Here is a 141,789-nt window from a genome sequence, read left to right on the forward strand (position 1 = left end):
AAGCTGCCAGGGCAGGGCAGTCTGTCCTTAGGCAATTATCACAATATGCTCAGGTATGTTGACTGAGAACTTACTTAAAAGAAGATGCTCCAAGTGAGAATCCATTCAGCAGCCTGTTCCACTCTGTCCTGCTCAGAATCAGATTATTTCCTTCCCATGTGAATGATAGGTTATTATTATGTACCCAGGAGAATATTTGAGGCTATGGAACGTGGATGTTGGACAATATTTCACTCAATGCAATTTAATGAAGAGCAACCAGAATGGTTATGCTCAATCTCCTTTGCATAAATAACAGCATGTCCAAGCACTACTTTCTTAAGGATTATTCTAGGTACAATTTTCATGGGTTTTGGAGCGGGGGGAGATGCCTGGTTCATACATTAGTTTTTCTCCTTACACTGTATCTTAGTTTTTCTTTCTTTTTCTTTCTTTTTCTTTCTTTCTTTCTTTCTTTCTTTCTTTCTTTCTTTCTTTCTTTCTTTCTTTCGTTCTTTTCTTTCTTTCTTTCTTTCTTTCTTTCTTTCTTTCTTTCTTTCTTTCTTTCTTTCTCTTTTTTTTCTTTTTGAGACAGAGAGAGTGTGAGCAGGGGAGGGACAGAGAGAGAGGCAGACACAGAATCTGACACAGGCTCCAGGTTCTGAGCTGTCAGCACAAAACCCGATGTGGGCTCGAACTCACGGACCATGAGATCATAACCTGGGCTGAAGTCGGACACTAACTGACTGAGACACCCAGGCGTCCTGTATCTTAGTTTTTCTATCAGTAAAATAGGATAATCACGGCTGCCCAAAAAGAGCTAAATTGAAGTCATGTAAGTAACTTCTTGGCACACAGAAGGTGCTCAATAAATACTTTTCCTTTCTAGTTGCCAAGGCAGAATTCCCCTCCCAAACTGATCTTTCAAGTAATTGTTGGGTATTTTCCAATTGGCACTGCAGATGATGGAATTTATTGACCCTATATAAGTCATGACCAACTTTAAGTTATAGCAGCCCTCGAAATGCTTTCCCCAGGCTGGTGTCCAATAACCAGACTAGGGGAGTTTCTGTTCTCGGCCCCAGGTTGGTATGATACCATCAGTGGTAAGATACTATCCGTTCCCGTGACTGTAATGTCAGTGTGTTCTTAGAGGCTGAACAATCAACCAGAAAATAATGAGGAATCAATGGGACCTGTATGTGAAGATGCAGGCGTATTACTAATTAACTCCTTGGAATTAAAATTCTAGAAGTAGAATGGTTGGTTATGAGGGGCTGCACATTTAAAAGACTTTTAGAACGTGTGACAATGAGCGTAAGAATATTCCATCAGCAGTGGATGAAAGTGCTCCCTTCCTCATAACCTAATTACAACCAAGTATTGCCACTTTTTTGTGCTTCCTAATATGAAACATAAAATGGCATAGTGTTTAACTTGTAAGGCTTTGTTGGACGTTTTTTCCGTGTGTTTATTGGCCATTTGTGTTTATTCTTTTCTATTTGTGTTTTTAGCCTAAGGTCCTCTGAGGTTAAGTTTTTCCTCATTGGTTTATAAAGGATCTTTGTAATATAGAGAGATTAGCTCTTTATCATATCTATAACAACTGTTTGTTTTTTTCCCCAGTGTGTTATTTGCCTTCTAAGGTTTACTATTCTGTTTTTCAAAATTGCCTAAAAAGTAATGAGCAAACATTTATCCATCCAATAAACATTTGCTGAATGCCAGCTATATGCCAGGCTCTGTGCCAGGCATTGGCATTATAAGAGAAAAAGCTCAAATCTCTGCCCTCGAAGAGATAAGAGTCTAGTGGAAAATGGACTTTTTTTTAAGTGCCATGAGCACCGTGTGATAGTTGCTATGGCCAAAGGAAATACTGGGGTCCCTGGGTGCAGAGTGAGGGCATCCTAACCAGTTGGGAGGGGAGGAAAGGATTAAGGGAATGCTTCATGGAGGTGGTGGCATTAGAGCTGAGTCTCGGGGCGCCTGGGTGGCTCAGTTGGTTAAGTGTCCTACTTCTGTTCAGGTCATGATCTCGCGGTTTGTGGGTTCGAGCCCTACATTGGACTCTGCTGACAGCTCACAGCCTGGAGCCTGCTTTGGATTCTGTGTCTCCCTCTCTCTCTCTCTGCCCCCTCCCCTGCTCATGGTCTGTCTCTCTCTCTCTCTCTCTCTCAAAAATAAATAAACATTAAACAAAATTAAAAAAAATAAAAATCTGGGTTATTTCAATAGTAAGAAGGGTGGAAGAGAGAATTAGAAATTTCAGGCAAAGGATGTGGCTTTTCAGCTTGAAAGAAGTATTCAGAAGTAAGGCTGGGAAAGAAAATGGAGCCCAATGTGGCAGGAGGGAGTCCCTAGCGATTTGACAGGCAAGCACTGAATGCTTTAGGAGGATGACGCTGGCAGCAGACATGGGTAGCCTGGGAACCAGGAGACCAGTTTAGAGCTCACTGCAACATTCAGGCTGCTCTGGGTGGTGGCGGTGGGGACGGAGAAGAGGGATTGCAGGGACATTATAAAGGTCAAGGGACCTGAGGGATTCAGGTATGGGGTATGGTGATGCTCTTAGACAATCAGTTTAGGGAACTGGACAGATGTTCCTGGAATCCAAGGTCAGACTGAGCCTTCAAACCATGGGACATCTTAACTAGCAGAGCCCTTAGCATTCAGCGTGGTAGACTGTGTGTGGCTACAAATTCTTTGACATTCTTCCCATTGACAGGTGGCAACTGTGTGTTCTCCACTTGAATCTGGCCGGGCTCTGTGGCTACTGGGCCAATAGTCCACCACACCACCGTGCCAGCTTCTGAACTCAGGCCTTACAACTCTGACAGCTTCTTCTTCTCATCTGTTGGATGAGAACAACTTTTGGGGCCCCAGCAGCCCCATGGAGAAGCACACATGGAGCAGTATGAAGTCCCTGGTCAACAGCCCCACACGAGTTCCCAGCCGACAGCCAGCGCCAACTTGCCAACCATGGGAGTGAACCATCTTGGAAGTGGGTCCTTCAGCCTCCATGGAGCTTCTTCAGCTGAAAATGCCTGGAGCAGAGATGAGGTGTACCTTACGAGTCTCCCAGATTGCGGATGCGCGGGCAAAATAAATGATTGCTGTTTGTTTAAGCTGCTGAACTTTTGAGCGGACTATCACACAGCAATAGACAAAGGAAAGAAAAAAGCATCTACCAGACAGGTGGCAAGCTAGGGCCAGAGAGCCAAATTTGGGCCATTGCCTTTTTGTTAATAAAATGTTATTGGAACACAGCAATGCCCGCTTATTTACATATTGCCTTTTTCTGCGGTTGCGCGTCATCGGAAGAGCTGAGTCGTTGGGAACCCCATGGCGCACGAAGCACAAAATATTGACCATCTGGCCCTCTGCAAAGAAAGTTTGCCAAACCCTCAACTAGTATCTCCGAAAGAGGCCCAAGGAAGAGAAGTCGCTGCTCAAAGTCTACATTCAAGTTAGGGGCAGAATCAAGACAAAGACCCAGGATTTTTAAATCTCAGTTCTGTGCTATTTACATCATTCCACTAGGATTTATTAAGCATCTACTCCATAGTAGGTGTCGAGCTACTAGGGTGAGGATGAGAGGCATCACAGCTGCTCCCCCAAAGCACGTAACTGGTGCAGAAGAGTAAAGAAATGGCCATCTAGAAAAATCTATAGTAGAGATGAGCACGGCATGTGAGAGAAGGCAGAGCAAGCACTTTTCATTCCTGCTATGGTGTCTGGGAAGAGTTCCTGCATGCCTTCCCAGCATCTGCTCCCCCGACTTTTTATGACAGCACCTTAAGTTTCCCTTAAGAAGCCATTGCCATCCTGCCAATTCATGTGGTTTGAGTGGAGCTGAACTTTCCTTTCAGCTCCAGGCCCGGCCACTGTGCTTTGCTCCGAAATGTCTAGAAGACACAGCTGCCAATGAGATCCCACCCTCAGTCTTATGCTGGATGTTCTAGGACAAAGAGAAGTGCTTTCCTGGAGAGGCTATGCTGGCAGCCCATCCACCTGGAGCCACAGGGACTGTCTCTGCCGCCATATTGGGCGGGCCTGGCCAAGATCGAAGCCCCCCGAAGAGGAAAGCAGAACCGGGAGCTGGAGAAAGATTCCTTAGCTATAACTCTGAGCGCTTTCATCAATGCTCAGAAATATCCTTTTTTTTCTGAAACCACACAGACTCTGCCATTGTAACTGAACAATTCCAGTGGATAGCGTGTTTTTCCCCTAGGCAACCACCACCCAGCCCACTTCTGAACCCTTCCCTTCCCCACGTCATCTCGGGTGCCTGCCCTCTGCAGCCCCAGCCTCCATCTAGGAGTGCAAGTTTCAGAACCAAGAGTGCCAAAGGCACGTCTGAGAGGAGCGGAGCCAACTTTGATAATGAATTCCTGAGCACTGTGTGAGCCATTCCGTGGTTATTCGAAATCCCATTCAATTTTTTTTTTTTCTCCAGTGATAATAAGTGCACAGTTTCTGGTATTGTGTCTGTCAGCCGCTAGATGACAGAGGTATTTCCAGTCAGGATCTCCATAGACTTGTGGCTCTGGGAATGATGCCTCTTGGGGGGGAGAGGAGTGCTGGCAGTGCAGGGTGACACATGCGTGTGAGCTTGGAGGAGCTAGAAACAGGAGATCCGCTGCCCTCAGAGGACCTGGCTGAGGTCTGGACCCCATTGTTTTGAGAGGTTCTGGCTTCAGAAGGCCTTTTCTTTCCTTTTGAAGTGGGGACTACCCTCGAATGGGCATCTCCTATACAGGCAGTGGAGCAGATCTGGGTTGGCTCAGATCTTGGACCTCCAGCACCAGCTGCTTCAGAGTTTCATGGAGAGCTTTCGAAAAGTCCAGGTGCCCGTCCCCATCCTCTGCAAGATTCTGAGTCAGTAGGTAAGGGGTAAGCAATCCTGATGTTGACAAATCTTTCTGATTCTAGGGGCAGCCATGTTGAGAACCATAGGTATGAGATGTTCAGAGGCCAGAGTCTGACTCTTCCCTCTTCTTGGAGGCCTTTCATTAGTCCCCCAAGGTGTCTCTCCTCCTGGCCTCTCTAGATCCTTCCCAGAGTTACTTTCATGTGATCAGAGGCTGTTGGGAATAATAGTAAAAACCAGCCTTGTAACTTTCCCTTTAAGGAAACCACCTGAGAACCAGACATGTTTCCCAAGATAGTGTTACAAGATCAGGGCTTAACCAGGGTGCAAACCAGAGAGGCTGAACAGGGGAAACGCTTCTGTGCCTCGTCTCACTCTGAATTATGGGGGTGGGTGCTATCCTCCAATTAGCTCACTCAGCCTCCCAAAGCCGACTCAGCAGCAGCCTGTTCTCCATCCTGATAGGTGGGAAGGAGCTGCCCACTGACGGAGGAGAGAAGAGGGGCTTCTTTCCGATCCCCCCCCCCCCTCCTGTGTATATGCCTCCATCAGAGGCCACTTGGAACTTAACGGGTAGGTCACCGGCCTCCAGCGTCTATAAATAAATTTCCGTTCCCTTCCCCGGGGTTGCGGTAAATCTGGATGGTGAGTACTGGCTCTACCTCCAGCCCACCTTCCTCCCTCTGCCCCTGCCCTCAGTATTCCATATACCCACACAACCGCTCACTTAGAATCAGCTCTTTCCAGTCCGGTGTGTCAGCAAGAGTGAGTGATGGAGCCCACAGGCCATTGTTCAGGGGAGGATGGTGGTGAGTCATGGTGAGAGACTCTTCTCAGACGGTGCTGGAAGACAGAATAATAACACCCTTTGGACCGGCCTCTTAAAATAGAACAGCTGGAGTCTGTGACCATGGGAAGAGAAGTGGTAAGATTCCAGTGTACTGGATGCTTGGGTGCTCTGCCCAATCGGGTTACCTTCCTTATAAGACCCTGGCTCCTGGTGTGCCCCTGGGTAATTGGAGAGTGTTGCCGCAGGCCATTTGAGGCGGGGCTTCCAAGACTTGGTGGTTGCAGAAATTTTCGGGATTCCATAGAAACCAAGGACACACCCTACCCAACCTTCACATACACATTTATGTGAAATGGTTCCTATAGTTTCCAGGGTTCATGGAACACTCATTCGTGGTCTTCTGGCAAAGAGCTATTGGTCTATGGGTTCTATTTGTTCACTAAGTCTATGAAATACTCTTCTTCCAAATTCTTCTCTCCATACCTTCCATAACACCAAACTTTGTTTTGGTTTGATTTGGTTGTCTTTTACTCACAAACATTTATGGGGTGGCTCCGGCAGCTTATGGGAAGGGCTGTATTCCTGGGAGGGGGAAGAGAGGAGGGGCTTGCACTTGGGATGTCGGCAAGAAGGGTGCAGACATTGCAGACTCAGGGGCACTGAGGGGCTGACTGGTCAAGGTTGGCCATTCCAAGCCCAGTGGCTTTCCCCACTTTCCACCCTTCTCCCTGGGATGTAGTAAGTCCCAGGGGTGAGTCACCATATGTCTAAGGCAGCCCGGGCAATGTCATCCCTCATCATGTGTTTCTGGCCCCAGTTCTGGCCAAAGAGATCAGAGGGGAGGTGTGCTTGGGGCCCTCCCTTCCAAGAAAAAAGGCAGAGCCTCTGAAGGAAAAACCTTGTTGTTTGTGCCAGTTCTTTCTTCAGTGAGATGTTGGTTTGAGGACTTATATATGACTGCTATGGCCATAGTGTGACCTTGAGATGATGCGTGAAAATGGAAAAAGCCAAAAAACAGAAAACAAAACAAAACAAAAACCCTAGCAACTTAGGAAGGAGGAGCTAGAAGTTAGGAAGAGACTGGGCTCTTGAAGGATTTCATTGATCTTTGACCTACCCTGGATTCTCAGACTCCTAGTCTTATGAAGTACAGTAGTAAGTGTCTGCTTTATTTAAGCCACAGCTGGATGGGTTTCCCATTATTTGTAGCCAAAAAGCATTCTGAAGGGCTGCAAGTGAACAGTCGCAGGTCTTTAACAGGTCCTGGTCCACCACCAGGGCTCAGAGAAAGAGGGGATCTACTCTAGCTGGAGGTGAAGGATGGACTGAGGAAAGCTGGAAGGAGGTAACAACCTTGGGCCAGGCCAAAAAGATTACCTCTCCTTTCTCTTTCATTAGATTAGATTGCGATTACTGGTGCCTAACACAGGCACGTGCTCAATAAATATTTGTTGAATGAACACATAAATATGTATATGAACGAATGGGTAATTCAATTTTTAAATGTTTATTTATTTTTGAGAGAGAGCAAGCGGGGAAGGGGCAGAGAGAGGGGGACAGAGGATCTGAAGCAGGCTCTGTGCTGACAGCAGCATGCCCAACATGGGGCTCAAACTCACAGACCGTGAGATCATGACCTGAGCCGAAGTTGGATGCTCAACCAACTGAGCCACCCAGCTGCCCTGGGTAATTCAATTTTTAATGCAGGACCCCAGAGCTCAGGGATGTCCCACCTAATGTTTCTTGGAGGCCTCTGTAGAGTCTCACATATGCTTCCTAAGAGACCTGATTAGCTTCAGCCCTCTTCGCTGTGAGCAGGACTCTGTGGCAGATGTGTTAACAACGTCACTTGCCATGATAGTAGATATGTGTCCTCCTTGGAGTATGCAAGTCCTCACAAATCTTACTGAGAAAAGATGGAATGGGATAGATCCACACCCTCTCCAAGAGATAGAAGAAGGGGACTGAGGGAGGTGGATGTGGTTGGCTTTGTGGTCGGTGTAGCATTTGGTCAGGGAGACCCTCTTGTTCCCTCCCTAAGACTAAGACAAGCACAAGGCTTTAGGTGGGATGTTTGCCACAAAGGGCATTGGCGTTTTTTTTAATGTTTATTTATTTTTGAGATAGAGAGAGCACGAGTGGGGGAGATGCAGAGAGAGAGGGCGACAGAGGATCTGAAGCAGGCTCTGTCCTGACAGCAGGGAACCCCATGAGATCATGACTTGAGCCAGAGTCGGTGCTCCACCGACTAAGCCACCCAGGTGCCCAGGGCACTGGCATTTTGTTGCACAATTAGACATCTATTTAGCCAGCTGGCTTGCAAAACTTCTCATCTACTACCTGAGCAGGGAAAAGAAAATCATGAAGAGATGGCAGAGTCAGGAGTGATCAGATAGAGAGGGTGCCAGAAATGTGACCTTGATTTCCTCCTTCCTAGGAGCTAAAGAAGATGGAGTCCACACCTTCACATGAAACACGGTGAGTGGTGCCTGAGGACGTGTGCAACATGGAGCCTTGATGCATCTCAGGGAGACACGTGACCCCAGGATCACTGTTGCTGTTGCTGAGGGGGAAGGCGATTTTCGATTTGACATCTGCCACTCAGATGTCAAACCCTTTGTCTGAGACTTTGGGTCTTCTAGAAGGGGTTAGAATGAAAACTTGAAATGGCTGTCTCTAATTCTCTGTCAGCAACTGGGTGTCCAATATTTCAGTCTTATTCTGACATTAACTACCCAGAGCTAGACTCCATAAGTTTCAGGGTTCAGTCTCATGAGATTGACTTCCCTTCAGACACCAGTCACAAGTCTGGTGGGTGCGGATTGCCACCCTCCTGGCATGTAGATATGTTCACTAACCCAGAAGCTCCCAAATCCCACCACATTGGGGTTTTAATGGAAGTTCCACTTTGTAAGTATGATTGATTAATCATCCATTGGTGATCGAACTCAATCGGCAGCCCCTCTCTCCTTCCCTCTCTTTTTCCAACCCGAGGGGGTCCCAGGCTGAAAGTTCCAACCCTATAATCATATGGCTGGTGTCTCTGGGGACCAGTCTCCATCCGGAAGCTCTCTAGGGGCCCACCAAGCCTCACCTTATTAGCATAAACTCAGCTGTGTTTGAAAAGGGGGCATTATGGATAATAAAAGATGCTCCTATCACTCAGGAAACTGCAAGGGTTTTAGGCTCTCTATGCTGGATCCCAGGGACAAAGACCAGACATATTTCTTATTATACCACAGTTTGACCAAGTATTTATTAAGGAGTGTCAACTTTGTTGGAATATGAATAGGATGAGTGGAACCCTTTGAGAATAAGAGGGGTCACATTAACCAGGACTACCCTGGGTACATTGGGGTGTGTGGTAACCTTAATATATTTTTTTTAACATTTATTCATTTTTTGAGAGACAGGGAAAGACAGAGTGCGAGTGGGGGAGGAGCAGAGAGAGAGGGAGACACAGAATCCGAAGCAGGCTCTGGGCTCTGAACTGATAGCACAAAGCCCGACGTGGGGCTCGAGCCCACAAACTGTGAGATCATGACCTGAGCTGAAGTCGGATGTTCAACTGACCAAGCCATCCAGGTGCCCCAGGGACGTGTGGTAACCTTAATACAGAAACAGCTTTATTTCTTCCAGTAGGAGCTTAAAAACTGCCGTATACCTCTCCTTCCCTTCCTCTCTTCCCCTTTCCCATTGAGTGGTGGTCCCACGATTTCACTTTTTGTGAGATTCTTCAGTTTTACCCTCTCCTTGGGTCAAAGCCGTCCATGGCACACCGGCCTCTGAAGGTACAGGGACACTGGACCCCCTGAACCCTCAGAGCAGCCTGGGTGAGGTCTGGGGTAGTCAGATCTCCTCGCCAGTTGCCTTGGGCCATGAGTGATTAATAAATATCATCTTTTTCTGTAAGGTTTGGAAGCACTTCTTTAGGTCATTAGTAGGGTCTCATTTTGGTGTTTAAGATACACTCTTGTTCATGTAATTAACTCCCTCCAATTCCAAATGCAATGAAAAACTCTCCTGTTTTTTCACAGGCGGGTTCAGGAACTCCCTCCGAGCAGACAGAGCCGTGGGCTTGTCAGGCAGGGGTAGCCCTGGATCTCAGCTTGCCAACCCCCCACCCCATCCCCGTCTGGAGACAAACCCTTCACCGCCGAGCGGAGCACGGCAAGACTGCATCTGTGCCACAGAGAATGTGGGAGACCCGCGTTCCCTGGAATGTGCTTCACTCAAGAGCATTGTTCGTGGGGTGCTTTCTCTCCTAGGAAGCTCCTTGGGGACCCACTGCCAGTACAGTCAGTTCTGCCGTCACATGACGTGTGCTCCTGAAAATCCCGGTGCTATAAAAGGCAGTGCAAGTGCAAACCCCAGGGCCAATGGCGAAAATGTGCTTAGGGCCCAACGCTCAAAAGCTTTTGCAGGGACACATTAATAAAAAGAAAGGAACCTGATAGAAATGATGTCACAGTCTTGCATATATTACGTTGTTAAGAAATACATGAATGCCACACGACGCATGGCCCCTTACCTTGAGGAAGACCTGAAGTTGGCTTATACAAGTGAGGGAAAGCTTGCGAGTAATGGTCAAGTGGTGGGAGGGGGTTATCTGAAGCCAGAGGGGCAGCTGTAACCCTGATCTGGGGGAGAGCTGAGGCAGCTGGCGATGTTTGAAGCGTAAGCTTACGTGCATTTTGTGTAATCCTGCTGACAGTGTTGAATTTAACTGGAGTCCTATGATCCTGGAAAACAGGGATGACGAGAGAACCCCCTTCTCCTTTCGGTGTTCCAGAAACAGCTCACTGCAAAGAACCACCCTCCTCATGTGACTTAGAGAAGACTCCCGGATGACCCTTTGTTAACCTGCGGCAAGGCCAGACACAGACCCTCCAAATTCCCTTTTTTTTTTTTTGGTTTAGAAATGATTAGCTGAGTTGTTTTGTCCCACTGATCCATTGGAACAAAATGCTTGTTACCCAAACTTGGGTTGAGCTTTCTCTCCTTCCCCTAGGTCCCTGAGCTTTGTTGGTCCACCCTCAAAAAGTGGAATCTTCTGAGCTACTCTATCTGATCATGCCCTTTTCTCTCTCCATGCTTGGTTCTTTCAGGCCTTGATTAATTCTCTCCATAAAAGAAAAATCCTTTTGCTTAATCTTTTTTTTTAATTTTTAAAAAATATTTATTTATTTTTGAAGAGAGAGAGGGACAGAGTGTGATCAGGGGAGGGGCAGACAGAGAGGGAGACACAGAATCGGAAGCAGGCTTTAGGCTCTGAGCTATTAGCAGAGAGCCCGACTTGGGACTCGAACTCACGAACCGTGATCATAACCTGAGCCAGAGTCAGATGCCTAACCAGCTGAGCCACCCAGGTGCCCCTCACTTAATTTTTGAAAGCATCGCAGATCTCCCAGTGGGAGAGTTTTTCCTAGTGTAGTTGTCCGTCTGCCACCGTTGCAAAAACCTATCAAATAAAGAGTCTCCTTGTCTCGGTCCAGATTTGTGTTTTATTTGACACTACGAAGTTGGTTCAGGATGGTTCTGCTTGCACCTAGCGTTTCTTGTGGATGAAATAAACATCTGTATTATGCTTAGATTATTCTCCAGTGCATCCATGGCATAGGAACAAATACACATTTCAAAACAAGTGTTAAAGCTGAACTCACTACAGATGTCTGGCCCAGAGATTCTGAATCTCAACAGTGGAGGCAGCTTATTCACACACTGGGGTCCCAGTTACGTGATAGTCTTTTAAACTTATGGAAAGATTGTGGTAATACTTTACAATTGTTTAACATTTATTCATTTTTGAGAGATGGAGAGAGACAGAGCATGAGAGGGGAAGGAGCAGAGAGAGGGGGAGACACAGAATCTGAAACAGGCTCCAGGCTCTGAGCTGTCAGCACAGAACCTGACTCGAGGTTTTAACCCACAAACCATGAGATCATGACCTGAGCTGAAGTTGGCTGCTTAACCGACTGAGCCCCCCAGGTGCCCCAGATTTTGGTAATACTTTAGATTCTTTGCAAAAATCCATGATATTTCCATTCTCTCCCACTCTCATCTTTATCTTCAAGTAAAGCCTTTCTGTACAGGGCTTCCTCCTAGAATTGACCTCATAGTCATGAAAATCACAGAATTTCAAGCTGAGAAGGGATTTAAAAATCTCTTGGTCCAAGACCTTTATCTTATGAAGAAGGAAAATGGTATTGCTGATGGTGAGCTCCTTGGGTCAGGTCCAAGGCTAGTTTCATATCTGAGACCCTCATGCTTAGCTCAGGTCCTGGTATGATCAGGTACTCAAGAGGAATCAAAATTAATGACAAACCCAAAGGGAAGTTTGAAGGAAAGGCATCAAGGCAGGCACCTTACTTGATGGTCTGTTGAATGACACCAATTGACCAAAGGCTCTTCTTTCTTCTAAAACCAACCCAAAATTGTTCTCATTCCCACTCTCTAGGTGTTCCCTAAACCATCAGAAATATAGAGGCAATTTTGTGCTCAGGGAATACTGAATTGAACTTTTTCTATTTTTCCTAGTTGATGGTTTTTGCCCATATCACAGTAGATGATGTGGATTATAAATGGCCAGACTGCATACTCTAAAATGTGACTCCTCTGGGAGTTTTTAATCTATCCGAGACACAGACAAACACAGCAGGGAAAAGTGAAAATATCTCTGCTTCATTAGTGGATATTTATGAGCTTGTCTAGGGTCGCCATGGTGACCAGAAGACAGGAACTACTTGTAGATGCCAGTACCTGTAGAAGATCTCAGGTAAGGGATGAAGCTATTACTGACAATGAACTATGGACCAGGTTGCTTAGCATCTATTTATTTAATCCTCACACACACCTACAAGGATGTTAGTATTACCCCATTTAACACTGAGAAAACTGAGGCTCAGAGGCACTAGGCCATTTGCTGAAGACCACACAGATCTGAACTTGGCACCACCTAGCCCTGACGTCTGTGTGAATTGCACCTCCTGGAACGGTGAGCATCACCATGCTTTGACTCAGGTGGTGGAAGGTGGCATAAAACTGCACAGAGACATGCATGTACCCAGGAAAGTGCATCACTGGGGCTGGTGGAGCCACCACCAGCCTCGCTCAGGATGCCACAGGCCACCACTCACGGGATCCAGCTCCTCTGTAACTGTTTCCTTTTTCCCCCTTTCGTTTCTTTCTTCTCTCCTCCCTAAGAAAAAGAATCCAGTTGCTTTGTTTAGTCATAATCATGCACACAGTGGAGTTCTGGCCCACGGTTGGTGGCTATTTTGGATCAAGGCTCAATCCTTGTCTCATCAGTTGAACCTGATGGTTAGTGTGGGTTCTCTGGGAAGCAGACCTTGAAGCAATGATTTAAGCCCAAGATTTCATTGGGAAGGTGCAGAGGGGCAGATTGGTAGGGGAATACAGAAGTGACACAAGGAAGGGGAGGAACATTATTGAGCCAGCGATTGTGGTGGGAGACTATCGTTAATTCCCTAGGGAAAATCCAACACAAAACATTTGCCCCAGAATTATTCCACTCAAAGGTCGAGAGAAAACAGATATCCATACACCAACTCCCTAGTGCCACTGGGTGAGGGTTGCTCCCTGGGGATGTCAATTCCTGGTCACTTTCAGCTGGCTCTGCACATCGGAAGAAGGGGGTTAGAAAAAGTCTTCAGGCTGAGACATGCAGATACTGACTGCTGGAAATGGGCTAGTGCCCGCTAAAAGGTCACAGGAAACTGGATGGGGCAATGACAGCTGCTGCTACATCAGGGTTGCAGGGTTATGTGAGCAAAAGCATGACGACCTGTGTGCAAGGGTCTGCCTTCTGGCCACTTGGCTCATAAGTGAGCTGAGAAAGTGGCAGACACAGTGTGATCGGGCATCTTCTTGTAGACAATGACCTCTCCTTTCAGAAGACCAGACTGCCTTCTCAACGTAGCCCATAATAACAGGCCGTTTTAGGGCACCTGGGTGGCTCAGTTGGTTGTGTCCAACTTCAGCTCAGGTCATGATCTCGTGCTCTGTGAGTTCAAGCCCTGCATCAGGCTCTGTGCTGACAGCTCAGAGCCTGGAGCCTGCTACAGATTCTGTGTCTCCCTCTCTCTCTGCCCCTCCCCTGTTCACGCTCTCTCTCTCTCTCTCTCTCTCAAAAATAAAGATTAAAAAAAATAAAAGGCCAACACTTCCTGCATTATCTCATTGACCACCTAACCCCACCCCTGCAATATTCCTGTAGGGTAGGACTATTATTTTCATTTTACAGAAGACAAAAGCGAGGCTAAGAAAACAGAGATAACGCCTTTCTGAAGATATCACTTTCAAAAGGTTGTTGTATAGAAAATGGTGGGGATAACAATTTAGTTAAGAGGTAATTGTGTATTGCTCCTGGCAGATTTATCCATCCCACGATCTAGAGCCCCACAAAGTGCTTTGCACGGAGAAGATGCTCAATGAATGGTATGTTCGACTGAAGTTCTGGTTTATGAATGTATTTCCTGGAAAGATCTTGTCAGAGACAAAAATGCACAGGGGAATTATGGAGATATTTTTGTTCAGGTTATCACAGCAGGGAGAGGCATCCAGGTGTGAAGGTCAAGGTATGTTGGCAGGGTGGCTGTACCTTCGACTTACAGGGAGGAGCACACAAGTTCCAGGTAGGGTGATGTAGAGCTAGAATTGTTTTGTCATCAGAGGAAGTCTCAGCTAGCTGAACAGGAAGTGTTTATCTCTGTGTCTGGCTGGTTTTGGAGGGACAAACAATTCTAATCTTTTTTTTTTTAATTTTTTAATGTTTATTTATTTTTGAGAGACAGAGACAGAGCATGAGCAGGGGAGGGGCAGAGAGAGAGAGAGAGAGGGAGACACAGAATCGGATGCAGGCTCCAGGCTCTGAGCCGTCAGCACAGAGCCCGATGTGGGGCTCGAACTCACCAGTGGTGAGATCGTGACCTGAGCTGAAGTCGGACACTCAACCGACTGAGCCACCCAGGTGCCCCAAAACAATTCTAATCTTAATCGCTCGTGAGGCAAAGAATGGGAAGTCCAGGGTCGTGGGTGGTTGGTTTTGTTAAGTAAACAAGGGAGTCATCTGTGAATTTGTGGTAGTCATGACAACGAGTGTCCAGGGAGCCTTATCTAAATTGTATGGGAAAGGGGCGCCTGGGTGGCTCAGTCAATTAAGTGTCTGATTTTGGCTCAAGTCATGATCTTGCAGTTCATGAGTTCAAGCTCCCCGTTGGGCTCTGTGCTCACAGCTCAGAGCCTGGAGCCTGCTTTGGTGTCTGTGTCTCCCTCTCTCTCTGCCCCTCCCCTGCTTACACTCTGTCTCTCTCTCTCTCTCTCTCTCAAAAATAAATAAACATGAAAATAAATAAATAGATAAATAAATTGTATGGGGAAGAGTGGTCCTTTTGGGTAAGTCATTTCTAGGAACACACAAAGATGGGGGGATTTTGGAAAACAAAGGTTAGGGAGACTTTTGAACTGTTGCTGTTTTCCAGGATCACAGGACTCAGAGAAAGTTCAACATTGTCAATTTCATTAAAAATATATATAAAACTTAAGCTATATTTAATTATATATTATGCCTCACTTGTTTAAAAGATAAAAAGAGGGGCACCTGGCTGGCTCAGTCAGTGGAATATGTGACTCTTGATCTTGGGGTCGTGAGTTTGAGCCCCATATTGGTTGTAGAGATTACTTAAAAATAAAATCTTAGGGGCACCTGGCTGACTCAGTTGATTAAGCATCCGACTCTTGATTTCAGTTCAGGTCATGATCTCACAGTCTGTGAGATTGAGCCCCACACCAGGCTCTCTGTCGACAGTGTGGAGTCTGCTTGGGATTCTCTCTCTCCCTGTCTCCCTTTGCCCCTCCCTGGCTCGTGCTCTCTCTCTTCTCTCGCTCTTAAAAAAATAAAATAAACATTAAATTAAAAAAACATTAAAAATGATAAAAAAAATAAAAACAGAAACTAGTCACACACACACACATAGATGCAACAAGAATAATTTTTTCTCCAAAGACAAATGCATCCTTGTCACCTCTCTGCTGGCTTCCCACTGTTTTCCAGATAAAGATGAAAGTTCTTAGCAAGACCTCCAGGCCCTACATGATCTGGTCCGTCTGCCCCTCTGGACTCATCTCTGGGCCTTCTTACCTCTCTATCTGGGCATTTCAGTCTCCATTGCTCTTCCTGGAATTTTCCATGCTCTCTTTTGTCTAAAAACTGTTGCCCAAGTTGTTTTCTCTGCCTCAAAAACTCTCCACCCCTCCTGACTTCAACCCCACCCGGGTTTAGACACTTCAAGCTTTTCTGGTTACCTTTACCTTTTCGGTACAGACTAGGTTCCTTAGTTAAAAATTGCCAGAGATCCGTCAACCACCAGAAGTTTATCAACCACTTTGAAGCAACTATCTTCATTTGAATGTCATCTAGAATATGTAAAAAGTGGTAAATAAATGTACCTTCCATGATACATGTGCAATAAGAACTCCTATAACTGTATATATATGCCTTTGATGTATTTTCACCTCAAGGTTATCAACTGTGTGTCTGACAAGTACTATTAAATAAATCTGTAATCTATCGAAATTTTTGGTTTTAAACATTGTAACAGAAATGGTTTCACAAACGCAACATGTAAAACGCTATTACATTTTGAGCATAACTACTTTAGTGAATAGTTATTCTTTTAAAAAAAACAAAAAACAAAACAAAAATCCCTGGAGGTCAAAATTCTTTTCCTTTAGAGCAGCACCAATGGAAATACAATGTGAGCCACACGTGTGATATTATATGTTCCTCTTGGCAAATTTGAAAAAGTAAAAAGAAGAGGTGAAATTCAATGTTTTTGTTTTTTTTAATTTAAAAAGTTTTAATTGCCGTGAAATACACATAAAACATACCATCCTAGCCATTTTCAAGTGCACAGCTCAGTGGTGTCGAGTACATTCACATTGTTGTGCGGTCAATCCCCAGACCTGTTTCATTCTGCAAAGCCCAAACTGTCGACCCGTTAAACCACACCCCATTCTCCTCTCCCCCAGTCTCCGGCAACTACCATTCTACTTTCTGTCTCTAGGAGTTTGACGACTCTACGTACCTCCCATAAATGGAATCATACAGTATCTGTCTTTTTTTACTGACTTATTTCACTTTAATAATGTCCTCAAGCCTCGCCCACGTTGTGGCAGGTGTCAGCATTTCTTTCCTTTGTATGGTTTGTTCTTCCCTTCAGGGACACCTGGGTTTCTTCCACATTGCGGCTATTATGAGTAGTGCTATGAACATGGATGTGCAAATATTTCTTCAAGACCCTGCTTTGGGGTTATCTGCCCAGAAACAGAATTGCTGGATCACATGATAATTTCACTTTTCATTTTTGGACAAACTACCATACTATTTTCCATAGCAGCTGCACCATTTTATATCCCCACCAACATCACACATGGGTTCTCATTTCTTTTCATCCTTGCTAACACTCATTATTTTTTATAGTAGCCTCCCTAATGGGCATAAGGTGGTGAAATTAATTTTAATAAGACATTTTATTTATCCCAGTGTATTTGAAATATTATCGAGTCTACCATCAATAAAAAAATTATTAATGAGGCATTTTACATTTTTTGGTGCAAAGCCTGAGATGTGTTATATATTTTATTCTGAGAGCATATTTCAATTCAGACTAGCCACATTTCACTGTCGGTTAAGCAACTCTTGATTTTGGCTCAGGTCACAAGCTCACGTTCGTGGATTCGAGCCCCCATTGAGCTCTGCACTCACAGCATGGAGCCTGCTTCAGATCCTCTGTCTCCCTTTCTCTGCCTCTCCCCCTCTCAAAAAGAAATAAATGTTAAAAAAATTTTTAATTAAAAAAAAAGACTAGACACATTTCAATTTCCCTATAGCCACATGTGGCTAGTGTCTCCCATATTGGATAGCCCGACTGCAGAGCATCTAACTCAGTTAAATATTATGTATTCATTGGTGGGCATTTTTGTCTGGCTGTCTCCCTCATTAACTCCAAGCTCCAGGAGGACAAAGAATGTGTCTGTTTTGCTCATATACAGTAGCTTGCTGAAGGCTGGCACAAACCAGGTGCTCAATAAACACTTTTTAATAAATGAATGAATGAATGAAGAGTGTCTCTATTATTATCTCTTGGTCCTGACTTTGTTCAGACTCATTTGTAGTTAATTTCTAGGAATAATTTGCAATGCTTTGTTCCTTGACCTGCTTTCCAGGCCTGCTTCTTAGCTCCTGGGAAAGCAGAGAAATAAATGTTACCCAGGCAGATCCTAGATCTGTGTCTGTGAAGAGATGGAAATAGCAAGTAAATGCTATTGTAAGGGAGGAGAAATATCTTTCTTCTACCCAACTTAGGTTTTTGGCTGGGTCTTTATAACAAAAGACAGATTTACAAGAGAAAAGCATCCAAATTTATTTAAGGTAAGTTCTATGTGACATGGGAGCCTTCATAAGGAAATGAAGACCAGACGAAGTGCTTCAAACTGAGTATTTTTACACTTGTTTGATGAAGTGTGGGAAGTCATGGAAAACGTGTTAGGACAAAAGGGGTATGAGCTAAGAGGAGGAAACTTGAGGAAACTTAGCAAGGCCTGTTCGTCCTGATTTCTCTTGAAGCCTCTTGGGGTCCTTGCAGATAAGGATGTTCCTTTCCTCTGGAAATGGGGAAGACATTTTTTACATGAGAGTCTCATGACCTGCTTTAAGGGAAGGCCAAAGAATCCTTCCTGCACATGCTGATTCTCAAATTCTTTCAGTTTGAAATAGTCAATATGTCCAGGTGCCACATTTTTGGTTGATGTATCCTGAACCCTGTAACTATCACAGCAATACACAGCACCTGGGCTCACTGGAGGGTAAATATTCTCTCTATAACACCAGTAAAATTTGAGAATAGAATCTTAGTTTCTTTAGGATTATTTTCTTTAATTTTTTTTAAATGTTTTTATTTATTTTTGAGACAGAGAGACAGAGCATGAGCAGGGGAGGGGCAGAGAGAGAGGGAGACACAGAATCTGAAGCAGTCTCCAGGCTCTGAGCTGTCAGCACAGATCCTGATGTGGGGCTCGAACTCACGGACTGTGAGATCATGACCTGAGGGGAAGTCGGATGCTTAACTGACTGAGCCACCCAGGCGCCCCACTTTAAATTTTTTTTTTAATGTTTATTTATTCTGAGAGAAAGACAGCATGAGTGGGGTAGGTCCAGAGACAGAAGGAAAGAGAGAATCCCAAGCACCTGTCAGTGCAGGGCCGATGTGGGGTTCCCATAAGATCATGGCGTGAGCTGAAATCAAGAGTCAGACACTTAACCAACTGAGGCACCCAGGCACCCCTAGAATTATTTTCAGTGTAAATCAAGGAAGAGTAAGGGTTAACTATTAGTCATCAGCATTCCAAGGTGGAAAATGTATATGCAGAGACCAAGAACCTGTCTCATAGGAGGCCCTATGTGGGAGTGGAGGTAGGGTGGGGCATTTAGTTCCTTTATGAGTTTCCCATGAGGCAAGTCAGGCCCCCCACCCTGGATTTTGTGACAGGACTACTAGTTGGCCACATGGAGCCTTTGAATGAACTAGAGAAAGGTGCTCTCTCTGGGGAGAGTGGGTGGAGCATGAGCTGGTTTTTAGCATAGTCTCACTTCCTTGTGTGGTGAACAACCTGTTCAGCCATAAGCACTGGTCCTGCAAAGTCTCTCTAGAGCAGTCACTTTGTCTGAGGTGAACTTCCATTAACTAAGTATACCAGGTTGATAGATAAAAACAAAAGGCTCACTGATTACCTTTCTTTGAGAAGTCACGGTCACAGGGATTGAGATACCTATGTTATTATGAGTAGTGAGTACATTCAAAGCTAGTTCCATGAATTAACGAGTTCAACTCTCACAATAACCCTATTATACTATCATTAACTCCATTTTTAACATATGAGGGGTCTGAGGCTCACAGATAAATGTCAGAGCTGGGATTTGAACGCAACTGTCTAGTTTCCTTAGGCGAGGCAATGAGAGGTCACACTTCCCTTGTTGCTGACTTGGGACCCGTATAGGTCATTATTGCTCCTTCACCTTGTTTCTGACTTGTGTTTGAACAGCCACATATCAGAATGGGCACAGTCTTTTCTTGGATGTGCTGATACATTTCAGGTGCCTGGGTGGCTCAGTCGGTTGAACGCAGACTCTTGGTTTCAGCTCAGGTCATGATCCCAGGATCGTGGGATCGAATCTAGTGTCAGGCTATGCACTGAGTGTGGAGCCTGCTTAAGATTCTCTCTGTCTCTCTGTCTCTCTCTTTCCCTCTGCCCTTCTCCCCCACTTGCTTTCTCTCTCTCAAATAAATAAAATGGAAAAAAAAAAAGATGTGATAATACAGCCGCACATCAGGGGTTCAAAGCCTGAGATCCACTCTGTGTCCCTCAGATGACTTTGTGAATCTTTGCTCTGGACTGCTGGCTCAAGACTTCAGGGTTTCCTCTGGAGGGCAATTCCTTCACCCTCATTTCCTAGTTATTTCAGGACATCTCCCCAGAGTACCCAAGTTCTGACAACAAACACCCACTCAGATAACCAGAAAACATACACTAGTCTGAAAATTTCAGTGGATGGCTTGTCTAGTACTGTTCTCTTTATACAATAAACTTTTGAAATGTTGCAAGCAAAAAAAAAATTCTGGAATGTGTAGAAATTTCGATGCTTTCAGGAAGCTGGCTGTTAGAGGAACCCTCATGTGAAGGCTTTTGTTAAGTGGAGGACCAGATTTGTAAATCAAACAATCACCCCCTAGCCAGATAAAAACAACAGCTTCCATCTCCTGGCATTGATGACAGACTAGAAACCGTGCAAAAGCTTCACCTCCATCATTATAATCATTTCTCTCTCTCTTCGTAACAGCTTTATTGTGACATAATTCACACACTGTACCATTTACCGTTTTAAAGTAGACAATTTGGTATTTTGAGTATATTCACAAGGGTGTGCAGCTGTCCACTACCTCATTCCATAACATTTCCATGATCCCAAAAAAGAACCCCCTTGCCAGTGAGCCCTCACTCCTTGTTCCCTCTCCCCCCTCCCCCCGCCCCCCCCCCCCCCCCAGCTCCTGGGTGGCCACTAACCTACTTTCTGTCTCTATAAGATTTGTCTATTCTGAACACTTCAGATAAGCAGACCTGCACAATATGTGGTCTTTTGTGCCCAGATCCTTTCACTTAGCATGTTACTAAGGTCGACCCATATTACAGCATGTATCAGTACTTTACTCCTTTTTATGATCAAATAATATTCCATCGATGGGTAAGCCACATTTTGTTTACCTACTCGTCACTTGATAGGCATTTGGGTTATTTCCACTTTTTGGCTACCACCATCTCTTAATCCTCTTGCCACCCTTAGAAGCATGTATTGTCCTCTGTTGATTCAATGAATTACATTTTCCTAGAACACTGAAAATGACAAATCTTTCCAGGAAATCAATGACTGGACTTAAAGTCCCAGAGACCAGTCAAATGCTGGTTCTTAGATGTTCTGGATTTTAGCTTTCTTTCCAACCCTATCTCTAACGTTAATCCAGTGAACAATGTCCTGAACCATAAATCCAGCTCCTCCTAGAGTGCAGAGATGCTTCTATCAAAAAGTTCTGGCGTTATTTTATGTTCCCAGTGCTTGGTGGCTCCAGGAGACCATCTGGTCCTTCCCACAGCCCACGAGATTCCTGCAGAGCACAGTGGATCAGATGTTCCACTTTGCAGGCCTGGTTGGATTCAAATATCCCATCTGATCCCATCTGACAGTTAATAGGGGAGTGACTTTGGGCAAGTTACTTAACCTCCCTGAGCTTCAGTCTGGTTATAGAAAGGGGTTAATAACATTACTTTAGAGTTGCTGTCAGAACCAGTCAAGTGTTAGGGCAATACCCTTCATGTTGTAAACTCAACTACTGGCTTCCTAACTACCAATTTGTGGTGGGAGGTATCTCTGTGCCAAGTTGCTCCCACCAAATCCAGACACGCTGGTTCTTTTCCACTAATCAACCCTAACTCCTCTTCCCACCCCCACCCCACCCCCCAATTCTTTCCTGGTTAACTTCTCACTCTTCTGATATCATTCTAATTTTTTTTTTTAACGTTTATTTATTATTGAGAAACAGAGACAGAGCATGAGCATGGGAGGGGCGGGGGAAGACACAGAATCTGAAGCAGGCTCCAGGCTCTGAGCTGTTAGCACAAAGCCGGAGGTGGGGCTTGAACTCACAAACCGTGAGACCATGACCTGAGCCAAAGTTGGACGCTTAGCCAACTGAGCCAGCAAGGCGCCCCTCTGATCTCATTTTATTTTTTTTTAAATTTTTTTTTCAACGTTTATTTATTTTTGGGACAGAGAGAGACAGAGCATGAACGGGGGAGGGGCAGAGAGAGAGGGAGACACAGAATCGGAAACAGGCTCCAGGCTCTGAGCCATCAGCCCAGAGCCTGACGCGGGGCTCGAACTCCCAGACCCGAGATCGTGACCTGGCTGAAGTCGGACGCTCAACCGACTGAGCCAGCAAGGCGCCCCTCTGATCTCATTTTAAATGCCACTTCCTTGGAAAGCCCTCATGCCCGTCTTCTTAGAGCACTCTGCATTTTCTTTTCATTACTGTATCAGTTTCCCATTTCCTATTTATTTTAATGTGTTTTTTTTTGTTCATCAACTGTGCACTCCACCAGGGACTCTGTCTGGCTCTCTAGTTCCTCAGTACGTACAGTGGTCTAGGATCATGGCAGGCATTCATCAAATATTTATGGCAAATAGTCCACCTCGTTCTTTGAACTGAGGTTCAGACAGGAGGAAAGCATCCTCCTCCAAATCACAGAGCGTAAGTGGCATATCTGTCCCCATGTGTCCCTATTCCCAATCCACACTCTATCCCCTGAGCCTGGTAAGAATTTTTCTAACGTGCCCCCTAATATATTTGAGTGCCAAAGAAAATTCCAGAAAGGGGAGAGTAAAGAAGAGTGCAAAATAAGGGAACCTCTTATTTGGCTTGGCTCTTCCTCTCCCGACCTTAAGGCGCGTAGATTGTAAAGCGAGGGATTATAGCAAAAACGACATACCGGGGCAGCTACCACAACCGAACTGGCGAAGGAACAGCCACGCAAGGAGCGGGGGCGCTGAGAGGAGGAAGGGGGTAAAGACAGAAGACAGATCCTGCGCAGGCGCAGCCGAGACATTCCGCTCTTCCTCCCCCCCGCCCCTCCCTTCCCGGTCCAGTCACCAGACGCCTTGTGCAGTCAGCTGACGCGGCGCTGCGATAGTCACGTGGCGGCGGGCGGGGCGCCGCCTCACAGCGCAGGCGCAGATCCTAGGCTCCTGGGTCAGCTGACCCGAGGGGGCGAGCTCGCCGATCTAGGCCGCTTACCTCGGCCTCAGAGTCGCCACCGCCATGGCCAGCCAGTCGCAGGGCATCCAGCAGCTGCTGCAGGCCGAGAAGCGGGCCGCCGAGAAGGTGTCGGAGGCCCGCAAGCGTGAGTTTCGGGGTGGGGCGGCCAGGCGTGGTGCCAGTGCACGAAACGCCGCCAGGCCGCAGGAGGTCGTAGGTAGATGAGGCCCGAAAAACTGCGGCGTAGAGGGGTGGTGACAATCGCGGGATCTTGTGTGGCTCGAAACTGTCTGGATCTGAGGCTCTGGAAGGCTTGAGGGTCGACTGGAAGCCGCGATGTGGGGTAGTAGACAGGGCGTGGAGACAATAGTAGGTGGATGACCTTGGGGTCTTGGGAGGCTTGTGAAATGGGCTTTTCAAACGGAACTCGTCTTTCTCCCTGTCACTTGCTCCTTTGGGTTGTTTTGTGTCCGTGTACAGAGCTACCGTAATCCATGCTGTTGAACACAGAGTCCTCTTTGCCACGTCTGCTTCTCTTGTTCGCCACGTTTAGACAGTAGCCAAGGTGTATACGCCTGTTTAACTTTTCCCCCATCCCCACAGCTAGCATCTTAGTCCGGGACACCAGGTTTTCTGAGGCTCTGGTACCAGCGTGCTTCGTTAATTCCTTTAAAAAAAATTTTTTTTTAATGTGATTAATATGTGCCAGACGCATTACCCAGTGTACCGGTGACCGGTGTCTCCATCATCATGGTATTCAAAAGCCCCAGTGGAGGAAGCCAATGCTGGGTGGGTTAGTTGCAGATGAGATGGGGGCTAGAGTTAGAAGTGTAAGGTTGCTAAGGAACTTAACGGGTGGATCCAACCTCCTCCAAGTGCATTCTCCTTCCATCAGAGTCCTCCCTGGGGTGCGGATAGGACTTCCCCACTTCCTTTACAGTCAGTTTAGCGCCTGCAGAATAAAGACCAGGTTCCTTTTTCTTTTTTTCTTTTTCTGAGCAAAACAGTAGGGTTTATTGAGCAAAAGTACAAAGGTCTCAAGAGTGAGAGGGCTGGGTTGCCCAGACCAGATTCCTTAATAGGGTGTAGGCAGTGTTTTTGGATCGGGCTCTAGCTTTCTTCCCTCATCTCATTTTTGGGTTCTCTCCTCCAGCCATCCTGGGCCACTGTGATGCCTTATTTCACCTGCAAACCTCGGTACAGCTGTTTTCTCCAGTTGAAAGTGCCTTTTCCTAGTTTCCTCTCTCTTTAACACTTAGTCTTCAGATCTCAAAATTTAGGCAGCATTTCTTCCAGGAAGCCTTCCCTGCTTTGTCCTTCTCTCAAACCAGGCTGAGTCCTTCCTAAGACCTTATTTCTGTCATCGCGATGCGATAACAGGTTTCTTAATAGGGCTTAGTCACTAGACTAAGCTCCTGGAGTACATGGACTGTGTGTAACTTAATCGTATGTGTTCATTTTCCCATCTGGTGAGAAAGGTATCCTTATCCCTGTTATACAGATGGGTGATAGGAGGCTTATTGAAATGATTTGACCATACCGTGAGAAAAAGCATAGCGGGAGCCTAGAGGCCTCTTTTCCCATGCAAGGAGTATGACCCTTAGTAATTCTTTGGTGTTTCTCTTGTTATTAGACACTTTTATCCCATACCCAAGTAGATTTCAAGCACGGCTCTTATATTTTCTGGCTTAGAGTATTTCCTATGAAATACTCTATTTCATAGGAAAAGCTTTCTTTGAGGGAGCTGAGGATGATGGGAACAAGCCTTTTATTCTTGCGCTGGTGACTGGAAAGTTTTGTGTTCTTCATAGAATATTTCTCATCATGGCCTTGATGATAAAGTATTTCCAGAATGACTTCTCAGAGTTTGTCCTGTGGTGGCTCATTAGTAACAGAAGTTACTGTTGGGAAGTATGTGAGATTATTTGGGGGAGGTGCAGGAACAAATACTTGTAAGATGGTCAGAATAATTCTGAGTGTCTTGGATGTAGGGGTCATGTTATACATTTTTCTTTATCTCATCAAGCTTAGTGCAGGGTCTTGTATAGGTCATATAGCTATTACATATTTACTGAATGAATTTGTTTTAAAGGAGTGAGTTTATGGCGAATATACATCTCAGAATTTGCAGTAATTAGAAACAGAAGTATTGAGGGGTGCCTGGGTGGCTCAGTCGGTTAAGCGTCCGACTTCAGCTCAGGTCACCATCTCGCGGTCTGTGAGTTCGAGCCCCATGTCGGGCTCTGGGCTGATGGCTCAGAGCCTGGAGCCTGCTTCTGATTCTGTGTCTCCCTCTCTCTCTGCCCCCTCCCCTGTTCATGCTCTGTCTGTCTCTCTCTCAAAAATAAACGTTAAAAAAAAATTTTTTTTTTTAAAGAAACAGAAGTATTGACAAGAGCTACAATTTGAAAAAAATCACTGCCTTTTTTGATTTGTAATTATGGTTATCTTGCCCATTTAGGAATTGGGAAGAGGCAGTACATATGTGGCAAAGGGATCCTACTTAAATTTTTCTTGAAATTGTTTCTTTGGACCATAAAACTTAAAAAAAAAATTGTGTTATGGTTTATTTCATTGACGTAGCTGTTTCAGTGATGTTTATTTCATTATGGGAGCCAATAAAATACTGGCTCCCACAAAAATAAGGTGTAAAAGAAATATGATTTCCTGTTCAAGTATTTATTTTTGGTTTTCAGACAAGCCTATCAGCATTGAACTTTGAAGATATCTGATGGGCAGGGAATGGTTTATCTTAATTCAGAGAACTTTGGGAGTTAGCAGTGACCAGGAGAGTGGTATTGTGAAATTATGTGGAGCTAGCATAATGTTTGAGTCATAAGTGTTATTTGTAGATTGTTGGTTTAGGAAAGACCTTCAGCTCTGAAGTATGGGATAAGGAGGATGGCATGTGGAGGACAGGGGTAGAAGTTAGCTCACAGGGACAGCAGTAGGCCCTAAATAATACTGGAGAAAACATACACTTACAGAAATAGGTTTGGGGTTTTTAGAGAGGTCTGTTGATTGTTTCACCAGAAACATGATGGAGTGTTGATGTGGGGTCATTATACATCGAAAATCCTGTTCTTCATCAGGAGATGGGAGGTTAAATTCACTTTCATTTGTCTACATGGCTTGAGTGGGATTTGGGAAATTGATGTACAAGAATGTCTAATAAAGCTTACTTTTAGGTGCAGGATGTCTTTTGCTCTGGATTAAATAAATGCTCAGGTTGATCATATAGCCTCAATTTGGGTTTCTGAGAAGTTTGATCAGTGAGCAGAGGATCAAAGCAGAGAATATATGCTGGCTGGTCTTGGGGTCTGTTTTCAGACAGGGTCTGATGGAATTTAAAGAATCTTTTCAGCTGTATGTTTATTCTCTAGAAACCAGAGCCCCTGTGTCTCCTCACTTCTTAGATGCTTGTGCAGTCTTACCGTCCAGTGCTTCCCATTTCAGGATACCTTCCCAGAACCACTTTGTTACTTATTTCCTTGTGCACAGGCATGGTTTTAGTTTCCAATATTACATCATCTGTCTCATTAGTTACATTTTAGGTTACTGTCTCTTGGGAGCATATTCCTCTCCTCACTCAGCTTCTAAGCAGACCTCTAGTTACAATCAACAGCATACTTAGGTGTTTACTTCTTAGGAAGAGCAAGAATTCCCCAGATGGGTAATGTCACCCATTTTATGTTGGTTCTTAACAGTGGAGATTGAGAGAATATTCTGACACATTGCAGAACTGTTTCCATCATTTTTCTGTTTGCAGTTATGGAAGACGGTCCTTTTTATCTGGTCACTTCCTAGCTAAGTACAGCTTGCAGGAGGCAGGAACCTATACTGCTACTTAGCTTTGAATTCCCCCGTGCATGTCTCTTGGGACTGTAGCATAAAACTTTTTTCCTTGTTACCTGTTAGAGTTTACTATCTCAGTCTCTGCTTCCTCTTCTACTTGTCTTTTAACCACTTCTTGATGCAGCTTTTTCCTTTGAAAACAGGAAAGAACCGGAGGCTGAAGCAGGCCAAAGAAGAAGCTCAGGCTGAAATTGAACAGTACCGCCTGCAAAGGGAGAAGGAGTTCAAGGCCAAGGAAGCTGCGGTGGGCCTGGTTTATTTTCATTACTGCTTTAGTTTCCTGAGGCTTTCCTCTTCTTCCCTTTTCCCCAGGCTCTCAAAATATCTAGCATAGCTTGGAGATTGTGATTTCTGGCAGAAATTTGAAGGTTTGTCTTTTGGATGCTCAGGCTGAGTCTCCTCGGTGATCAGTTTTTAACTAACATCGAACCCTGGTCTTCACTTAGTCATTTCACAAATATCTGTTAAACATGTTAGCTTGTGCCAGATGCTAGGGGGTCAGCTGTGAGCAGAAGTCGACATGGTCCCTGCCTCGTGGAGCTTACCTCCTATAGTCTGATGGTCAGGGAGACTCGGCAATGAAATGCAAGTCTGGCGGAGTTCCAGCTGTGAGAGAGCCACCGTGGTCGTAAGCATACATCAGGCGGAGCCCCACCTCAGTGTCGTAGAGACACTTAGCAACAGTACAGGCCGGGCCAGGGAGCGTGAGATGCATGAAGTACTAGTACAGCAACAGATCCCAGAGGGGGGAAGGGATGAAGGAGGGCTTTAAGGAGAAAAGAAACTGTCAGGTAACAGAAAGCAATTCAGGCTGATTTTAAGGAAAATGGAATTTATTGGCTTGTATAATGAAAAACCCAGGCAAAAGGCTAACTTTATTTTGATCAGGAGCTTAAATGATGCTCTCAGGACTTCATTTCCGTCTGTCAACTCTGCCTTGTCTTTGTGGGCTCCATTCTCAAGTTCTGCTCTGTGGCCTGCATTGGGTGTTCCAGGCGCACACCCTCCCAGGCCTGAGGCACGTGCCTCCCTCTGAGCAGTAAGTGGCAAAAGTTCCTTTTATCTTTGCACTGGGCGGCTACAGTGCTGTTAAAACTTAAAGTGTCTCTGGCTCTCGCAGCGGGGTAGATGGGTGCTGTAAACTGTCAGACCGCCCACAGAACAGTGTGGAAATACTCTTGTCGGGGCGACCACTTCATCTTATTTTTACATCTACGCTGCAGTTACTCACAGAGCCTGGATCAGCGCTGTGGTGTAGGCATGAGCCCCGAGGTTTTCCAGCAATGTTTGTGGTAACCCCTTGGGCTTTGTGACCGCGAACCCAGACTTGGCATACAGTGTCTATTCGTAGAACAGAGGTTGTGAAGGGTCATAAGTTTGAACTCAGGAAGCTTGGGTTTGAATCCTTGCATGTTCACTTTGACCTCTTTGAGCCTGGGTCTCCTCATCTGTGAAAAGTGGAGGGATGGCTTCTGAACAGGTTTTGGAGGAATAGGTAACATGCGAGAGAATGCTTTCTCGTTAAGCACTGTAGTGTGCATACAGATAGGAAGGCCTGTAGCTGTTAACATACACGTAAAGAGGCAGAAACAGGTTACAAGATAGAAAGGATCAAATGCAAAAAAGCTTTGTCTTCAAGAACCTGACAGGTCTCATTCTAATCAAGTAGGCATACACTTGACAAAAGCCAGCCATACTGTGAAGACTGAGGATAAAGGAGATTTATCCGTCCATGTGTGTTATATTGTGACTGGAATTTGAAGGGGTAAGACACGAATATGGTAAAAAAATTCAAGCAGTAAAATAGGGCAATGGTGAAGTTAGTTTCCCTCCCACCCAGACCTGGACTCCTCCTCAGAGGCAGTCACTGTTAGTAGTTTCTTGCAAATCCTTCTAGAATATTCTGTTTGAAAGAAAAGATGTCATGTATTCATAATGCTGGTGAATCCACTGCCGAATGTAAGAACTAGAGCATTAACCAGTGTTGGTTAATGTAAATTGCGGGTTCCTCCCGAATTGCATCCTGTTGTGCCCTCAGGTTTATTTATTTTTTTGACTTTTTTTTTTTAACATCACTTATTTCTGCCTTTTAAAACCACACAAGGATATGCATTTACCAACCACGCTGACACCATTTTACGTCTTGCTTTTTTCTTCTTAAACTGCATATTTGACAGTTTGTACCGTCTTGCTGTACAACGGGTCTTAAGGTTCTTTCCAGTCTTTGGTTAAGGCGGTCCATTAGACACTAGAGAGATGTGAAGGGACTGCTCTCCGGGGTAATTTCTGAGCGGTGGAAACGCTGTGCAGTTTACCTTTTGATAGATGTGTGAAGGTTGGCCACCAAGGGATTGCGTCCTTTCTTTGCTCCCACTAACTGGGAACACCACCTTCCCGCATGCCCTTCAGTCACGAGGTCACACTGCCTGTAGCTGATTCTTTGTATTCACCGATGAGACTGGGTTTCTCCAGAACTAAGGAGGTTGTGCCAACCAGAGCGTCAGCCTGACCTTCCCTGTGTGTCCTTGCCCCCCGACTCCAGGCCCTGGGATCCCACGGCAGCTGCAGCACTGAGGTGGAGAAGGAGACCCAGGAGAAGATGACCATCCTCCAGACCTACTTCCAGCAGAACAGGGATGAAGTCCTGGATAACCTCTTGGCCTTTGTCTGTGACATCCGGCCAGAAATCCACGAAAACTACCGCATAAACGGATAGGGGAGGAAGGAGCAGCTCTGCGCGCGGATTGGCATTTTTCGATGCCTTCGTGGTTATGAGGCTTCAGCAAAGCTTGAGTTACTTTCTTGTGAAAAGGCATTAAATTATTTCTGTATGTCATATAGTAGATCCCTTCACTTTTTAGAGAATAGCAGATCTAGCTTCTTTGTACAAACTTAGAGCTTATCCAAAGATTTTCTTTTACCTCATATTTCTTAAAATTTAAAGTGTATATGTTGTCTGTTTCCTATGCCTTTTAGCTCAAGCAACATATATATCAATACTTTTTCTTTCTTAGATGTAGTAAAAAAAAAAAATGAATTTTTTTTTTTTTTTTTTAAAGAAAGAAAGGGATTAAATATTTTTTTTCCCTATAGCTTTCTTAAAGGTCAGGGGCTTTATCTATGAAAAAGTAGTACATAGTTATTTGTAACTTGTGTGAAGCAGCAGCCAGCCTTAAAATAGTCCTTTCTGGCTAAGGGTTAGAACAGTAAATACTAGTATAATTGTTTGGGCTGCTTTTAGTTTCTCTTAATCAAAATTACTAGCTGATAGAATTCAAAAACTTGTTACATCGTGTACTGATAATCATTTAAAAGTAAAGACTTTGTCATGCATTTTCCCTTCTTCTGGTTCATCCTTTTTGATAATGCAAAGTACACTCTGACCCAGATGTTGTGCAGAATTTCACTTAGGAAATTAAATTAGCACATGTATCACATACCCATTTGCACGCATACTTAGAAAATATTTGCGGTATGTATCTTAGCAGGAAGGAAATCACTTCTGATTTTACCCAACCCACTAGTTTGAAAACAGCATGTAACTAGTAAGTCTGTAGTTTGCCTTTTATCTACTGGGGGGGCCCTATTTCCTCCCTGGTGGGCTACCTGATAAGCCTAATACCTATAGGAACTTCACTCTTAGGAATTAAATGCTCTGTGGCTCTCTATTAGCAGCAAGTCTGGCTGCAAAATAATTTCTAGTAGATGAAAACAGTTGAAAGAGAGCATGATGGGATTTCCTTCCTTGTTCTGAAATAGTAGGAGGGAATTAGATGCCCTTTAAAGAAATCACATTTTCTATGACTCAGGATGGGTTGGTCTCAGGCCACGTCCGTCTCCAGTTTCTGTTCTTTTTTATAGTAGAATTCCTCGGGTGAGTTTTCTATACGAGCTTTCCCAGTTTTTACTGTTCAAGCACTCCCATCAGGCTTGCCACCCCACTGAAGCTGCATGTCAAGGTCAGCAGTGCTGACCACATTGAGAGGTCCAGTCTTCTACTTAACCTTCAGTCCTGTTTGACAGGTCTGACTATTCCTTCCAGAACCGCTTCCTTAGCCTTGTTGTGCAGTGATGTGCTACCCTGCTCCTCCTCTGTCTCTTGCCAGTTCCAGCTCCTCTTTTCCCAGGGATTTGTTCTTGGACTTGTCTACACTCATTCCCTTATTGAAACCCACCTACTTTTCATGGCTTTGGATACCATCTATGTTGAAGACCCTAATTTATATCCAACTTCTCTCCTGAACTCTAGAGTTGTCAGATTGCTTGTTTGATATTTTGATTTGGATCTGTAATAAATCTCTCCATCTTAATGTGTTCCGTAGTGTACCCGGTTTTGTTAGGACTTTACTCCTGCTGTTGCTAAGTGCAGCAAACCCCACACCCGTGTCTACCACAAATCCAGATTTCCCAAACTGGAGGACCATGAAGAAGCAGCACCTGCATTCACTGGTTTACACCCAGTATTTAACCTGGTTGCCACCAATATTTTCATCCTGGATTAATAGGGTTGTACTCACATATATTTTTGCTGGACTCTGCTTCCAGCCCACCAGCTGAATATTGGTAAAGTTGTAGAAGCAACATAAGTACTTCAAAAGGGGTGTGCTGTAGGGTCAGTTGAGAGGAAAGGTAAGATGTGAAAAGTTCGAGCTTGGTGGTCTGGGAGAGAGGAACCTAAACGGTCTGAAGAGTGAATTGAATGTAACGTGAGTGAGTGACGAGACTTGGCTGTTCTAGAAGGGGGAAGGGTGGCAGTAGTGGCTGATGGACGAGGTGGTGTGAGGGAGGTGAGAACACGTTTAAATGCCTGTGGGGAAGGGGGAATAGAGTGAGTGAGACTGGAGACTCGGGTGGAATGAGATCCCGCGAGAGCCAGGCGCAGAGGGAGGGACTAGCTGTGGCCTTCAAGCTTGATGGTACTCAGGGAAAATGGTGGGTATGCAGGCCTTCCCGGGCCAGTTGAATCTATCGATTTCTGGGAGTGGGGCTGGGACGAAGATAAAGCACCCCTGGGGAAGGCCTTCCATTGTGCCCTGATGTGAGAAATCAGCATGTTTGGTTCTTTGAGCACTAAGGCAGATAGGGTTGGTTCTGACACGGAAAGAACGTGAAGATACACGTGCAGAACAGTGTGCAATTTGTTCCCACTGAGCGTAAAGGATACGGGTGTGCCTGTGTGTACGCACAGGAGATTTCTGGAAGATTGAGGACGCTGGTGCTCATTGCAGGAGACAGTGCCTGGGCTGCCACAGGAGGGTTTCTTTGTGCACTTTTCATCCACGTACAGGGTCATTCAGCGTCCCCGGCCTCTACCCACTGGATGCCAGTAGCAGCCCTTCGGTTGTGACAGTCAATATCTCCATTGTCAGATGTCCCCTGGGGGCCCAAACCTCCCCCAGTTAAGAACCACTGTCCTGTAGCAACAACAGAATTATTAAAAACAAAGTACTACATGTAATTTCTGGAAAGCTCCAGGTGCTCAGCAAATGTTTCCTAATTTTCTAAAAGTCGCTGCAGGGCAGCTGTTCATGTGGTGATCCAGTGACTCAGTTTACTTCCACTTTGCCGCTCTACCATCTTAGCACACGGTTTCCCTGACGGCGGGGGGTGAGGAAAAGTTGGCAAACACGCCCCGACTCTTCCGTGCTTCAGTCCTGAAATGACACGGGCACTTGTTCTCAGCCCACTGATGGGCGTGGGTCACATGAGCCAACCTAACTGCAAGGGAGTCAGAAGGGATCGCCCTGCGGTATTTTGGATCTTGGGTGAGTAAAAACCATCTACAATTGTTAATAGCTTTCTCTATGCCGGCTGATGTTCTAAGTACTTTTGCGTGTACATTAACTTATCCTCAAAGCACTTTATTTTGCAGGCGATGAGGCCGAGTTGCAAGGATGCACCATAATAGAGCCAAGATCAAGACTGGCAGTCTAGCCAAGAATCTGTGCTTAACCACTGCATGCACGGAGCATATGTGTCTCCCCTTTTATGTTTCTCACCTGTGTGATTCTTTTCTTTACCGCTCTTGAATCCTAGATTAATTGCTCCACTGGGCAATTTCTTTTCTTTTCTTTTTTTTAAATTTTTTTAAGAGGCTCCATGCCCAACGTGGGGCTTGAACTCACAACCCTGAGATTAAGAGTTGGTATGCTCTACCAACTGAGCCAGCCAGGCGCCCCTCCTCTGGCCAATTTCATGACACGTGACCCCTTTGTCTAGAGAGAAGGATGCCCTCAGTATTGTCCATTACTGAAGCCCAGAAACTCTTTCGCCATTCTATTTGATGCCATGGCTCAGACCTACTGACGTTCTCCTTGATAGAAGACGTGAAATAGCTTACAGAAAGTCAGACCTTGTGTGTAATACCTACAAATTCCCCAAAGATGTGCTATTCCCGCTTTATGGGTGGAAAACAAGCCCTGAATTGCTGAAAGGTGAGGCAGTTTGTTAGAGGCCAGTCACAGAGTCTCTGCATCCTTCAAGTGACGGAGCCTGTGTTCCAGGCACTTGTGTAACCATACAACAGCCCTGCAGTTTAGGCACAGGATCTCACTCCCATGGATGGGAAAGCTGAGGCCCGGAGAGGTTTATCGAATGCTCAAGGTCACAGGGCAAGGGAGCCGCAAGAGTGGGCATCAAGTCCAACCGGATCAGACTGAAGGCTGCGAGGGAAAACCTGCCGTGCCAGGCCTCCAGGCTTTTCCTGAGGTGTGTGGTGGGTGGAGTACTCAGCCTCGTAAAGCTTCAAAGCCTGTAGCTAACATTCTTGGCACGCTTGGGCTTCCCCGCTGGAAGACTGATGGCACCAGAAGTCCATGGAAGCTGCTCGGTGGAAAGGACCTGCGCCCATGAGCCTCCCGTGCTCCTCCTCTTTCACCTCTTCTGTTTTTCTTTCCTTGAGGGGCAGTCTGGGAGACGGCAGAGGGTTTTGTCCTGTCAGCTGCTCCCGTCACTTCAGTGGCTCCGAAATTCCCGAAAAAGCTTGCACACAGGCAGCAGTTCCGGTTTTCCTCCCTCCCACTCCCCTTCCCCTGCGTAGGCTGGTCTTACGAGGCAGGAGAGGCACATTCTTAATGGCGAGATTCGGCCAGTGCTTCTGGGAGAGGAAGCCGCCAGATCAGGTCAACGTCTATCTTCTCTGGCTTTTGAAAAACTTCAGATGACACCGGCTCGTGGGTCAAATGTCAGCTCAAGGCCATAGCTCACTGTGTTTGGAGAGGATGAGCGATGGGGATGGGTGGGCTTGGAGGGTCAGGAGGTACACAGCCTGCCCTTTTCTCCTACTTGAAAGTAAGGAAGGGAACAGTAGCAACATTCTGGAACACATGGCAGCAGCTGAAGATAAGATAAAGGGAGAAGCTAGGCTGCTTGTTCCAAGAACATGATTGGTGCGGTTGAGAGTTTTTAAAAATAGAAAGACCAGAGGGCGGAGCTTTCTAGTTAAAAGCCTGAGTATTTTTTTTTTTTTTTAATGTTTATTTATTTTGAGAGAGAAGGCATGTGCAGGTGCATGAGCAGGGAAGGGGCAGAGAGAGAGGGAGAGAGAGAATCCCAAGCAGGTTCCCTGCTGTTAGCCTGGAGCTTGACTTGGGGCTTGAACCCACGAACTGTGAGATCATGACCTGAGCTGAAGTCAAGAGTCAGACGCCTAACCGACTGAGCCCCTCCAGGCACCCCGAAAGCGTGAGTACTTTCAGTTGCCCTTCCCTCCTCTCCCAGACACGTTTGTTCTCGTTCTTGAGGCCTTGCCCTGTTTTATTCTCTTCGTACCTGTCCCTGGCTCTTGTCTTCCTGCACCCTAGAAACAGCTCCCCGACACTCCAGGCCTTCCTGACAGGAATTCAGAGTGTTTCTTTTGGTTTTGACCCAGTTTCCTGACAAACAGCATGTGACTTGTCTTATTGCCCACACACCTCCTGACAAGGACAGCTGTGTGTTCAGTCCAAGCTCTCATGTGCTGTTAACCTATATTGTGCGTATCTCACACTGTGCAGTGTGGCGTCCACGATTTCAAATCAACGTAATGGAAAGGAAAATTCTGTGGGACATGCTTAGGAAGCGGTTTCTAAAATAGATCACGTTTACTAGGGTGACTGGGTGGCTCAGTTGGTTAAGCGTCCGACTTCTGCTCAGGTCATGATCTCACGGCCAGTGAGTTCGAGCCCCACAGCGGGCTGACAGCTCAGAGCCTGGAGCCTGCTTCGGATTCTGTGTCTCCCTCTCTCTCTGCCCCTCCTCCACTCATGCTTTGTCTCGCTCTCAGAAATAAATAAGTGCGTAAAAAAAAATTAAAATAATAAAATAAAAATAGCTCACACTTACTAACACCAGCTTATACCAGGAGCAATTCCAGGTGCTTTACATAGTTGAATTCTCCCTCTGTCTCTCTGAGATATTATTCCCATTTACACATTAGGAAACTGAGGCACATGGCAATAAAGTCACTTGCCCAAGGTCACAGAGCCAATTGGTGGCTAAGTCTGGATTTGAACCTGGGTCTGTCTAGCTTCCCAACCCGAATCTCTGCACGATTCAGTTCAAATTGTTCAGACCGTGGCAACGTTGCAAGTGGTCCATTTCTAAAGGAGTTAGAAAGTGAATCTGTAACTGGCAGACCCGTTTCAAAGAACAAGATGGAATCACCTATTCGGCAGTTCTGAGCCCCCCCACCCCCCACCACGTCCCATCTGCTGCCACGCTTGGAGATTCTGCCAGGCTGGGAAGAACTTCGTTCCCTCTCACTCCATCCAGGTTGCCAGAGTAGGCGGCCAGCCCTCAGACACGAGTCTGCAACCCTTGCAAACACGACGGTGCAGAGCGTAGAGCTGCTGAGCAATGGTGGCTCTGGCCGGAGCCTGTGGTTTTCTGGATTTATCTGTAGCTGAAGCCCTGCTGATTGCATTCACAGCTTTTCATTCACTACTTCAGAGGCAGGTAGCAAATACCGAGGGCGGGGTGGGTGCTGGGGGACAGCTAAGAGCACGGGCAGAAGCCGCTCTATGCGCTAAAGGTTTTTTTTCTCCTTTGGGGGAAGGGGACATTGAGCAATGACCACATCATGTGCTGGGGTCGGCCTTAGTTAAACAAGGATACCTATGAGAATGGGGCACAGGAAAGGGTTCCCACCCAGAAGAAGGGCCCTTTCAGCTGAGACCTGACAATGTGACAGCTGATGATGTGGAATGGGGTTGAGGGTTACCCTCCAGATGGAGAGGAATGGAGACCACTGAGAATGGGAAGTGAGCAAGGGCACGGGGGTGTAGGAGGAACTGAGAAATGTTCCGTGTTCTTGGACTTTGGGGTTGGGGGAGAGCTAGTAAACATTAGGTCAGGGTAGGCTGGGGGTGGAGAGGGGCTTGGGCTTGCCACCTACTGCCTTGTGAATCCATCAAGATATTGCTAGCTAAGTCTGCGAACGTGACTAGATTTTACTCACCTTTTACCGGATTTGAGTCACCATTCTCTCTTCTAGGTGGGGCCCCTGCACCCTCATGCCATAGAGCCAGCACTTAACCACGTGCTGAAGTTTCAGAGAAGCACGAGGCGCTTTGCCTTGCTGTCCAAGAATGCAGCTCACTCCCACTGGAGACTTCCCATGAAGCACTTCATCCATCGTCTCCCTTAAGTCTGACCATCTCTCAGTTTAGCAGATACTGTTACCTTTCTTTCATGAAGGAGGGAACTGAAGCTCAGAGAGGTGAGCCCACCTGTGCAAGTTCGTCTGCCAGGAAGGGGTGGAGCTTGGTCAGCCAGTTCCAAAGGCCCAGGTCTTCTGTGCCTCCCTAGCAAAGGGGACTAATGCATCAACACGTTTAAGTTCATGCTGGAGTGACAAGCAGTGGGGGTGGGAGTGAAGGGAGCCTGGCAGGAAGGGCAGGAGTTCAGTCCCCGGCTTCATGCAGGGGGTGGGCCTTGCCAGACAGGCAGGATTTGGACAGGTGCTGACCTGGCCACACACCCGCCAAAGGATCCCTTTCGACATCCCATCAGCAGTTAGTAAAGTTCTAACATCCCACGGGGCTCACTCTCATGTCCCCAGATTGTGTTTTCAGAAATTAGGCAAACTAAATAGGGATCTTGTGTATCTTGTTCAGTGCTGCCCAGTACAATGGCCTGGCACTTAGCAGGCAACCAGTGTCCTTCGTTGCTGAATAAGTGAATGAACTTCATCTCTAGTTACCTACTGCCTGGATCTCTACTTGCCTGGAGAGTGAAGGCACCTGGCCAGTATCTACTGCTCTGTTCCTCAATCACTGCTCACTGCCCCCAAGCACTCCACCTCCAGGCCGAGCACTCAGCCAACTAAGTCCTGTGGCCTCAGAGGCCCCCGGCAATTTGGCAACATCTGTTGAAATTAAGAATGCATCCATTCTGACTCAGCAAGTCCACTTGGAGAAATGCAGGCTAGGGCATGTACACAGCAACGTGGCTAGGACCATCCCAGCAAGGCCTGGAAGCCAGTGGGGACATCCCCCTCACCCCCCATGTGTCCTCCAGGGGAGAGGGACAAAGGAAAGAGTCTTCCTACAATATTTGGAGATTTATGTCTCCCTTCGAAAGGAGGCAGAGCGGAGTGTTCTAGCATGAGGTGAACGCCAGGGAACTCTGTTGAATGAAAATGCAGGGTGCCCAACAGAGTAGAACAGGCTCCCTTTGGTAGAAATACACAGGCGTGTTCGTGTGTCCATATGGGCCCTATGGAGCAATACGCAAGGTTCGTGAGCTCCCGGGGCGGGGGGGGGGGGGGGGGGGCACTTTTCCCTGTAGACCCCTCTGAGCCCGGAGTGGGAGGGGTGCGGCCAGCAGCCAATGTCTGGTGAGCAGTTCTGTGTCCGGCAATTGTGAACACTTCATACAGACTACCTCATTAAAGCTTTACAGTCCCATGAAATGATCTGTTCTGTCCAGAAAACGAAGACACCGAGACATGAACCACTTGACCGGAGATGATCTAAAAAAGCCCAGAGAATTGGCTCGAATCTCAGGTAGCCTGATCCTCCAACAGATGCTCTTAGGGTTTTAGATGCACCAGATGGAAGCTTCTGGTCCCCAAGACGGCCTCATCCGCCCCCATCCGCCCCGGGGCCGCGCCTGTGTTAGATGGGCGGGCGGGAGACTCAGGTGCGGAGGCTCGGGTCGGGCGGCCGGGTCCCCGCGGGCCCCAGAGGCGTGCACGTGGTCGGCGGGCGCGGAGGCGCTTCCCGGCGTCCCGGAGGGCGCCTGGCTGATGCAAGGGAGGTCACCCTCTGGGCCCCAGGAGCCGGGCGGGCGGCCCCTCCCGGTGGGGTGACGGCGCGGGGCGGCCCGGCCGGGGGCGGGACCGCGGAGCGCGGCGGGCGGGCGGGGCGGGGCGCGGATGCCGGAGGCTGCGGCGCGAAGGGGCTGCGGCGGCCCGGACCTTCCGCGTCCCCGGGCGGCGGCGGCGGCGCGGGCGGTGAGTGTGCGCGGCTCGGGGCGCGCGCCCGGGTGGTTGCGCGGGCGCGGGAGGCCGCTAGCCCAGATTGGAGCGGCGCGGCCGCCTGGGCGTCCTCTCTCGGCCTGGGGTCGGCGGCGCGGGCGCGGCCGGGCTCTCGGTGCGCCCTGGGCCCCGTTCCCGCGCGTGTCGTGCGTGGGAGGCGTTCTCGGGCGGCTCCTGGGGGCTGGGGGCCGGGGCCGGGGCGGGTGTGGGGGGGGTGCTTTCGAGGTGAGGAAGACTCGGTGGACAGGACTTGAAGGCAGAGACTGGAGCAGGACAGCTGCCCAAGGCCAAGGCCAGGTGTGGCGGGACATCCACGGTCCGAATGAGCCCTGTCCTGCTCGGACTCCGTCCTGCACTGGCTCTTTGACCTTCATTTCTGGGTCTTAATTTCCTCATCTGCAAAATGGAGAGCTTGGACCCATTGTCTTTCAAGTCTTTTCCACCCTAAAACTTCTGTGACAGGCCCTCTTATGGCCTTTTGTTGGGGCTTTCCAGTGTAATGAAAACAAAACCTGACTCGAGAAAACTGTTAAGCTCGCTCTCTCGCTCTCTCTCTCTCTCTCTCTCTCTCTCTCTCTCGTCCAGCTCAGTGAGGCACAAGGTTCCTGGGGAGCCTGGGCATTTTGTCTGCACAAATGGAGACCTTTGCTCAGCGGGACTTAAGGATTCTCTTCGTCTGTAGGGGCTCACCACCTAATTAGAAAAAGACGTATGACTGGAAGTTCTGGTTAAAATGCAGCATCAGCAAAGGAAACTAAGGAAACTGGGGAGTGGATGACCAGTTAGTTGCTGGAGCCCCAGGGCTGTGCTTACTCGCTGGCTCTGCCTCCACCCTGGTGTCTGGGTCTCTCTCCCAGGTCCCTCTAGGGCTGGTGCGGGGCTGAGCAGAATGGTGAGCCCAGGACATGCTGGAAGGTGATGGGTCCATGTCAGCCCTTGGCCAGTGTCGCTAAAACCCCTTCCACCCTCTGCAGCCTCCAGGTTGGACCAGGGGCTGCAGGGTGAGGGCAGAGGGCCCTGGTGGGGCCCATCCTGGCCTCTGGTCTATACCTCTCTCTGCTTGGCAGCCCTTTCTCTCACGGCCACCTCTGCAAAGCCTTTCCCCCACCCCAGGGTTCTGAGGCCCCCCATGTCCTGCCTCCTCCCTTTGCCTGCCTAGTTTGGTCATTATTTATTTCCCTTTCTGAGATCAACTTTCCCACCATATGGGATTCCCCAGCAGGGAGGGGTGACCAAGGACTTAAGATTTTACTTTTGGTGTTAGAGTCAAGAAAGCACAGGGCCTGACATTTCAAGGTTCTTAGGGAATGTTGGTGGAGTAAAAATAGTCATAGGCGTATTCCTTCGGTGATGCCTATATGCCCCGTGCTGCTCTGAGTGATTTACATGCACAAACAGTTTTAGTCTCAGTTACCATTATTATCACCCTTTACATGTGAAGAAAGTGAGGCAGAGAGAAGTTAAGTGACTTGCTCCAGGTCACACAGGAGGGAAATGGTACAACTATACAGGTACCTTTTAACCATTACACATTATCAGGCAAATGAATGACTTCTGATTGAGACTTTGTGGGAAGCTAACTGGGCCAACTGGGATGCTGGGATTGCTTCTCAAAGACAATGCCAAGTTGTGGGATTTTGCAACTAATGGAAACTTTCCATAGGGGAAGAGTGTCTGGGCAGCTCCAGCTTGTGGGTGGTCCCTCCTGCCTGGAGGAGGGAGGGCAGGCTCCTGGGTCCCACAGGCCTTTCTGAGACTCCCGAACAGCTTCTCTGGGCTGCAGGCTGCTAGCTATGACGGCCCCGGGTTTCTGGTCTGGGAAATGGGTCTAAGGTTTATGTTCGCCTCATGGGCCCAGGAGATGATCAGAGGAGATGGGGAAGGGCTTCAGAAATTGCCAGGTGCAGGGCAGGCTTCCTTGGGCTGTTGTTGTTGGTTTTGTGCTTCTGGGGCATGTAAGATAAGAGGAAGGAAGTAAGGGGTGGTGCCATAGTCTGGTTAATGCAGAGCAGTATTTGGGAATGCCTGCTGTGGGCAGGCATTGGTGGTGGTGGTGGTGGTGGTGGTGGTGGGGGAATCAGCATCTCAGAAGCCAGCAGGAATTTGTTGTACACGATGCCTGGGAGACATAGCCTCCCTGGACCCACTCTCTCTGTCTTTTTTTCTTTTCTTTCCTTTAAGGTGCATTAAAGAACAGGCTGAGAGATGGCCAGACCTGGGTCCTGCGGCTCAGGGCCTAGGAATTATGCGCTTGGACTTCGGTTCCCCTCTTGGCCCTACCTACATCTTCCAACCACCCTGTCATGGGCAGGTCTCTTTATATCTTTGACTCTGAGTTTTCTCTCTTTCTGAGGAAAGAGGCCTGCTTGGTGAGCAGGGTCCTGGATGTCATGGCTGTATCTCTTTCTGTCATCCCTGCAGCAGCCATGCCAGGGAGGATTCTCTGTTCCCATTTTACAGATGAGACAGCAAGGCTCAGGGAATTAAGAACCTTGCCACAGAGCATGTGAGTGGCTGAGCAGGGATTCAAATCCAGGCTCTTGGGTATTCAAGTCATTGCCTTTTCATAACATTTTGTTACTTTGTGGCCTCAGAGCTGGGTACAGGGCAGGTTAGTGACCCCAAGTGATCTTCTAGAGCTTAAAGTCCCTGCTGACTTGAGGTGCCTGCAGCCTGCTCAGACACATGGCCTCCCACTTAGAAAGCCCCCCGCCCCCAACCTGGGTTAATGCTCTGCTGTGACCATCTTGAAATTCTTTGTCATTTTTGAAAAGGGGACCCCACATTTTCATTATGCAGGAGGCCCCACAAATTATGTAGCCGGTCCTTTTTAAAAGACCGAGAGAAACGGAGGGTGGTGAGGGTGTGGGAGTCAGCCTCCCCTCTTTTGGAGATCTGAGCAGTGGCGATCCGCCCTCGGGCCAGCTTGGAATTAAGCAGATGTGTGCCCCCGACAGGGGACACTTGTTTTCACCAGCATCAGGAACCATGGCAGCAAAAACCGACTCTACTGGACTTTCACCAAGATGGTTAGCAAGGCTGGGGTGTCATCCCAGGGACGTAGGCAAGGTTTTCTTTGGTGATGGGTAATTTTCAGGGTCCCCGGCAGACACAGAGAGAATAAGTGCGGGCTCCAGCCAGTGTGTGGCACTGAGGACTCTGCTTTGGCTTCAAGAGAATCCCCATGAAGGACATTGCTGCTTTGTTGACGACAGTGGCTTCGGGTCATGGCCGTGCCCACTGTGCTGTCACTGACCCAACTCCTGAGACTTTGGAAGTGTTTCCAAGGTCTTTTAGCGCGAAATGCCAGGAGGATGCATTGCCTTCTTCACCCTCCTGTTTCTCATCTCCTAATAGAGAACAGGAACTATTTAACTGACAGTATTTCTGTTTTAGCTTTGGCCACCTGGAAGCTCAAAACCAAATTCTTGGCTCAGGCGTGACAACTGTGCCAAACCTCAAAGCAGCAACAGTGAGAGCTAGTATTTGTGGGATGTGTCCTTTGTTCCAGGGGCCCTTGTCTGCCCTTTATATGTATTACCGCACCGATTCTTCGTGACAGCCTTGTGGGGAAGGTACCATTGTTTGAGGATAGGGAGCTAAATCTCTTTGAGGTTAAACCACTTGCCCAAGTTTACTTAACTCGTAGGTAGTAGAACCGTTGTTTAAACTGGTTAGTCTGAACCTGGAGCCCATGCTCTTCAGCAGAAACTTCCACTGCCTCTGCTGGGGACCTTGATTGCCTGAATATCTGGTAATTTTCGTTCTTCATGGTTCTCATTTTCTTTTCTTTTCTTTTCTTTTCTTTTCTTTTCTTTTCTTTTCTTTTCTTTTCTTTCTTTCTTTCTTTCTTTCTTTCTTTCTTTCTTTCTTTTTCTTTTCCTTCCTTCTTTTCTTTGTTCCTTCTTTTCTTTCTTTCTCCCTTTCTTCTTTCTTTTTTCCTTCCTTTGTTCCTTTTTTCTTTTCTTCTTTCCTTCCTTCTTTTCTCCCTTTCTTTCTTTCTTTCTTTCTTTCTTTCTTTCTTTCTTTCTTTCTTTCTTTCTTTCTTTCTTCTGTATTTCCCACCATCCTGATTTTTTTTTTTTCTCATTTGTATTTTGCAATGTCTTCTGGAAAGCTGTTTGAGATCCTTTGTATAAATAAGGCTCCCCATGATGAACATACTGGTTCTGTGCCTGGTTGCCTGGGTGCTCTGAATAAGGGAACAGAACTCCCAGATGCCTGGGAGTGGGGCCTGGTCATTTCATGAGTTCCAAGTGAGTGTCTAGATGTGTCTGAGCTAGAGAAGACCCAAGACCGCAGGGACGTTCTCAGTTCTCCCTTGGAGGGTTTTATTTCCTCCTCTTCACTCCTGAGAATGTTCCTCAGCAAGGCGGAAAGAGCAAAGTCAGTGGAAAGACTCCTGGTGGCTCTCTCTGGTTTTGGGATGACTTTGGCCTTGGCAAGGCCAAGAAGCCCTGCCTGCCCAGGCCTGAAGTTCTTTCCTGTGCTGTTTTCTGAAGGCAAGTGAAGCTGAGTTGGCCGCTCCAGAATGAACCACAGCTCCAAGATGGGGAAGTAGAAACCCAGCTGGCTCTCTGCCATGGCCTGCGAACCTCAGATGGGCCCCAGCGGGGCAGCCGGCCCATTGCCCACCTCCTCTCCTGGCTGGAATGCCTTGCCTGGAGGGCGTCCCCCAGGCTGGGGGCAAGGTAAGGTCATGACCCTTTATTTCCCTCCCCTCTCCCCAGGATGCTGGGCTGGACTCATATAGCACAATGGAGGGGAGGGGAGCGAAGGACACAGGAGAGCCTTTAGCTAGGGGTGGGCATTTTAGGATACATTTCTAGGCCTGTCTGTCATTTCTCCCCATTCTCTCTATCACCATCTTGTTAGACCAAATCGCTGTCACCTTCTGCTTGGATCCCTGCCGTGTCTTCCTAGCTGATCTCTCCTTCTTGCCTCTTCCATTTACATGACATTTAGAGTGACCTTTTAAAAATGCAGAACAGACCATGTCACTTTCTGCTTCAGTGTTTCCTATGGGGCTTAGTGTGAAGATCTGTCAATCGCTGGCTTGCAAGGCCTGCCTTAGTGGCTCCTGCTACCCGTTCTTTGTTCCTGCCATGCTGTCCTGCCTCAGGGCCTTTGCATCTGCTCTTTCTTCAGCTTGTTATGCTCTTTCCCTACCTCCTTTCTTCTGATTAATTTCCACTTATGCTTCAGAGCTCAGTTCAAATATCCCTTCTATAGGGAATTCTCTCCTGATGCCCCAGCCTAAGCCAGGACTCCCTGATATATTCCTGCTTCTCCCCATAGCACTTAGCATAGTTTGTAATTAAATGCTGACCTGTGTGATAAAGTGTTGAATCTCCAGCTTCTCTACTAGAATGTAAGTTCCACGAGGGCAGGGGCTCTGTGTTGTCTTGTTCATTCCTGCATTTGCAGTACCTAGCACAGGCTTGGCCTGTCGTAGATGCTCAGTATGTATTTTGTTGAATGAACAGGATGAATGGGTGGCTGGGCATTGGCATTTTGAATTGCGGCTGGTTACTTAGATGATTTGAAACTTGACTACTTAAAAACAAGGGTTTCTTCTACTACTGTTATTGGTAAAACAGTTTGCACACACACACACACACCTACACACCAGTAGGATGGAGTGGAATGAAATAATTTTCCTTTAGAACTTTGAAGACATCGCTCCACTGGTTTTTGGCAAGCCAGTTCTTGCTCCTTGTAGGAAATTCCTCCTTGCTACACACACACACACACACACACACACACACACACACACACACACGTGCACACACACACCTGTGAATGCCCATTCCTTTGGTCACTTTTCAAGTTCTTTTTCTTATCTAGGTGCAATAAAAGTATTTCTAAGTAGAGACTTACTGTTCCCACTCTAAGGAACAGATGAGAGAGATTATTGCCAGGAATCCAGGAACTTGGTTTGAAAGACAGCGTCATCTTCCAGAGTCTTTGCCTTGCTGGGACCAGCGCTTTCGTTGTGCAAAGAGCCAGTGTAGGGAAGCAGCTGGCATTCTCCATGCCTAGCACCCCGGTCCACATGGGTTTTCTGTGCTGTGCCGTGAAATGGGGTGCTGGTCTGTGGCCCCACCCGGCGTGACCGCCCGGGTTTTGGGCACTGCCTTTGCCCCTGTTTCTTACTTTCATTTCCTCTGGTGACTTCGGGCAGGTCTATTCGCCTTTCAGAAGCTCTGTTCCCTTTTCTCTGACAGTGGTACCCACCTTTTAGGGCTCTTGGAGGATGAAATGAGATTAGGACCGTGAAGCCCCAGCCCTGTGCCTGGTGCCTGGTAAGGGCTCAATACTTAGAAGCTATTCTTATTGTACCTTATGCAAACTCATTTCTGCCTTTATTTTCTTTTTGTCTAGTTTCTCTCGCTTGCTTATTTTTATTTTTTTAATTTTTATTATTATTATTTTTTAAATCTTTATTTATTTTTGAGAGAGAGAGAGAGCAGGGGAAGAGCAGAGAGAGAGGGAGACACAGAATCCGAAGCAGGCTCTAGGCCCTCAGCTATCAGCACAGAGCCCGACATGGGGCTCGAATCCACAAACCACGAGATCATGACCTGAGCTGAAGTTGGATGCTTAACCAACTGAGCCACCCAAGCATCCCACACTTGCTTATTTTTAAATCTAATTTTATAATTTTATCTTTTCATATTTTATTATTTATTTATTTATTTATTTATTTATTTATTTTTTTTGAGAGAGAGAAACAGAGTGCAGGTGGGGGTGGGGCAGAGAGAGAGGGAGACACAGAATCCGAAGCAGGCTCCAGGCCCTGAGCTATCAGCACAGAGCCTGACGTGGGGCTCGAATCTGCAAACCACGAGATCATGACCTGAGCTGAAGTTGGATGCTTAGCCAACTGAGCCATCCAAGTGCCCCACACTTACTTATTTTTAAATCTAATTTTATATTTATTTATTTATTTATTTATTTATTATTTTTGAGAGAGGGAAATAGAATGCAGGTGGGGGTGGGGCAGAGAGAGAGGGAGACACAGAATCCAAAGCAGGCTCCAGGCTCTGAGCTGTCAGCACAGAGCCCAATGCAGGACTTGAACTCACAAACCGCGAGATCCTGACCTGAGCCAAAGTTGGACGCTTAACCAACTGAGCCAACCAGGTGCCCGTTTTCATATTTTATTTTTATAAAGCCACCTTAAATCCAGGAGTGGGAGGGTAAGAACGAATACAACTAAATCCATGCATGGGTTGCTTTACTGTAACTTTTGAGTCCCAACAAGCTTGCTTTTAAATTGGCAACGACAGTGGCCAGTTATTCAACCCCTGTGTTTCTCCGAGCATTTATTTTCATCATCTCTGCAAAGCTGCGTGTGGTGATATGATCCCCCTCCAAGAGAGGAAGCAGGCCAGGGATTTAGATCACTTTTTCTTTTTTTAAATGTTTTTTTAATGTTTAATGTTTATTTTTGTTTTTAATGTTTTAATGTCTCTGACAGAGAGAGACGGAGCATGAGCAGGGAAGGGCAGAGAGAGAGGGAGACACAGAATATGAAGCAGGCTCCGGCTGTGAGCTGTCAGCACAGAGCCCGACACGGGGCTCGAACTCACAGACCGCGAGATTGTGACCTGAGCCGAAGTCGGACGCTCACCGACTGAGCCACCCAGGCATCCCTAGATCACTTTTTCGTGGCTACTCTGTGAGTGAGAGGCTGGGCTACACTTTGACTCCTGTAGCTAGCTGTCTAGCTTGTACTTTCCTTGGCTCCCCACCTTGCCTCCACACCTCTTCCTTCTTGCAAAAACTTAAAAAAGAGAGAAAAAAAAAGAAAAGAAAGCAAATAAAGTTCTTTTTGGCAGGGCATACCAATGCTCTTTTACCCTTGAGATGACAGATGATAAAAAAAAAGACATAAAAAAAGACATAAAAAAAGAACTCTAATTGGGGGTTAGGGGCCAGGGTTCTGTCGTGTCAATTCATTTATACATCAAACATTTATTTAGTGCCTACTGTATGGCAGGTATGAACCCAGCTCCGGGGATTCGGTGTTGAGCAGAACCAGTGTGGGAGTACATAGTCTCCCACACTGGGGGATAGACTTTAATCAATTAGTTGAAAACCTATGTAAGCAAATAATTGCCAGCGTATGTACTTATCTTTGAATATGTACTCCTTTGAAGAGCAGTTCTGAGTAGGTTTAGCAGAAGGATTTGATCTGTTAGGGGTGTAGTGTCAGGGAAGACTCCCTTGAGAGGTGGTTAATCAGCTGGAATATCAATGATGAATAGGATTTCACTGGGTGAAGCCCAGTGGAAGTGTTCTAGGGAAAGGGAACAGCATTTGCAAAGGCCCTGGGGTGGGAGTGAACACTGCCTGTTCCAAGAACGAAGGACGCTGGCGTGGCAAGAAGGAAGCTGAATGGCTCGAGGTGAGTTTGGCAGGAGGCTGGTTCTTCAGAGGGCTGGGCGAGTGTGGTAAGGAGGTTGGTTTTTGTCAGTAGAACACCAAAAAGCTATTGAAAATTTTACTCAGAGGACGGATAGCATCCAGTTCACGCACTGGCTGATGCGTGGAGAATGCATTGTAAGCGGGTAGGTTTGGAGAAACCAGTGAAGAGGCTGCCAAAGGGCATGAGGGAGAGGTGAAGGTAGCCTGGCCTGGGTTGTGGTGGAGATGCCAGGAGGTGCGTGGAGTTGAGAGACATTTTGTTGGCCCAGCTGGCAGGGCCCAGAGAGGGGCTGAGTGAGGAGGTGGAGACAATGGCGGGGGTGGGGCAGGAATTGGCAGGAAGGTAGGGCTAGTCATTTGGTTTTAAAGACTCAGGGGCGCCTGGGTGTCTCAGTCAGTTAAGCGTCCGACTTCGGCTCAGGTCATGATCTCACAGTTCGTGAGTTCAAGCCCCGCGCCGGGCTCTGTGCTGACCGCTCAGAGCCTGGAACCTGCTTCGGATTCTGTGTCTCCCTCCCTCTCTGCCCCTCACCCTCTCATGCTCTGTCTCTCTCTCCTTCAAAAAAAAAAAAAATAAACATTAAAAAAAATTAAAAGAAAAAAAAGACATATTGCCCAGAGCTAGGCTCAGGTGACAGGAAGTTTGGGCCAGCAGATAATGTATTTATGGTTTAATCTCTTCACGCTGCCCCATTTTCTAAGCCTCGCCCACAGAAAATGTGCCAGCATATCCAGGCCCAGCCTCGCATGGCTGAACACTGGGGATCCCCCCTCTCCTGCCCACCCCAGCTGCGTGGCTGCTGACAGGGTGGCTCACGGGACCTCCTGCTGTGGTGGAAGGACATCTGGATCCTTCTGTCCAGATTCTCTCTACTAGTAGCAGAAGGTAGATTTAGCTTCATTCCTTGGCTGTTCCTCCCTGGGCCTGAGGGGTTTCAGTCCCCAGGGGCTTTCACCCCAGCAGACCTCACTGGGCTGGCCTAGTCGACGTCCTGCCTGGCTTGTGGGCAGACTGAGTTGATGTGTGGTGTTTTGTGAGGTTACGCTTAATTCAGTTGGTGCTTTTGAATTGTCAAGTGAGTTGCAGATGCCCTGGGGAGGGGTTACCAGTAAGTCAGCGTCTTCGTTTTCTGTGGCTGCCCTAACCAATTACCGCCCACACAGTGGCTGGCGAAAGATCTGTCCTCTGACAGTTCTGGAAGCTGGAAGTCTGACGCTGGCTTCCCGGAGCTAAAGCCCCCGTGTCAGCAGGGCCGCCTTCCTTCAGGAGCGCAGGGAGAATCTGTTTCCAGCTTCCAGAAGCCACACATACTGCTTGGCCTGTGAACCTTCCTCCACCTCAAAGGCAACAGTGTTCCATCTCTGTCCCTTTCTTCCCTGGTCACATCCCTCCTGACCCTTCAGCCGCCTCTCTCTTCCAGTTTTAAGGATGCTTGTGATTACATTGGGCCCACCCCAACAGCCCAGGAGAACCCCCCTATTTCGGGCCAGTGGATTAGCCACTTTAACTCCGCCTGTAACCTTAATTCTCCTTCGCCGTGTAACATAACATATTCATGGGTTCTGGGGAGTACGGCGGGGACATGTCTGGGGGTTCATTGTTCTGCCTACCACAGTCAGACGGAGCCCGCTGGGAATGTAATATTTGGGTGAGCTTCCTGTGTGGTGGTGTTCATACAAATGTCTGAAACATCACCTTCTCCATGTACTTAGTTGTGCAGTCTGCTTAAATATCTTTTCTGGGGCTCCTGGGTGGCTCATCTGGCTAAGCATCTGACTCTTGATTTTGGCTCAGGTCACGATCTCACAGTTCGCGAGATGGAGCCCTGCGTCGGGCCCCACGCTGACGGCTTAGGGGTCTCTCTCTCCCTCTCTCTCAGCTCCTCCCTTGCTCATTCTTTGCTGTTTTTCTGTCTCTCTCTCAAAATAAATAAACATTAAAAAAAAATCTTTTGTGATGGGGAGCTCACTACTCCCAATTCTTTGTCTGGACAGCTCTCATTCTTGGGAGGTTCTTCCTTTATAGGGTCTTGCGTTGTGTCTGGGTAGCCTCCAGGCTCTGGTCTCAGTTCTGCGTCCTCAGGGGTTCTGGTCAAGTTCGGTCCTTCTCGCGTGGGGATTCGAGGACCACCACCACGTCCCTCCTTGCCATGAGGAGGTTCTCGTGGCCAGAGGAGGTGATGCCATCGGGCTCCGGGCTCGTCCACAGTGGTGCTCGCTCAGCCAGGTGAAGCTTCTGGTGTGCTTTCAGAGCTCAGCAATGGCCAGGTCCTCACGGTTCTGCGGATCGACAACACCTGTGCGCCCATCGCCTTCGATCTGGGCGCCGCAGAAGAGCAACTGCAGACCTGGGGCATTCAGGTGAGTGCGGGTTTTATTGACACCCTGCCATTTTCCCCTCCTTCCAGCCACCTACCTGCTGGCCCGTTCACCTATCCTTTCATCCAGTTGTCCACAAAACATTTGTTAAACACGTACTCTGGGCTCCGTATGGTGGGAGGTATAAGGAAGATGTATTAGGAGTGTCTCCTCCTCCCAGTTACTTCACTTAACAGGTGCGTGTTTTGGGGCGCTCGTTGTTTGCCAGGCACTGCGCAGGGCACTGGGGTCCATAGAGGTGGCCAGACCCAGCGCCTGCGCTCACACAGCTCATGGGGCCCAGCACAGGAGGTGGACTCGCGCCCGATCGGGTCAGGTCAGCAGGGTACGAATGCCGCGGCGGAGGCATGTACAAGGCACCGAAGACCTTCACAGGAGAAAACGATGAACTCGCCTGGGGGAGCGGTGGTTTCGAAAGCGTCACACAGGAGCAGATGCTTGATCTGGGATCTTGAGGGAAAAATAGGGGTTTGCTCGATAGACAAGAGGAAGGGCATTTTAGGAGAGGGAACTGTATATTCAACGGAAGAGTACGTGAATTTGTTAGATAATCATGCAGTGCTTTGAAGCACAGCGATTTGAAGCCTAGGCTTCTCAGATCAGAGGTCTGGATGCAGATCTGTCTGGGTGGCTTTCAGCAGGTGAATTAACCTCTCTGGGTGGCCGTTTCATCCTCTATTAAATGAGGGCCACATTAATACCTATCAGACAGGGTGTTTGTGACGAGTAAGGAAAATAAGGTGGACTAACCGTGGACAGGAAAGATACACTGCTCAATTTGCCCTGCAGATTTTAGAGTTCACTTCTTTCGGACTGAATTGCGTTATTGTTTAAATCAGCATGTTATCACTTGAAGGGAAACTTTCCACATTGACGGTCCTCACCCCACGTCAGCACAATGGCTGGCTTATCACGCCATGTTTCCTGTCAGCCTTTGTACAAAAGAACATTTTTCTTCAACAGTTGTCTTCAGATGGGGTTTTCTTAACCAGGGAAAACAGTCCACATATTATTCTGCCATGTTCCCAGACATCATCTTTAATGGTTCGATTCTGTTTTCTTGAGCAGTCCACTCTCGCAGGGCCTTTACGTGCTCTGCCATTTTTGTTTGGGCAGAGAGATGCGAGTTTTCAGAGCCTTGGGCGGTATTTATCGTTATTGGTGTTGCAGTGTTGGTACCTGCTCACATGTATCGAGTGTCCATACGGACCGGACCATACTGGGCCAGTGTGCATGTGCACTTAGATATGACACACATCTGTCAAAGTAACACATAACCGCTGGAGGCAGAACAGAGCCCCCCCCACCCCCAGAGATGTCTGTATGTATCTACATGGTACATATATACTTATTTTGCAACACACACGTTAGTATTGCATATGCATCATGTTATTTCATATGCACACCACCCCTACAAGTGCGTGTTCTTGTCCACGCTTTATAAATGAGGAAACTGAGGCTCAGAGAAGTGGGGTTACTTGGCACGCGAATGGAAGAGCCAAGTTTGGACCCAGCCTACTGACTCTAGGGCCTGTGCCTTAACTGTTAGGCTCTCTTGGGTCTGCTGTGAGGTCCTGTGCCTCGGGCTGCAAGATCCGCCCGCCCCCCACCCCCACCAAGGGCGTCCTCTTGGGTCTCGAGTTACCCCACCTCCCCAGGGCACCCATCCTTTCCTGAGCTGCATTCTGTGATTACCTCTCCTAGTGCTCCGAGCTCCTCAGTCTGCCTTCTGGGGCAGCCTGGAAGGTGCCTGGTCCCCCTCCCATGTGACAGTCCCATGAACTGGAAATGACATGCTTGCGTGCAGGAAGGAGGTGGGAGTGGTTCCCCATGGCTGATTGGTCTCTTTCCCTTGCATGGCCAAGCAGGTCCCCGCCGACCAGTACAGGAGCTTGGCCGAAAGCGCCCTCTTGGAGCCCCAAGTGAGGCGATACATCATCTACAACTCCAGGCCCATGCGGTTGGCCTTTGCTGTGGTAAGGAGGCAGGGGGGCCGCACACTGACCTGCCGCGCCCACCCCCCGTCACACTGCTGAATTGGGCATTGTGTTCTGGAGCCTCTTGGTGCGGGTAACGGGTCTGGGGCTGGTGACCCGGCCGCCTGGGATAGAGCAGTACACGTGTACCTGGATTTGGTATAAGAGGAAATGTATGGGAGAGAGTTGTAACCAGATTCCCAGGGAAAGGATTGGAGGCAGGGTTTACTAAGGGCAGGGCTTGGGACTGAGAATCTACAGACCCACCACTGAGACTTTGGACTCAATGTCTGGCTTTGGTTAAGACTTGTCTTCTCTCTGGGGGGCACCTGAGTGGCTCAGTCGATTAAGTGTCTGACTTCGGCTCATGTTATGATCTCACTGTTTGTGGGTTTGAGCCCCACGTTGGGCTCTGTGCTGACAGCTCAGAGCCTGGAACCTGCTTTGGGTTCTGTGTCTGCCTCTCTCTCTGCCCCTCCCCTACTCGTACTCTGTCTCTGTCTCTCAAAAATGAATAAAATGTTAAAAAAAAATTAAAAAAAAAAAAGACTTGTCTTCTCTCTGGGACTTGGTTTCCCCATCTGTTCAACAACAGGTAGGTCCATTCCAGCTCTCACCATAAATACATGGGTGTGTATAAACATATATGTGTATGTGTATATGTACACTCATCGAAGACACATACGTATAAATATCTGTGTACACCTATACACACACACACACACACACACACACACACACACACACACACACACATGGCAGAACCAGTACTTGAACCCAGGCAGTCTGGTTTCAGCATCTGTGCCCTTAACCACTCTGATTTGCTGCTTCTCTGTATATATAAATGGTCAAATAGCACTCTTAAAATTTTTTTTTAATGTTTATTCTTTTTTGGGAGAGAGAGAGAGAGAGAGACAGACAGAGAAAGAGTGGAGGAGGGGCAGAGAGAGAGGAGGAACAGAAACTGAAGCAGGCTCCAGGCTCTGAGCTGTCATCACAGAGCTTGATGCGGGTCTCAAACCCGTGAACTGTGAGATTATGACCTGAGCTGAAGTCGGATGCTCAACTGACTGAGCCACCCAGGCACCCCGCCAAATGGCACTCTTGACTCCCACGTCTGCTTCTAGAAAAGGAAAAGGAATGGCCACTGGCATTTGTTAATTCTTCAACAAGTGTTGAGCTTATATATGCTATCTGATTAACCCTTATAACAACCTGTGAAGTAGGTATTATCCCCATTTTAAAGTTGAGGAAACTGAGGCTTAGTGTTGTTAATAACTTGTCCAAGGCCACCTGTAGCTGTTGAAGGATCGTTGTGGACTTCTAACTCAAATTTATTTCACTCCCAGGCCTTCTGCCCTTTTCTGCTTTATTTAAAATCCGGGTGACCCAATGTTTATGGTGGCGCTATCGACAATAGATAAAGTATGGAATGAGCCCAAATGTCCGTCAACTGATGAATGGATAAAGAAGATGTGGTGTATATATATATATATATATATATATATATATATATATATATATCGTGGATGGAACTAGAATGTATTATGCTATGTGAAAGAAGTCCATTAAAAAAAGACAAATATCATGACTTCACTCATATGTGGAGTTTAAGAAACAAAACAGATGAACATAGGAGAAGGGAAGGAAAAATAAGATAAAAGGAGAGACAAACCATAAGAGACTCTTAAATGCAGAGAACAAACTGAGGGTTGCTAGAGGGGTGTTGGGTGGGGGGATGGGCTAAATGGGTGATGGGCATTAAGGAGGGCACTTGTTGGGATGAGCACTGAGTGTTATATGTAAGTGATGAATCACTAAATTCTACTCCTGAAATCATTATTATACTATGTGTTAAATAATTTGGATATAAATTAGAAAAATAAAAAATAAAATCCAGGTGAGCAAGAATTCAGAGTATCCTTTTTTCTTTTTAAATTTCTTTTTATTTATTTTGAGGAGAGATAGAGAGAAAGCATGGGAGGGACAGAGAGAGAGGGAGACAGAATCCCAAGCAGGCTCCACACTGTGGAGCTTAAACTCATGAACCATGAGATCATGAACTGAGGCGAAATCAAGACTCTGATGCTTAGCTGACTGAGCTACTCAGGTGCCCCCAGAGTAGCCATTTCTAACCGCTTTTCTCTACTGTCGCTTATGGACAGGGAACAAGGGCTCCTTCCTACAGACCCTGATCAGTCCCTTCCTGGCCCTGTGAGCTCTTTGACTCCAAGGAGGGCGTCAGACATGTCCAAAAGAGTGTGTCCCTTGGAATGGAGCTGCTTTATTCCAGGACTGGTATTCCTGACCACGCTCTTTCTCTGGCTTCTCGCAGGTGTTCTATGTGGTGGTGTGGGCTAACATCTACTCCACCAGCCAGATGTTTGCCCTGGGGAACCACTGGGTAGGTGTGCTGCTCGTGACCCTGGCTGCCATGAGCCTGACTCTGACCCTCGTGCTCATCTTCGAGAGACACCAGAGGCAGGTGAGATGTTCGGAGACCCCAGCCACGCTCCCTCCAGAAAGGGTGTTTCTGGCAGGACAAGCCCAGGTCTGATCTTTCTCTTTTCCCTGCCTCAAAGGATTTCTGCAACCATGCGGGCCCATGAGTCCAGTGACTGAAAGAAATGAAATCACATGTGTGATTAATTCCTTTCTGTCTTTCCTGTCTAATCCCTGTGGGTTGTTTTTCTGGAAGCAAGCTGTGTTTTGAGAGTCTGGAACAGGGGAGGAGGGTGTTTTGGGTTTACGGAGCCCTTTCACACTAGTAAATGGCCGAGTTGGGATTCAAGGCCAGAGTGCTCCGATCCCAAGCCATGTTCTCAGTCAGTACCCTACTGCGCTAGTTAGTGTTCTACGGCTCCCTATCACACTACCATAAACACAGTGGCTAAAAAAACATAATGTATTTATCTTATGGTTCTGGACTTCAGGGCTGCATCCTTTCTGGAGCCTTTAGGGGATAATGAAGTTTGCTGCCTTTTCGAGGTCCTGGGGGCCACCTGCATTCTTTGGCCAATAACCCCCCTGCCCATCTTCCAAGCCAGAAATGGCAGGTCTAGACCTTCCCATACCTTTGATTCTTTTGGCTCCTTCTTCCACTTGCATTTATTTTTATTTTTTTAGTTTTTTAAATGTTTCTTTATTTTTGAGAGAGCCAGAGCATGAGTGCAGGAGGGGCACAGAGAGAGGGAGACACAGAATCTGAAGCAGGCTCCAGGCTCTGAGCTGTCAGCACAGAGCCCGATGCGGGGCTCGAACTCATGACCCCCGAGATCATGACCTGAGCCGAAGTTGGATGCTTACCTGACTGAGCCACCCAGGCATCCCTCCTTCTTCCACTTTTAAGGCCTCTTGTGATTACATTGAGCTGCCCGGATGATCTGGGACAATCTCCCTTTTTTAAGGTCAGCTACTTAGCAATGTTAATTTTATCTACTACCTTAATTCCCCCTTGCTTTTATATATTCACAGGTTCTGGGGAGTAGGACTTTGGCACCGTTGGGGGCCATCACTCTGCTTACCACACCTCCACTGTCTTTCCAGCTGCTTTAAGAAGCTCCTCCCAGTACCTGGCACAGAGTTGGATTTGGAGATCCATTCTGGCTTGACTCAGGAGGAGAGGGATGCTGGGAAATGTGGTCAGAGTTTGGGGTGTGAATTCCATTTAGTTCTTGTGCTCAGAGGGACAAATAGGAACTTTATGGCTTAATCATTCTGAAAAGATCTTTGTTGGGCTTTGCGACAAGGCTGACGAAATAATGCTGCCCTTGGGCTCTGTTGAAGCTTTCATGGCTCTGGTGCTTGGCATATAAAAAATAAATTGAACTGGCTGCTCCTGCCGCAAGAAACTTCTCTTGGGGCAGGGAGAAAGTAGACTATTTTGCTTTAGCAAGAGCCAGCGAAACACCTGGCAGCTGGCAGGTGCTTCAAGGGTGCAGATGCAATTCATGCAGTTTAGAGAATGCCCACAGTGGCTATCCACCTTCTTCTCTCCCTTCCTGCCTTGCTCAGTGTTTATGAAGCCCCTGCAAGTACCAAGCAGTGTGCTAGGCACAGGGCACAGGTTATATAAGATCCTCTGTCTTTACTCAGAGGTAAAGCATGGGGGCCCCAGGTATGCAGTGGCCCCCCTGCCGTCAGTGTTTGTTCAGTCAGGGAACCTTGGGGTTCCTTCACTCCTAATAATGACCACCATTTAATGAGCGCCTCCTGTGTGCTCTGTGTTTGGCACCGGCTGTCTACACCCGCCAAGCATATGAGGCGGCAGGATATCTCTGCCGTTGGCTAGCTCTGCAACCGGGGCTAAGTTATTACTCTGCCTCTCATGGCCTTAGTTTCTCATCTGTAAAATGGGATAATAATTGTAGCTCCCCTGGGGCACCTGGCTGGCTCGGCTGGTAGAACATACAACTCTTGATCTCAGGGTCGTGACTTCAAGCCCCACTTTGGGCGTAGAGCTTACATTAAAAAAATAATAACCGTAGCTCCCTCAGAAGATTTTGGGGAGAATTAAATGAGTTAATGTATGCAAAGTGTTTATAATAGTACCTAATATAATGTAGATGTTCAATAAGTATGAACTGTTACATTGCCTCTGTTTGCCCGTGGGGAAGCCAAAGCTCAGAGAGGTAGAGTAACCAGTCTGCGGTCACACAGGCTCCTCTGGTCTTGCCTCAGCTCAAGGATTCCTTCCTCCTCGGATCCCTCAGCACTCAGGACCACGCAACTCCCCCTTCCCGACCATCATCTGTCCCTCTTCCTGTTAGTGTCCTTGTACCATAGCAGTCTTGAGAGCCTTAGCATTTTGCACACACTGCCTTGTTTTCGCCTTGTTTGGGGCATTATTAGCCTTTCTCAAGACTGGGAGGTTTGTGAAGGCACACAAGACTCTGCCTGGTATCCCGGGTGGAGTAAAGCAGGTTTCTAAAGCATGTGGAAGTTCTGAAAAATATCTGTGGCCAACAAAGAACAGGGGAAGACAAAGTTTGCAACTCAGTATCGTCACTGAACTGATATCATTAGTTGACAGGCATGCAGTGTTCGTTCTTGCAAGTGTTCTATGTGGGTTGACTCATTCCATCCTTGCTATAACCGTTGTTATAGGGAGGTGTGATTTTCTCCACTTAAACAATTTTTTTTAATGTTTATTTATTTTTGAGAGCGAGCAAGAGAGAGACAGAGCATGAGCAGGGGAGAGGCAGAGAGAGAGAGGGAGACACATGTCCGAAGCAGGCTCCAGGCTCTGAGCTGTCAGCACAGAGCCCGATGCAGGGCTTGAACTCACAGACTGTGAGATCATGACCTGAGCTGAAGTCAGGCGCTTAACCGACTGAGCCACCAGGCGCCCCATCTCCGCTTTTGGAGATGAGGAAGTGGGGGCAGAGAAGTGGGGTGTAGTTTGCCCAAGGTTGTACAGGGGGTAAGAGACAGAGCCAGGATTTGAACTCTTGGTGATACAGGTTAGGGTGAATAACCCTTACTAACACTCTAGCAAAACAAAATATAATCACCCCATGTTTTCATAGTCATAGCATTCCTAGAAAATTCAGTATATTTTAGACCCATTTAAAAACAACAACAACAACAACAATGTAAGGGGCATGGGTGGCTCAGTTGGTTAAGCATCTGATGCTTGATTTTGGCTCAGGTCATGATCTAATGGTTTGTGAGTTCGAGCCCCACATTGAGCTCTGTGCTGACAGCCTGGAGCCTGCTTGGGATTCTCTCTCTTCCTCTCTCTCTGCCCCTCCCCCACTTGCTCTCTTTCTCTCAAAATAAATAAACGTAAACTTTCAAAAAAGAAAACAACACCGTAGGTTTACATGTCAAATAGAACCTGGTTGGCCGGTCAGAATTACAAGTAGCTTATTCACCTGTGTTCACATCTGGTGGGGAATGTGGAGTTTGGTTAGGCCGGGAGACCCCTCTTCCGATTGTGGGATTGCCTCTCATGGGACTTTGTCATCAGTGGAAGGCATCCCCAGTCCTTGTCCCTAAGTGCCAGCATTGCCTGTACCGTCCCTGTGACAACCAAAGGGCTTTCTCACATTTCCAAAAGCTCCCTAAGGGAGTCCTTACACTCCTGGGGACCTTGACTGTCCTCCACTGGGCTGTCATCTGGTTGCCTCTCTGAATCCTTAGGGAGTCTCTTCTCCAAACCAGCACTTCAGTCTTGACACGCTTCTTCCTCCTCCTCCCTCCTCCCCCTGGGCTGCTTAACATCTGCTTAGTCAACTTGATCCATGGCGCCAGAGTCCCCTTCCGAGGGCCAGGCACTCTTCACAATAAGCGCTCAAACCCGTCCACCCCACCGCCAGCAGATATCTCTGTCAGCACAGCGGACGGTGTCCCAGGCACTGGATTAAGTGTTCCACACACACAGTCCCAGTTCAGCCTCACCATGTTCCTAGGAGGCAGGGACATTGTCCGTATTCTACAACTGAAGAAAGCAGGACTCAGGGAAGGAGCGTCACTTGTCCAGGGCCACCCAGCTGGGAAGTGGCAGGGCTGGGCTTCCACCCAGAGCTGTCTGACACTATTGAACTTATTGGCTGCAAACCCCACAACCCCATTTTATAGGGGGAGCAATGGATGTGTCTCGATGCCAGGATTGCCCCCATGGTATCTAGAGGCGGGACAGCTGCTAGAGGTGGGTGTGGCTCAGGGCCTGAGAGCTCCCTGGCAGGGCGGAGATCTGACCTCACGGTTTGTCTTCTAGGCCAACACCAACACGGACCTTAGGCTGGCGGCTGCCAACGGAGCCCTCCTGAGGCACCGGGTGCTGCTGGGGGTGACGGACACGGTGGAAGGCTGCCAGAGTGTGATTCAGGTACTGTGTCTGGCAGCGACCTCTGCTTGGGGGCCCACGTGAGGGCTGGGTTGGTGGGGGACAGGGCCCCATGTTCCCCTGGGCGGCGTGGTGTCTCAGAGTCTGCTAATGGGATGAGCGTGGCCAGCCCTGCCCTTTGTCCCTGCGTCAGCACTTTGTCCTGGAGACTCATCTCTAGGTGGTGGCCTGCAGCCTAGGACCTGCATGGGGCAGGACTGTCTCAGCCACACTCCTCATTCAGCATTTATTCAGCAAACAGAGGGGGCCTCTTCTGTGCCAGGCCCCTGCCTGGGCGCTAAGGAGCCCATGCACGGTTCCTGGAGAGGCAGGCCAGACCCTGAGGCCTTGTCCACTTGGCTCGGTCATTTTTCTTTGGCCCAGGCTCCCTGGGTAGACCTTAGGTGACTAGTAAGAGGTCACACAGTGGGTCTGGGACATAGCTGGGGCCCAGGTCTCCTGGTCCTGGCTGGCCTCTGCCCAGTGGGATTGATAGATCTCCTCAGTGCTACCTCTGCATTCTCACTGGTCCCCCTCACCTAGTTGGAGTTCAGGAGGGGGCGTGAGGGCGGGACCTGGGAAGAAGCTCTTGTGCACATGACCTGTTCATCCTACCAATATTTATCGAGAACCTAGTATGTGTCAGGCCCTGTTCCAGGTCCTGAGGCTGCAACAGAGAACAGACAAGCGTGGATCCCTGTGTCATGGGCCCCGCACACCTGAGATGGTGTAGGATACAAGGGATCTTGCCTGACACCAGGTGTGGGGGGGGGAGGGTGGTGAACTCAGTGACATCACAGGACTTCTGGCAGTTCAAGTGTGACATCATAGACTGGGAGCTCCTGGAATCTGGGGGTCTTCAATTTGTCTGTGAATCCTCTTAGATTGACACATAGGAGTGACTTGGAAAGTATTAGCTGAATGTATGGATGGATGAGTAGTGAATAGACACACCTTTCAAAATAATTTGGGACATCTTTTAAAATAAATAATTTAAAAAATAATTTCAGTCTCAAAGTACTGTGGTATCTTAGGATGAGCTGATACAATACCTTGGATTTTCTCTAACATCCGGGATGTTAGACACCCAGGTGTCCTGGGTGAGTAATGGATGGGGGTAAAGATAAAACAAGTGTAGCCATGAACTGGGGTGTCTGGGTGGCTTGGTCGGCTAAGTGTCTGTCTATTGATTTTGGCTCAGGTCTGTGAGATCAAGCCCCACATCACTCTGTGCTGACAGCTTGGAGCCTGCTTGGGATTCTCTCTCTCTCTCCCTCTCTATGCACCCCCGAACTCTTGTGCTTTCTCTCTCTCAAATAAATAAATAAATAAAACATTAAAAAAAATAAAAAGAGTAGGCATAAACTGAGAACCACTGATCCACCCAAGATGATGGGCAGCTGGAAGTTAATTATTTCATTAAAAAATTAAAAAAAATTTTTTTTAACATTTATTTATTATTGAGAGACACAGAGAGTATAAGCAGGGAAGGGGCTGAGAGACGGGGAGACACAGAATCCAAAGCAGGCTCCAGGCTCCAGGCTCTGAGCTGTTAGCACAGAGCCCGAGGTGGGGCGCAAACTCACAAACCGCGAGATCATGACCTGAGCCAAAGTCGGACACTCAACTGACGGAGCCACCCAGGCGCCCCAATTAAAAAAAAAAATTTAATGATTATTTTATCTTGAGAGAGAGACAGAGCATGAGCGGGGGAGCGGTAGAGAGAGGGAGACACAGAATCCGAAGCAGGCTCTAGACTCTGAGACGTCAGCACAGACCCTGATGGGGGGCTGGAACTCATGAACCGTGCAATCATGACCTGAGCCGAAGTCAGAGGCTTAACCGACTGAGCTACTCAGGTGCCCCATCATTTGCTCCACCTTTGTATCTGTTTGGAAGTTTTCATAATAAAAGGCAAAAAAGAAATTCATTTTGAAAAGCGTCCCCTGATGTTAAGAAAGTGGAGAGATTCGTTGGCAAGGTGATGTGACCTTGGGTCTCACAGGTCAGTCACTGGGAGGAAGGAGGTCTGGGATTCAGAGGAAGTGGTCAGTGGCTGGAGGCATTGAGGCAGGGACTACAAGCTTCTTGCAGAACTTCAGTTGTGATGTTGGCAGGTATGGAGTCGACAAGATATCGTAAGTGAACTTGGAGGGTTTTGGCCTGGCTGTGTTACACTTGACCTTCTGAGGACTGTTGAGGTTGAGGAGGAAGGGGAGATAATGGTGAAGTAATTTTTACCCTGCCCCCCTCCTCCCAGAGCACCCCAGTTGGATTTCCTCCCCCTTGGCCTTGAGCAGTGGGGTTTCACTCCTTTGTATGTGGGGTTCCAGACAGCAAGGCACCCTGGCCCCTGAGGATAAAGGTGGTAGCTCCAGGTGGATACGCGATGTCTGGGATGCTTTGGCATCTCTGTGGGATGCTCAGTGACTTGTAGGAAGTGGAGCTGCAGCCATTTTGAACAGGGTTTGACATTTTCCAAATGTGCACACAAAGCCATCTTTCTCCCAGCTGTACAAAGGAGACTTCGCTAGTCTGAGGAGAGAGCAGAATGGCATGTTCCCGCCAGAGAACATGCTTGTCCTCAGAAGGGCCGAACTCCAGCAAGGAGGCAGGAGGTGGAAGATAGTGTCAGGGATGGAGAGTTCAGGGTCGGGCTGGCTTTGAGCCTCAGCGGTCATGGCTTCTCTTCCCAGCTCTGGTTTGTCTACTTCGACCTGGAGAACTGTGTGCAGTTTTTGTCTGACCACATTCAAGAGATGAAGACTAGCCAAGAGGTAAGAGGCCTCAAGTGAAAAAACAAACACACAAAAATAAACCAGGAGGCCACCTTGCGTAGATTGCATTTCCTCAGTGTTGGAAAAATGCCTAAGGAAAAGTTACTTGGAAGGAAGAACACCCATGTGGAATCACTGGTTGTTTTTGCTTAGGGAATTATTACTTTTTAACTAGATTTCAATTAGTCTCCTTTTCAGCTAATTGCACTTTCTACATTTCCTAGAGTGAGCATATATATTTATTAATAATATAGCAATTAGATTAACAATAAATGGTAATAACAATAATACTAATAAAAGTTCTGGCAGTGGGAACCTTGGGGAAAGTACCAGGTATTTAGACGACTTTCCCATGTTCAAAATGCCTTCCTATCATTTGTGATCAGGGCGTTCTTGCTCTGATCTGACACATGAGGAAACCGAGGCTCTGAGAAGTCCTGTCGCTGCCTGAATGCAGTCATGGGGCCAGTTGGTGATGCCCAATTTGGAGCTCAGCCTTTCCGTCTCAGAGCCCTGTGCTCCTTCCCTGGGATCAGCCTTGCCTGGAGCCCTGGCAGTGCTGGCGTGGGGTCTTGAAGTCAGAATTGTGGTGTAGCCCGATCCCAGCCTACTTGTTCCTGTGTGGCTTTGGGCAAGGCCTTTGGGCTGCACTTGACTCATCTGTAACATGTGGATAAAGATACCCATGACTCAGGGTGCTTTGAAAAGCAAATGAGAGCATGGAAAGAAAAATGCTTTCGAAGCTATTAAAGACTGTAGGGAACTTTGTAGGTAATTATCTGATATATCGAATGTGGCTCAGTTCCAGATACTCCTGAGGTCAACATCTGAGTCTGTAGATGAATCCATCCGTCCTCTGTGGGGTCTGTACAGCTCAGGGAGTGACCCAACCTCCTACATACCACCCAACTCTGGATATCATCCAAGCCCTGTCTCTCTTTCTTCTGTAGTCCTTGCTGAGAAGCAGATTGAGCCAGCTGTGTGTTGTCATGGAAACCGGAGTGAGCCCCGAGACAGCAGAGGGGCCTGAGGACCTGTTGGAGGAAGCCCCTCTCCTGCCCGGCAGTCCTCATTCGGAGGAGAGGCCACTCCTGCAGACTGAGCTTCGCCAGCTCGTGCCTGAGGCTGAGCCAGAGGTAAGGGGCACTTGGACCCGTCAGGGCCACCGTCCCTCACAGGGTATTTGTGTGGAGTCCGTGTGGGGCCTCAAGTTGTAAATCCCCGGGAAGATGGCTTCACTGAGTAGGTAGAGGCCATACGTATCTTTTAGCTTACTAGTTTTCAATATATGTTTTCCTTACTGTAGCATTTTTTTAAGTTTATTTTTTAACAGAGAGAGAGAGCATGCGCACACAAGCGGGGGAGGGGCAGAGAGAGAGGGGAACCAAGGATCCAAAGGAGGCTCTGCGCTGACAGCAGAGAGCCTGATGCGGGGCTTGAACCTATGAACCGTGAGATCATTACCTGAGCTGGAGTTGGATGCTTAACCAACTGAGCCACCCAGGTGTCCCTCCTTACTCTAGCACTTGAAAAAATAATTTATAGGAATCATTTTCTGCTTACTGGGTTCCGCCCCCATCTTTTAATATCTTGGGTATTCTTTTTGGTAGCTCCACGGAATGTCTGGTTGTTGCATGTTGATCGGTTGGTCATAGCCTACCTAGCCATAAACATGTTAATGAGTATTCAGGTCATTTTTTAAATCTATTTTTCAATCAGTCTGGCATCTATCCATCCATTTACTTAAATTGCAGTTGGATGTGTAACTCTTATAGGCATCTCTCTTGAATTCCAGTGCCCCTAGCCCGAGTTCTATCGGGCCCTGCCACCCAAGCTGTCGGTTCGATATGGCCAGAAATCTGATAGTGTGGTTTTCAGCTTGTGTCCTCCATGAGGTTGGACCCACTGGCTGGGAGACATGCAGAGAGGGGTGACCTCAGGCATGCTGTGATGCAGGGAAGCACCTGAATTTTCTTTTCAGGGAAAGATTAAAGGTGCAAACCAGCCCAGACTTTCCCTTTTGCATCGGTGGGGAGTAGGGGGACTGGCAAATGGGACTCAAGAGAGAGAATGATAAATATATTAATGTCTTCACTTGAATCCTGTTGACTTTTTTTAGAGCAGAAAAGATTGATAAGGTCATGTACTTTACTGTGGCATGCCTCGGTTTATATGACATAGCCTGTTAAATCTGATGGGTCTTTTAAATTATTTTTCCAAATTCATTCGAACCAGTAGTAATACAATTTCCTGTCATGAATATCAAGCGCGTATGCACATGTTTTTAAAGTAGCTACCTTTTGTAACTTGGCTAGGGAAAATATAATCAGTGCCCAAGTCTCAGCATAGCCAGATAGACCATCATATTTCAATAGGAAACCAACGCCTGTGAAAGATAGGGAAATAGTTATAGTCACCTCTTACATTTTAACAGATTTCTTATTATGCATAAAACCCTTTAGCATACCCTGTGAGGCGTGGATTATGTTTCCTCTTCCTGGTCGGGTGAAATGGGCTTCCAAGAGGTCATCTGACCTGCCGCAGGTCACCGAGCAAGGGAGCATGTGGCAAAGCCAAGGGCAGAAGCCAGCCCTCCTAATTCTAAGTACAATTTTCTTGCCACGGTTCTTTGCTCCTTATGCTGTTGATTTTAGAGTAGATTGGCAAGGAGACCAATCTGAATTAGGGAGTGGCAGACTATTTGAGGTTTTCAGTATTTTCTAGCACCAAGGATGACTCAAAGGAAACACCAGGAACACTAGGTGGGGGGCTTTCTATCAATTAGTCCATTTCATCCTCACTCCAGCTCCCCCAAACAGGTGCTGTGATTTTCCCTCTTTTCGTGTTGAAGAAAAAGGCTCGGCAAGGCAAAGGACTTGTTCAGGGTCCATCGTCGGGGGCTAGGCTCAAATTCCCACTCGGTCCTTTTGATTTGAGAGCCTGTTCTTTTTTTTTTTTTTTTTTTCAACGTTTTTATTTATTTTTGGGACAGAGAGAGACAGAGCATGAACGGGGGAGGGGCAGAGAGAGAGGGAGACACAGAATCGGAAACAGGCTCCAGGCTCTGAGCCATCAGCCCAGAGTCCGACACGGGGCTTGAACTCCCGGACCGCGAGATCGTGACCTGGCTGAAGTCGGCCGCTTAACCGACTGCGCCACCCAGGTGCCCCTGAGAGCCTGTTCTTAATCACTAGCTCTACTGACACGAATAGCCTTGATGTGACTCATACCTTACTTTATTACATGCTGACCGCTCATGGAGATTGTGTAAGCCTTCAGTGTCGCACCTACAGGACCGAAGCATTTCCCCTGGAATCCCAGCTGCCAGTCCAATTAATGGAACTTTGGAGACAAATGTGTTAATAAGAGCATGCATTAAATCCAATTTTTTAAATTCTTTTTTTTCTTTTTTACTGTTTAAGTTTTTTTCATTACAGAAAATATAAATAGATATAGATATAGATAAAGATATAGATATGGATATAGATATAATAGAAAGTTTGCCCCCTTAACCATTTTTAAGCATACGATTCAAGGGCCTTAAGTACATTCGTATTGTCGTGTAACCAACACCGCCAAACATCTCCAGAACGTTTTCATTTTCCCCAACTGAAACTCCGTATCCACAAAATGCGAACTCCCCTCTCCCCGCTTCCCCAGCCCCTGGAAATCACCGTGCTACTTTCTGTCTCTATGAATGCACTACTCTATATGCCTCATGTAAGTATTTGCCTTTATGTGATAAATCTGCTTTTTAAAAGCAAACTCTTCATATAGTAGGAGTACTTGTCTAAAGAAAGCCAGCAGGTGCCTTGTAGGAATTGAAGAATCCTGCCGTCATGGGGATGATCCCCTAACCCCATCCTCATTTACTAGTGATTTTCAAGTGCATTACTTTGACCTCATGTGTTTTATAGTCTCACCGACATTTGAAACTGGAACCAGTGTGTGTGTGTGTGTGTGTGTGTGTGTGTGTGTGTGTGTGTGTGATCGGTTGCTGTGAATCAGTGGTAATGTCTCTAGTGCTTTGGCACTCCAGAGCTTTTTTGTTCAGGTAGGTCACCTACTTTGGAGCTAAGGAAGCTGAGGCTGCAGGAACCCCATGGGGTGAGCTGCAAAGCTGGGGTTCCAGACCAGGCCACGCATCTCCCAAGAGCCCCAGGTGAGGACCTGGCGAGGTTCTTCCTAGTGAGCATCACTGCTGGTCCAGGGGTGTGAGGACCACTTGGCTTTCCCCTCGTACATTAGATGTTTCTCTGTGGCCTTCACTCTGCTTCCCTGCCTCTTCCAGGAAATGGCCCAGCAGCTGTTGGCGGTATTTGGCGGCTACTATATCCGGCTCCTGGTGACCTCGCAGCTTCCCCAGGCAGTGGGGACACGACACACAGACTCGCCAAGGATTCCGTGCCCCTGCCAGCTCATAGAAGCCCACATCCTGGGTACTGGGTGCTGCCCATTCCTGGCCAGGTGACCTAGGGAGGAAGGTACTCCACTTCCTGCGAGACTGAAGGTCCTCAGGAAGGCTCAGGAGCACCAGGCGGCTGACGATGAGCCCCAGGGGAGGAGAGAAGCATCTGGGAGCACTCGGAAGACTGTCAGTCATGTCAGAGCATGGGTATCGTGCTTGCTTCAGGACTCTGCACAGGAATACCTATCCACATCCCATGCTGACCCCTGGCCCTTTCAGAAGCTGATGGTTGCCAAGCTGGTCCCACTCCAAACCAGTCTCTATGCTGCTTAGAACCATGGGCATGGATGGAAGGCCTCTCCCATGCCCTTCATTGTCTGGAGAGCCCAGAAAATGTGAAGATGCTCCTACTGGGCCAACCGTGTGTCCAGAGCTCAGTCTCAGGTGATGGTCCTGTCCTCAGCTCCTTCATGTCAGACGGGAAAACTGAACCTCAGAGAGGACTCTGCTCTTTGTAGCATTGTCTCGGGCCTCCAGAATTCCTAATCGGAAGGAAAGAAGTCAATTTTCAGAACGTTCTCCATTTGTAAGTTTCTCATGCCCTTTGTTTTATGACAAACAATGGCCTTGTGTTGTCTGCTAGCACACAGACTTCTAGGAGGCAGAAGAGAGAAACCAGCGGCACGTAACTGATAATGGGACTGTTTGGGAAAGATTGATTCTGTCTGATTTGAGGATGTATTTTGTTTAAAGGCATGCATGCCTATGGTTGTGGTTTTATACTCCAGACCGAGAGCAGCAGTCCTGTTTTCTGACGCTAATCTGTCACTCATGACGTTCCATGAAGAGGTCAGGGGTTTTCAGGTTCTCTGCTCCTGAGCAAGTTTGAAGACCAATTATTCCATAGGTGCAAATCCAAAAGACCTGGCCTGGCATTTAAGGGCTCCCCAGCCTGCAGGACCCAGCCCTCATCTGTGATTTTGGCTTCATCTCCCACAAAACTTCTTCATAAGTTGAAACTTTCCTGGACTAATGTACCTACTCGATCTCATCCTTTGAACTCCTATGCATGCTTCAAAGCCCAGCTTTACTTACCTCTCCTTCAGGAAGCCTTTCAACATAGAACATGCCCTGCTTCTCTGCCTCCTTTAAATTCTTAATGTAGCTGCTACCTTTATTGATGTTTTACGTTATCAATTCTGTTTTCCTGTGCACATGCACATTTTTCTAGCTAGACTCAATTTCTGAAGGACAAAATTCTCACCTTATAATTTCTGTGCATGGCCTAGACCTGCTAAGGGGAAAACAGACCAACCCAGTGGATTGAGGGCTTTGTCATCTCTAGAGTAGCCTTTGCAGATTGCTCTCTATGCTCAGTTGAATGAGGTTGGCACAGACCTGGGTTCCGGTCCTGCTGCTGACATTTCTAGCTGTGTGACTTTTGGCCAGTCCTCAGTTTACTCATCTTTATATAAATGAATACATATGGGTAGTTGGATGATTCTTAGCTTCCCTTCCAAAGCTGAAGTTCTGGCTTTTTCTGTTCCAGTCTAGCCCTTGGCCTATCTGTTAATGCCTTTATCCACATGTAGAAGGGTCCTCCAGCCTTACGTGACTGAGGTGTCCCAGACCTGTCGGACCTGCGGACGGAACACTGGCCTAGTTAGCAGGAGACCTGGATTCTCGTCCCAGATATGCTGCTTCCTTAGAAGCATGACCTTGGCCAGGTCACGTAACCTCTCTTGAGTGTCCGTTTACTTCTTTCTAAATGGATCTGGTGAACACGAAATGTAATCCTGTGGGTGACTTACTGTGTAAGAGGCCAGTCTGACTGTTTGCTTTCTCTGGGCCCAGAGAAGACAAATCGTGTACATAGACCCACCCCGGGAAATGGCTACCTTAGGCATTTCTCTTTAGCCAGCTCTCAGGGCCGCTGTGCTCCATCAGAGTAATTCATGAGGGCAGTCGCTGTCTCGCTCCCCTGCCACAGAAGGAATGTGGGCTGTGAATGGGCTCCTTAGAAGCCCGTATTTATCATCCAACCGGAAACCCTGGTAAGTATAGTAACAGAATAAACATGTCTGTGTTAAATGACGAAAGGCTAACGTCCAGATTGCTGGTTTTCCCGAGTTGCTGGTAGTCTCACCTAGTGGGCGGAGCATTCACGTGTGCCCCCCCAGGCGCTTTCTTTGCCTTCGCCACTGGCTCTCCTCCTTTAGAAAATTCTGTGATCTCTGTCTTGCCTACTTCACAGGGTCGTGCGAAGCTCAGAACCCATACCTGGACACGCACCCTGCTTTAAGGCTCTGTGTTGAGGACGGGCACGGAGACAGTGCAGATGGTGGGTGCGGAGGGAGGGGCTCAGAGCCTGGATTCTGGAGTTCCTCAGATCCAGGTTCCGCTCCTCGGAGCAGCATCCCTTGCCACCTGGGGTGTCACTCCTCGTGCATGGAATGAGGATTTAGCATACGCAACCGGCAGGTATTGTGAAAATGAGATAATATAAAGAATGGAAAGTGCTTGCAACTTCGAGCTACAAGCTTGAGTCAGAGCACAATAAATTGTTGCTGGTTTTTTTGTTTTGTTTTGTTTTTTTGATCTCTCACTATGGCTTCTACACCGTAGGAGCCCAGTGTACGTGTTTGCTGATGTAGTAGGTCATTAACAGTTCACGTCGATTCAGTCTGCCTCAGATGGCATTACTCCAGCACCACGGGGTGTGTTTATGGGAATAAAGATTCTAGTCAAACCTCTCTGAAATTCAGTTCCTGGAGACAGTGTGGCAGGGAGGTTAAGAGCAAGCTGGTCACTTTGGGCCAGATGCTTACCCTCTCTTTTCCTGCTGTACCTCCATTTCTTCACCCATAAGGGGGTGTGTGATGATAACGGGGGTTAGCTGAGGCGTTGCATGGGAAGTACAAGGTCTGGTCTGTCGTAGGGTCCAAAGCCAGGGCTCCATCGACGACAGCATTTCTCAGCGGCTCCGTGCTGTTTGCTAGCTGAGTCCATTTGTGCAGGCTTTGACCTGTGTTGTTCACATCTGTATCCTTACTGATTGGGGTTGGTTTGTCTGTCGGTGACCGAGAGTGGCAAACCTCCAACTATGATTATGCATCTTCTGTTTTTCCTTTTACTTCTGACACATTTTTGTATTGCATAGTTTTGATATAATTCACGTAGCAGAAAACGTACCACTTTAAAGTATACAGTTCAGTGGTTTTCAGTGTATTCGTAGGATTGCATGACCTTTACCACTGTTTAATTGTAGACCACTTTCATAACCTTTCCCCCTCTCCCGCAAAAAAAACCCATCCCCATTAGCAGTCACTCTCGATCCCCCCACTCTCCTCAGCCCTGACAACCACTGACCTGCTTTCTGTCTCTGGATTTTCCCCTTCTGGACATTTTATGTAAACGGAATCCTACAGTATGTGGCCTTTTGTGTCTGGCTTTTCTAACATTAGCACAATATTTTCAAGATTCATCCATGTTGGAGCACATATCATGATTTTATTTTTTAGTATTAATGATCAATTCCTTATTATTCCTGAATAATATTCCATGACATGGATGTATCTCGTTCTGTTTATATTTCTTCAGCTGGGTTGTTTCTACTTTTTGGTTTCGTGAATGATGCTGCTATGAACAATTACATACACGTCTTTGTGTGAACGTATCTCTTAGTTCACTTCCGACAAGTTTTGCTCTATTATGACATGCACACGAATACAGAATTGTTAAAACTTCCACATGGGTTGAAACCCTTTCATCTTTATGGAATGTCTCTTCTTATCTCTATTAGATTATTGCCTTAAAATCTACTTTGATACATTAGCTTTCTTTGGATTAGTGATTACCCAGTATATCTTTGTTCAGATTTTTACTTTCAACTTATCTGCATCTCTGTATTGAAGGTGCCCCTCTTATGGGCATGTGTGATTAAAAAAAAATCTGGGGGCTCCTGGGTGGCTCAGTTGGTTTGGCATCCGACTTCAGCCTAGGTCAGAGCCTGGAACCTGCTTCAGATTCTGTGTCTCCCTCTCTCTGCCCCTCCCCTGCTTGCATGCACGCTCTCTCTCTCTCAAAACTAAATAAACATTAAAAAATTAAGAAAAAAAATCTGTTCTCTGCTTTTTAACTGGAGCATTTCCTATGCTATGTCTAATGCATTTGCTGATGTGTTAGATAGATCTGGGCTTACTGGTACCATTTTATGGTTTATTTTCCATTGGTTCTTTTTTTTTCTGTTTTTTTTTTTCTCTTTTTTTCTGTCTCCTTTTGCATTGATATTTTTTTCTTTCAAAATCTCTCCTCTAGTAACCTAGGACGTATGTATTCTGTGCTTTGAGTGGTCACTGCAGTTAGGCATGTGTCCTTGACTTATTCGAGTCCAAGAGAGTACTTTTGCCACTTTCTGGACAATCCAAAGACCTTAGAACCCTTTCGCCGTTCTGCCTCTTGTGCATTTCATTTCTCTCTGTATTTTATTTTATTTTAAAGTTTTATTTAAGTAATCTCTACACCCCATGTGGGGCTCGAACCCATGACCCCGAGACCAAGAGTCACACAACACACTCCTCTGACTGAACTGGCCCTTCTCTCTATTTTAAACCACAACAGGCATTATTTTTTTAATTTGTTTTAATGCTTATTTATTAATTTTTTTTTTTTTGAGAGAGACAGAGTATGAGCAGGGGAGGGGCAGAGAGAGAGGGAGACACAGAATCTGAAGCAGGCTCCAGGCGCTGAGCTGTGAACACAGAGCCTATTGCAGGGCTCGAATGCACAAAGCATGAGATCATGACCTGAGCCAAAGTTGGATGCGTAACCAACTGAGCCACCCAGGCACCCCCACAACAGGCATTTTTATCAGTGCTTTATGCAGCCAGTATTCATTTAGATCTATCTACACTTCGATCTATCTACACGTATACGTTCTATTATTCTTTATTTGTTACCTCTTTATTACTTTTTGTGTCTGCCTGCATCTCTGCACGTTTACCTGTGAATATTCCCCTTTTCCTGGAACTAACCTTTGGCATTTCCTTTAGTATAGCATAGTACCGAGCGCATTTGGAAGTACCGTTAGCATTTGCCTTCCAAGACCAATCCTCTGGTGACGGATGGAGCTTTTGTTGGCCGGAAAGCCTCTGTGTTGTTTTGAATTCTGAAGGGTATTTTTGGTCTGTCAAGAATCCTAGGGCACTACAGTTAATTTTCTTTAAAACTTTGGAAGACATCCTTGGCTTTCATTGTTTTCTGTTTGCAGAGTCAGCTCTCAGTCCCTTGGCTGTGATGGCTATGTCTCTGCTGTGGGCTTGCGGTGTGTGTGTTGACGCCTCCTGGTGTCGCTTCCTTTATGCTTCTCCTGCTGGGGGGCTCCCAGTGCCTCTTGAATCTGTGACACGGCTTCCTTCAATGTAGCCTCCGGCCTCCCCTCTCCCCTCTCCTTCTGAGGCTCTAACGACCGGCTTGCGAACACCTTTTCGCTGCATTTTTGTGGCTCTCTGTGTTTCGTGTTCTTGAGGCTCTTCCTGATTCAGTCTGAAGGTTCCCTACACATTCTGCTTCACGACTCTTGCCCTTATTTGTGTCTAGTTGATTGTTAATCCTCTCCACAGAGTTCTTAATTTCAGCCCCAGTCCTAAAAATTTTTAATTGACTTTTTAAAATACAGGTTACAGTTTTCAGCTGAAACGATCCATTTTCCTGTCATCACTTTTCTTCGGTGTTCTGAAGTGGATGTTTGCTGACTCCAGTTTCTGGTTCTTCTGTTAGATTGGTTTTCTTTTGCTTTTCGGTCAGTTGGTCTTCTGGTATCCTTGGTGTCTTTGGATTGAATATTAGACTTTTTTTGACATGAACAGCTGAAGAGATGTACAAGACTCTGGATATTCCTTTATTTTAATAAAAATTTTTAATGTTTATTTTTGAGAGAGATCGAGAGAGAGAGAGAGAGAGAGAGAGAGAATGAGCAGGGGAGGGGCAGAGAGAGAGGGAGACACAGAATCCAAAGCAGGCTCCAGGCTCCGAGGTGTCAACACAGAGCCCGACGCGGGGCTTGAACTCAGGAACCGTGAGATCATGACTTGAGCTGGAGTCGGATGCTTAACCGACTGAGCCACCCAAGTGCCCCCACTCTGGATATTACTTTAGACAGGATTTACTTTTGCTTCTGAGAAAAGTAGGGGTGGGATAGATTTGACTCTGGGTTTCAGTCCTAGTGAGGCCTGGTCCATTTCTGGTGAGCCCTGACTTCCTCTTCAGGGATTTTAACTGAACACCTGTTCAAAAAGCAAAAAACAAACTTTTTGAAACCAGGACTCCTCCTGTGGGGTGAATCCCTCCTTCAGGGTGAGCCCTCAACTTCTGATTTTTGTTGCCCCAAGCTGTGAGTCTGCTAAAAGCCCCCCCCCCCCTCAGTTTTTCAGCCTCTTCGACCCTGCTTGGGAATTGGCAGGTGCCTTGAGAAGGTCAGAAGTCCTCAATGTCCCTTTCAACTCTCTGCACTCTCTGATGCATTCAAACAGATTTAAGAAAAAAAAAAAAAACCCAACAAACTACAGCTTTTTAAACTGCTCTCAGCAGGAGGATCATTCTGATACAATCTAGTCTGCCATAGGTAGAGGGAAATTCCAGCTGTGGCCTCTGTTATTATTCTTATGGTTATTGTTCGAAAATCCTTCAAAGAAAGATCTTACCCTGAGGCCAAAAACCCTTTGGCAAACTCATAAGATGTAAGCCTCTTCCCATCCCTCTGTGAAGTGGCTTCTAACTGAACTGAAGCAGGAAGTGACATTTAAGGAGCATCTTTTACGTGCAAAGCACCTGTTATATCTGCTGCAGGAAATGGTTCCAGCACATTAGGAATGTGGGGTTCTCTGGGGAAGGAGAGTGGGACCTTGGCATGGGAGGTAGTGAGGAATGCATAGGATAAGAAGGATCTGGGTCAGAGGATGGGTCCAGGGCATGGAGCAGCGTGACAACTGGCAGCAGAAGGGGACCAAGGATAAAGAAGCCACGGGGAAGTGTCCTTTCCCTTCACCTGACTGATGCTACTCAGGGGGGGGTCCCCCTGAGTCAAAGAGGCGCTACAGCCTAGTGAACTGATCATGCACACACGATTAGCAAGCCCTCTTGCTTCCTTCCAGCCGTTGTTCCTTTACCCTTTTCTGCTACATATTTCCAACCTCCTTCTGGATGTGGCCACCCAAACATCCCATGGGCTCCTCCAACTTGGCACAGCCCAAGAGGAAATGATCTGTGTGTTGTCAGCTTGGCCTCAGGACCACCTCCCTTCTCAGCTCTGGGTGTGGCAGAAGAAATCAAGAACCTCCTTTCCCAGGATCTTCTCTGTATGGTTGTGAGTTAGGAACCGGCCAGCTTTGCCTGAGAAATCTGTAAGTTGGGGCTCTGGTCTCTATCCCAGTGTTGCCATCCTAGTTCATGCCTGTATTACTGGCTGTCCTGACCTCCTCGGCGGCCTCTTCTTACATGTTTGTGTCACTCAGGATCCAATCAGAAGGCAAAAGCCACATGGTAATTTGACTATGGGAAGTTTAACATAAAGAATTATTAAGTATAACAAGGAATTTGAATCATGGATTGGAAGTAAGAAGTAAAGAGACTGTAAAGAATACAGGAAGAGCATGGGGCGCCTGGGTGGCTCAGTTGGTTGAGCATCCGACTTCGGCTCAGGTCATGATCTTGCAATTTGTGAGTTTGAGCCTCGTGTCGAGCTCTGTGCTGACAGCTCGGAGCTCAGAGCCTGGAACCTGCTTTGGATTCTGTGTCTCCTTCGCTCTCTGCCCCTCCCCTACTTGCGCTCTGTCTCTATCAAAAATAAAGTCTAAAAAGAATTAAAAAAAAAATACAGGAAGAGCACCACATGTAAGGAGCAGTCATTACCCCTAGGGCTGAGATAGAGCCCCTCAAGGAGGATCTCTCTATGCCCAATCCCCAGCTGAAATCTGGATTTTGTAGGGAAGGACATGGCCATGGCTCACCGGATGCAGAGAAATCTCTTGAGATGCCATGTTGATGGGATGTTCTAGAAATCTGCACTTTAAGGTGCCAGGGAAAGCTATCTCAGAGATGGAGGCACTTCCCAGTTTGATGGTGGGCACTGGGAGAAGCTGTTGGCTGCTAAGTACTGCTTACTACCGTGCAGTTGTCTACACTGCAGGAACCTGATTTGGAGAAGTTTCTGCGTGGCAGGAACTGGTGCTTGAGAAGCCGTGTGTACTGCCAGAGCCAGATAATTAGAGGAACTTCTTGGGCTGTGGGATCCTGCTACCATGAGCTCACCAGAACCAGGAAGGAAAGCCCTTCTTCCTCCAGTGTCTCCAGCACCCCCTACTGACAAAGTGTAACATTACACCAGCTGCCAAGGGGAAAAGATTTAAAGGGTCCATTTTTGAAGAGTAGTCAATGAATAGTCAATGAATAGTCAATTTGGAGCAATAAATGAGTGTCACTCTCCTATCGTTGTGAAGGGCAGCATAACTGGTTGGTTAAGAGTGTCACCTCTGGAATCAGGCTTCCTGGGTTCAAGTCCCAGCTCTGCCACTGGTATTAGTATAACCTTCAGAGACGTATAAGCTCTCTGTGTCTCAGTTTCCTACTTTGTAAGACCAAGGTAGTAACTGTACTAACCTTGTTGGGTTATTATGCTAAGTGAGTTGATATTTATAAAGCACTTAGAAGAGTAAGTGATATACCCGAATTTACACACTCCTTCAAACTGCACATCCTCTCAATTGTAGCCAGAATGGGCTTCTCATCATAGGTATGAGTGTTAGTCGATAGTACTATGGCATAAGACATCATTTTTCTTTCTTCCTCTCCTTTCTGAGGTCAGGGATGACACAGGGAGTGCTAGGAGGAGAAGTTGTCTTCTTAACAACTCACCATGTTCACCTTGCAAACACTGTAAATCGGGCTATGTTGTTTTGGTTGCCTGAAACTCACCTGGGCCCTCCCCATCACCTTCAGGATAGGGTCCAACCTACTCTCCTAGAATATAACACTTTGAACGACCCTCTGCACCCCTCACCTCCCAACCATTGGCATTTGCCATCCTCACACCCCTCCCACGTTGTGCCTCTGTTTTCCAACTTTACTTATTTTGTTCCCCCTTCTGGAATACCATTTCCCCTCCTGTTTCCTCAGCCAATTCCCTTTAAACACTCAGAAAACTCCAGCAAACATCTCTTCCAGGAAGCCTTCCCCAAAGCCCCAAGTTGGGTGCAAAACGCTTCCCATTCTCTTGCTCCCCCAAGTTGTCCTATTATGTTGGAGTGATACACTTCTGTGCCTGGTTCCCTGGCTAAAGTTGAAGCCACCTGGGATCTCCTGCATATTATCATGTTTGCATGCTCTGCATTTTATTTTATTAAACTTTTTTTTTAAGTTTATTTCAAGAGAGTTGGAGAGGGGCAGAGAGAGGGAGAGAAAGAGAATCCCAAGCAGGCTCCACGCTGTCAGCACAGAGCCTGATGTAGGGCTTGAACCCATGAATTGTGAGATCGTGACCTGAGCTGAAATCAAGAGTTGGACACTTAACCGACTGAGCCATCCAGGCCCCCCTACATGCTCTTCTTTTTAGCAAACAGCTCTGTATACCTGCGCCGGCTGCACATTCCATCCCCCTAGGGCTGCTGTTTGCAGAGTTTTGCACAACCTGCCCCACTGGTCACTGTGGCCCTGAGCACCAAATGGAGTCACCCAATAGATGAGCAGAATTGTACCCTCAAGCTCTAGACATTTATTACAGCATCCATTTATAGCCACCTGTTACACTCACCAGCCTCTCCAAAGCACTTCCTCATTAGGTTGGTTAGGAGTGACCGAGAAGGCTTTAGAAGGATTAAACCACATTTCTCTACAAGCGATGCCGGGTTCTAATTGCTCCACATGCAAGGGAATCTCAGAAGCAGGGCTGGGGGAAGGGAAAAGAAGAGGGACCCAGTCCTGTGATGCAACCAAGGACTTTTAATTGGAGGCAGCTCCTCCCGCTGTGGCCAGATCACCTCTTGCTGGTGGCACAGGGGTGGCTCAGATGGTTTCTTCTCCAGGGGAATTTCTGAACCCATCTTCCTAGCTCCTGCTCACCACCCTATTCGGGAGACGCTTGGGCAGCCGCACAGCATGGGGGCTGCTGACTAGAATGCTCAGGGTCTCCCAATAGTGCAAGTTTTTAGCGCCCAAATATTGGAGAAGTGGTGTGGGTGTCTCTTTTTCAAACCATTTGTGCGAGGATCCGTGTTCAGATCTGAAAGAGTGAAGGAAAACGTTTGTCCTTGGTAAAGGGTTTGAATTACACATGAATAAACAGTCTTGGTCACATCCCACGTGGGGACTGCTCGTGTTATTAAGTGGCTTGAAAACAATTCTGGCTTGAGCTAAAAATAACCCCACACTGGGTCAAGCGATCGAGATTTTATAGTTTACTTGTTACGTCAGCAAAGCCTCGCTGGTCCTGACCACGACACATACACAGTTACCGCCTCTGGAGAGCCTTCTCCGCGTGGGGCCATGTTCTAGGCACTTACGTGTGCCTCCCCAATAACCTGAGAAGTAGGTAATGTACCAACATTATCCCTGTTTTATAAAGAAACAGAGAGAGGTTCGACGACATGCTCAAGCTTAGTAAGTGGTTGAGGCAGAATTTAACGGGTATGTAGGACACAAGCCAGGGATCTTAACTACTATCTGGTATCTAATAAATAATATAGTCATTAGGCTAAATTGTTACAGGCTTGGGTAACTAGTCCCACACCCCCGAAAGGCTTGAAAGAAATCTGAGGTGTGCCAGCAGAGGGCGGCTGGGGAGACTGAAATCCAGAGAGGTGACTCCAATATTCTTGCCAACTACACACATCCATGCCTGGGATCTACTGAAGAGCTGTGGCTGGTGCTTCTGGGATATTCTTGGACTATTAGGTGAGTCAACAGTGGAAGAAGGCCCCTCATTGGCCTGGCAGCAGCAACAGAAGATCTTTGACGCCATGTTTTGGTGGGTCATGGGAAGAGGAAAGGGCACTGGGGCATCTGGCCCTGTAGCCTCAATCCCAGAAGCCCATTGTTATTTCAGCGGTGGGTCATACTGGGCCAGCCTCTCCCAACGTATCACGCCCCTTCCCCTCCCAAACCTCTCGTAGCTCCCTGTGGCTGGCACGTCCAGGCCCACCTATGCGGGCCTACCTCTGACTAGGTCTTCTTCCATTCCAAGTTCTCTCACCCATGGAAAGACGTTGGAGCCTCTACTCTGCCAGTCTTTACCTGCAGGGGTACCTCGTTGAATCAGCAGATCGGCCGATAACACAGCTCCACCTTTCTGTGTGGCTTTGGGCTCATCTGTTCCGGACCTAGGCTCCCATCTGACAGGTAGCGGTTGGGCTGTACCGTGTCTCCAAAGATCAGACTTCCAGGTCTGATGACTCAAGGTTGTGCCTCCTTATCTTTCTTATTCCCAAACTTCTTTGTCTTTTCCAGGCCTCTTCCCAGCTCCTGTTCTCATTTCCCTTTCCCTGTGGCCAAAGCCCTACTCTGGGAGTTTCCATCATGGCGGCAGTATTCCCTCAGTGCCCACTGGGTTCACTCCAGGGCATCGTCCTTGGGCACTGGCTTCCCCCTCTCCCGGCCGCCACCGTGTCTCACCTGGATCACTGCGATGGCCTCCTAGCTGGTCTCCCTGCTTCTTCCACCCTCGTCTTCATCGGTGTCAGCACAGCAGAATCCTCTTATGATGTAAGTCACATCACGTCACACCTCTGCTTGGAGTCCTGGTGCCCTATCATGCAGAAGAGAAGCCAAAGTCTTTCTCTGGGCATCCCCTGAAAAAAAATCTGTAATCTCAGCACTACCTTTGCCCATCCCTCCCCTGCTGTCTCCTCCCGCCCTCCCCTTCACTCTGTTCCAAGCGGACAGAACATGGCTGCCCTTGCCTGCGCTTTCTGCCTGGGATGCTCTTCCCTGGAGATTCAGGGAACTCCTCCCTCCCCTCCGTTAAGGCTTTGTGTGAAGGTCAGCTTTTCTTGTGAGGCATTTCCCCCCCTATTTAGGCCTCTCCCTCTATTTAATTCTCCCTATTTATTCCCTCTACCACTCAATTCCCAGTTTACAGGACTGTCCCTCCCCCAGTCCTCCCTCTTCCCCACCCCACCTCCTTCTTCTCCATAGCCCTTGTCTCAGAGCACACCCCGGAGTTTATTTGCAATTTTCCTGCTGTGGAACACACGGAGGCAGGGGGTCAGCCTCTTGGGTTCACTGCTGGGTCCCCAGTGCCGGATGCCAAGCGTGCAGTTAATAAACAGTTGTGGGATGGCTGGACGAACCTGTACTTTGGTTGAACTTTGGTCCTGCGTATGAGCAGATGCTGTCACCGCCCCAGGGGTGAGATGAGCCACTATTCCAGGGACATGAAGGCAGGTGAGACACTGTTGGTGTCTCACTGCTGATGAGACACCGTCAAGCTGACTGATGGCTTTAAGAACAATGGATAGGTTTGCTTTTGACTGTCTGCTGGTGGGGCCATCTCCCTTCCCCCCCCTTTTCAACCCAAACCTATTTCCTTTCCTTTCGTGTCCTATATTCACTTTGGGTCTGGAGTCAGAGTTGGCGAACCCCTTCTCCTCCTGGCCCCTGCCTCCCTTTCTCTACCCATTCAGCCATTCATCAAGGCATTGTGATTCTACCTTGTAAACATCTCCTCCACCTGCCACCCTCCACCCTCCAGCCCCTGCCCTCGGCCACTCCCCTGGCCACAACTTCCCTGCTGGCCCCTGACTCACTTGCAGGCCCATCTGCCTGCAATCCCATCACCATGCTGTGCCTCAAACCCTCAGCGGCTCCCTGTTGTACTGCTGAAAACTGCTTTGGTAGTCTGGCCCTGCCAGCTTTGCCAGCCTCATTCCCTCCCGGCCTCGCCTGTTGCCCTCTGGCCGTAGGAGCTGCCAGCAGCGCCCCAAACTTGCTCTCATTGTGTTACCACCATGCGTTTGTGCCAACCGTCTCCCCCACCCCCATGTTCTCACTCCCTCACCCTTCACACTGGAGACTCAGCTCAGGGACTGCTCCTTCCGGGAAGCCATCCCTTACACCTGGGAGGAATTAGGGCCTCTCTAGTGGTCCCACACTGGGTCATGGCCAGTGCCTGGCACTATCACAGGTGCTCGATAAATACTTGTTGAGCAATATTTCACAGCCTGCCTATGATTTGCCTATGAGAGTCCACTCCATAGTCTGGGTCATTCCAATCTGTGATTTAAAAAATTTGTTCAGCATGTTTTTATTGAGGACCACTGGTGCCAGGCACTAAGTGAGGGATCTGGCAGTGAACATGAATGAGAGATTTCTGGTCTCAAGGAGACAGGGATGGGTCCAATCCACCTTCGGACCCCAGGAGTGAGCACAGGGATTTGCACAGAGTAGGTTCTCTCTCAATGTCACCTGAGTAAATACACAAGCCCTCTCTCTGACTGTTGGGCAACAATGGACACAATATCATCCCTATGCTCCCTTCCACTAACAGGTGTTTTACTCCCTGCTCATAGAAATGGATAGAAACATCCCGATTCTGTACTTCCCTCCTTCTCCCTGGTGACTTCAATCTTGGAAATTAACAGGGTAAGAGAGACAGCCACGGTGTCAAGGGCACACTGACCTTCATCGAGCTTCTTGGGCAGGTCCTTGGACATCTCTGAGCTCATTTAGCTTTTCAGATGGTGGAGCTGAGCCCCAGAAAGGTGACTCCCAGGTCTTATGGCCAAGAGGAGCAGCTGGGATTGTAACACAGTTTTGTCTGGTACCCGAGCCTCTGCTGTCCAGGGCCTCACCCTACAGGCACTTCCAGGGGCAGAGAGATGTTCAGAAACACCTTCTGCTCCTCCGAGAGTTGATGGCAGGTGGTTTTGAAATGGAAGGACCCCCATGAAGCTTGGCAGAGCAGCGCAGAAATTAAGAGCATACATTGTTAGTACTTAGATAATTTGGGATGTAATTCTTGTTGCACCATGATGGGTTATTTAGAGCAACGTAAAGTCTGTGAACCTCAGTTTTTCTGTCTGTAAAATGGGGATGGCAAAACCTACCCCAGAATGTTGTGTGAGGGTTGGGTGGCATAAAGATGTGAGGTGCTTATCGCGGTGTCTGCCACATGGTAAGTGCCTAAAAACGTGATTAAGGGTGATGTAGGAGAGACGCTGGCTGGGGCGAGGTGGATGTGGTGTTTCTTGCACTACCAGTACTCACCTCTAGATGGAGGCAGGAGCCAAAGAAAAAGCCTCTTGGGTTATGCCCAGTGGGCTGTGAGCCTCAGGTCTCCAGGGACCCACAGCACTGGGACCAGAACAAGAAAGACCCAGCGAGGTCAAACAGGAAGGCTTCTGGAGCTGGAGGAGCCCTTAGGGGTCAGTCGGCACAGGTGGGGAGACTGGGGCCCAGAGACAGAAACAGTGGAGTCGAGGCAAATTAGGGGTAATGTCTGCTTCTTATAGCAAAGGTGTCCAGGAGTGATGGAGACATTGTCCCTTTAAGTACAGAAAAAATACTCCGTCCTGCTCTGAGGTCTGACCTTTGAGGCTCACTCGCCTGTAACTGGCAGAGAAGAGAGGAGGCTGTGATGTCACAGAGCCAGGGAACCAGGGAATGTTGGGGGTTTGCCTGGACCACGATGTCAGGGAGGAGGGGGGAGGTCTGCTGACCCTTTCTCCAGTGGTCTGTCCTTCCCTCTGTGATGATTCCATACTCTCCACCACGCCCATCAGATCGGCTGGGGTGGTTCTGCCTCATGTGTCTCTTATCCTTCTTGGAATAGTATGTTAGCTGGGCGTGTTCTTCTCGGGGTTGGAGGGGGAGGTTTCCTAGACACTTAAACTAGTGAGTGAAAATTTGATGAGCAATGAGCTGTTCAGAGTCTCTCCCCAAATGACTTACTCATTCCAAAGGGGAAAATAGTAATTTGCAGTGGAGAAGCCTGGCAGCAAATACCAGCTTAACCAAGTGATCTGATTACTGTCACCGATGGCAGGACCTACCTACATCATGTGTCCCCTCATATGATGCGCTGGGGAGGATACAGTGTTGCTTCTCTGGTCTTCCTGCCAAAAAAAAAAAAAAAAAGCAAAATTGGAATCATAAGATAAACACAAATTGAGGGACACCTTATAAGACAGTTGTGCCTGTATGCTTCAGAAACGGGAAGCTCATGAAGATAAAGACAGAACCGTTCCAGATTAAAAATACGCTCAAGGGACGTGACAATGACGTGTGACTCGCGATGTCGGGTTCGATCCTGCACTTGGCAAGAAAGCAGCTGGAAGACATTTTCGGGACAATTGATGATACTAGTGTATCAATATTGAGTTTCTTGTTTCTAGTAACTGTCCTGAAGTTACCTAAGAGAACATCCTTGTTCTTACAAAACACAGCACGGAGGTGTTCAGGAATAATGGGATTCCTGTCAGGTGGCTCAGAAAACACAGGGAGAGAGAGAGAAAAGAAATGACAGAGCAGATGGTGGAGGTGTACACAATTGTTGAGTCTGCGTAAAAGGTAACTAGGAGTTCTTTGTTCTGCAACTTTCAGTAAGTTCAAGATGGTTTCAAAATGAAAAAAAAAAAAGCTATAAGGTTTAAGTTTTTTGTTTTAGGTTAGGGAGACAGGATAATACATGTAAAACCAGTGAGGCATTTGGAAGATGCTCCCCGTAAGGAGGAGGGGAAAAGAGAGATACAGTCCTGCGATATCATCAAGGGCTTTAATTGGAAACAGCTCCCTCCACAGTGGCTTTTTCAGGAGCTGGAGTGACTCCTGCTGGTGGCACAGGGCTGGCTCAGACGTCTTCTCCTCCCGGGGGAGTTTCTGAATCCGTCTTCATGGCCCCTGCTCACTGCCTCTTCCTTCCGGAGACACCCCAGCGGCCCGCAGCCTGGGAGGCCCGCGTGGGAGCGGCGGTCTAGAATGCTCAGGGCCTCCCGATGTGACACGGCTGGAATGGCCAGCGGTCCCGGGAGTAGCGGTTTAGGTTTCTCTTGCAGAAACCTCTTTGGGAGACGTGTGTATTCAGTTCTGCAAGCAGAGAGGAACCGGTTACGATGCCGGGTGGAACCTTCGCACTGGGCTTGGATGCACCGCCCCAGTCACCTCCATCCCTGATCATGGTGGGGTCCTGGAATACCGTGTGAGCCACGTGGACCCCCAGGCCGGACTCGCAAGTCCTTGGTGGCAGGGCCATGCCAGTAGGTTCTGCGTTTGTAATTCATTGGTGTGTTCAGTGATGGTCGGGGGCCTTGCACGGAGCAGAGGCCTGGAAGGTAAGAGGATCGGACCCAATCTGCTTCTAACACTAACCTTACTTCCTGGGTGGACTTTGGGAAAGTCCCTTTCCCCTGTGGGCCTCAGTTTTCTCTATACAATGAGAGGTGGCTTATTTTTTTTAAATTTTTTTAATGTTTATTTTTGAGAGAGAGAGGAAGTGAGCACATGAGCAGGGGAGGGGCAGAGAGAGAGGGACAGAGGATCCAAAGCAGACTCCAAGCTGTCAGCACAGAGCCCGACACGGGGCTTGAACTCATGAACTGTGAGATCATGACCTGAGCCGAAGTCAGATGCTCAACCAACTAGGCCACCCAGGTGCCCCAAGAGAGGTGGGTTTTTAAACTGTGTTCCATGGAGCCCTGTGGGGGTTGGGAGGTGAGAGGGAGCGGGGTGGTGGAGCTAGTGGGGCTCCCGGGCCTGACCCTCGATTCAAGTGCAGCGGGAGCCCTTCTGTCTTTTATAGCAATGGGACTTTGTGTGAGACTTTGTTTGCAAGGACGGTGTAGCTGTTTTTGCGAATCCTGAAATGCGGGGGCTGGGCTGGTCCTTAGCTCTTAGCAGCAGCCTCAGAGGGTGCTTGTGAGCTAAGTGACATCACCCGGGCAGTGTGGGTGCCCAGCAATGTGGCGACGTCTCTTCTTCCTGGACTGGACTTCTATCCTTCTTCTGTGACCCTGAGGCGTTTCACCCCCAACTATACTCAGCCCACAAGCATTTTCTGGCCTTGTTTACTTGCCATGCACCTTGTGGGGTTTGGGGGAACACAGCTGTCCTCCTGGGACTTAGTCTAGTGGCCAAAGCAGACACAAAAGCAACAGCCACACAAAATAGACGTGTAAGATAAGACCCCAAGGGCTTAGAAGAGAAGCATGGATGTGTGCTCTTTCCTCCCAGACCTATTGCTCCTCACGTAATTCCTAGCAGACTCCTGGAATTGCTCCAGTGTGTTCTAGAATGACCGAAGCTTCCTGGAGGCGTGGTCTTCTCTCTCCTATCACCACACTTAGTTTAGCTCAAAGATCCATGGGGCTTGGTCATCAGGACAATGGGGGTTCCTGGTCAGTGTTAGGACCCCAATGTGGAACTCACCTTCATACTCATTGTTGCTGGTGGTGGAGGCTCTCTTTTCTGGGTGGATCAGAGGTTGTCCCAAAGGCGAGTGGGAGGCTTCATTAGCATGCTTCGAATTCTTGCTGTCCAGCCCCTCCTTCTGCAAACCTGGCGGTGATAATTCCACACAGTCAGGTGGGGAGGCTCGGGGGAGGTGATGGAAGTGAAGGTACGTTGCCAACCTTGAGTCAGTGCACGAGAGCCAGTGGTGGTTGTCATGGGGGCGGGGACCACCTGGATCTCCCTCCTCCAGTCTTCCCAGTGCTCCCCCTAAGCACATGCTGGGTTCAAACTATGTATTCTTTTTAAAACACAAAGTTTACCTCCCCCCACCCTGTTTATAAATGCTAATGCATATCCATTATAGAAAAGCTAGGAAAGGGGCGCCTGGGTGGCGCAGTCGGTTGAGCGTCTGACTTCAGCCAGGTCACGATCTCTCGGTCTGTGAGTTCGAGCCCCGCGTCGGGCTCTGGGCTGATGGCTCAGAGCCTGGAGCCTGTTTCCGATTCTGTGTCTCCCTCTCTCTCTGCCCCTCCCCCGTTCATGCTCTGTCTCTCTCTGTCCCAAAAATAAAATTAAAAAAAAAAAAAAAAGAAAAGCTAGGAAAGCTTGAAGAATATGAAGTAGAAATAGAAATGACCCAAACTCCTGGCCCCTCAGATGCAATCACAGTTCCGGTCTTTTCTCACACATACTTTTACACAGTCCATCATATCTTACATGTCATGTATGCATTTTCCTTTTTTCATACACGTTATGTCATAAACATTCTTCTCAGGCCACTAAATTTTAACAAATGACGGTTGTATAATATTCTATTTTGCAGATAATTCAAGAGTTATTTAATCAATATTCTATTGTTGGGTGTTTAAATTGTTTTTCACTACTATAAATACTATTATGGTGAACATTGTTGTGTTGTATATAAGGCTTTGTTTTTATATAATTCTAAATTCTTTTTTTTAATGTTTATTTTGAGAGAGAGCACACGCTTGAGAGTGGGGGGAGGAGCAAGAGAAAGAGGGAGAGAGAGAATCCCAAGCAGGCTTGATGCACATCGCAGAGCCTCATATGGGTTTCGATCTCAAGAACCATGAGATCATGACCTGAGCTAAAATCGAGTTGGACACTTAACCAACTGAGCCACCCAGGCGCCCCATAATTCTAAATTCTTAAAGGTATAGCATAGGAGTCTGTCAACAGACTGAACTGTGTTCTGTAATAAATACCTCTGTCCTTTGCTAGCTGCAGAAGTACAGCAAACTGCTCCCCTCCCATACCTCTGTTCTCAGAGCTACAAAATGACACATCCATTTTGGATAATCACGTCCCCTTCTTAGAGTTACGGTAGGGATCAGATAATATCGCTTTTCTCCAGTGTCAGCTCTGATAGGGGACTTATCTGATCACAGTGGGCTCCCTAGTGCCTAGACAGTGCTTTGTAAGTAAGAAGGTCTCAGTCATTACCATTATTATTATTAAAAAAATTTTTTTTAATGTTTATTTATTTTAGAGAGAGAGGGAGAATGAATGGGGGAGGGGCAGAGAGAGAGGGAAACACAGAATCAGAAGCAGGCTTCAGGCTCCAAACTGTCAGCACAGTGCCTGACACAGGGCTCGAACCCACGACCCACAAGATCATGACCTGAGCTGAAGCTGGACGCCCAACAGACTCAGCCACCCAGGCGCCCCACCATTATTATTATCTTGGAAAAATGGATTGACATTTTTAAGGTCCTCAGTTTTTTTTTTTTTCAACGTTTTTATTTATTTTTGGGACAGAGAGAGACAGAGCATGATGGGGGAGGGGCAGAGAGAGAGGGAGACACAGAATAGGAAACAGGCTCCAGGCTCTGAGCCATCAGCCCAGGGCCTGACGCGGGGCTCGAACTCACGGACCGCGAGATCGTGACCTGGGTGAAGTCGGACGCTTAACCGACTGCGCCACCCAGGCGCCCCAAGGTCCTCAGTTTTTATTGTGAAATTATTTCCTGGGGGAGTATTTTAAAGACCCTCACCATGGATTTTCTGGAAGAATATGCCATGAGAATTTTTCTCATGCTGTTTAAACTGCTCCATTTCCTGATGGGACCATGACAGACACCTGACCGGCCTCCCTGCCTATTGTTTATTGGTTTGAGTTAGGAAACCACCCAGTTCCCACTTAATTTTAGGTTGGAATTATCACTCAAAGGCTGAATGAAACCTGAGGGTATCACAGCAGAAGGGGGATGAAAAAACTGAGGTCTAGGGAGGCTGGACGGTGTGTCCTTGTCTGGTACCTACTGCAGGTGGATGGCTGCTGATCCTGGGGTTCACTGGGGGCCTTGGAGTCATCCATGGTCTGGGGGTCCTCACAGTCTCTGCAGCACAAACAGAAGATCTTCGAAGCCAAGTTTTGGTGGGCTGCTGTAAGAGGTGAAGGAATGGGGGCCATGGTTTCTGGGATCTGAACTCCAGATGTCCACTGGAAATTCACTGTGATGGGGGTCATTACTGGGTCAACCTCTCCCAAGATGTAATAGCCTTCCTCCCTCCCAAATCTTGCATAGCTCCCCATGGCCAGAAGATCCAGGCCCTTCTGCCTAGGCTGTCCTCTTTTCAAATTATTTTTCCCATTCTATGCAAAATTTCCTTACCCATGGAGAAGAGTTGAAGCCTTTACTCTGCCAGCTTCGCCTGTAGGGGCGCCTTGTTGAGTCAGCTAACCTTGAATTTGAACCCAGTTCCCTGGGCAGGGCTGTTTCCTAAATAAACATAAGACTGTGGTTGAAAAATGCTAGTCCTTTATCTGTGCTCACACTCTAGATAGGATCCCCCTACTGTAACATCCAGGCTCACGCACACGAGCATCCAGTTTTTAGGTTGATCCATGTTCAACCCCAGTTCTGGGTGCATTCTCTTGGGTAGATTCCTTAACTTTCTTGAACCTCAATTTTTTCATGGAGAAAATGGGAGTGCAGTGCCTACTTGCAGAAAAAGTAAAGGACTAAGTATATGAAAAGTCACAATAAGTGTGCAGTCAATGATCATTCCATTTCCCTTCCCTTTATGTGGCTCATTGGCTCCAAAATACTCCAGTTGGCCCAGGTCCCAGGGGAACATGGCAATGAAGCACAGTCTTGCAGGTTTAGGTCCTGGTCCTGCCACCAACTTGCTCACTGGCTGTGGCTAAGTCCACGTGTGTCTGCATTTCAGGAGCCCCATCAATAATAACAGGAAGTTAGGCTAGATGATATCTTCAAGGATCTTTCTAGTTCTGATGGTCCAGAATTATAAAACCTTGCTTTAGTCACCAATTCCTTTGTCTCTGAATGCTTCCAGTTCTCACTCGCCTTTCTGTGGCAAGACCGCCTTTTAGGAAATTCTTTTTTCAACATTGCTACCAGATCTTTCTTTCTTTCTTTCTTTCTTTCTTTCTTTCTTTCTTTCTTTCTTTCTTTCTTTCTTTCTTTCTTTCTTTCTCTTTCTTTCTTTCTTTCTTTCTTTCTTTCTTTCTTTCTTTCTTTCTTTCTTTCTTCTTTCATTAAAAAATTTTTTTTCAACATTTATTTATTTTTGAGAAACAGAGACAGAGCATGAGCAGGGGAGGGACAGAGAGAGAGGGAGACCCAGAACTTGAAGCAGGCTCCAGGCTCTGAGCTGTCAGCACAGAGCCCAACACGGGGCTCGAATCCACAAACTGTGAGATCAAGACCTGAGCTGAAGTCAGACGCCCAACCAAATGAGCTGCCCAGGCGCCCCCAAGGAAATTCTTATCATGGTATTGGCTGATGTTCCTCACAAGCCAATTCTCTATGTGAGCTGCCACACTCATGAGTGTTTGCTTCTCACTCTCTCTACTGCTGTCCCCTGGCCCAAGCCACCATTATGTCTTGCCTAAAGCAGAACAACAGCCTCCTAAGTGATGTCTTTGTTTCTTTTACCCTGGACCCCTTCAATTAATACAAAATCTTTAACTTCTGGCATGTACTGTATTTGATACAGCACAATTTATATATTGTGGCTAGATACATCCAGCAGCCTAGACACATACAAATATCTCCATTTTGTGGGATCCTTGGACCAAAGTAGTACTCCTTGGGGCCATTTAGCCCCCGTCTCTAATAGCCTTTTGGATTTTCTGCCCAGTGAGTTTTTCCACATGATTTGAGCTCTGATATATTTCCTTGAGCTCTCTTTAATGAATTTATTGTATCTTCTTAGGATTTATGAACAGATAGAAATTTACAAATCAAAACCACACTAAGATACCACCTCCCACTGGTCAGAGTGGCTAAAATGAACTAATCAGGAAACTACAGATGTTGGCAAGGATGTGGAGAAAGGGGAACCCTCTTGCACTGTTGGTAGGAATGCAAACTGGTGCAGCCGCTCTGGAAAAGCGTGGAGTTTTCTCAAAAAATTGGAAATAGAATTACTCTATGACACAGCAATAGCACTACTAGGAATTTATCCAAAGGATACAGGAATGCTGATTCAAAGGGGCACATGGACCCCAATGTTTATGGCAGTGCTATCAACAATAACCAAAATATGGGAAGAGCCTAAATGTCCATCTACTGATGAATGGATTAATATGATGTGGTATATGTACACAATTGAGTATTACTCAGCGATGAAAAAGAATGAAATCTTGCCATTTGCAACAACGTGGATGGAACTGGAGGGTATTATGGTAAGTGAAATAAGTCAATCAGAGAAAGACAGGTATCATATGTTTTCACTCATATGTGGAATTTGAGAAACTTAACGGAAGACCATGGGGAAGGGAAGGAAAAATAAGATACAAACAGAGAGGGAGGCAAACCATAAGACACTCTTGAATACAGAGAACAAAATGAGGGTTGATGGGGATGGGGAGCTGGGGGATGGGGAAAATGGGTGATGGGCATTGAGGAGGGCCCTTGCTGGGATGAGCACTGAGTGTTGTATGTAACTGATGAATCATGGGAATCAACTCCTGAAGCCAAGACTACACTGTATGTTAGCTAACTTGACAATAAATTTTTTAAAAAGAGAGATTTATTTAAGGCAATTAGGTATTTTGTTTAGGAGATGCGCCGTTTAGCAAGTATGCTTGCCATTAATATACTTATTCTTCTGCTGTTTGCTTTCGTTTCAATTTCCTTCATATAAATTCTTGCCTCGTGGGGTTTTGCTTTGTTCCAGATTGCCTCATGTATGTTGAATGTAGAGGGAGGTGTTTCCTAAGGAAGGAGTGAAAGCAGAGGTGTGGCAAGCGCTCACCACAACCCTCAGCCCCAAGGACTAACGGTTGGAGGTCTGTTAGGTGGTGATCAATTTGTGTGAGGGTGATGGCTAAGCCTCTGCCTCGGGTGCCTCCAAACCTTCACAAGCACGTGTTCTGTCTTGTTAACCGAATGAAAGTAGCTAATGTCACTTTACTCAGCCTATATTCAGGAGTCAGTGACTTCCAGGTTGGTGATCAGATGGCCTCTTTTAGGCTCTGTGAGGCCACAGAATTCAAGACACCATGTATAACTGTGGTCAACTGTAATGTGATCTCTGCTGTTTGTCATGGTCTTATCTACCTTAAAGTTGCTGCCTTTTCCTGAAAACAAAACAAAACAAAACAAAACAAAACAACAACTCCTGCTTCACATATATACCCTCAATACGTGTACTTTCATGTGTGTTAACGTTTATGTTAATAGATGGGAAAGTTTAACCAGATGACTTGGAATTATGGGCACTAAGGGAAACCTTTCATGTCAAAAGTATGAGATTTAAGAGGGACTCTAGAGAAGAGAGAAGACAAAAACACCACATATTCAGTAGAGAGCGTCTTTGATTGGTATGTTCTGGCCTCAGAAAGAAAGAAAGAAAGAAGGGGAAAAAAAAGACGTACTCCTACTCAAACCTTCTGAAACCTGCTTTCTTTACATCTCTTTCTCTCTCTCCACCCAGCTTTATCGTTACCACCTACTTACACTCTTTCTATTCCTTCCCGTGACTGCTTAAATAAATTCCCTTCATTTCTGTAGAAAAGAACAATCAACACTGCACAATATCCCCTGAAAACTCCTGTACCAGGAGGTGGGTCCAGAGAGGTTGAATTCAAACCCTGCATGAGAGTTGAGCTGAGGGTGAATATATAGGATCACCCCAAATTTCAGAATGACAGAAAGCTGCTGTATAACTCAGGATTCTGCTAGTTATCCTGCTACTTATTGACTCCTGTGTCTGTACCAGTCAGTTCACTTAATGGTTGACCTTCAGCGATGGGGAAAAATGTTTAAGAGCAGCAGGATGGAAAAGACCAGAAGATTTAAATAACCCACCTACACAGAATTCAAAAAAGTGGACTTGAGAAGAAAAATAGAAAAGGTACCACATAAAACGATTTCAAAAATCTTTTCCCCAAGGGTAGATCGGGCAAAGATCCAAAATTGCAAACAAAATCAAGATGAATTACCAGGAGACTTTAATGGACTTCAGGACACTTTCAAAGAACATTCTAGGGCGACCAACAGCTTAAGTAAAGGAGGCTTTTCTTCTCTCTTTGCGAAAGGCTCAGACTTGAAATAGAGGACTTAGATAAAATAAATTAGGAGGTGAAATGCCAACTTAGATCTCCTGATCATTTTCAAAGAGTCCTAAAAAATCAACCAGAAATGGCCTTTTGGAGAAAACAACTGACTTCTAAAATAAAAACAAGGTCAAAACTCCTCTGTCCATAACGAATGTGGAGCCTGTTGATAAGGACCCTCGTATTTACGGTAAGCAGGAACCCATTGGAGGAATTCATGCTCCATAATGGTAGGAGGACAGCTCTCCAAGTCTGTCCAGTGATGCTACTCTGAGGAGACCTTAACACTCAATACATTCTTATCCTTCCTCTAAATTCTCAAGGGGAATTGTTGATAACTACAGACAGACAACAATACCACTGGTTGACATGATTTGTTTCCTATGTGGAAACCAGATTCTTCCACTCCAACTAGAACTGAGACTATTCTGGGTGATGAAGAGTTGACCATTCCAAGTGTACAACTCCCAACGCCCTCAGCAGACTGTGTTGTCTTACACAACACTGGAAACAAGAAAAACTTGGATGGGGCTATCAATACCAATAGATGGGCCTATTCTGAGGACAGTGAGGTCTCTGTACGGGCTGGACAACTCAAGGTGCTCATTTTCTCTCATCTTGGCTGACATAGTAAATTAAATAATACAGCCCACGCGATGGAACACCAACCAACCAATCAAAATTCCTTAGCTCAAGTAATTGTGGGGAATAGAACACCTTTGGATTTTATTTTGGCTAATCAGGGAGAGCATGCACCTTTGCTAGCTCCTCATGGTGTACCTGGATTAATACCACAGGTGAGGTTTCTAAGCCCAAAGAAAGGCAACCTGACTATCTAAAGCAGACACAGAGAATGATTTGGAATTTCTTTTCTCGGTCACGCCTAGGAAATTGTGGATGATGATTCCGGAATGCCTTCCAGATCCTTCTTTTAATTGATCTAATGATTTAATCTAAAACTTAAAATCTTTTAATGGTTGTTGTTTGCCTCACAGTCATTGACCGGCTGCTGTCCAGAGAGTCAAATGATTTTATGCGGCCACTGGCCCAACGTAGAGCTCCACGGATGATTCAAAGACAAAACCAAAAGGCATCAGGCTGGCTAATGCTCAAACTGAACATCAGATCTCTGTAGGTGGAAAGGTGGGACTGTGTCTTCAAGGAAAGTGGACAACAGTGGTGAAGATCTGCACAATTCCTGAGGGTCTCTCCTGCAGCTTTGGTTGAGGGAGGACCAAAAAGGGGGAGACTAAGAAGAAAAAAGAAGGTCCCAGTCTCCTAAGTAGAGACCGATTGCTCTGTAACCATGGTAACAGGTAAGCCCCAGAACCTGTTTTAAAGTCATTTAATCTTTTAACAAAACTTTGCCTCGGTGACCATTCTCCCCAAAGTAAGAGACACATAATAGTAGGTACACTTTCGCAGTTCATGGTCTACCATTCCCAAGCACTCCTGCCTCTGAAATGCCACCTTCCGTGAACGCAACACCCTCCCACACTTGTTATATATTAGCGCTTAGCTTTGTTCCGAGACTTTGTCATAAAAGCTCAATTCTCCCTTGTTTAACCCAAAATAAATTCAGTTTTTGTTTCACACATTGAGTGGGGGGCTCTTTCTCTGCAGCAGCTTACATACATACAAATAGCCTGGAGATCATTCCATATTAGGTGTTCACCAGGGGCTGAAATGTAGGTGTGTCTAAATCTAGTGTCAATACTTTCCATATGTTTACTCTGGCCAGAAATTTCATGAGAAAAAGAGGGGAGTAGAAAAACACTTTCTCCTTTCAGTCTTAGTAGCAAAGAGTGTTGAACTTTTGAGCCCTCTTCAGAAATGGAAAGGCTCTTAAGGGAGGTATTGCAGCAGTGACAGGCACATTCTTTGGGGGATAATAATTAAAGATCCCCTACTTAGTAAGCTATGAAATTTAGAAGAATTTAACTCCCTTGAACCTCAGGTTTCGTATCTATAAAATGGGGATGACGATAATCGCATCTACCCTAAAATGTGGTTGTGGGGATTAAATAATGATGGAAAGTGCTTAGCACAGCTGCCTGGCATATTGCCAAAGCTCCACAAACATAAATGCTGATGCGAAGAAATGAGTTGAATTGACGCTGGCTGGGGCGGGCCCGGAGTGCGCGGTTTCTTGCACTACCAGTGCCTGCCTCTAGATGGAGGCAGGAGCCAAAGAAAAAGCCTCTTGGGTTATGCCCAGTGGGCTGTGAGCCTCAGGTCTCCAGGGACCCACAGCACTGGGACCAGAACAAGAAAGACCCAGCGAGGTCAAACAGGAAGGCTTCTGGAGCTGGAGGAGCCCTTAGGGGTCAGTCGGCACAGGTGGGGAGACTGGGGCCCAGAGACAGAAACAGTGGAGTCGAGGCAAATTAGGGGTAATGTCTGCTTCTTATAGCAAAGGTGTCCAGGAGTGATGGAGACATTGTCCCTTTAAGTACAGAAAAAATACTCCGTCCTGCTCTGAGGTCTGACCTTTGAGGCTCACTCACCTGTAACTGGCAGAGAAGAGAGGAGGCTGTGATGTCACAGAGCCAGGGAACCAGGGAATGTTGGGGGTTTGCCTGCACCACGATGTCAGGGAGGAGGGGGGAGTTCTGCCGACCCTTTCTCCAGTGGTTTATCCTTCCCTCTGTCCACGACGTCATGCTCTCTGCCCTGACATCCATTGGGGCACTGGAACAGAAGTCCTGATGTCTTCTGTGGAAGCGTCTTGAGGAAGGCTGGGCCAGAAAGGGGCAGAACATCGCTGAATGTAAAATGCCCGCGTTCGCATTCTGTCTCTGCTCACCAGCTGGGTGCTAACCTTGGGCAAATGGACTTCACCTCTCGCTTTTCTCCTCTGAAAAATGGAAATGTTGCTAATTACATGTCCTAGATATACTTTTAGGATGAAGTGAGATCAGATAGATAGAAAACATTTAACATGGTGCTTACAAGGTAGAGTAAGCATTCAAGAAATAGTTGTTGATAATGTGCAAAAATAAAGTGACATCTTCCCAATCTATCTTCCAGATAAAAGGGGAATTGCTTTATATTTGTGTTCTCACAAAATCTCTCACCTTAAGGGACACTCTTTCAATTCCTTTATTTAGAACAACCAGGCACTATTTGGGGAAGCTAAATTAGGTTACAAGGTTCTCCATCAGTGCTATCCTTGGATGTGTATAGAGGTCACCTGATACACAGGGAAGGGAAGAAAGCAAAGACATTCTACACAGTTTTGTAGTCAGGGAGTCAGTTGGGTAGGGGCTTAGGTGGAGGGGGGGGGGTGGGTGGAATGTGACCTTACTGTTCTGTTTGATGGTGGTAAAACAGTCTTTTAAACTGTTTATACTTATTGTGAGTTACAGTTTATTAACTGTTTTTATTGGTATAAAGCAATACTCATAAGTGGCAGTGTTAAAGGTTCTCAACTCTGGCTGCTGATGAGATTCCTCTGAGCGGTTTTGGAAATGTAAGAATGCCCGGGGGCCTAACTAAATTAGAATCTTTTTAGTGGAGCCAGAGCTTCAGTATTTTTACAAAGCTGTCCAGGCAATTCTTGTATATTAACAAGACTGAGAACCACAGAGTTACATTGTAGAGATCTCTCATTATACCTGCAAGGAACTGGTTCTCAGTTCAGCCCATGCTTGGAATCACCAGAGGAACTTCAAATAATGCCACACCCAGTGTCCACTCCAGGCCAGGAAAATCACCATTTCTGGGCATTGATAGTTTTTAAAGCTTCCCAGGAAATCCCACCAATTAAAAAAAACTGAGATAGGGCGCCTGGGTGGCGCAGTCGGTTAAGCGTCCGACTTCAGCCAGGTCACGATCTCGCGGTCCGTGAGTTCGAGCCCCGCGTCAGGCTCAGGGCTGATGGCTCAGAGCTTGGAGCCTGTTTCCGATTCTGTGTCTCCCTCTCTCTGCCCCTCCCCCGTTCATGCTCTGTCTCTCTCTGTCCCAAAAATAAATAAACGTTGAAAAAAAAAACACAAACAAACAAAAAAAAAAAAAACAAAAAAAACCCTGAGATATAATTGACATACGAAGCTGTGTAAGTTTGAGGTATAGAATGCAGTAGTTTGATACATTTGTATATTATAATATGATTACTATAGTAGCTTTAGCAAATGCTTTTATCACATCAAAAGGTTATCATTTCTTTTTTGTGTTGAGAACAATGAAGATCTAGTCTTTTAGCAACTTCGAAGTTTATAATACACTGACTTAAATTCTCATTCAGTGGTGAGAACCACTGACCTACAGAGCAAATTTAAAAAAAAAAAACCTTAATTTTCTTTTTGCTTTATGAATGGATCCTTTTAGCTTTTCAGGGGCAGTGTCATATATGGATTCAAAGGCACTATTTTTCAAATAACTTTGAAATTGAGATAATATACTTTGAAAGCCTGTGTTAGATGAAAACTGCTGTTAAAGATGTCTGTGAAGAATTTACTTTTATTTTTAGTTTTCTAAATCACTCTATATAAATATAATGTATATTTTAAATATGCATATTTTATATTTTAAATATAAATATGTATATTTTAATTTACATCCAAGTTAGCATATAGTGCAACAATGATTTCAGGAGTAGATTCCTTAATTCCCCTTACCCATTTAGCCCATCCCCCCTCCCACAACCCCTCCAGTAACCCTCAGTTTGTTCTCCATATTTAAGAGTCTCTTATGTTTTGTCCCCCTCCCTGTTTTTATATTATTTTTGCTTCCTTTCCCTTGTGTTCATCTGTTCTGTGTCTTAAAGTCCTCATATGAGTGAAGTCATATGATATTTGTCTTTCTCTGACTAATTTCGCTTAGCATAATACCCTCTAGTTCCATCCATGTAGTTGGAAATGGCAAGATTTCATTCTTTTTGATTGCCAAGTAATACTCCATTGTTTATATATTCCGCATCTTCTTTATCTATTTATCCATTGACAGACATTTGGGCTCTTTCCATACTTTGGCTATTGTTGATAGAGCTGTTATTAAACAGTGGGGTGCATGTGTCCCTTCAAAACAGCATACCTGTATCTCTTGGATAAATACCTAGTAGTGCAATTGCTGGGTCATAGGGTAGTTCTAGTTTTAATTTTTTGAGGAACCTCAAGACTGTTTTCCAGAGTGGATGCACCAGTTTGCATTCCCACCAACAGTGCAAAAGAGATCCTCTTTCTCCGCATCCTCGCCAACATCTATTGTTGCCTGAGTTGTTAATGTTAGTCATTCTGACAGGTGTGAGGTGGTTTTGATTTGTATTTCCCTGATGATGAGTGATGTGGAGCATTTTTTCATGTGTCAGTTGGCCATCTGGATGTCTTCTTTGGAGAAGTGTCTATTCATGTCTTTTGCCCATTTCTTCACTAGATTATTTGTTTTTTGGGTGTTGAATCTGATAAGTTCTTTACAGATTTTGGATACTAACCCTTTATCCAATATGTTGTTTGTAAGTATCTTCACCCATTCTGTCAGTTGCCTGTTAGTTTTGCTGATTGTTTCCTTCACTGTGCAGAAGCTTTATATTTTGATGAGGTCCCAATAGTTCATTTTTGCTTTTGTTTCCCTTGCCTCCAGAGATGTGTTAAGTAAGAAGTTGCTGTGGCCAGGATCAAAGAGGTTTTTGCCTGCTTTCTCCTTGAGGATTTTAATGACTTCCTGTCTTACATTTAGGTCTTTCATCCATTTTGAGTTTATTTTTGTGTATGGTGTAAGAAAATGGTCCAGGTTCATTCTTCTGCACGTCGCTGTCCAGTTTTCCCAGCACCATTTGCTGAAGAGACTGTCTTTATTCCATTGGATATTCTTTCCTGTTTTGTCAAAGATTAGTTGGCCATATGTTTGTGGGTCCATTTCTGGGTTCTCTATTCTGTTCCATTGATCTGAGTGTCTGTTCTTGTGCCAGTACCATACTGTATTGATGATTACAGCTTTGTAGTATAGCTTGAAGTCTGGGATTGTGATGCCTCCTGCTTAGTTTTTCTTTTTCAAGATCACTTTGGCTATTCCAGGTCTTTTCTGGTTCCATACAAATTTTAGGATTGTGTGATCTGGCTCTGTGAAGATTGCTGGTGTTATTTTGATAGGGATTGCATTGAAGATGCAGATTGCTTTGGGTAGTATTGACATTTTAACAATATTTGTTCTTCCTACCCAGGAGCATGGAATCTTTTTCCATTTTTTGATCTCTTCTTCAATTTCTTTCATAAGCTTTCTATAGTTTTCAGTGTATAGATCTTTTACCTCTTTGGTTAGATTTATTCCTAGGTATTTTATGATTTTTGGTGCAATTGTAAATGAGATTGATTCCTTGATTTCTCTTTCTGTTGCTTCACTTAGTTGTATAGGAATGCAACCGATTTCTGTGCATTGATTTTATATTCTGCAACTTTGCTGAATTCATGAATCAGGTCTAGAAGTTTTTTGGTGAAATCTTTTGGGTTTTCCACATAGAGTATCATGTCATCTGTGAAGAGTGAAAGTTTGACCTCCTCCTTGCTGATTTGGCTGCCTTTTATTTCTTTGTGTTGTCTGATGGCTGGGGCTAAGACTTCCAATACTATGTTGAATAACAGTGGTGAGAGTGGACATCCCTGTCTTGTTCCTGACCTTAGGGAGAAAGCTCTTAGTTTCTCCCCATTGACGATGATACTAGTGTTGGGTCTTTCATATATGGCTTTTATGATCTCGAAGTATGATCCTTCTATCCCTACTTTTGTGAAGGTTTTTATCAAGAAAGGATGCTGTATTTTTTTTAAAGGATGCTGTATTTTGTAAAATGCTTCCTCTGCATCTATTGAGAGGATTATATAGTTCTTGTCCTTTCTTTTATTGATGTGATGAATCACATTGATTGTTTTGCAGATATTTAATCAGCCCTGCATCCCAGGTATAAATCCCACTTGGTCATGGTGAATACTTTTTTTAATGTATTGTTGGATCCTGTTGGCTAATATTTTGTTGAGGATTTTTACATCCATGTTCATCAGGGAAATTGGTCTATAGTTCTCCTTTTTTAGTGGGGTCTTTGTCTGATTTTGGAATCAAGGTAATGCTAGCTTCATAGAAAGAGTTGGGAAGTTTTCCTTCCATTTCTATTTTTTGGAACAGATTCAAGAGAGTAGGTGTTAACTCTTCCTTAAATCTTTGGTAGAATTCCTCCAGAAAGCCATCTGACCCTGGACTCTTGTTTTTTGGGAGATTTTCAATTACGAATTCTATTTCTTTACTGGTCATGGGTCTGTTCAGATTTTCTGTTTCTTCCTGTTTAAGTTTTGGTAGTGTATGTTTCTAGGAATTTGCCTAGAAAAAAAATTGCCCATTTTTTTTTGGGCATATAGTTGCTCATAATATTCTCTTATTATTGTTTTTATTTCTGCTGTGTTGGTTGTGATCTCTCCTCTTTCATTCTTGATTTTATTTATTTGGGTCCTTTCCTTTTTATTTTTGATCAAACTGGCTAGCGGTTTATCAATTTTGTTAATTCTTTCAAAGAACCAGCATCTGGTTTCATTGATCTGTTCTACTGTTTTGTTTGTTTGTTTGTTTGCTTGTTTGTTTTGGTTTCGATAGCAATAATTTCTGCTCTAATCTTTATTTTCCTGCCTTCTGCTGGTTTGGGGTTTATTTTCTGTTCTTTTTCCAGCTCTTTAAGGTGTAGGGTTAGGTTGTGTATCTGAGAACTTTCTTCCTTCTTTAGGAAGGCCTGGATTGCTATATACTTTCCTCTTATGACCACCTTTGCTGCGTCCCAGAGGTTTTGGGCTGTGGTGTTATCATTTTCATTGGCTTCCATGTACTTTTTAATTTCCTCTTTAACCTCTTGGTTAGCCCATTCATTGTTTAGTAGGATGTTCTTTAGTCTCCAAGTATCTGTTACCTTTCCAAATTTTTTCTTGTGGTTGATTTCGAGTTTCATAGTGTTGTGGTCTGAAAATATGCATGGTATGATCTCGATTTTTTTTTTAATTTTTTTTTCAACGTTTATTTATTTTTGGGACAGAGAGAGACAGAGCATGAACGGGGGAGGGGCAGAGAGAGAGGGAGACACAGAATCAGAAACAGGCTCCAGGCTCTGAGCCATCAGCCCAGAGCCTGACGCGGGGCTCAAACTCACGGACCGCGAGATCGTGACCTGGCTGAAGTCGGACGCTTAACCGACTGCGCCACCCAGGCACCCCTGATCTCGATTTTTTGTACTTGTTGAAGGCTGATTTGTGTCCCAGTATGTGATCTATTCTGGAGAATGTTCCGTGTGCACTGGAGAAGAATGTATATTCCACATCTTTCAGATGAAATGTTCTGAATATTTCTGTTAAGTCCATCTGGTCCTGTGTGTCATTCAAAGCCGTTGTTTCCTTATCAATTTTATGATTAGATGATCTGTCCATTGTTGTAAGTGGAGTGTTGAAGTCTCCTACTATTATGGTGTTATTATCAATGAGTTTCTTTATGTTTGTGATTAATTGATTTATATCTTTGGGTGCTCCAATGAGGATTTGGGTCCAAATGTGAATTTGGAGCATAAATGTTTACAATTGTTGGTCTTCTTGGTGGAAAGACCCCTTAATTATGATATAAAGCTCTTCTTCATCTCTTGTCACAGTCTTTATTTTAAAGTCTAGGTTGTCTGATAGAAGTATGGTTACTCTGGCTTTCTTTTGTTGACCATTAGCATGACAGATGGTTCTCTATCCCCTTACTTTCAATCTGAGCGTGTCTTTAGGTCTAAAGTGGGTCTCTTGTAAACACCATATAGATGGATCCTGTTTCATTATCCATTCTGTTACCCTGTGTCTTTTGATTGGAGCATTTAGTCCATTGACAGAGCGAGTACTGAAAGATATGAATTTATTCCCATTATGTTGCTTGTAGAGTTGAAGTTTCTGGTGGTGTTCTCTGGTCCTTTCTAGTTTTTTTTTTTTGCTTTTGGTATTTATTTATTTATTTATTTATTTATTTATTATTTATCTTTTCTCTCTTCAGAGAGTCCCCCTTAAAATTTCTTGCAGGGCTGATTTAGTGGTCATCAACTCCTTTAATTTCTGTTTGTCTGGAAAACTTTTCATCTCTCCTTCTATGTTGAATGACAGCCTTGCTGGATAAAGAATTCTTGGCTGCATATTTTTCTGATTCAGCACACTGAATATATCCCGCCACTCCTTTCTGGCCTGCCAAGTTTCTGTGGATAGGTCTGCTGCAAACCTGATCTGTCTTCCCTTGTAGGTTAAAGACTTTTTTTCCCTTGCTGCTTTCATGATTCTCTCCTTGCCTGAGTATTTTGTGAGTCTGACTATGATATGCCTTGTTGATGGTCGGTTTTTGTTGAATCTAATGGGAGTCCTTGTGCTTCCTGGATTTTGATGTCTGTGTCTTTGCCCAGGTTTCTGCTATGATTTGCTCACATAACCTTTTACCCTTATTTCTCTCTCTTCCTCTTCTGGGACCCCTATGGTTCTGATGTTGTTCCTTTTTAATGAATCACTGATTTCCCTAATTCTTAAATTGTGCTCTTTTGCCTTAATCTCCCTCTTTTTTCTGCTTCATTATTCTCTATAAGTTTGTCCTCTATATCGCTGATTCTCTATTCTGCCTCATCCATCCTTGCCTCTGCTGCATCCATCTGTGATTGCAGCTCAGTTATAGCATTTTTAATTTCATTCTGGCTATTTTTTACTTCTTTTACCTCTGCAGAAAGGGATTCTAATCTATTTTCAACTCCAGCTAGTATTCTTATTATCGTGATTCTAAATTCTGGTTCAGACATCTTGCTTCTATCTGTGTTGGTTAAGTCCCTGGCTGTCATTTCTTCCTGCTCTTTATTTTGGGGTGAATTCCTTCGTTTTGTCATTTTGAAGGGAGAAAAGGAATTAATGAGGTAAAAAAAATTAAAATGAAAAACTAAAATTAAAAACTAAAATTAAAAAATTAAAAACAACAACACACACACACACACACAATCAAATAAATGATGCTAGATCCCAGGTGTGTTTTGGTCTGGGTGTTGAAAGGAGCTTGATAGATTAGAGGAAAAAGGAGAAAGGAAAAAAGGGAAATCATTTGAAAAATTTAAAAAATTGAATACACTGAGATAGAATAAAATGAAATGATGAAAGTAAAATAGAATTTGAAAAAAATTTACACAAAAGTAAAATATATAGTAGAGAAAATGAAAGAAAAATATTTTTAATAAAAATTGAAAATAAAAACATTTTTTCTCTTTCTGTATTTAAGAAAAAGAAATGAAAAAGAAAAAAAGAAAATTGAATATATAGATTGAAATTACTTCATTTTCCCTTAGAAGTCAAACTATGAAGTGCTTTATAATTCGTAAACTAAGCAAGCAGAGAGATTTGTGTTTCTGAAGCGCGAGGTTGGCCCCGTTGGGCGGGGCTTAGTGTAACCGCTCCGTTCTCCACTAGATGGTGCTGCAAGCCTACAGGGGTGGATTGTTGCCGCGCTCGTAGGTGCGTATGCGCATGCGCGGGAGCGGTGAAAATGGCGCCACCCAGCTACCCAGTCTCTAGTATCGGAACTCTGTTCTCCCCATCATCAATCGTGTACCTGTCCTTTGTCTTCGGCTTCTGACCCTCCCGCTTCCACACTGTCTGTGACTAAGCCCCAGGCGGCACCTCCCTCCTGAGTTTTATCTCAGATACGGCTGTTTTCCCCGGCCCCTTACTTCTGAGGGACTGCGGCTTTGACCTGCTCAGACCTTCTCGGGGAGGGTCTCCCCGAGCAATGGCCAGGCGCCAGCCGCACCCAGGAACGTTTGCAGGGACCCTGCTGCTGCCGCTGCCCAGAGACTGCGGCCGGGTGCCAGCCCGCCCCAGAAAAAGTTCACGCGATCATATAGCAGCAGCATTTCAGGGATTATGGAAAATCACAACTTGCATCTGGCACCAGCCTTCACCCTTAAAGTCCTTGTTCCAGCACCAGCGAATGTGGTTTCTCCCAAGTCCACTGGGGCGCTTGCCTGTGGAGGGGGAGCCACGCAGCTTTCTACCAGACGTCCTCCCAGCAGGGGAACCGCCCCTGGCGTCTGGACGGAAGGCTTCCGGACCCCAGTCTGCTCCTGAGGATTCACCCTTCCCACCGGAGCACTGCCAGGTATGGAGCTGCGGCATTTCAGACTCTGCGCTCCCCCTCTTTATAGAGTCTTAATGGAATTTAAACCCTCTCCTTTCTCCTTTCTCCCTTTTTAGTTCAGTCCCTGCGGCTGTTTCCACTTTCCACTTTCTCTCCAGCTGCTTTTGGCAGGGGGGTGCTTTTCCTGTATTCTCCCCTGTCTCCGTCCTCTGCAAGCAAAAACAGCTCCTGCCCCCCCGAGGCTTCTCTCTCCCCCAGTTCACCTCTCTGCGCAGCAGCGTACCTGCTCAGTTCTGTGGTTCAGGTTGTGCAGGTTGTTGTGTTAATCCTCAGATCAGTTTTCTAGGTGTGCAGGATGGTTTAGTGTTGGTCTGGTTAATGTATTTTATGTAATATCCCATTGTAAACACATATCATACTGGCTGTCTATAGATAGAGCTTTGTTCTTTCTTTATATCTATTTTAAAGTTTATTTATTATTTTTTTTTTTTGAGAGAGAGAGACACACAGAGAGAGAGAGAGCGCATGAGCGAGGGAGAGGCAGAGAGAGAGGGAGAGACAGAATTCCAAGCAGCCTCTGTGCTGGCAGGGGCTCCATCCCATATACTGTGAGATCATGACCTGAGCCGAAATCAACAGTCAGATGCTCAACCAACTGAGACACCCAGGTGCCCCTAGAGCTTGGTTATCTCACCCATAGCACTGGACATTTATATACATACGCAAGTTGGTAAAAATACTGTAAAAAGTCTTTGCACAGGAGATTGGGGGATTGTCTTCTGTTTGGGGTGGTTTACCATTCAAGGGTATATGGTCTCATTGCTTCCTTTCCTTTGGGTCTTGAGTAGGAGACTAGTCAGCAGGCTCCTGTACTAATTTTTGGTCCAGGCAGAGAATAATGAAACCTTGAACGGAGGCACTGGCCTGCTTTGACAGGGTGGACTTTGAATCTGCTGATTCCACAGCTCGTGGTCAATAGAGTCAGACTGCTGGGGCGAGAAGCCTGCCTTCTTTCTTAGTTTGCTGTACTACCATGGCCATACCTATTAGCCCCTCGAATCCTCATTTCTTTACCTTTAAAAGGGGGTAATTTCAAAGGTCATAGAGTTGATGTGAGGAATAAATTTGACCATGGATACCGTAAGTAGGAGGGTAGAGAAGAAGCATAAAATAAATGTTGCCTTATTCTTTTCATTATCACCGTTGTTATTATTTGATGTTGAGGGGGAAGGATAAGGAGGAGCATAGGCTGATGACTTTGTGCCTCACTTGCCTGTCTGTGGGTGTGAAATGAGAGAGTTCAGAAAGAGAAGCACATGTTGGTTGAGGACACATTTAGGCTTTTAAAAACTTCTGTTTGGAAATCATTACACATTCACAGGAAGTTGTAAAGAAATGTACAGACTGGCCCAGCGAACCCTTCACCCAGACTCCCCCAGTGTTAACATCTTGCCTCACAAACAATATCATCACAGGGAAATCAAGGCTCCTGTGTATTGCTTTTTTACCGTCACACCCACCCTCTCTCCCCACCATCTCTAACCCCTGGAAACCACTAATCCTTCTCCATTTCTATAATTCTGTCATTTCATGAATGTTACATAAATGGAAACATGCAGTATGTATGTATCTTTTTGAGGTTGCTGCTCTTTCCCCACTCAGCATAGTTTCTTAGAGGTTCATCCAAGTTACAGTGTATATTAGTAGTTTATTCCTTGTAATTGCTGACTCATAATCCATGGTATGGATGGACCACAATGTGTTTAAACATTCACCCACTGAAAGATGTTTAAATGGTTTCCAGTCTTTATTACAAAGCTACAATGAACACTTCAGTACTAGTTTCCAAGTGAGAATAAGTTTTCATTTCTGCGGGTTAAATGCCCAAAGAGTGTGATCGCTGGATTGTATGGTAAATCCATTTTTCGTTCTGAAAGAAAGTGCCAAATTATTTTCCAGAGTGACTGTCCCATTTTTCATTCATATCAGCAAGGTACGAGGGATTCTACTTTTCTGCATCTCCTCTGGTAGGTTCCCCCCCCCCCCCCCATTTTTTATTTTAGCCATTTAGCTAGGTGAGTTCTGGTATCTCATTGTGATGTGAATGTGCCTTTTCCTAATGGCTAATGATGTGGGATATCTCTTAATGTGCTTATTAGTTATTCCTGTATCTTCTTTTGTAAAAGGTCTCTTTGTGCTTTTTGCCCATTTTCTACTAAGGTAGGGTTTTTTTTCTATTTGTATTGTTTTTTTAAATTCAGTTTTTTTTAAGGATGGCTTTATTGAGATAGAATTTGGATACCACAAAATACACTGTTTTAGAAAATTCAGTAGTTTTTAGTACATTCGTAGAGTTGTGCTAGTATCACCCACCATTGTCTAATTCCTGAATATTTCACCTACCCCCAAAGGAAACTCCGTATCCATTAGGCATTGCTCTCTCTTCCCCCTTCCTTCCAGCCCCTGGCACCTACTAGTCTACAAGGATTCGCCTATCCTTGATATTTCATATATATGGAATCTTATGTAGCCTTCCATGTCTGGTTTCTTTCACTTATCACAACCTTTCAAGATTCATCCATACCATAAGATGTATTGGTTCTTCATTTCTCTTGTCAAATAACGTTCCATTGTATGAGTATATCACATTTTATCTATCCATCTGTTGATGGGCATTTGGGTTGTTTCCACTTTTTGACTCTATGAATAATGCTGCTAGAAATATTTGTGTACAAGTCTTTTAATCAGCGTGTTATCATTTTTCTTGGGTATCTATATACCTGGAAGTGAAATTCCTGAGTCATACAGTAACTCTACATTTAGCATTTTGAGAAATTGCCAACCTGTTTCTAGAGTGGCTGTATTGTTTTGCAATGCTTCCAGCCATCTATGAGGGTTCCATTTGCTTTATATCCTTGGCAACACTCACTATTGTCTGTGTTTTATTTTAGCCATCCTGGTGGGCACGAAATAGTGGTATCTCACTATGGTTTTGATTTGTGTTTTCCTAATGACTAATGATGTTGGGCATCTTTTCATGTTTATATTGGCCATTTATATATATTGTTTGCAAGAATGTCTATTAAAATCCTTTGCCCGTTGACAAATTGGATTGAGTTTTAAGAGTTCTTTCCATATCCTGGATATCAGACCATTATGAGATATATACGATTTGTAAATATTTCTCACATTCTGTTGATTGTCTTTTCCCTTTCTTGGTAGTGTCCTTTGAAGCACAAAAGGTTTTAGTTTTAATGAAGTTCAATTTAATTATTTTTTCTTTTGTTGCTCATGTTTTTGATGTCGTATCTAACAAACCAACCACCAAACCCAAGGTCACGAGGATTTACTCGTATATTTTCTTCTAAGAGTTATATAGTTTTAACTCTTACACATAGGTCTTTAATCCATTTTGAGTTAATTTTTTGTATCTGGTGTGAGGTAGGGGTCCAACTTGATTGTTTTACATGCAGATATCCAGTGATCCCAGCACTTTTTGTTTAAAAGACTGTTCTTTCCCCATTGAATGGCCTTGGCACTCTTGCTGAGAATAGGTTGACCACAAGTATAGGAACTTAAATTTACTTCTTTCATTCCTTTTTTAAAAAATGTCTACTTATTTTGAGAGAGAGTGAGAGAATGAGAATGAGCTAGGAGCAGAGAGAGAAAGAGAAAGAATCCCAAGCAGGCTCTGTGCTGACAGTGCAGATCTGATGTGACGTTCAATCATGTGAGCTGCAAGATCATGACCTGAGCCAAAATCAAGAGTTGGACGCTCAACTGACTGAGTCACCCAGGTGCCCCTAAACTTAAATTTACTTCTGAGCATGTTGCAGTTAATATTGTAAGGGGCAGTCAAATGAATATTTCCAGAAAGATTGAATGAGAGATGGAACGTGATGGGTGGCACTGTGGTTCCAGTTTCTTACTCCTGCCTATAGTCGTCCTTTGCCATAGCACCAACACAGCAGAATATATTTCCTTGATTTTGACTTTGGACTTGACTAAGTGACTTGCTTTGGCCAATGATTCGTGTTGGCAAATGGGACAGTATTAGAATATTACAATTTTGAGCCTAGGTCTTAAAAGGCCTGTCTTGTTGCCACTTCTGTTCTAGCTCTTCTGCCTTTGACACAAAAGAATATGGCCCCATGAGCCATATTCCAGAAGCCATATTTCATAGTCCAGAAGGGAGCGGAGAGACATAGATCAGGGCCACGCCAGACAAGCACCCCAGCTAAGCCCAACTGAGACCAGCCAACCCCCATGCAACTCCCACACAAAGAAATGATAATAGGTGATTGTTACCACTGAGTTTTGGGGTAGTTTGCACACAGCCTTGGTTAAGTGAGACATGGGGCATGAGATCTCTCTCTCTCTTTTAAAGTTATTTATCTATTTTGAGACACACAGAGAGAGAGAGTGTGAGCATTTGTGCAAACACATGAGTGGGGAGGAGCAAAGAGAGAGAGGGAGAGAGAGAATCCCAGGCAGACTCTGTGCTGACAGTGGGCTCTGACAGATGTGGGGCTCAATCTCATGAACTGTGAGATCATGACCTGAGCTGAAACCGAGAGTCAGATGCTTAACCGACTGGGCACCCAGGCACCCCAAGATCTCTTCACATATACAAAGCACTGTCCCCATGAGAGTTAAGATGGAGATTTCTCACTTCACTTTGTTTTAAATCTGCCTCTGTTTGAATAGAAATCTGATCATTTAGAGACCTCGTGATGTTTGCTAGGTGTGGGCATTAGCACTATATTTTCCCGAAGTGTGGGGCAAAGCCCCCTGGTGGGAAGTAGGATGATGCAAGCTTGAGCATGGACATGACCGGATGTAGCCCTAAATCCCATCATGAGAGAGAGAATCCCTCTTTCCCTTTTACTTGTATTCATTTTCATTGAGGCATAATTGACTATATTCGTTTCGTTTCAGGTGTACAACATAACAGTTTGACATTTGTATACACTGTGGAGTGATCACCCCAACAAGTCTAGTTACCATCTGTCACCATAAATAGTTACAAAAATGTTGTGTGTGTGTGTGTGTGTGTGTGTGTGTGAGAGAGAGAGAGATAAGAGTTTTGAAGAATCACTCCCTTAGCAACTTTCAAATATGCAATACAGTGTTAACTGTAATAACCATGTCGTACACGGCCTCCCATGACTTATTTATAACTGGAAATCTGTACCTTTTGACATCCCCCTGCCATTTTGCAAGCCCCCTGTCCCCCTCACCTCTGGCAATCTGTTCTTTGTACCTATGAGCTTGTTTTGTTTGTTTGCTTCTTTTGACTTGTTTGTGTTGCTGTTTAGTTTCCACATATAAGAGAAATCGTACCTTTGGAAGGTTTTCAATTACATAAAGGGAGAGGTCACAGGTGCTACCCACTCCATGAGGCCTACAAATGGTTGATGATCTTACCCCCTCTTTTTTAAAAACTTTTTTTAATGTTTATTTTTGAGAGAGAGAGAGACAGAGACAGAGACAGAGACAGAGTGTGAGTGGGGGAGGGGAAGAGAGAGGGAGACACAGAATCTGAAGCAGGGTCCAGGCTCCAAGCCAGCAGCACAGAGCCCAACGTGGGGCTTGAACTCACAGACCACGAGATCATGACCTGAGCCGAAGTTGGATGCTTAACCCACTGAGCCACCCAGGTGCCCCTCTTTTTTTTTTTTTTTTAAGTTTATTTATTTATTTTGAGAAAGAGAGAGAGTGGGGGAGGGGCAGGGAGAGAGAAAGGGAGAGAGAGAATCCCAAGCAGGCTCCTCACCATCAATGCAGAGCCCAATGCAGGGCTTGAACTCACTAAACCTGAGATCATGACCTGAGCCAAAGCCGGCTGCTTAACCAACTGAGCCAGCCAGTGCCCCACTGATATCCCTTTTTAACAAAAAGAAAATAGCTTACAGGCTCAGAATCTTTGGCAGATGACAGCATGAGACCAGGGTTTAATCACTTTGTTTCTATTGTATTTATTTTAGTGTTGAACTTTAACACTTATGGTAGTGATTGTACATTTGTTTTAGTGTAAAAGAATAAGATGGTTTAAAGAAAAAAATCAAGGAAATGATAGTAGGCAAATTGGTGGAGTCACAACGATGTGAGAAAACATGGAGTTTAGGAAATACAGGTTTATTGTATGACAGAGATCTGTGACCCATAATAAGCGTTATGGGGTAAATTTAGGTTTCCCTTCTACAAAGCTTGTGCAACAGCATCCTTCTGAATGTGAATTCATATCTTTTCCATACTTTTTGAGCTGGAAATTTGTTTTATTCTTTCAAAGGGTTTGGGCTTCTCAATTTCCAGGAATCCTAACCCCTGGACCCCCTTCAAAGCCCCAAGGTGATTGTCGCAAATAAACCCTTCGGTGACTCTTACACAATCAATACCCAAGAACCCCTTGGAAAAAATCCTCTGTAAATTCACATTCTAAAAATAGGCTTGACTTTTGGATTGCTTCTAAATAAAAACATATTTTTCGATTACACTGGAGGCAAAGAAAAAAATTTCCAGTATCAGTTTGAGACTTGTGGGAAAATGAAGAGAAGAAAAGTTTCACTGTTCTCGGGGAAGGTTTTGGTATTGAGATTTTGTCACGCTGGCTGACTTCTGAGTGTGTGGGGGGGGTGGTGGTGGGGAGGAAGGAAGGGTAAGGACTGTCACCAGTCATTTAATATGCCACTTATTACTCAGATGTGACACCAAGTACAAAAGAGGCAGCAGGAAGACGGAGCTCGCATCCCTGTACATGCTGTGGTTCAGGGGCTCGTCTCTGAAGTCCTATGGTTTCTCTGAGTCATTACTGAATCATCTCTTTATTACAGTGAAACTTCACAGCGGCATCACTTGCCGTGGTGCAGAGCCAGAGGGCTTCATTCTGGGTCTTTTGGGGCAGCCGCCAAGAGGGCTTAGCTTCAGAAGAGGTGATGCATGCCCTTGGCAAGTGTCTGTCACCTGGGACAGCTGTGCAACAGTGGCAGAAAACTTCTCAGGAACTCCTGGTGGGCAATCCCTCTTGGTGCTGAGCTGTATGCTTCCTCCCTCCTCCTGCAGGAGAGTGGGTAGAGTCAAAGGAGTCCTGGGTAGTGTAGGGTAGCATGTAATGCAGACACAGATTGTGGGCTTCCCCCATTCCTTCCAAGATGTTTTCCCCTTAACACCAAGTCATCTGGGAGGTCCATGGCCCCAAAGATTACTCATCCTTAGGTGGATTCACACTTCTGCTCTTCCCACTCAGGGCAAATCACTTCCCTTCCCTGTGTCTCGTTTGCTCGTGTCTAAAATGGCACCCACAACTCCCGCCTTGCCCAGGGCAAGAAGAACCGGTGTGGATGAAGTTGCTACACTGTCCTGTGTGGTGTATTTTGGAAGGAGATCTGCACCTTCCCTGATGTCATACCAGGCTGCCTGTATGTGGCCACCCACATCTCTGTGCTCCCTTTGTGAGCTTTTATGCTCACAAAGCTCCATCGTTTTACCTGACCCGGAAGGGGATGGGGTAAGTAGACTGGATGATAAACAGGCAAGCTCTTGGCCTCTGAACAGCAATACCGTTTATTCTGTCTCCTTAGAGCACACGCAGATCCCAGCACAGTGCCATATATGCATGGAAGATGGTGCATCAATATAACTGGGTTTGAGTAAGAATCTATACTTATTGTTGCCTTGCCGCTTGAAAGATGTAAACAGAGGGGTTGTAAGGAAACATACTCTCACATAGTGCTAAGCTATATGAGGACAGAAGATAAGGCAAACACCAAATTCTTACAGAAAAACAATTTTTTTTTTTTTAAGAAAGAGATTCAAGATTCCTAAATCAGTAGATTTCTCCACTGGTGTATCCACATCCATTCTTCCAGTATTTTCTCTGTCTGCTAATAGGCAAAGTAGCACCATCAAAGGGGTGGTGCCTCCGTATGTAACATACAGCAACTTTTCCATTTCCATTATCTGCCCCCCCTGAATGTGCTTTATCGGTGGCCTCAGTGGATAAATGAGAAAGTGCTCTTTGTGAAGGAAGGTTTGAGACCACAGACAGTTTGCACCCTTTTCAGGACGATTCTTTCCTTAGCCTTATAACTGACTCACCAGACAGTTTGTTAACTCCCTGGGGATATGGAAGAGATGATTTCTTAACACCGTTCTGATGAAGTGCATCTCAGGAACCAACAGCAGAAGACAAACCCTCTGGTTTTGGTAGGGGGTGCTGGAACCCCACAGGAGAGCTTATGGGCTTCTCCCACATAAGTCAGTTCGACATGAGGGGTTGAAGCCCACCTTGCAACCACCTTGCGCAAATATGGGTAAGGATACTTTCAAGGGGAGTCAGCATAATGACTCACTCATGAGTCTTAACTGTATGCCAGGTAGTGTACTCAGTGCTTCGATCTGGAGCAACTACCTAGGATGAAATCCCAACTCAGCCCTCTGTCGGCTGTGTGACCTTGGACCATGGCTTCTCTGAGCTTCAATGTCCATGCCTATAAACGGGATCATAACTCCTCTCTGAGTTTTTTAAGGATTCTTTAAGATGTTGAACCCAAAGTTCTGGGTAAACACAGTCAATACCTAGTGTTGTGCTTTGTTTTTGTTATTCGGACATTTTATACAAAATTCAGGACAGCCATGAATTTTGTGGCAGATGGAGCATTCTCCTGGTGCTGGGCTTCAGTGCCATGTTTGGATTTTTTTTTTCTCCCAAGGGGAGAGATAAATACTTGAATCTCAAAGTAAGAGGATTTCTGAGTTGGAAATTGAATGAGTCAGATTTATAGAACTTTGGTTGCAAATCCAGTAACAATGATTTCCAGGTAGATAAAGGCAAAGTTGTTGATCTAGGCATTTTTTGAAAGAAGCTGTTCTTATGTATATTAAATGGAAAACACTTTTACTGTATAAAATTTGAAAGCCTTGAGATATTGTCCCAGCCTACAAGGGAGTAGGCAGTTTCGTCACAGAACAGTTTCGTTATAAAGTAAGGCTTTATAACACTGTAGAAGGCCTAAATCAGACTCCGAGCAAACGTTTCTTCCCTGTATAAAGTGCACACATAGGCTATATAATTTGATGGTGGTAAATTAAAATGTATTTTCTCTCTTCTCACTCTAAACAGGGCCACATAAACGTTGCCTGGCTGGATTTTGGGTATCTGACTGCTTCCTTCTTATATCTTTTTGGGTCATAAGCTTCCTTGTCCTGGGTCCAGGGCAGGAGTCAAGTAGCATAGTTAGATCTTTGTTCTCTGACCATGACTAGGTGCCTGAAGGTTATAGCTCAGGTCAGACTGAGAAGCTTCCGGCCCCCAAGGCAGCCACTTCTATATCACTTGAAGAGCAGCAGTGAGAGAGTTTAGATAGCTCTCTCTCTATGTATCTGACATTGGTTTGTGCTTCATGTGTGTCTTTTTTTCCATAAATGCTTCCAGACCGAAGGGGAAATGTCACCTGGGTGTATAAACAGGTGTATCTCTGCCAGCATCTGATGGAAGGCTAACCCCTTCAGAATCTTCACTGTATGATCCTGGAAAAGGAAAGTGCCAGAAGGGATTTAAGAGGACATGCAGACCTACTCTTTCCCTTGCTCCATTATATAGGTTGGGATGCTGGTGCCCAAAGAGGCGGCTACGAGACTAAGTTCTGGCCAATGAGATATAAGCAGTAGTGTCCTATGTGACTTCTAGAAACATCCTTTTGTTCTTCCTCCATCCTGCTGGCTGGAATGTGAAGGTGATAGCTGGAACTTGAGCAGCCATTATGGATGATGAAGTGAAAGCCATTTTGAGGATAGTGGAGCATCCAGATAAGGACCCTGAGTGTCGGGCTTTGCAGAACATTATACAACTCCTGGAATGCCCACCTCCAGGCTCTGGATATGAGAGAATAAAGCCATGTGTTTAACAGGCTTTTTTTTTCAAAAAAATGATTTTGTCAAATGCACCCGGATCTTGTCTTTAATGATATTCTATCTCATTCTGCCTTCAGATCAGTTTTCTTGTTGTTAAGAGGACAGAATTTAGGTCTTAGGAGTTCTGCTTAGGGGATGGTAGGACAAGGTCCTCCTAGATAAAGTGGTGGTCTGTGTGTCCTTTCTCGTAGACTGGGATGCCAAGAAGAAGACCAGGACTGAGTTTCCTCTGTAGTTCAGAGTTCAGCATAGGAAGTATAAGACACTGGTAAATGTTGTTGGGTCTTGTATCAGTTACTTATTGCCACAGTAGTGCTCAGTAACAAATAGCCACAAAACCTCAGTAGCTTATGACGATGCCTGTTTATTACTCGTGTCTGGGGTGCTCAGCTAGTCAGTTCTGTTGAAACTGGCTCAGCCTGGTCACACATCTGGGGAGTTGGCTAGCTACAGGATGAGTTTGGGTGGCCATGACTATATAGCTGGGGTCACTCGACTCTGCTTCACATGTCTCTCATATCCCAGCAGGCTAGCTCTCACTTGTGGAAAAGGCCACAAGTAATGAGTGAAAACATGCAGGCAATTTTTCTTGCCTCTGCTTGTGATGTGTCTGCTAATATCCCATTGGCCAAAGCAAGGCCCAGGGCAGGACCCGAAGACAGAGTGGGAGAGCACTCCACTGTTAACATGGCAAAGGTATGAGCATAGAACAGGATGAGAATTGGGGCCTTGATGGATCCAATTTACTCCAGATGGACAACTGAAGGGATAGAGGGATGGATGGAAAAAGCGAGAAAAAAGGCAGACAATGGGAGGAAGTTCTATTCACCTGTGTCCATCACACGGGCAAAGGAGGCACTAGAGGGCATTTTCCTAAGTCTCTAATGCTCTCTCAGGTTAGCCACTCTGGGGCCGTCTTGGTTTGGGGACTGCCCATGGCACATAGGGGCTGGAGCTTTGTCACAGACCCAGGTTGTGGGGTGTTTATATTATGACTTGCTTCTCCACCGGGGAATCTTTGCTTCTGTGTGAGTCATTATGAAAGGCTTCACAAGCTTTACCTAGGGGTTGGGAAGAGTCTATTTTGGAGACAAGAAGCCTTTTCAGAGAGAACAATTCATAACACGAAGACAGTTGTACTGTGGCCTGAGAACTGAACTGAGGGGCAAAGGACCTGGGTTTCAGTGGTGCCTCTGGCAAGTCAGACAAGAGCTTTTCTTGGGTAATTTCTAAGTACTACAGTACTTGTCAGTAAGAGAGGAGGCTACATTTTCTCTCAGTCTTCATGTCTGAGCTCCTGATTAATATATTCTTTAAGAAGATGAAAATCCCCATACTTTTAATAAATTTGGTAATTTAGTTTTCTGTTGTCAATATATTGAAGATCCTTTACCGTTAGTTGTTTCAAATACTTTCACAATAGTGCTTAAATATTTGTGTAAGTCATAAAATAATGGCCAGAGTAAAAATGTAAAGTCATAAAATGATAGTGTGGACATTAAAATAAAACATCGCTAATGTGGAAATTAATGATTTTAAATTTCGTAATAGTCGATGCAAGAGATTTAGCAGTTAAACGTGACCATGTTTTCCTCAAAGATGGAGAAAAATTTAATTTGTTTGGATGGTGTTAGGATGAACACACTTGGTCATTTTCTTTCTTTTGTAGAAGTGATTCTGGCAGTTTCCGTGACTCTTCAACCCAAAGTGAATGCTTTGTTTGCTTAGTTGGTTTATTTATTTATTTTTAATTAATTAATTAAAAAAATGTTTCTTCATTTTTGAGAGTGCATGAGAGAAACACAGAGCACGAGCTGGGGAGGGATGGAGAGAGAGGGAGACACAGAATCCGAAGCAGGCTCCAGGCTCTGAGCTGTCAGCACAAAGCCCAATGCAGGGCTCGAACCCATGAACCGTGAGATCATGACCTCAGCCGAAGTCGCATGCTTAACCGACTGAGCCACCCAGGCACCCCGAGGTTATTTTAAATGCAAGCGAAATTAAATCCAATTCCTTGGCATCTGAAGATCCTATTGGTTTTTCAGGGTCAAGGGCAAGAGCACCAAAGCAGGACGATTTCTGAGTAGCTGAATTCTGAATGCCTGAGATAGGCTTTTCTGATCCTTCCCTAACCCTTAAACTTTGGGAAACACTGAGGCCCAGAAGAGGAAAGAGATGTGCCCGCCTGCATCTCAGGGATCCACCTGGAACACTGGATCCTCATCTTGGCCCTCTGCGCATTGCATCAGATCACCACCCTCCATCCTACACAGTTCGTGTCCCTTTAAACTGTGACTTGCCAGTCCCTAGAAGACTAATTCCCAACATATTTCTATATCTGCTTTCAGAAGAGAGGGGGAAGTGGAGCAATAGCTATTTCATTTCTTCATGGCTGGCTTTGGAATGTCGAAGAGATGCCTTCTTGGTCTTGGTGCACAGTTTGTGATTTCATGTTATTATGAATGCAGGGTGGGGAAGAGATTGAAGGTGTCCACACCCAGCGCTGACAGCTGAGAGATGGAGGGGCCCCTGGGACCGCCTCAAATCTCCTTTGATCAGAGGGCAAATAGATCCTAAAGGAGTGTGGCCCAGGGACTCTGGCCCTGTCACTTTGTTTCACATGGGACAACAATGCCTGTGGGCAGAATGATGCCTTCTAATACAGGAGATTCACCTGCTGGTTCCTTGAGTTGAAACCTTGCCTCTGGAGTTTTACTTCTTCAGAGAGAATCTACAGTCCCGACCTTGCTTGCTGACAATGGCCAAGACTAGGCCTCTGGGATCACGGTTCACAATGAATGACTTCTTTTTCTGTATCTTGTATTCTTCTAAATAGGATGAAACTGACTGCCTCTCGAGTACTGGTTTGGAAGGCATCTGGGGCGCTGGGGTTTGGAGTGAGTCTTCAGAGACCCTGAACTCGCATGGCTTTCTCATCAGAATCTGTACAATCACTTTCCCTTCTTTGACCTCAGTTTCCCCACTGCTAGAGATGATACCCATGTAGATGTCATGCCAGGAGACTAGAGAAAGGCTGAAAAGGAAGAGCTCTGTACATGCTTCAAGCAGAACAGTAAGCTGGAAGCAGCTCGAATTCTAATCAACTTTCTAAGTTGAGGATACATGCAAGATTGTGCTCAAAGCATTCTGCTGTTGCAAAGGAAGCCTAAACTCTTTCTCACCTCTTACAAACGTGGTCTATCCTTGCTGTCTGAGAACTTCTGTTCCTGAACATTCCCAGGGACATGCGAGGGGGCAGTGAGGAAACATAATTCCCCAAACCCTTCCTTGTCCATAACATCTCAGCAATGAGTGGACTTTCCTTCATCCTCTTACATGTGAATCCTTTCTTCATATCTCTGGTTGTTGGCCCTGGTTTGAACCCCTGAAGATCTCCCGAGTAGTGATTAGTCTCAGGAGCAGACTTGTTTTGTCCAAACTCATAAGAGACTGATGTGTAAACTAGATGCCATGGTATCAATTTACAATCTATATAAATAAAAAAATTGTCAATTTTTTATTATACTATGTAAATAAAAAAAATTGTCGGGGCGCCTGGGTGGCGCAGTCGGTTAAGCGTCCGACTTCAGGCAGGTCACGATCTTGCGGTCCGTGAGTTCGAGCCCCGCATCGGGCTCTGGGCTGATGGCTCAGAGCCTGGAGCCTGTTTCCGATTCTGTGTCTCCCTCTCTCTCTGCCCCTCCCCCGTTCATGCTCTGTCTCTCTCTGTCCCAAAAATAAATAAACGTTGAAAAAAAAATTAAAAAAAAATTGTCAATTCTTTATTATATGATATGAAAATATTCATTAAATTTTGAGATTAGGTTTTAGATGGAATACCCAAATAGCAGGCAGGGTCTGTATTTTATTATTATTTTTGCTCGATAATGCCACAGAGCAAATACCCTCCTCTCCCCATCAGAGGCTTATAATAACATATTTTTCTTACAGATTTGCAGCCAGTTCATGTGGCTCTGTTGGGCTTAGCTTGGACCAGCAGTTGGGGTCTGCTTTCCATGTCTTCGTTCTAGGCACCTGAACCGAAGGGGTAGATGTTACTTGGGGCAACTCTTATCATAGCAAACAGCAGGAGCATAAGAGATACGAGTAGAGGCATATGATGCCTCTTAAGTCTCTTGTTTGGAACTGGCACTCTGTCACTTTGACCCATGTCCCATTTGGCTAAAACAAGTCTTATGGACAAGTCCAGTGTTGATGGGCTTTTCTACTCAGAGGTGACATCAAGTCACAAAACAAAAAGGATACATAGTCCTAATAATAATTATAGGGCAAGGAAGAATTGGGAGTAGCCATCCACTCTACTACAGAGAACTATGTTATGTTCACATAGTGCGAGGCACTGGGGAGCCATTCATCTCCCAGAGTAGCCATGGACTCAAGCTATGAACTTTGGTTTCTCCAAGAGAGATGGGAATTCTCCTAAAGATGGCAGACCTCAGGAGCTGAAAGTCCATTTGTCTTCTTATCAGTCTTAGGGAGTAGACTGAGCTCTAGATTTGACAGTTTCTGCCCCTTTCATGGTCTGCCTACAGGAATGCCACTCAATGCAGGAGAAAAGGGAGTGAAAATAGAGTCTGGACAGGGACAGGAAATCGAGAGTGACCAGTCCACCTACAGTACCGATGGCAGACACCGCCCAGCAAGTGTCCTGTCCCCTGTTGAGCTCCTGGTCCCCATGGTCTTCTCAACAAGGAGCTCCATGCAGCCATTGCGACCCATCCACCTGAGAGGAAATCTATTTGCCGTCCTTGCGCTAAGAAGAAATGTGTATGGGGCCACAGATAGAATGTATGTTGTGAGAAATCAGCAAGGAGAGAGGCAAGGTGGTGGAAAGAAAACAGCTTGGACCTGGGAGGGATGTGGGTGCCAGTCCCAGCCCTGCCGGTTCCCTCCCGTGTGCCCGCAGGCAAGTGGTCTTCCCTTCTCTGACATCAGTTCCCCCTTGCTGCAGCTCACATCTACGATGGAAGATGTGGGGCTCAGTCTTGGCTTAGCTGTGTGTCCCCCAGTCAACTCGATGGGCTTTCAGATCTGGCATGTTTTCTCATCTGGCAAAATAGGGTCAAATTGTCTCAAGTGGTTGGGACAAGAAACTGCTCTGTAAACTCCGAAGTGTCAGAGAAGTGTGAAGGGCATTCATCCCAGTTCTCCGTTTTGATCAGTCCTGGAAAAGCCAGGACTCTGCCGGCAGTCGGTTTTCCAGTTGAGCCGGCAGAAGCCAGCCGACTGGATCCCGAAGCTTTTGGGGGTCCCTTCCTGTCTGACTTTGATGCTTTTGCCAACTTTCCTCCCAGAGAAGAGGAAAGGCCCCACTGCACATTGGGGTGAGTGTGCATGTCGGAAAAAAGCAAAACAAAACCCCACCACTTTCTAGCCTGGGGCCTCTTGAGAGGGAAATCAGGGATGCCCCGAAATTGAGAATGTGGCCGAGAACTGAGGCCGAGTTGCTCAAAACATGGTTATGTGACGGATGCTCAGTCATATCAGGACCCAGAAGACGCACAGAGCCCTGCCCTGCGGGCTGTTTGAAGGTCACAGCAACTTTACCCTGCTGGGAAACGGACTCAGTGTCTCTGTTTGTGGGTTCCCTGTGCCGAGGGCTCTGGGTCCCCCGTTCCCATTGCTGCCCAGCCGTCTCTCTCACCCACCGTCTGACACCTGCCCCAGAGCCCCTCCTTGTAGGGACGACTTTTAAACGTAATTTTTTTGTGTCCTCTTTTTTTGTGTGTTCTCCTTAAAATCAATTTTAATGGGCCAACTCCGCACAAGGAAATGCAGCTGTAGCCTGGGGGCCATTCCAATCTAATCGAATCTGGGCCAGAGAGGAGCCTGTGACTCATCTTGGGCAAGAAGCTGGTCTTTCTATTTTGTTGCAACCCCTCAGGGGTAGGGAAAGCAGAATGGCTCCTGTCACTGCCCTGGGGTCACCAGGCCACTCAGGAGGAGGAAGGGAAATGATTTCAGCGGAGGACCTGCTATGTGGCGTTGAATCTAAATCATGCCATTTAAACCTCACATCACACAGCACAGGAAGGGAGGTGTTATTACCACCCCTGTTTTGCACATATGGTTGAGGGAGGGAAAGAACACAAGAAGGGGGGAAGGGATCCGGGGGTTCCCCTCCTGAGGACCGGGGGAATGAGTAGCCCCTTGGCATCTTCTTTGTCAACCCCTGTGCCTTAAAGAGTACATGTGGTAGAAGATAAGGTGTCATTCCCACTCTGCTCTGTCTTTGGGAAAAACCCTTTCCTCTCTGGCCCCAGTTTCTGCTTTTGTAAGATAAAGTCCTTAGTATTGGAGTTCTTCTAGCTCGAGAATCCTATACTGCACACCTTTAGTGCTTACATCCCTCCTCCGGCTCCAGAACAGCCTGAACTTCCTGGAAGGCCGGCCTCCATCTCAAGGGGTGATCCCACCATGAGAGGTATGACCTAGATGTTGTAGGCAAGACAGTGAATGACTCTGACATGGACCGAAAAGATTACTGGGTGTCTGCAGTGGAAAACTAGGTGTCTCTATGAGGCCTCTGTGCCTTTCACTGCCCTTGAACTATTTCACAACTCTTTCAAAACAGGAGCAATGCGAAAGGTTCTTGTCCAGGGATATGCAAATGATTTTTTTTTTTTCCGGTTGGAAATACAGTTGGCTTACCACACCCCCTGTGGAATAAGCCAGTTGTGTGTCCATTTGTGAGTTCACTGCAGCATTTCTGGTTTGTGTATATGTGATTCTATAAACCAGTCACGGGCTCCAGCTGGTTTCCTCACTAATTAATGAAATAAATAAACAAAATCTTTGATACATGTTTATTTTATATTTCTGTGAGAGTTATGATTATATATCTTTAAAACAGAGATTGCCCTTGGATGCCTGGGTGGCTCAGTTGGTTAAGTGTCCTACTTCGGCTCAGGTCACAATCTCATGGTTCATGAGTTCCAGCCCCATGTCAGGTTCTGTGTTGACAGCTCAGAGCTTGGAGCCTGTTTCTGATTGTGTGTCTCCTTCTCTTTCTGCCTCTTCCCCGATCTCTCTCTCTCTCTCTCACTCTCTCTCTCAAAAATAAATATTTAAAAAGTTAAAAAAAAAAAGAGAGAGAGAGAGATTGTCCTTAACTAATATGTAGCTAACTATAATACAAGTCTCTTTGGCATTATTGGTGGGTAAGGGCTGAAAGTGAGGACGTATGAACCTTTCTCTACTTCCAGCCTAGAAGCTGATTTTCTGGTTCAAACTCTTTCCCACGAATACTCTGTCCCCTGGTTTCTCTCTTTGTGTTCCCTGGGAGGGGATCCATCCTTCCTAACTCTCCACTTTGAAGCTACCCTAAAAGCCTTGCTAACCTACTACCTACTCTGTGTCCAGATCTGACTCACTGTGATCCCTTCCATGGGACTGTGGTGAGGTTTCAGTTAGGTTGCACCTGCCTGTGGGTACTGATCTGCAGTCACTCTAGGTACCACCTGAGATGGTCCCTCCAAGGGTGGGTGGCTTGTGCCTGTGCCATATTTGTTTATGAGAATTGGGCTCCTCCAGCTCCAGGCCACCCCAATTCCCCTATGTGGCCCTTAGCAAGGCGGATGGAACTCTCTACAACTTAAAGATGGAATCTGGACCTGAAGAGCCAACCAGACCAGGGTGTTAGGTGTTTCTGTATCTGAGACTAGGTAGTACTTTATGAGGCCTCCAGTCTTTCCAAGAACATTCTTCTGCATTCTTTCCTGCTTATGAAATATATTTCCAACTATTCTAAGTTGGGCCCGACAAGTAATTGCCTTGAACGAGGCAGGAAGAGCTTGATTATCTTCCACTTTATACACGAGGGATATGAGCTTCAGAGAGAGGAAGTGACTTGCCTGCCCAAGGTACATATAGCAGGGAAAGGATCCACCCCAGGACACAGCAGACTCCCTGTACCTCTATAGCTGTACTTCATTTTGATCTCAGGCTGCCAGCTTCCCTGAGCCTTGGCTGTTTAGGCTTTTGTATCCTTGGTCCAAGAGAATCTGAGAGAAGGAGAGGACGACTCCATTCCACCCTTCTGTTTGGGACAGCCTTCTACGCTGCTGTTACCTGATGTCCTTTGAGATGAACATAAAAGGAGGTTCACTGCTTGAATAGGATCCCTGGGCAGTGGGAGCTCTGGGGTTCTCCTGGTCACTCTCTCTGGTAGTGTCAGCTGGGATGCATTTGGCTGCAGGTACCAGAAAACTCCATTTACAGTGACCTAAAAATTAGGGACTTAGTTTTCTTATATAATGAGTTTGGAGGGAGGTGGCTCACAATCAGGGTCAGAGATCCTACAATTCTAGCCTCGCTGCCCAGTAAAGTAGCCCCTAGCCACAGGCAGCTGTTGAAATTTAGATTAATCAGAGTTAAATAAAAATAAAAATTAAAAAGAATTCAGTTCCTCAGTCATGTTAGCAGCATTTCAATGGGTAGTGGTTACTGCATTGAGTCAGTGAAGATAGAACATTTCCATCATTGTGGAAAGTTCTACCCGGCAACTGTAAGATGACTCCTGAAGGGGAGCTATAGCGTATGTGTTCAAAGAAGGAAGAAAAACAGAACGTGGTGGTGCTAGCCATGTCTGTACCTTCTTATCAGGAGAGAAATGCTTTTCCAGAATCCCTACAAGACTTCCGCCACTGTCTTAGTGACTGGAACTGTGTCTCCTGGACCTTCCTGGCTGCAAGGGCATGTAGGAAAATGAGGATCTTGAACAGGGTCAGGTGCTTTGTGGCCCCAAACAGGACTGGGGTTCTGAGGGCAAGAAGGAAGGGGACAGGATATTGAGCACGTGATTCTGCGGTGGGGAGAGGCTTCTATTTTCCTGGCCACCTCTCCTGGGATTCTCTCTGCTCAGTTTGTTCTTCCAGCCCTTGGATCGCTTCTGTGTGTGCTGACTTAGTCTACCCGCTCTCCCCTGCCCATCTTCTTCAATCTGCTCAAAAGACAACAGCAAAAGCGCTCATACGAGGCTTTTGTGTGGAGCACACTCTAGCAGAGGTGTGAAGGAGGTGAACGGGGCTTGGATCCTATTAAGGCAAGTCACTCAATGCTAACATCGGACCTTCTTGATCTCACCCTTCGGTCTGCACCACGTTGCCCGTCTGCTCTCCTGTTTCTGCTCTAACCCCCTCTTTGCACCCATCCTTAGAACCTGCCCCCACCAACCCCTGATTCTCTCTCTCTTTTTTTTTTTTTATTAAGTAGAGCACTTTAGGCCTGGGGAGGGGACGTCTCCCTTTGCATAAAGACTGTGCAGCAGTGGTGATCTTCCTCAGCACCCTCCATACCTGCCTTTTCACTAGCGCAAGAAAATCAGGAAAGGCTTTGAAATATCAGTCTATCCTTCCTCTCTCCCTACTGACTCTGCCAGAGAACAGGGCCCTGCACAGATGTATCTTTCCTCTGGCAGGAATGTTTTCACCTGTCTTTGGGAGGAGAAACAACCACAGCTAGTTTCGATTTTAAATAACATGTTTTCCTTCTATTGCATTGATATATAGCGTTTGTACTATTAAATATTGAAAATGGAATGAATCAATTATTTTGGTTAAGAACTAGGGGTTAACAGATTTTTGAAGAAATAAGAAGAAAGTATTCTTTTTTTTAAAGCTTTTGTTTTAAATGTTTATTTTTGAGAGACAGATCATGCACAGGGGAGGGGCAGAGAGAGAGGGAGACACAGAATCCGAAGCAGGCTCCAGGCTCCGAGCTGTCAGCACAGAGCCCGATGTGGGGCTCGAACTCCCAAAGCACGAGATCATGACCTGAGCTGAAGTCGGATGCTCAACTGACTGGGCCACTCAGGGGCCCCTAGGAAAGCATTCTCAGTTCTAGAGGCACAGGGGCGCATGAGTCAGATCCGAGTGTGAGTGACAGTCCTGATTGCTGAGTGACCTCGGACAAATGTACTATAGGCTCTTGGGACCTCAGTTTTTCTATCTGTACAATGGGAGGGTTGGATGAATCCGACGTCACAGAGCATGGCCTTGTGGGCTAATTCTGTCAGAGGCCCGTTTGTGTGTAGCCTTGAGTAAGAATGATTTTTATAATCTTCAAGGGCTTTTGAAAAATAAAAGGAGAGCGAATGCAACACACCAAACCTGACATACTTATTACCTGGCCCTTCACAGAGAAAATTTGCCCATCCCTGGTTTAGATGGGCTCTGGGGGTTTTTCCCACCCTCAGAAGTCTGGGGTGCTGACAGCCTAGGCGTACAGGGCCTTGTGGGGCTCCAAAAACGCCAGCGGTTTCCCCTATTTCTGGGGTCAAAGGGAAATGGGAGGGGACATGACTAATCGGGGCCCGGGGCTGGGAGCTACAGAGGATCGCTTTACGGTAAAGCTGCTGACAAGGTCTGCACAGAGAGATCTCCCCCCAGCAGGTGAGCAGCGGATGGACACGTCAGATCCTGGAAAGTGTGGGGCAGAACATCCGGGCTTTCGAGCAGCAGCCGGGCCTGCCCACCTTGGGACTGAGATCAACTGGGCTGCGCTGCGTGTGGGGAGCAGGTTGGAGGTGGGTGAGTCGGACCAGGGGAACTGAGTCACATTCACTGTCCCGTGAGGAGAATGAGGTCTTGAACTCCTCCCCAAGTAGTGGATTCCATGTGGGGACTTGCACCTCTGGCCTCCTGCTTGGAGGCCTGTGGAACCAACCTTTTTGGGACACAGGTCTTCATTTGTGTTCATCCCCAGTGTGACTGGGTGGGCAAGTGCCTGCACTCCTCTGAGACTCCATTTTCTCTACACTAAGCTGGTGTGAATGAATCTGTAGACCTTCTTGGGTTGTGGAGAGGCCAAAGGGAATATCAGTTACAATCAGAAAAGTCCACCAAGGCCTCAGAGTTTCTGGTGGAGATTTCTTGAGCACTTACGATGTGCCAGGCACTTGGGTAAGCTCTTTATTTGCATAGATATTTATTTAACCCTTGAAACGACCCTATGATTATCCTTGTTTACGAATGGGGCGGCTCTAGGTCACTTGCCATTTAAACCACAGCACTGGGTGGGGCGCTTGGGTGGCTCAGTGGGTTAAGCATCCACTCTTGATTTCATTAGGTCATGATCTCATGGTTCTTGGGGTCGTTCGAGCCCCACATGGGGCTCCATGATGACAATGTGGAGCCTGCTTGGGATTCCCTCTTTCCCTCTCTTTCTACTCCCCCCCTGCTCAATCTCTCTTTCTCAAAATAAATAGATCAACTGAAAATTTTTTTAAAAAAAATTAAACCACAGCACTAGGGTTCAGTCCCAGGGCCATGTGACCCAGAGTGTTTTGCTCCTAGCCACTTTTCAAGACCTAGAGAGACAGTACATTTCTGGAAGTGATGCTTACAGTGGCTCTGGAGTTTCTTCTCCCACCCACGGGAATGGCCGGTGTTGCTTCATACCTCATGTATGTTGTCTCCTAGGATTTTATCTTGGCTCCTGACAGATCATACGGATGATTAGGCTCATACACTTATTAAAGCTCTTAACCAGAATGTTTACAGTGTTTAGTAATTTGAGAGAAAAGAGAAAAGACAGATGTTCTTGGAAAATAAACACACACACACACACACACACACACACACACACCACGGAACGCAATGCAACAGAACAAAACCAGCCTCAGCTGAAAGAGAAAGATAGCAACACGAAGCCAGCGCAGATGAAATTCTGACGTTCTACTTCAAGTGAATTTTATGCCAGGAGAAGCTCTTAAAATCCTTTGATTTCCTCTTACCTTTCTCCTAGCTAATTGTCATCTCTTTTTCTGCCCATTCTGGGTGCTGGTGGGATGAAGGCATTTTCGCATCACAGGTGTCCTGTCTCATCTGAATAACGATCATCCCCCCATGCAGTCATGCCACAGACTCTCCTGACCGCTTTTGTTTCCATGATCTTCCTTGGGTTTTACAGAAGCCTTCTGAGATCTGGAAAGCATTATGTTTATTGTCCATGAGAGGGAAAGGGAGGCTTGGGGAGGTTAAGTGACTTGCTCAGGACCACACGACTATTCCACACCACAGGCAGAATTTCTAGGACTCACCACCGCCCCATCCCGTCACCTCCCCCCTGGGGAAGACAGCCTTCCTGAATTCATGGCGTGTGGTCTGCCAGCAGCAACCACCACAAACGCTGGCCAACTGTGCTTTGGTTACTTCTCCTCTTTTAAATTTCCTGACAACCCGGTGAAATAGGTATTTATTGTTCCTGCAGGTTAACAGATGGGGAAACGAAGACTTAACAGATATGGACAGTTGGCCAAGTTTACCCAGCCAATTAGAGGTGGAGGCAGGATTTGAACCTCGCGCTGCCTGACTCCAGAACCCATGCCCTTGCCCGCTGTCTTCTATGCCGTTATTGGCACAGTGGCAGAGGTTTAAATGAGGGGGAGGGGGAGTCTAGGATGTCTTGGTTCCGTAACGGACTGAGATTTTATCTGGTCTGTTGGAGAGCTGGGGACTGAGTCTGCTAAGTGACCTTCAAGACTGAAGCTGTGTCCAGAACCTTCCTGTGTTCAGAAGACCCCTATTTATGACGGTGGCTGGAAGGATGGTCTAAAAACAGCAGCAAGTCTTGTCAGTTTGGGCACAAGGTGTGTGCGTGCATGTGTGTCTTCTCCCTTTGCTTTGTTCAGCTCAGGATTCAGGAGTTAATGGCATTCATTAAGGCCTTCTTCCAGATCTTCAGCTCTCTGCAAGATGCATATTTATGGTCTACGTTTTAGAGAGGAGGGGCTGGAAGCTTAGAGGCTTGTGTGCCCAAGGTCAAGCCGCTGGAAGGCGCAGAGCGGGGATTTATACCCGCGTCTTTCTGGTGCTGCGCCATGTCCCCTGCTGCCTTTCTCTGCCTTCTCTTTCAGTCCAGGGCCCCCTTCTGTCTCAAGTGGCGTGCCCACCATATTGCTAATCTGACTTGTCCCCAGGCCCAGCTTCTGGGGAAGTCCCTGGTGCACCCAGACACGAGAAAGCTCCATTCCCAGAGACCCAGATGCTGTTCCTGTGCACACGATGCCAGGTCAGCCAGCTCCTGGCTTCCAGTCCTCATTCCCTCCCCAGCGTCGTGTGGGACCTGGGAAGGCCGTCCCCTCCAGGGTGGGTGGCAGTAGCAGCTAACACAGATGCCCAGCCCTTCACCCTTCCATTCATTCTCTACCTGAACCACAGGCTCAGACACCTCATGGGTATTTCCCCTTCCGGGTGGGGCCCTGGGTTCTGTTCCCAGCTCTGCCAATAATCTTGGTGTAACCTTGTCTCCACGCCTTCCCTTGTCTGGACCTCAGCTTTTCTGTCTGCGTTAAATGAAGGCAATCCTTAGCGAGTTTCTAAGGCATGAAGCTGAGGCTTCGGGCCTCTGCATAAAATTCTGACTTCCTCTGTCCTTTCCATTTTGATCTATGTCAACAAAAAACAGCTCGCTCAACCCCCATTTTGCTGTTGTTGGGGGGGGGGCGGTATTTTTTCTTCTTATAGTGTGACCTGTGCCCAAACATAATTGACCACTCTCCTCTACTTGGCCCCCAAAAACGGGGGAGTGAAATTCAGTTGTGAGGCCACTGCGCCTAACCAGCAAAGTCTCCCCCCACCCATGGGCACCAGCTGAGTTCCTACCAGCACACGGGAATGAAGACACACACATTTCCCACCCAGGGGACTGTACCTATTTCTGTCACCAACCTTGTCCTCTCCCTCTAATGAGTGCTCAATTTGTGAACAATTTCGAGAGCTTATTTTAGGGAAAAGCCCATTTTCCACCTGGCAAAGAGCTTTCTTTTGGAATCAGCTTTGGAAACTACAGCCAGGGGGAAAAGACTGCTCTCTCTGCTTTGCCAAATGCTTGATCTTTTCCCTGAAGGGTGTGGCTGCAAAAGCGTCCCTGTAGCCGCCCTGACCCCACCCTCACCTCTGCCTGGAAGCATGGGTCTGAGATGGTAAATGGGACATCAGACTTGGAATAATCTTACCAGGCTGCAAGAACAGCTGCTACGTTAGGGGCGTGTGGTTCCATTCTTGGCCACGTGGTCCTTTACGCTGCGCAGCACCTCCTGGCCGGGATGGGGATGTTTTCCTCATGTCCTTGGAAGCAGCATCCACCAGCTGCTCCTTGCCTCTGACCAACTGAGTTCTGGAGGTTTGCAGAGAAGCCTGAGGTCTACTTTTTGTCCTCAGGGGGTGTCCCCTTGAGACAAATAGGTTTGCTTGCAAAAAGTGCAGAGTTCACCAAGCATGGTGGGCAGAGGCTGCACTGAAATTACTGACTTGAGCCTGCCCCGCCCACAAAGTCTGGGGCTGCAGGCTCTTCTGGGTTTGTGCTAACCACCTAAGGCTTTGCAGATCAAAAGTACATTCAGCTATTTGGCCTTGGGGGGCTACAGGGTAGCCTGGTAAAGATCCCACTTTCATGGTGTCCCTGCCTTGCTCCAGAAGGCTCAGTGCTTCCTTGTAATTGTTTTTCTGTTTCTATGTAACAAAATTACTCCCCAAGCCAGTGTTGGAGGAGGGGGGTGGGGTGGTTGGGAGCCTCTGCAGCTGGGTGGTTCTGGCCCCAAGAGTGTGTATCCGCACACCTCAGCAGGGGAGACAGGGAGACAGATTTGTTCACAAACATGGTAATGTTCACAAACATGGTAACTGTGATTCGAGCCCCCAACTTTGGGCGTAAACGTGGTGCACAGAGAAATATTAGGAAATATATTTTAAAAGCAAAAAGGCCCAAGAATCCTGTGAGATGGGTGTATCCAGTTTATCCTGAGAAACAAAACATTTCCAATACCGTGGAACCCCCTGGGTATTTGTTCCCTGTTACATCTCCCCATCACCTCTTCACCTAACAAGAAACCAGTTCCTAGAATAAGGTCTTTATCAGCCCCAGTAATTTCTCTTATACTTTGACTGCATCAGCATGTATGTATCTACATAGCATTGCTTTGCGGTCATTTATGTGAAATTAGGTCATGCTGCGTGTGTTTTTCTGCATGATATTTTACGTAGGAATAGCTTTGTTCACCCATTTTTAGCTGCTGTATAGTATTTCACCACGTGGATATACCATAATTCATTCATTTTTTGTTGATGGACACTGGGTTGTTTAGAATTCCTTCTGGATTAATTGCAGGAGCACTCCTTGTCCTGATTAGCAGGGAGTTTCCTATCTCCCTTTTGACTCTCTGTGTTACCTCCCACAATGGTTAGGAATCTTTGTGACTTTCTTAGGTGTAAGGCGGCCGCGATGAGTTCTGCTTTAGAGCTCAAAGAATTCCTGGCTGCCCTCGCTTCTGTGATAGTTACGTGATGTCACTACTCAAAACTTGTTCTGTGTGGCTCTTTGTGTCCTCGTCGCTGATATGAAGGCACCCTAGAAGCACAGCTGAGCTGGTGAGTACTAGCTGAAGAGCCATAGCCTGGAATGTGAGCCTGGGCCACAGCTGGTCCCACACAGGGGCCCAGTCATCAGTAAAGCTGTCCCTGCAGTGGGGCACAGGGACAAAGGGCTCTGATCATCTATGAAGAAAGCCAACTGAACCAGCAGGCCCTCTTTAAAAATTTTTTTTAAATGTTTATTTATAACCCTCTTTTAAAACAAATAAGAGAATTCAGCAAGATCGCCAGACATAAGATCAACTACTAAAAATCAGTAACATGTCTCCATACCAGCAAATACCAACCATAAGATACAGGAAAGGATGATGTCATTCATAGGAGTTATCATAACTACCTGGGGATTCACTGATTAGGGAACCAACAAGTCTCTATGGGCGAAACATTTAAATTTAATTCAAGGACATAAAAGGAAGTCTTGAACAGATGAAGAGATATTTCATATTCATGATAGAATAATGTATTATCGCACAGATGTCAATTCTCTTCAAATTAATTTATAAGTTTAATGCAACTTCAGTCAGAATTCCAGACAGATATGTTGAGAAGTTTGACAAACTTATCCTGAAGTTAGTAAGTATAAAGGTCTGCAAATAGCTGAGTCAGCTTTTAAAGAGAGGAAGGACTTATCTCCTAGACATTAAAATATATTAAAAAGTCATAGAAGAATTACTGGGTTCTGACTGAAGGACAGGGAAACAGACCAATGGAAGGTGGCAGAGAGCTCAGAGATAGACCACGCCTAGAGGGAGCCTGATCCACAGATCAATGGGAAAGGCTCCAATGACTTCTAGATGGCTTTGGAACACTGGCTGACTACATATATCAGCATAAAATGGGATCATTACTTTCCCTGGAACACAAATGTTAAATAAAGCTGATTGGATAAACACAGGTGAAGATTTTTGTAACCTAAGGGTGACGAAGTCTTTTCAAACAAAACCCACACAACACAAAGTTGAATGAATTTTATGGTTTTTTTTTTCAACGTTTATTTATTTTTTTTGGGACAGAGAGAGACAGAGCATGAACGGGGGAGGGGCAGAGAGAGAGGGAGACACAGAATCGGAAACAGGCTCCAGGCTCTGAGCCATCAGCCCAGAGCCTGACGCGGGGCTCGAACTCACGGACCAGGAGATCGTGACCTGGCTGAAGTCGGACGCTTAACCGACTGTGCCACCCAGGCGCCCCTGAATTTTATGTTTTTAATCAAAATTATGGATTTCTAATCAATGGGATTAGAATCTAATGGAAAGAACCTATAGACCAGTGGTTCTCAATGGGGGGAGGGAGGGTGATTTTGTTTCCTTCCCGAGGACATTTGGCAACATCTAGACATTTTCGGTTGTCACAGCTGGGTGGGAGGTACTACTGGCATCTAGCAGGTTGAAGCCAAGGGTGTTGCTAAACATCCTTCAATATATAGAACAACCCCCTGATGAACATGTATCTGGCCAAAATGTCAATGGTGCTTAGATTGCAAAATCCTGTTGTCATAAGCAGGTGCCACCTCTAAAACCTACGTGTGACTAAAACCCAGAATATTCAAGTAGTCCCATAAATTGTTAAGGAAAAGACAAGGAACCCAACAGAATTATTGGGCAAACTGTACAAATAAGCAATTCACAGAGAAGGAAAACTTAATGGCTCATAAATATGTGAAGAGTTGCTCAAAGGCACTAAGGATTAGATAAGAATTAACACAACAGTGAACGGTTACAAATTAACATAATATTAAGCTGTTTATTTTATACTGGCTGGACTGGCAAACGTGGAAAGTTGGATAAGGTCAAGTGTTCCCAGGGCTGTGGGGAACCTGGGACTCTTGCACACCATTGGTGGGGTGTAGACTGAGACCATGATTCCGGGAGAGCCACAAGGCAGAATGTAGATGAGAAATGTATCCATCTGCGCTGGTGAGCTCCTAGGTCCTCTACCCAGGTCCTTAAGGGGCGGACTTCAAACATGTTCATGGCAGCATTGCCTTTGGCAGTCGGATGACTGGAGCTCTTTGGGGTATACCACTGCGGGGGATGGAAAAGTAAACTATGGTGTAGGCACAAGAGAAAATATTATGCAGTGGCCAGAATCCACAAACTAGTTATACACGCACCAACGTGGATACATTCTAAATAATTGTAAGAATGACTTGAAAAAAAAAACAAACCAGAAATGAATTGGAACATAGTTAGCTTTGAATGATGTCTTTGCACAGGCTGTTTGGGCAAATTGAAAACATGTGTGCACAGATTTTTTTTTTTTTTACCAGAACGTGCACACCTGTGCTTTAAATGAACCTAAATCCATTCTGTGTCTTGCTTTGTTCACTCAGTGCTGCCGTATCAGTTAATGCTACTTCAGATCTTCTTGTGTGTCAGGCACTATTCTTTTTATTACCTTCCTTCTTATGCCACAGTAGGTAATTATTTTAAAGAGTTTGGTATACAACCATGTGGTGGGGGGATAATAAAAAGTAATAAAAAATTAAATAGGAGAGAGGCGTTGTATTTATGAGTCTTCTTAGGCTGTCAAAACAAAATACCGCAGAGTGAGTGGATTAAACAGTAGAAATTTATTTTCTCTTACTTCTGGAGGCTGGAGGTCCAAGATGGAAGTGTGGGCAGGTCTGGTTTCTCCTGAGGCTTCCTCCATGGCTTGTGGATGGCCACCTCCTTGCTTTGTCCTCACATGGCCTTTTCTTTGTGTGTCTTTCTCCCCAGTGTCCCTTTGTCTTCTTATAAGGACCAGTCCTATTAGATTAAGGCCCCACTTTATAACCCCATTCAACATTAATTACCTTCTTTTTAAAATTTTTTAATGTTTATTTATTTTTGAGAGAGAGAGAGAGAGAGAGAGAGAGAGAGACAGTATGAGAGGGGAGGGGTAGAGTGAGAGGGAGACACAGAATCTGAAGCAGGCTCCAGGCTCTGAGCTATCAGCATAGAGCCTCACACAGGGCTCAAACCCATGAGCTGTGAGATCAAGACCTGAGTCAAAGTCAGACACGTAACAGACTGAGCCACCCAGGCGCCCCACATTAATTACCTTCTTAAAGGCCCTATTTCCAAATCCAGTAAACCTGGTGGTTAGGGCTTCAACATATGAATTTGCAGGGGAAATGACTCAGAAGCTAATAGGCCTGTTGGTTTTGAAGGGGGCTAGAGGGCACATCTGGGATACCTGTACATTCTGTCTCCTGATTCCAGGTGCTCGTTGTGCACGTGTGTTTGGTTGATGGAAATCCATTGATGGCACACTTATTTATTTTTTATTTTTTTTACATTTATTTATTTTTGAGAGACAGAGAGAGACAGAGCACAAGTGGGGGAGGGGCAGAGAGAGAAGGAGACACAGAATCTGAAGCAGGCTCCAGGCTCTGAGCTGTCAGCACAGAGCCCGACGCGGGGCTCGAACCCACAAACCGCGAGATCATGACCTGAAGCCGAAGTTGGACGCTCGACCGACTGAGCCACCCAGGAGCCCCGATGGCACACTTATGATTTGCATACTTTTCTGTAGGCACATTATCCTTCAAAGAGTGTTTTAAAAAAGGGTTGAGTTTTAGTGATTGCTTTTACTGTATTTGCTGACATGTTTATATGGATTTTCTACTTCGATCTTTTACTGTGATATTTATTATATGAGCTTGCTAGGGTAGCCATGACAACGTCCCACAGATTGGGTGGCTTGAACCACAGAAATTTACTTTCTCACAATTTTGGAGGTCAGAAGTCCAAGGTCAAGATGGCAGTAAGGTTGGTTTCTTCTGAGGTCTTTCTGAGGGCTTGTAGATGGCCTTCATAACTTCTTCCCTCTGTACCTGTCTGTGTTCACATTTTCTTTTTTCTTTTTTTCTTTTTTCTTTTAATTTTTTTTAATGTTTTATTTATTTTTGAGACAGAGAGAGACGGAGCATGAACAGGGGAGGGTCAGAGAGAGAGGGAGACACAGAATCCGAAGCGGGTTCCAGGCTCTGAGCTGTCAGCACAGAGCCCGGTGTGGGGCTTGAACCCACGAATAGTGAGATCATGACCTGAGCCGAAGTTGGACGCATAACCGACTGAGCCACCCAGGCGCCCCTCTTTTCTTTTCTTATAACATTACTGATTCTGTTGGATTAGGACCCACCCTAATGACCTTATTTTAGCTGAATTGTCTCTTTAAAGACCCTATTTCTAAATACAGTCACATTCTAATGTCCTGGGGGTTCGGCTTCAACATGTGAATGTTGGGGCTTGGGAGGCCCTCAGTTCATCTCGTAAAAGCTAAATTACGTTCATGGATTATCTGAAGGAATATGTTTGTGGTAATATTTAATCATAAGGGATTTTAAACATTGCTGAATCCAAATTGCTAGCATTCCATGTAAGATTTTAAAAAGTCTGTGGCCACATTTAAATCACATTTTGTCTTACGTTTTATATTATGGTGCCATCCCTATCAGGTTTAAGCATCAAGGTTATGATAGCTTTATAAACCGGGATAGGTAATTTTTGCTTTTCATTATCTTCTGCAAGACAGCTGTTGGAACTTCATTTCATGTGTGCCTTAAAGGCCTGATGAAACTGAAGAGTAAAAATCTTTCACCTCAACCAAAAAGGGGACTCAAAACAGGGGACCTCATAAAGGCGGATGAGGAATAGTGCCATGAATATGTTGCCTACACGCAAGGTCTCGTTGCCACCTCCTCAAAGCGTACAAGGTAAGAACAAACCAAGCCGGATGAAGCTACTTTCCTGCTCAAACTCTATAGTTGCTTCATTGCCCTCGGGCAAGAGTCCACTCTTCACCACAGCCTTCCGGGCTCTATGGGTGTTGGCTCGGCTAGCCCGCCTTGTCTTCCACCCTGAACCTGGAACAAGCTTCAGTGCATGAGTTTTTCTCTCATTCCAAGGCTTTTGCTTGGAATCCTGCTCCCCCCACCCCATCCTCTCCCCTGTAGAACTCCTCCTCTAGTTCCCAACTCAGATGTCACCTCCTCCCAGAAGCCTTCCAAACCTGCCCTCCCACCCACCTACCGGCTCATTGAGATGCTCTTCTTCTGTGCTTCTCATGCCCTTCCAGCTCCCCACAGCCTCAACCCTGCCCACCCCATCTCTCCCATTGCTGAGGCCCTTCCATGGCCTGGGCCTATAGTCGTGGGCTCCAGACAGACTCTGCGGGATGAACAACAGTCTGAGACCCACAGAGTCACATCAGGGAAACAGCCTTCCCCTAATTAAACATGCAAAGAAATGAGCGTCAGTCTTGGCTCTGAAGGCCATTTTTTTTTTTTTTAGAAGACGGTGGCTCTCAAAATTAAACACCACCCAAACACATTCTTATTTTGCAGTGAGGAGCTGGGTGTGTGTGTGTGGGGGGGGGGCGGTGGGGAGAAATGCACTGTCCTACTCCCCCTCCCTCAAAGCATAGAGCCTTCGGGAGGCAACTTCTTCCGGTGGGCCCCAGGGGCCAACTGAGACCGGCTCCCATTCTCTCAAGGGAGGGCTCAAGCCTCTAAACTTTGCCCTACCTCCTTCCCTTCTTTTTACCTTGAATGGGCCTGTTTGAAAACAATCAGACTCTTCTTTGAGCCCCAGAGGCATTTATCCCTTAGGTGATGGCCTGGTAGTATCCTGGGGATCTTGTAGAATCGGATCCCCTCCTATCCCTCCTGCAATGTAGATACACTGAAACAGACCAGAGAGGGGAAGGGGCTTGTCTCTTCCACCTCCTGGAGGCGCAGAGGCAGAGGTCTGGACACAGGGCTCTTCCTGCCAGGTGGAGACTCTTGGTAGTGTGTTCTAGGCCCAGTGTGATGCCAGGACTTCCCACCTGAGCCACTGGCTCCCCTCTTTTATGCCACGTCTACTTTCCTGCTCTGGACTGAATGATGTCCCCCGGCCTGCCCCACTGATATGTTAAAGCCCTAACCCCCAATGTGGCAGTATTTGGAGCCAGGGCCATTAGGGAAGTAATTAGGTTAAATGAGGTCTTAAGGGTGGATGGAGCCTGGATCTAATAGACTTAGTGACACTAGCAGACTCCACCACGTGAGGACACAGCAAGAAGGTGACCCCTCTGCCAGCCAGGAGGGGAGCCCTCCCCAGAACCCCACCATGCTGGCACACGGACCTCAGACGCCAGCTTCTAGAGCAGTGAGAAAACAAACTTCTGCTCTGTAAGCCACCCAGCCTGTGGTCTTTGTTCCAGCCCCAGAGCGGAGACCCCTCCCAGCCCCTCTCTGCTCTGCTCTTGCCCTCGCCCCTGCTGGGTTCCTTTTCTTCCTGAGATCCAGAGTGTTAGCCTTCTCGGAGGTTTCCCCCTTTACTCCCTGTCCTTCCCCTCCTTTTCTCCTGTTCCCCCTCTTTCTTCTCTTTTCTGCGCTCTGACTCTCATTTCTGCAATTGTAGCCTCATCGTTTATCATTTTCCTCTGACCCCTACCCAGCATCTCCTGCCACCTCCTGGACTTTGCTACTTGGACATTCTGCTGTCAGAGACGGGCATCCACTCTTCCCTCCTGGACCAGAAAATTCGTGCCCCCTCCCGACTTTCCAGTTCACACCGTTGGCAGCACCGCCCCCCTCCCCGCAGCAGCTGCATGGCTTTGGAATAAATTCCCCAGCCACCTTGGCCCTCCCCTCCCTCTGGGCCAGAGAAGAGTGGGTGTGAGGTGCAGCCTTAGGGAGTGGTTAGCAAACTTGGTCGAATAGTCAAAATGTACAGCTGCTGTAGCCACAGGATTTGAATAGCTGGCGGGAGGGGCCTCTGTGAGTCATGAGGGATGAAACCACGCGGCCCCCACCTCTTGTGTTTCTTCTTGGAATCGGCTGTGTGGGTGTGAGCACCCTCTCACGAAGACCTCTGACGCGATGCGTCCTGAAAGGAGACCACCAGCTGACCTGTACAGAGCACTCTGCACTTACAAAGCAGGTTCACACATCTTGCCTCATTTCCACCTTACGATGACCCTGTGGGGCTGGGATTGTTATTCCCGGTCAAGAGCTGGAGCGAGGAGGCCCTGAGAGTGGCTGGCCATTATGGGTAGGTGGCTGGACTGGTCTTCCTACTTAACAGGAGGAGGAAAGAGCTCTTTCCCTGTCAGGGTCTCGTCAGTTGTCACCTCCATACATGAGGGCAGTGGAAGCTTAGCTCTGTGGGATGATTTGCTCAGTTCTTCCACTGCTCACTGCTGTCATGAGGGTCCGAACCCACGTGGTTCTGACTCCAAAGTTCATGGATGCACAAATTCATTAGGTGCCTTGACTTCCAAATCCCAGGACTTCCCATTGACTCGGAAGGACTTCCCAATGGCTCCTGAGCTGTGTCTTGTCACCCTGTCACAGTGGTTCCCAGGCTGGAGGGTCATTGTCTCTATCATTACCCTCACCTTTGGTACTGCTTCTTCTTCTTCTTTTTTTTTTTTTTAACATTTATTTATTTTTAAGAGAGAGAGACAGACAGAGCATGAACGGAGGAGGAGCAGAGAGAGAGAGAGAGAGGGAGAGAGGGAGACACAGAATCTGAAGCAGGCTCCAGGCTCTGAGCTTTCAGTACAGAGCCTGACTTGGGGCTTGAACCCATGAACTATGCAATCATGACCTGAACTGAAGTTGGGTGCTTCACCGACTGAGCCACCCAGGCGCCCCTGGGACCACCTCTGGAGTGCTCACTAATGCCTAACGCTGCACCAGATGCATGATATAACTGATGTTCTGGGGTGAGGTTGATCCCCCCACCAAGCTTGTGTGTCAAAGTCCTCACAGCCAATAGCTCAGATTATGACTATATTTAAAGATAGGGTTTAAAGGGGTGCCTAGGTGGCTCGGTCGGTTAAGCATCTGACTTCAGCTCAGGTCATGATCTCGAGGTTCATGAGTTCAAGCCCCACGTTGGGCTCTGTGCTGACAGCTTGGAGCCTGGAGCCTGCTTTAGATTCTGTGTCTCCCTCTCTCTCTGCCTTTTCCCTGCTCACTCTCTGTCTCTCAAAAATAAATAAAAAGGTTAAAAAAATTTTTTTTATGGTAGGGTTTAAAAAGAGGTAACTTAAAATGAGGTCATTAGGGTGGGCCCTAATTTGATATGACTGGTGTCCTTACAAGAAGAGGAAGTTAGGACACAGACATGCACAGAGGGAAGACCACGTGAGGACAGGGAGAAGATGACCATTTGTAAGACCAGGAGAGGGTGTCTTCCTCAGAAGGAACCGATCCTGCGGTCACCTTGATCTTGGACTTCTGGCCTCCAGAACCGTTAAGGAAGAAAATGTGTGTTGTTTAAGCCTCTGGCCTGTGGCGCTTTGCTCTGGCAGCCTCGAAAACTCCTATACCTGGTCTCTGTTAGTTCTCAAAGGCATTTTGGGGAATAGGGGTTCCAGTCCCAGGGGTGCCCAAAGAAGGCAGGCGTGCAAGGAGAATGGGCCTCATGAGGCTTCCTGGGAAACCTGCTGACAGCCAGAACAGGGGCCACAAAGTGGCAGTTATCTGGCTGAGATCTCCATCTTGGGGGCTGGTGGCCTCAGCTCTGTGAGGTCAGAAACCCCGGGGTCAGCCCACTGAGAATGGAAACCACCCACCTGCCCCTGCCCGGGCCCTGCCTCTGTGCCAGGCACCTGCTCAGTGCTACACACGGCAGCCCCCACCTTCTCTTCACTTTACACGTGGGGCCAGGGAGGCTCACGGGGTTTCCCTGGCTTGCCCAGGACGCCGCCGCTTGTAGGGACTAAGGTAGAGTGTGAACCTGGTTTTGCTCGCTCCAGAACTGAGTCACGCCGGCCAACTCAGAAAGAATGGTGTGTAATATATATACACACACAGCTGATGTGAAGGGGCGTTCATCATGAGAGCACTCCCCCTCCACAGTCTGGCCTGCGTGAGTCCCTGGAGGGTGCTCCGTTCCCCGTAGCCATGCTTGTCCGAAAGTGATTGGTAATTCTGGAATTGGGGTGAGGAGAGTAAGTATGTGGTTTTTTGTTTTTGTTTTTTTTTCCATTTCTTGAGCGAATAGGGCACAGTGGTTAGGAGAACACACCCTCGAAGCCAGCCTGCACAGATTTAAATCTCGGCTTCATCATTGCCAGTTGTGTGATCGCTGGGTGCCTCGGTTTCCTCACCCACACAGGAGGTCGTACTCACAGAGCTGTCCCACCTCCCGAGACTCTTGGGAGGACTGGGGTGTCCATGCTCCCAAAGCTCCCCACGGGCCCCCATTCCAGGCGGGGTAAGGACCGCCATTGAGGGGCCCAGTGTGCTGAGAGTCTGGAGATCCAGACACATTCGGGGCGGTCTAGGGTGGCTCGGCCAACACCTCCCTCTTGTCCCTCCTTTCCTGGACGTCCTACCCGACCGGCCCTGCTTTGTTCACTATCTTCCTCCTCGTGGAACCCAGTCTGATGCCTGCAGATCACCCTTCCAGGAGTTTGGGAAACCAGGCTCTTCACTCACGTGTTCGCTCCGTCCATGTGGGGTCTCATCTTTTTGCTTTTGGTGACTTGAATCCTTTATCCCTCTCTCTGGCTTCGAGGCCTCTGCACATGCATTTCCCTTTGCTTGGAAGCTTCTCCTCCTCCTCTTTGCCTGCCCCACCCCTACTCATCCACCTGGTGCCAGCTTGAGTGCTGATCTCTCTGAGAACCCCAACTTCATTCTGGGTTTTGGGCCCCCACAGATCCGCCCATAGAAATGACCATTGCACGGCAACTGCTCCTTCCTTGTAGGGGTCTCTCTGCCCCCCAAACCGCATTAGACATGAGTTCACCGAGGGCTGGAGGGGGCCCTCTTGTCCACTGTTGGACCCTCAGTGAGTGTCTGATAACACAGCATGGGCCTCACACATTTTTATGGACTGGATACATCTAAGGTGATGTTACACAAGACAGCAGAAGTGATTGCCGGCCCAGTCATTCCTCCTCCATTTTGCAAGGGGTGCCTTTGATTGATATTGCCCGCTGGGGTGTAGAGGGAAACAGGGTGGAAGTCTCTGGGGTGGGGGGAGGGAGAAGGTTCTGGAATTTGAACAAAGTGAAAAAGACTGGGGAAGAGGACCCTGTGAGCAGTCCATTTCCTTTCTCAATGTCCTCAAAGGGTTTTCAGTAAAGCAATAAAGGATGTTCAATAAAGTGTGGTCCCCAAACCAGTACAGCAGCAGCAGCAGCATCACTCAGGAATGATTAGATAAGGGAAGGGAAGGAAAAGTAAGGCAAAAACAGAGGGGGAGGCAAGCCTTAAGAGACCCTTAAATACAACAAACTGAGGGTTGCTGGAGGGGTGTTGGGTGGGGGATGGGCTAACTGGGCGATGGGCATTAAGGAGGGCACTTGTTGGGAGGAGCACTGGGTGTCATACGTCAGTGATGAATCACTGAATTCTACTCCTGAAATCATTTTTACACTACATGTTAATTAACTTGGATTTAAAAAAAATTAAGAAAAAAAATATTAGAAATGCAGATTCTCTGACTCTGCCCTGGATCTGTTGAATCAGAAACCCAGTGGGTGAGGCCCTGCAGTCTGTGCTGTAACCGGCCATCCATGGGTGTTCACATGAACCAACTGCTGTAGAAACTTACATATCTTTCATCGCTCTTTGGAGCCACTCTTGGGCTTGGTCTTGGTCTTGGGGAGGGCTGCCCGTGAGGAGCTAGGCTGCAGGGTGACGCAGCAAGGCCGGGTTCTGTTTCCACTTACCCCCGAGGTCTCAGTGTGCATTTGCTTTAACCTCCAGGTCCTGTCAGTGACCTCTGATGGGGAAACTGAGTCTCAGAGAGGTAAGGAGCTTGGCTGAGGGAGATCGCCAGAGTGAGTGAGTCAGGCTTTAGGGTTTGGAGCCGACTTCTAGCATCAGTTGTGTTTTCCTAAGGCATTTTGTCGCTGAGTCCAGGTTTCACGGTCTGCACAATGGGAACATGGGTGCTTGGAGCCAGCCATGGTTAAGGATGTGGAAAGAAAGTGCAAAGAGCGTCATGTAGAAGACGCTGTAGAATTCCAGGTGCATACCTATTGCTTACCAGGGAGGTGGCTTCACTGATTTGGCCCTTCTAGTAATTTGGCAGTTGCCATCACCAAAGCGTACTGTCCAGGACTGGGAGCCTGTCAACATTGCTACAGTTTCTGCTGGAGAGAGAGGGAAGGAGGGGGGGAGGGAGAAGATGCCGGAAGCCTCCTGTTTGTTAATACATTTTGGAGGAAGACTTGGTCTGTATCTGATATCAGTGCATTTGTTCAGGACTGGGAGGACAGTCAGCAACCTGAGTCCTGGGGTGTGGCTGCAGACCTGTGGTCCCAAAAATTGCCTGCTTGCTGGAATCCCTGGGCAGATTTTAAAAACTTCATTGTCTGGCTGCATTTGAGACCAGTGGCTTTACAGTCTTGATGGATGGGGTCTGGGCTATTGGTGAGGCCTCCCTAGGAAGAAATGACTTCTGACTGACATGATAAAGCATCCAAAATAAAATCCCAAAGATGGTGACAAGGCAAGAGAAGAGGGGAGAGTCTATTTATTGAGCACCTCTTCCTCCATGGTCACACCTTCTTCTGAGCACAGCTGGGAAAGTTTCTTGGCTGTCAAGGACCCAGTGATTAGACTGATAATCCAGATTAGGCCCAGATACTGCAGGATAATCTCCCCACCTCAAGGTGCTTAACTTAATCACACTGCAATGTCCCTTTTGCCATATAAAGTAACATATTCACAGGTTATAGGGATTAGGACACCGACATCTTTGACGGTCCATTACTCTGCTTAAAACAAGTGCTTAGCACTCTCAGGGCTCAGTAAAAGTCAGCCATATTCCAGCAATGACTTGGAGAGGCAGATACCATTAACCTGCAGTGTGACCTTGGGCTGGTTACTTGGCATCTCTGAATGCCAGTTTCCTCCTCTGTATAATAGGGATAATGGTACCTGTCTTATGGTGTTGTTTGTGATAATTAAGTGAAGTAAGGCAAGCAAAGTGCTTCTATCATTGTCTGACACATAATAAGCACCCAGGAGACATAACCTAAAATAATAATAATGACGACAAAAATAGCATCGTCTTCAATTTCCATGGCACAGAGAAACAGGCCATTGAAGATTGAAAGGTCTGTTACAGAAAGCTCTGTGCTCTCTTTAGGAGAGGCAGAGTTCTGTGTAGTTCCCTGGGGAAGGACGAAGGCCGAGTGGACTCTTCAAGAAGCAAATTTCAATTCATGAAAGATCTTTTTATCAGGCAAGGTGTCGGGCAAAGGCGAATCTCCTTCCCTGGCAGCTGCAGGGAAACCCCTCCAGAGCCCCTTCTTCCAACGACCTCGTCTGTGAGTCTGGCAGAGGAGCAGGGTCAGGGCCCAGGGAGGTCTTAGGATGCACTTTGCTGGCTTCCAGACCTCCCCCCTGCAGGAAAGGGGCTGAGGGCCCATGGAGGCTCCCTGTGTAGTGGGGTGGTTTGGCTTTCCGTGAGGAATGATAAGCTCCTGCCCCTCCTCTGTCCATTATCTTCTCTTTCCCAGGAAGTGACAGCCCTGTGGACGCACTGTTGGCAGAGGCGTTCGACAACACAGAAACAGAACAATAGAGGTGGCGGCCCCTGCCCATTTCGCAGATGAGGAAACTGAGGCTCAGAGAGGTGCCAGGATTTGCCTGAGGACATAATGCAGAGGGGAGAGAGCTGGGACCAGAGTCCAGACCTCCTGGCTCCAGGGCCAGCTCCTTATTCCCCCATCCCTCCCAGGACAAACGAGTGCGTTTTGGGCATCGTGCCAAGTGCTCCATGCCCAGCCCCCCACCTCCACACAGTTGCCCCCTCCTGCAGCCCTTTTTCCATGGCCTCCTGCCCATCACCCCAATGTGCCAAACTCTTTGCAGCCTCTGGTATCTTTGCCCCTGCCGGTCCCTCTGCCTGGAGCCCCTGCTGCCTGCTCTGTGCGTAGCTGATGCCTTTTCCTTTACATCTTGCTTACATCCTTACAACCAGGGCAGTCGCATCTGTGAGGCCCACCTCTTCTTCCTGTCCTGGTCTCGTTTTGTTTCTTTCTTTTACTCCCACATCCCAACTGGCTTGCACTGACTTGCTTGCCTGTCGGCGGTGCCCCCTCAGAGCCTCAAGCCCCTCAAGAGCTGGGGGTGGGGGGCTCTGTCGTTTCACCATGGGGTCTATGCAAGCTCTGCATTTAAAATATACCTCGTGACTGGGTCACCTGTGCGGCTCGGTCGGTTAAGCGTCCGACTTTGGCTCAGGTCGTGATCTTACGGTTGGGAGTTTGAGCCCCGTGTTGGGCTCTGTGCTGACAGCTTGGAGCCTGGAGCCTGCTTTGGATTATGTCTCCCTCTCTCTCTGCTCCTCCCCTGCTCACACTCTTTCAAAAATAAATAAACATAAAAAAATTATTAAAAAAAACACAAAATATACCTGGTGACTGAATGAATAAGTCTGTTTCCAGCAGGCAAATAAGTAAATACTTGTGAATCATGGCCACTGCAAAGAGGGAGGTTTGCAGCACACACAGGAGGCAATCTGTGGGACCTGACCTCTGTCGAGTTTCCATTGAGGACACTGTGGAGTGATAACAGGGTTCCTCTGAGAAGCATCCCTGATCCCCCAGACCAAGTCAGGCCTCCTTGTCCTGTGGCCAGATGGCTCCCTGAAAGTTTTCCCTACAGTACTTATGCAATTATACCCGCTTGTACACTTAGATTTATTTTTATTGGGATAAAATGCATGTGATACAAAACTTACTATTAGTGACATCTCATACATTCACAATATTTCTCGACCATCACCACGATTTGGTTCCAGACATTTTGCATCACCTCGAAAGAAAACCGCACACACCTTTAGCAGTCAGTCCTCCTTCTCCCGCCCCCCCGCCCCCCTGCAACCACTGATCTGCTTTCAGTGTCTATGTATTTGCCTATTCTGCATAATTTCACATTCATGGAATGAAGTTAGCATCAGAAAATTTTTTTCCTATGTCGTCATCTCCCCCCAGGGTAAGAATTGTGCCAGTCTGCCTGCTTGCCTTTGCTAAGTCCCTGGCCCAGGCAAACAGCTGGCGTGACAGGAGTGTGTTTTCTCTACCAGGCAGCATGAGCTGGTTGGAGGCAGGCTCTGTGTCTTACGGGCCAGGCCAGTGGGAGTGCTGGGTGTGGTCCCTCCGGCTGCCTCTTGCCACATCGAGTGTTACCTGAGGACAGTTACTTAATACTTTGAAGCATCAATTTTCTCCTCAATAAAATGGGGATAATGACAACGGTTGCCTCCGAGGGGTGACATGAAGACAAATGACCTGCTGTCTGCACGCGTGTACCTGGCCCAGAGTAGATTCCTGTGAACATTAGCCATTATTCTTATTGTCCCTGTGGTTTTCAACCCCAAGCTCTGGCTGGGTAATAGAAAGAGTCCAAACTTGGTAAATACATTTTCATTGGAATGATGCCTAAAAGGGTTTACATATTAGGAAGGTGGATGTTTAGGTCAGAAATGCAGAGAATTTCGTGGGATGGGGATAAAGAAGAAATTCTTTGCATTAGCTCTTGCAGGGTTATTCTGTGGGGTCGAACGCCAGCATCTCAAAGGCTTGCAACAGCAAAAGAGTGTTTTGCTCACTTGGTAGGTCCTTGTGGGCAAGTTGTGGCTCTCCTCCACGTGCTTTCTTGGATTTCGGGGTCCAGGCTGAGAAAGCAGCCCTCATCTGGGATGTACCATTCCTGCAACCGAAAGAGGAGGCAGCGGATGGCTCCCCAAACTGTTGCTTACATCATCATTGCTCACAGCCGGAGGCCACACCGATCACATGGCCACTCCTGATGTCTGCAGAGGGGCGGGGGCAGGGACTGGACCACCCTCTTCTTCTGAGGATGCGCTGCAGGTCACAGAGCAGTGAGGGGGGCAGCATAATCCTCTTCCAAGGGAGGACAACCAGTAATTGGAAATGCTAACACACTGACCACCCTCTGTTCTGAGAGCTTCGGTTATTTTGGGAGTGCGTTCTGATGTATTCCTTCTGCTCGCTCACGTTGAGTCTCCAGAACCGTGACCCTAAGAGACCTGGGTCGGGGGGAATGTCAGCTAAGAACAGGGCAGTGAGTGGTCTGTCAGCGTCTCTTGCTTTATAGATTTGGTCCACAGACCAAAAACTTTGAAGCTCCCTTCATGGCAATGTGATTTATGGCAGTTGAAAACTGGGAACCACCTAAATATCCAGGAATAGGAGAATGGCAAGTGGACAGTGGTTTGTTTGTGCAATGGCATCTATACCACCATTAAAATAAATGCACTACAGCTAAATATTAAATTGGAAGACTCTCCAAAACATAACAGTGAGCTAAGAAGGATACCAATAAAAAAACACATGAAGTCGTGGAAACAGGTTGGCAATTCTGCCGAATGTTAAAAGTGGAGTTACCATACGACCCAGCAATCTGTTCCTAGACATATAACCAAGAGACTCAAAACTGTTTGCCCACACAAACATGTACATATGATTATTCATCCCAGCATTATTCACACTAGCCAAAAAGTGAAAGCAATCAAAATGCCCAACAGATGAGTGGCTCCATGAAATGTGGTACGTCCGCAAAAGGGAATATTATTCAGCCACAAAAAAAAACAATGATGTGCTCACATATGCTACACCATGGATGAACCTTGAAAACACCATGCTAAGTGGCAGAAGCCAGATTCAAAACACCATATGTTGTATGATTCCGTCCACAGGAAATATCCAGAAGAGGCCAATCCGTAGAAGCATCGATAAGATTTGTGGTTGCTAGGGGCTGGGGAGAGGAAGGAGTGACTGTTTAAAGCATTTCCTTTTGTAGGGATGAAATGTTCTGGAATTGAATAGTGGTGATAGTTACCCAACATTGTGAATGTATTGGATTTTATACTCTCCGGTGATTAAGATGATAACTTTTTATTATGATTGCTTTACCACAACAAGAAAAAACAAAGCAGAACTCATATAGATGTGTGTATGAAACCCTGAATGGAGCTGTGTATCTTGGTATCAGGATAGTGGTGATCTCATCGGAGTAGTAAAATGAATGGGTGGCTGGATGGGCAGTGAAGGAGTTTCAGTTGTATCTGTAACATTTTATTGCCGAAAAACACCCTGTAGTGAATATGGCAAAAGGTCAACACTCCTTAAATCTGGGTTAATGTGTATTTATTGTATGATTCTCTGCATTTTTCCTCAATATTTGAAATCTCTCATAATTAAAAGAAAAGAAAGCCTAGTGGCTTTGAAAACCATTTCTGAGCAGCTCTGAATGTGTACGTGCCTCCCAGCCACCTGTACTCCGAGAGTAGGTGACTTA

General features: G+C 46.6%; 3 protein-coding genes and 2 long non-coding RNA genes across 13 annotated transcripts; 2 read left to right on the forward strand and 3 right to left on the reverse strand.

The window, feature by feature from the left end:
- Nucleotides 1-3,507: 3,507 nt before the first annotated feature.
- Nucleotides 3,508-22,918, reverse strand: LOC102899736. Its single transcript, XR_441734.4, has 3 exons — nt 22,758-22,918; nt 5,577-5,692; nt 3,508-5,063 (listed from the first exon to the last, which is right to left on the reverse strand). It is a non-coding gene; the product is annotated as an uncharacterized LOC102899736 (long non-coding RNA).
- Nucleotides 22,919-23,001: 83 nt separating this feature from the next.
- ATP6V1G1 (ATPase H+ transporting V1 subunit G1) lies at nt 23,002-31,192 on the forward strand. Its single transcript, XM_003995777.6, has 3 exons — nt 23,002-23,168; nt 27,022-27,122; nt 29,421-31,192. The coding sequence occupies exons 1-3, from the start codon at nt 23,087-23,089 to the stop codon at nt 29,592-29,594; spliced, it is 357 nt and encodes a 118-aa protein (XP_003995826.1). The 5' UTR covers nt 23,002-23,086; the 3' UTR covers nt 29,595-31,192.
- Nucleotides 31,193-34,398: 3,206 nt separating this feature from the next.
- On the forward strand, nt 34,399-77,471 carry TMEM268 (transmembrane protein 268). 8 transcript variants are annotated; one of them, XR_006589192.1, is made up of 13 exons: nt 34,399-34,561; nt 42,839-43,027; nt 49,021-49,130; nt 51,017-51,124; nt 53,460-53,609; nt 57,846-57,956; nt 60,650-60,730; nt 61,681-61,866; nt 65,022-65,724; nt 75,897-76,082; nt 76,372-76,526; nt 76,635-76,889; nt 77,322-77,471. XR_006589192.1 is itself a non-coding variant. In XM_006939396.5 (10 exons), the coding sequence occupies exons 3-10, from the start codon at nt 42,919-42,921 to the stop codon at nt 65,199-65,201; spliced, it is 1,035 nt and encodes a 344-aa protein (XP_006939458.2). In that variant the 5' UTR covers nt 35,892-36,575; nt 37,787-37,863; nt 42,839-42,918; the 3' UTR covers nt 65,202-67,711. The 8 variants fall into 8 exon arrangements, 5 of the variants coding, with proteins under 5 accessions (XP_019671974.2, XP_006939458.2, XP_023098406.2 ...); XR_006589190.1 differs by having other exon boundaries at nt 76,635-77,471; XR_006589191.1 differs by lacking the exon at nt 76,372-76,526 and having other exon boundaries at nt 76,635-77,471.
- LOC111557531 lies at nt 75,112-78,793 on the reverse strand. Its single transcript, XR_006589193.1, has 3 exons — nt 77,477-78,793; nt 76,038-76,932; nt 75,112-75,411 (listed from the first exon to the last, which is right to left on the reverse strand). It is a non-coding gene; the product is annotated as an uncharacterized LOC111557531 (long non-coding RNA).
- A 2,086-nt stretch (nt 78,794-80,879) lies between these two features.
- On the reverse strand, nt 80,880-91,976 carry TEX48 (testis expressed 48). Of its 2 annotated transcripts, none has more exons than XM_023242639.2 (5): nt 91,629-91,976; nt 85,208-85,315; nt 84,851-84,977; nt 82,548-82,676; nt 80,880-81,209 (listed from the first exon to the last, which is right to left on the reverse strand). In XM_023242639.2, exons 1-5 carry the CDS (start codon nt 91,881-91,883, stop codon nt 81,106-81,108), a joined length of 723 nt encoding a protein of 240 aa, XP_023098407.1. In that variant the 5' UTR covers nt 91,884-91,976; the 3' UTR covers nt 80,880-81,105. The 2 variants fall into 2 exon arrangements, with proteins under 2 accessions (XP_023098407.1, XP_023098408.1); XM_023242640.2 differs by having other exon boundaries at nt 84,855-84,977; nt 91,629-91,657.
- Between the last annotated feature and the right edge of the window lie 49,813 nt (nt 91,977-141,789).

The sequence above is a fragment of the Felis catus genome, chromosome D4, assembly GCF_018350175.1.
Source record: "Felis catus isolate Fca126 chromosome D4, F.catus_Fca126_mat1.0, whole genome shotgun sequence".
NCBI lineage: Eukaryota > Metazoa > Chordata > Mammalia > Carnivora > Felidae > Felis > Felis catus.

Coding starts and splice junctions, on each gene's coding strand:
- ATP6V1G1 (XM_003995777.6), top strand. CDS start 23,087: ATGGCCAGCCAGTCGCAGGGCATCCAGCAGCTGCTGCAGGCCGAGAAG. Junction 23,169..27,021: donor GGTGTCGGAGGCCCGCAAGC/GTGAGTTTCGGG, acceptor CTTTGAAAACAG/GAAAGAACCGGAGGCTGAAG. Junction 27,123..29,420: donor TCAAGGCCAAGGAAGCTGCG/GTGGGCCTGGTT, acceptor CCCCGACTCCAG/GCCCTGGGATCCCACGGCAG.
- TMEM268 (XM_019816415.3), top strand. CDS start 42,919: ATGGCCTGCGAACCTCAGATGGGCCCCAGCGGGGCAGCCGGCCCATTG. Junction 51,125..53,459: donor TGCGGTTGGCCTTTGCTGTG/GTAAGGAGGCAG, acceptor GGCTTCTCGCAG/GTGTTCTATGTGGTGGTGTG. Junction 57,957..60,649: donor GCTGCCAGAGTGTGATTCAG/GTACTGTGTCTG, acceptor TTCTCTTCCCAG/CTCTGGTTTGTCTACTTCGA.
- TEX48 (XM_023242639.2), bottom strand. CDS start 91,883: ATGTTCTGCCCCTTTCTGGCCCAGCCTTCCTCAAGACGCTTCCACAGA. Junction 84,978..85,207: donor GCTTCAACTCTTCTCCATGG/GTAAGGAAATTT, acceptor CACCTCTTACAG/CAGCCCACCAAAACTTGGCT. Junction 82,677..84,850: donor CAGCCATCCACCTGCAGTAG/GTACCAGACAAG, acceptor TATCACCGCCAG/GTTTGCAGAAGGAGGGGCTG.